This window comes from Clupea harengus, chromosome 16, assembly GCF_900700415.2.
Source record: "Clupea harengus chromosome 16, Ch_v2.0.2, whole genome shotgun sequence".
Lineage (NCBI taxonomy): Eukaryota > Metazoa > Chordata > Actinopteri > Clupeiformes > Clupeidae > Clupea > Clupea harengus.
Genome location: NC_045167.1, coordinates 433,642 through 577,820, shown reverse-complemented (window position 1 = coordinate 577,820; position 144,179 = coordinate 433,642). Strand labels below are relative to the sequence as shown.

Sequence of the window (144,179 nt, the reverse complement as noted above, 5' to 3'; positions counted from 1 at the left end):
ACAACTAGACACATGCACTAACTACAAAGGGAAGCTGGAGCAGTATTCTCTGTATGGACATCATGGCAGAGGCGGCAAAGAAACCGAGAAAGATGTTGGCGGAGGAAGAGAAGGAGAGAGAGTAACTGAGCAAGAGACTGGAAAAGAGTCTCGGACTGGCTTTTACTCGTTGGAGAGAGTTAAAAGTTTCAAAAGGCTGCAAGTCAGATGCCGAGCTGGCTTTCTTTCTGTTGGACTATTCAGTAATAACTTATTAGCTGTCTTGCTAACACAGGAGCTAAACTGAACTAAAGAAGTAGTAGTTTGCAACTATGAACTTTTTATTGTTAGCGTAATGTAAACAACTAGCTATCTACCTATCTAACGAACATGAATAACAATGTTTCTTTGAATTGCATTAAATTGCATTTGAATTTGTGAGAAAGTGTTGCTGTACAGTTAAGCTAGCTAGCTAGTAATCGCTAGGTTGTTCTGCTATGTAATAATAATAATAATAATTTATTTAATTTATAGCGCACTCTATATTCGTCTGAATCTCAGAGTGCTAATGTATTGACATTACTTCACATTTAGTCATTTAGCAGACGCTTTTATCCAAAGCGACGTACAAAAGAGAAAACAATCAAGCTACGAGCAATAGAAACCTAGTGTAACAATAAATACTACTTTACATAAGGAATAAAAAGTGCAGGAATGTAACTAATGTATGAGCGAGTTAAGTACTAGTTAGAGGAGATAGCATTCGAGGACAGATAAGGAGAGGAGGTAGAGGAAGGATGAGGAAGGGAGAGGAAGTGCAATTTAGGAAAGGAGGTGCTCTCTTGAAGTTTAAGATAAAAACTGTGACCGCACGTATCATTTGTTTCAGCAACGTGTCTTGGGGTGTCATCAATACGCCCACTCGCTCGCTGTGAATTCTCTGGACTGTCCGGTCCACTCACACACGGGCTCCATTGGACACAAACTGTTGCCTACTGGGGAGCTGGCAGGGTCATTGGTTTAACGTCCGGTCCAACTGATTCAAATGAATAACCGTGATCATTTTAGTCACTGTAATCATGATATATTGAATTTTCCTTCAGTTTCATCTCTAAACACTAGGTAACATGTCCCCATATAATACCATGGTTTTCCTGTACAAATACTTTTACAACTTAAAAAAAGAGGTAAGATTACCTAATGAGAATGTAAAGAAAAACAATATTGTACAAAAGTCTGTGGGAGAGAGTTCCTTTCAGTGAACTCTTTCTATTTTGTGATTGTGTGATCAATACAACTGCATTTGCCATGATGCATTTGTGACACAATTGTAACACTTTGCCAAACTGAGCAAGTTGTGTGTAGGACAAGTTCAGCGCCTACAGAGAAGAGATATCTAACTAAGAGTGAGAGAAATGTTGTTCGAGGAGTGTACATTGAAAGTTGAGTGCGCATGGAATAGATATTTGTCTGCTCTCTATTCTTTGCGGGAGAATCAATTCTCAAAACAATTTTGTGTTTGCAAAAAAATATTTTTCTGTGCTCAAATTTTCCTTATATACACTCAGTAAAGAGATTCAAAAATGAAGCCATAAAAGCAGTGTTTAACAAGTTCTAAGAGTAGTCTATGGATAGGAGTATATGGAGGTTCACACTGTTAAATGCTACCAACAGATTCAGCAAGATGTGAATTGATAACTGTACAACAGCTCTTCCTGATCACTTTTTTGTACAATGACCAATAAGGTTGTTTAAGAGGCACGTGAAGGTACATTGGACAATTCTGAGCGTTAACTGAATGAATTGTCTGATGAGTGAAAAGGTGTGACTACTAGATTGTCTGTGACATAATGCAGGTCAGGGTAATGTGGAGGTAGTTGCAAGCTCTCTATGTGGGGTGCAAATTCATATAAAGGCTTGGGAATACCCCCCAACTCTCGGATGCGGCCTTAAAAGTCATCCTCCCTTTCGCTTTGACATGTGTGAGGCTGGCTTTTCCAAATTGAGAGTGCTCAAAACTAAATACAGCATTGACGCTCAGATTGAGGACGACCTGAGTCCGTATTTGTCCTAATTTGTTCAACAGCTTTCCAGAATAAACCAGGCTTGTGTCATTGCATGAAAGGTGGCATTTTCATCGACATTTTCGATAAAGTGCCTTGGAGATTCAGGTCAGGTTCAGTTGGCAGGAATTTGTAGGGAGCACAGAAAACTGTCTGGAGTTGACGTGGGGTTTGGTTGGCAGATGTTTATTTAATGCTTACTCATTTCCAGAGTAAGGGCTCAACAGGGGACTTATCTAGCAGTGAATGACGAATTAATGAAAAGGACTTATTTAAATCTTTCATAGTGTCAAAAAACAGACAGCCTTGAAATTGTTTAATAAAAAACAGTTTACGTGTCTGCATATAACTGCAAGTACAACAATAGGCTATCTGTATCTGTTCAAACCAATGACTGCAGAATAGCAAACATTATCAGAGTATCCCTGAAGAGTGTTAACATTAGAAGATATATACATATTTAAATTGGAAAAGATTAGTGCCCATGGCAACTCATTCCGTTCTTTTACTCTCTCTGAATCTCCTAGATCTCAACCACCTTTTCTATTGAGAACCTACTAATAAGGTTAGATTTTCCACAGGATAGGGCAATGACTATACGCTACAGGTTTCGAACCTCAAACATAACATTACGGTTACGAATATAACATTGATGTGAGAAATGAGTAGCTATGCTTGTGTCAGGGACTTCAGGCGAAATAAAGACTTAAGTTGGCAGAGTTTATTAGAAGCAGGCAGAACATGGGCACAGGGGAATAAACAGGGACAACCCAAAAGCTGATCACAGGCAGAGGACCAGAATGAACCCAAGGGAATGGGAATAAATGCTCAGAAGATGTAATTAACAAAACACAACGCTCAAAAGATAACGATTAAACAAAAGACAGTCCAGGAGAACACACAAACTAGGGAACAATCACTGGAACTGGGAAACACAGACACTAGGGATCAAACACTGGAACTGGGAAACACAGACACTAGGGATTAAACAAGGAGAGATGCGTGACCTGGGAGTCAGAATCGGAGACAGGAACAAACGCGGGGAGCGGATAGTCCGACGCTTGAGCCTTCGGGAATGTAGTCCTTTTCAAACAAGGCCAGACAAGGAAGTGAGGGGAGTGAGGAGTTTAAATAGTGGAGTGACAGGTGTCCGTGATTAGTATTCTGGTGATTGGGAATGAGATGGAGCTGGGTGAGTTGTAGGCGGAGGGGGCGTGGCAAGAGCAGGGCTCAGCGCTGGCGTGACAGCTTGCTTGGTTCAACCAATAGCTTGCTAGCTCAGTTTTTTCTTCTTCTTTGGATTAGGCAGACTAGATGCTATGCAGTTCTAGACAAGCAGTGTTGAGAAGAGCCGATTGTTTTGCTGTCAACACAAAGAACTGGCTCTGGCCTTGGTGGAAAATGGGTTTGCTGCTGATGAATCAGCAACTGATTGAGATACCAAACTGCTGTCTATGGAGGAGATGCTGCTGTTTTGGAAGCTGAAGGAGACTGCTGCCCATGGAGGAGAGGATGCTGTTTTGGAAGCTGAAGGAGACTGCTGCCCATGGAGGAGATGCTGCTGTTTTGGAAGCTGAAGGAGACTGCTGCCCATGGAGGAGAGGATGCTGTTTTGGAAGCTGAAGGAGACTGCTGCCCATGGAGGAGAGGATGCTGTTTTGGAAGCTGAAGGAGACTGCTGCCCATGGAGGAGAGGATGCTGTTTTGGAAGCTAAAGGAGACTGCTGCCCATGGAGGAGAGGATGCTGTTTTGGAAGCTGAAGGAGACTGCTGCCCATGGAGGAGAGGATGCTGTTTTGGAAGCTGAAGGAGACTGCTGCCCATGGAGGAGAGGATGCTGTTTTGGAAGCTGAAGGAGACTGCTGCCCATGGAGGAGAGGATGCTGTTTTGGAAGCTGAAGGAGACTGCTGCCCATGGAGGAGAGGATGCTGTTTTGGAAGCTAAAGGAGACTGCTGCCCATGGAGGAGAGGATGCTGTTTGGGAAGCTGAAGGAGACTGCTGCCCATGGAGGAGAGGATGCTGTTTGGGAAGCTGAAGGAGACTGCTGCCCATGGAGGAGAGGATGCTGTTTGGGAAGCTGAAGGAGACTGCTGCCCATGGAGGAGAGGATGCTGTTTTGGAAGCTGAAGGAGACTGCTGCCCATGGAGGAGAGGGTGCTGTTTTGGAAGCTGAAGGAGACTGCTGCCCATGGAGGAGAGGATGCTGTTTTGGAAGCTGAAGGAGACTGCTGCCCATGGAGGAGAGGATGCTGTTTTGGAAGCTGAAGGAGACTGCTGCCCATGGAGGAGAGGATGCTGTTTTGGAAGCTGAAGGAGACTGCTGCCCATGGAGGAGAGGATGCTGTTTTGGAAGCTGAAGGAGACTGCTGCCCATGGAGGAGAGGATGCTGTTTTGGAAGCTGAAGGAGACTGCTGCCCATGGAGGAGAGGATGCTGTTTTGGAAGCTGAAGGAGACTGCTGCCCATGGAGGAGAGGATGCTGTTTTGGAAGCTAAAGGAGACTGCTGCCCATGGAGGAGAGGATGCTGTTTTGGAAGCTGAAGGAGACTGCTGCCCATGGAGGAGAGGATGCTGTTTTGGAAGCTGAAGGAGACTGCTGCCCATGGAGGAGAGGATGCTGTTTTGGAAGCTGAAGGAGACTGCTGCCCATGGAGGAGAGGATGCTGTTTTGGAAGCTGAAGGAGACTGCTGCCCATGGAGGAGAGGATGCTGTTTTGGAAGCTAAAGGAGACTGCTGCCCATGGAGGAGAGGATGCTGTTTGGGAAGCTGAAGGAGACTGCTGCCCATGGAGGAGAGGATGCTGTTTGGGAAGCTGAAGGAGACTGCTGCCCATGGAGGAGAGGATGCTGTTTGGGAAGCTGAAGGAGACTGCTGCCCATGGAGGAGAGGATGCTGTTTTGGAAGCTGAAGGAGACTGCTGCCCATGGAGGAGAGGATGCTGTTTTGGAAGCTGAAGGAGACTGCTGCCCATGGAGGAGAGGATGCTGTTTTGGAAGCTGAAGGAGACTGCTGCCCATGGAGGAGATGCTGCTGTTTTGGAAGCTGAAGGAGACTGCTGCCCATGGAGGAGAGGATGCTGTTTTGGAAGCTGAAGGAGACTGCTGCCCATGGAGGAGAGGATGCTGTTTTGGAAGCTGAAGGAGACTGCTGCCCATGGAGGAGAGGATGCTGTTTTGGAAGCTAAAGGAGACTGCTGCCCATGGAGGAGAGGATGCTGTTTTGGAAGCTGAAGGAGACTGCTGCCCATGGAGGAGAGGATGCTGTTTTGGAAGCTGAAGGAGACTGCTGCCCATGGAGGAGAGGATGCTGTTTTGGAAGCTGAAGGAGACTGCTGCCCATGGAGGAGAGGATGCTGTTTTGGAAGCTGAAGGAGACTGCTGCCCATGGAGGAGAGGATGCTGTTTTGGAAGCTAAAGGAGACTGCTGCCCATGGAGGAGAGGATGCTGTTTGGGAAGCTGAAGGAGACTGCTGCCCATGGAGGAGAGGATGCTGTTTGGGAAGCTGAAGGAGACTGCTGCCCATGGAGGAGAGGATGCTGTTTGGGAAGCTGAAGGAGACTGCTGCCCATGGAGGAGAGGATGCTGTTTTGGAAGCTGAAGGAGACTGCTGCCCATGGAGGAGAGGGTGCTGTTTTGGAAGCTGAAGGAGACTGCTGCCCATGGAGGAGAGGATGCTGTTTTGGAAGCTGAAGGAGACTGCTGCCCATGGAGGAGAGGATGCTGTTTTGGAAGCTGAAGGAGACTGCTGCCCATGGAGGAGAGGATGCTGTTTTGGAAGCTGAAGGAGACTGCTGCCCATGGAGGAGAGGATGCTGTTTTGGAAGCTAAAGGAGACTGCTGCCCCGAGACTAAAGATGGAGGAAAAGATGGGCACACACTCCCAAAAGAAATCCCCAAAATATCCCAAGAATAAACTCCGTGACAAGGTGTGCAATAGCACTGAAGGGAAAAGCCATTGCTAACTGAAGTATCAGATCTGAATAGTATGTAAACAACACTGCTGGATTGCCCCCCTCCTGTGGAATAATCTCCCTGCTTCCATCCGAGATGCAGACACCCTTTCCAAATTCAAATAGAGACTAAAGACATTCATCTTTAGTGCATCCTATAATCATGAATAATGAATCGTCACCTTGCAACATTCTTCACCTCTTCTGCTGGCCATGTTGTTGTGTTTTCAGAAGGGAATTTATTTGATGGTTTTGCAATATAATTGGGTCATTCCACGAAATCACTGCCTTTTACGTCCCAAACAAACAATCGACAGTAAAATTACTATAATACAAATAAATATGTAAACTTATAACATATTACTATGTATTCATTCCTCAATATTAAATGTAATTCAAGTCACCCAGAAGAGGGTGAGACTTTGGGCCTGTCCGTCAATATGATCTTTCTACTTCCACTTCTAACTAGAATATTGGCAATGTGTTTTTCACATTTACATGTTGTGTGAAGTTTGATTTGTAATGCTATGTAAATATTATGCTGTGCACGACCCAGAGCCTGCTCTTTCCAAAACTGAAGAAGGTGCGTCAGGTCAGGAGTGCAATTACGTTAATTTGGCTAAAATAACCTGAACTGGGCACAATGGCAATTGGGTGCTCCATCGCGACCACACGCCCACTCTGTGTGTTGAAAACTTGTGAGTGTTTAGGCCGCAACAACACAATTGGGTGCTCCATCGCGACCACACGCCCACTCTGTGTGTTGAAAACTTGTGAGTGTTTAGGCCGCAACAACACAATTGGGTGCTCCATCGCGACCACACGCCCACTCTGTGTGTTGAAAACTTGTGAGTGTTTAGGCCGCAACAACACAATTGGTGCTCCCCACCTGCCCTACTGGATCTGGCTCCCTGCAACTTCTTCTACTTGGAAGGGGGTGGTTTAAATCAGGTAAAACAATATGCTTTTCATAGGCACAATTTGATTTTGCCTCATATATTTAAATATTTATTTATGTTTGACATAGTAGCAATATTACTAAGTAACAACCTTGAACCTTAAACTATACAGCTTGTGTTGGTCTGAGGCCTGAGGGAGGCCTGAGGTAGTTTGACACGCCTTGACATTTTGACCCCCCTTTTTTTCTTTTTCTTTTTCGAGGCACTTCTGGTTTTCTATTCGAACACAGATCATTTGTATATAGATAGATAGATTGATTAATTTATTTATTTATTTATCCCCAAAGGGAAATTTCAGCATTGCTGCAACAAATAACAAAAAACACACAGAGGGGAGGCAAACAGACCAAACACAGAATTACGAAAAATATATATACAAAAACTACTATACTAGATCAAAATGAATAGAAAATAGAATTTAACTTTGAGGTTATTTCTATTGATGCAAAATAAAAGTGAAATGTGAATTGTGCATTGCCACTCAGAGGAGTCGTCTCCAGGACCGAGGAGAGTCATTGCAGATGGATACTCTGGTGGGCAGGAATGACTTCACTATACCAGCAGAGCTGTAGGAGCCTCCCACTGAAGACGCTGTCTGACCAATGGGTTGTGTAGGGATGTGTAGTGTTGTCTGACCAATGGGCTGTGTAGGGGATGTTGTCTGACCAATGGGTTGTGTCGTGCTGTCTGACCAATGGGATGTGTAGGGTTGTGTAGTGTTGTCTGACCAATGGGATGTGTAGGGATGTGTAGTGTTGTGTTGCCTGACCAATGGGTTGTGTAGTGTTGTCTGACCAATGGGTTGTGTAGTGTTATGTGTAGTGCTGTCTGACCAATAGGATGTGTAGTTTTATGTGTAGTGCTGTCTGACCAATGGGTTGTGTAGTTTTGTCTGACCAATGGGATGTGTAGTAGAGGGTGTGTAGTGTTGTCTGACCAATGGGATGTGTAGGGATGTCTGACCAATGGGATGTGTAGGGATGTCTGACCAATGGGATGTGTTGGGATGTCTGACCAATGGGATGTGTAGGGATGTCTGACCAATGGGATGTGTAGGGATGTCTGACCAATGGGTTGTGTAGGGATGTGTAGTGTTGTGTAGTAGAGGGTGTGTAGTGTTGTGTAGGGGTGTGTAGTGTTGTCTGACCAGTCTCTTGTGTATGGGGTGTGTAGTTTTGTCTGACCAATGGGATGTGTAGGGATGTGTGGTGTTGTCTGACCAGTTAGGATTAGCCATCACCAACATTAGCGAAAGGGCCAAAACAATACTGACCTACTGGTTCTGTGAAGCAGCAAAACCAATGATACCTCCGCATCTGTCTTCATGTTTTTCAACTCTCTGAGGTCTCTCCACCATTGGAAAGCCTCACTGATGTTAACACAGCTTTACTCATGCCTGATCGTAGCCCTTCTTTTTAAATGTTTGTTTTCTGACCTTCTACTGCCTGTCTTAAGTGGCTGTATGTTTTTAAATCAATTGCATCGTCTCTGTGTTTACAAGCACTCTCATATCATACCAATTGTTTGTCAAAACTAAGATTTATACATATTTGAAAAGGAAATGGGCAGTTGAAATGGGCTTGCTGCGATAATGTTGCTTTTGTGAGTAGCCTATAATATGGAGTTATATTTTTCCTAAATGCACAAATACATTTAAACATCACACAATTCTCAAATGTATTTCGTGAATCACAAAACTTTTTCAGACAAAACGAATAAATGTCAGGTGATTCACAAATGTATTTGATTCACATATCAGTAGCGCACTCTTCAAAAATGTAAACGCGTCTCCATTTATTTACAGACTAATGAACATGCATTTACAAATCGCTCACCATTTGTGAACAGCCCTGCAAAATATTTTATAACTAGACCTTAAGTGTATCCTACCATGAAACTGATTGGTAATGGTGTAATATTTATATAATAATATATAACAACTAGTTTTTGGGGAAATTGGTCCATTTTGATCTACAGTGGGTATGAGATCAGATCATACTCAGAGCATTGTCACACCATCGATAATAAAATCCCATGATCCCATGTGTGTGAATTGATTGGCTTATGATTGATTCATGTGTGACCAGAACATAGGGTTCCACTACCCATGCACTAACAGTGCAAGACCTTAGCAGGAACGTAGAGCATCCAAACACTTTTCAAGTCAACATGGTTCAAGTCCACCCTCACCTCACAGTCAACAGTGCACAAATTATCAATCTTCCGGCCTCCAGATTGAAGATGTGGGCACCAATTAAATTAGTAATCTTAGTGTGGATCCACTGTCTTGGTGTAATTCCACAATTACCCAATAGGCTTTCTTATATGCATCTTGTCTTTGGCTTTTTGAGCTACTATTGAATCACCCACCAGCCACAGAACATATTTCCTATAAAATAAATTGCGCTTAGTTGAATTTTGGATTTCTTTTAGATCCCTGTCTAAATACACAATCTACTTTTTATTTTCAGTTTTATCTGTATTTCTTTGGGAAAGTTATTATTGATAAAATCCTAAATATACCAGATTTAGCCTCAAATGCTCATTCCCATCCATAGTTCACATTTGGCAGGATTTGCAGTCTACATTGTTCTGGCCAATTTGGATTATGCAGACAAGGAACAGGATCAGACAGATCATGGTCTTGATATGGCTAGAGTCTAGAATGAAAACAAATTTGACATTTTATCCATGTCTAAAAGGTTATGAAAGAAAGGTCCCCATGAATTGATTAATTCGTTGACGTTATTATTCAATCGAACATATCTATATTGTTTTTACTCATAACCGATGCCACCATCTATCACTACCAACACTCCCACACAAACTGAAGTTTGTTTTATAAGCAACGTCTAATGGCCCTGCCCATTTAGGTTCTAAACCTTTGTGATAAGTATTAACCATTCAAAAAGCTGCCTATTTCTATATTGTGTTGGGTCAGTGTTGGTGTGCTTGTCATCCTATGTTGCTGCGAAATTGCACTTTTCTTCACGCACATAAGATTTTCTTGAGATGGTTGTAACTTCACTTGTCATGAACCATATTCCCCACTCGGCACCAGTGAGCCTGGGACGACGGTATGTCCTGACATGTCATGGCTGCTTTGGTCTTAGAGAATCACCTCTAGCCACCACCACCCTGTCTCATTGACTTTCATCGCTGTAGGTCCTGTCCTCTCTCCCATGGTAAAGTCATCCTCTCTTTTCTTGCACCAGTAGGTAGAGCCACTCAGCCCACTGTACCATGGTCATCTTGGTGTGGCTCCAACCTCAGTCCAGCGTCTCTTTTGATCTTCTGACTCGTCTTGGTAGTCAAGCAGGAGACATTCAGAGTCATCTGTGGTGTGGGGTTGAGCTGTGAGCTGTGACCATGGCAGTCATCTGTGGTGTGGGGTTGAGCTGTGAGCTGTGACCATGGCAGTCATCTGTGGTGTGTGTGGTTGAGCTGTGACCATGGCAGTCATCTGTGGTGTGTGTGGTTGAGCTGTGTGACCATGGGAGACATCTGTGGTGTGTGGTTGAGGCAGTCATCTGTGGTGTGTGGTTGAGCTGTGTGACCATGGCAGGTTGAGCTGTGACCATGGGAGTCATCTGTGGTGTGTGTGGTTGAGCTGTGTGACCATGGCAGGTTGAGCTGTGACCATGGGAGTCATCTGTGGTGTGTGTGGTTGAGCTGTGTGACCATGGCAGGTTGAGCTGTGACCATGGGAGTCATCTGTGGTGTGTGTGGGTGAGCTGTGACCCATGGGAGTGGAAGGACATTAGGCTGCCCATTTGGCTGTTGCGTCATCTGTGCTGTTTCCTCAGCTCTCCTTGGATTGTTTTGATTAGTGCTCCTTGATTTTCACATTGGCGCTTCCTATGACAGGTTGCATGTCAATACGTGTCTAATAGTGGAAGCTTGGTCGCCCCCCACTTCTGGTGATCAAAAACGTGCTTCTCAGGTTTGTGTATCGTTCTTTCATGACCTTAAAGCATCTTTATTATAGGGGTAGTGTTTCTCCTTTTTTTTTACTCAAAAATCCTTTTTTTGTGGGGGAGGGGAAAGGAGGGAAGGTGGGAGAGAGGGGGGCTGACACACACACACACACACACACACATTTCTGTACCCCCTCACCACTCCCTGACCAGATGTGCTGACACACAAAACAACACAAATTCCGCTTGCCTGGTATGTGACCTTCTGACCTACAGCCATTAATCCTGTATTAATGCATTAAGGTATATTTTAAGGTTATGACAGAAACAGAAGAATCTCTTTCTCTTCTCAGATTAATAGACATTGTCTCAAAGCTAGTCCAAGGTGGGAACACAGGAGCAAGCACAAGGCGCAACGGCAACAAGGAAATAAAAAAATAAGTTAATAATATGAAGAAAAAGAAAAACACTGCTGATGTGAATTTGATAAGGTATAGCTTTTTCTCCTTTTTATTTTACAGATGTATTGATATGCCTGAAATATGAAAATGACAAACTGTGAATTAACATAAAATCTCCATATTTTTAAGGCAAGGTTTATTTTATATATTCAAAACAAAATTAGTTTAATAGGCCTACTGTAAATAGCCTATGTGTACATGTTAAAACATTAGGCCTAATACAGTTTGTAAGAGCCTAGGCCTACAGGTAAGTCTAGACACAGGAAAAGATGTTAAATACCTTGTACTATTAAATTCTTTGTGCTACTTACATATTATTATACCTACACTTCAGAATTAAGACAAATAAATATGACTTTGGAACCACTGTTTAAAGTTGCTTACATTTTCAAAAATGTCACAGCATGTCAGAACCACAAACGTTCCTGAAACTAGCTGCTGGGGGTTAAAGGTCAAAATATTTAGATATTGATATTTTTTTTAACATTTTTAAAAAAATGTGGAGAACGTTTAGGATGATCTGTTTTCTTTGCCGGACTGTTGTTCAACAGAATTAAAGAAATGTTGAGAACAGGAAGTGCGGCTTAACAATTTGTTTACTAGCTGTTATAGTAACTCTTAAAGCTAAATATTTTATTGCTGTTCAAGAGAGCCTTATTGTCTTCCTCTTTTGAAACCTTTTTTCACAGGTAGCTAGCTTTTTCCTACCAGAACTATATTTGACTGCACAGTCTTGAAATAACAGACATAAACATAATAGACATAAACATACATATCCAGAATATTCCAAAATATTTCTTTTTTTAGACCCATATTAACAATTAGGCCTACGTGTTTCACGTATGGTATTGTACAATTGCCATCTCTATTGGGTTTCAGTAATTGTCATACTTTTTGTACTAAAAGTTCCTTTTTTGTGTGTATTGAAGTTGTTAAGAGTCTAACTTATTAAGAATCATACTTTAAAACAAATGAAAGAAACTATTATCAAATAGTGTCCTACTTTACCTGTATTCACTTATGCATATAAAGATGTCTAAAAGCAACATCTGCACTTCTCAGCAGGCAGCAGAAGATACACACTTTGGTCTTGATATAGTTTTACATATATACAAAACAGGATTTCCTCTAGGATTTTTCCTTACCGGTCCAGCGTCCGGAAATAATTTATTTAAATTTGAAACTTACTGGTGCATATTTCAATAACAATCTATGATACAAAATCCAAATATAACGTAGCCAATATCATGTACCCCTAGGCTGACAAAAGAATGCCAACATCCTCAAATCAATTTGACTGCCACCAGGATGTGATCATTTGGGCTGGGCTGGGCTGGGCTGGGCTGGGCATATGAATGTAGGGTTGGCAACTAAATTCAACATGAATCGATAATATCCAAATCCTACCTGTCTGACTGGCCAGTTTTTAATTGAATGTTTTTGTTCCCTTTCTGTTCTCTTATTTCTAACCAATGAATATGGGAATGATCTTATTCCAGCCTGATCCCATCACAAAGCCCCCTCAGCTGGTTTTCTTTACCTTGTCTACTTACAGTGGCCATGCTAACCAGTCTAATTGGTAACAAATGACCTAGTTTCATCAAAAGGAAACACCTGGACATAGTAAGTGTGGTTGTTAGGGGTGGTACTATCTATGCTGACTATTATCAATTAGCAAAGTTATTGCATTAGCATTAGCATCTGAGGGTTCCATGTCTTACCTGGGAACACAGGACTGGGAGTCAACCTCAACGGCTTCAGGGGCAGGGCAGCAGAATTGGTGCAAGACAGTCTGATTCCTGTAAGAGAAGGTTAGCATATGTTAGTCTGATTCCTGTAAGAGAAGGTTAGCATATGTTAGTCTGATTCCTGTAAGAGATGGTTAGCATATGTTAGTCTGATTCCTGTAAGAGAAGGTTAGCATATGTTAGGCTGATTCCTGTAAGAGAAGGTTAGCATATGTTAGTCTGATGGTTGAGCACACAGTGCTGACAGAATATTCATAGTTCTGTCAATGATGACATGCTGACCTGATCCTATAGCAGCAAAACAGCCCAAAATCATAAGTATGTAAGTTAGTATGCTAGATTAATTACCTTGTAAGCCCCTAGCAATTGCCAATGTTACAAAACAGATGCATTTATTTGAACAATTTACTTTATTCAAGGTTTGTACAGCTTTTAAATACTAAAATTCAAGTACTTATAAGCTCTTTCAAGGTACCTAAACCAAACATTTCCAGACTGTTGAAGCTTTTATCATCACATCTAAATTGTTACTATAAATGCAATTGCAAAACTTTAATTAATTTACACCCACAACAATCAATGGCATTTGTTTACTTTACCATTCACCATATTAACTTTGTAAGTTCATGTTAACTTTGAGGGTATGCTTTAATCATGATTATTTAATGCTTGCTTATTGACAGAGTAAGGGTTCAACAGAGAACGTATCTAGCTGTGAATGATGAGTGAACGTATGCATACAGCGAGTACAACCATAGGCTATCTGTTTTACATTACATTTAGTCATTTAGCAGACGCTTTTATCCAAAGCGACTTACATATGTGCGACTTACAATGTATACACATTTTACATTTACACTGATGGCACACTGCACATCAGGAGCAATTAGGGGTTCAGTGTCTTGCTCAAGGACGCTTCGACAGGGAATCGAACTAGCAACCTTCTGATTACTAAACGACTTCTCTACCACTTCTCTACCACTGTACCACTGTCGCCCTGTATCTGTATCTGTTCAAACCAATGATTGTAATATGACTGTTTTCATTGGTTCAAAAAAAACAACATGATCAGCTCTGTTTTTCTTCTTCTTTGGATTAAGGAAACTAGGCTCCACACAGTTCTAGACCAACAAAGTGTTGGTTCCACTCTTGAACCAGTTGTCCTGGCAAGGAGCCGGTTGTTTTAGTGTTGAAAATGCAAAGAACTAGTTCGAGATTAAACACCAGCTCGGAACCGCCCCTCAAACTGCCTTAGTTCAGTTTGCTGCCTTAGATGAATCAGCAACTGCCGCAGTGAATACCAAACTGCCGTCCACGGAGAAGAGGATGCTGCTTTGAAAGCTAAAGGAAACTGCTGACCCAGGAGGAGACTAGATTACAGTAAGAATGTAATCAATGACAAGGTTTGCATTTTCACTAAGAGAGGCAGAGGAATAGCTAAACATTAAAGGACTCATCGTATGCCCATTTTACCACAAGCGCATATGGTTCCTTGGCATCTTAATGAAATGTTTGTAACATACTTTGGTCAAAATACCACAAGGATCACACCTCTCACACTAAATACATACCACGGAGACTGTAGAATGTATATAGGTGTGAGAGGGGCAGGTAAGTGGACACCAGGCAGGTACAACCAGGACTGGCCAATGGGGCAAAGCGTGGGATTGGAGATTGCTGGTTGATGTCAGTAGACAACTTCATGTTCCACAGAGTGTATTGTGGACTATGACTGTGAGCACATTATTTACTTTATTGAGTTAACAATTCCTTTTTGAAGATGCGATTGAGGAAGCATTTGAAAGGAAGAAGCTGAAGTAAGTGGAACTAGTACTGGGACTGAGGCAACGAGGTTGAACAGCTCACACAAGACCAGTAGGAATACGTGTTAGAAGTTCTGTAGCTAAATCAACTACAATACTTCAGTTGTATTTCGTTTTTTGAGGACGGTCATTCAAAGGGGCTTTAAAGGAGGACCGAAGAGGGCACACGTCACCCCGCTACTCATTGACCTCCACTGGCTGCCTGTAGCTGCTCGCATTAAGTTCAAGTCACTTATGCTTGCCTACAAAGTGCTTGATGGTTCTGCTCCCACCTACCTAAATGCTCTTGTAAGGGCAAATGTTACACCCAGGATGCTGCGCTCTTCTAGTGAGCGTCGTTTGGCACTGCCGTCTGTGCAAGCACGGCAGTCCAGACTATTCTCATTTGTAGTTCCACGTTGGTGGAATGAGCTGCCCAGCACTACCAGAGCAGGGGCGTCCCTCTCTACCTTTAAGAAGCTTTTGAAGACCCAACTCTTCAGAGAGCACTTCCCGTCCTAACTGGCACTTCGACTAGTGCGTAACTTGCAATTACAGCAGTTACACTTCTGCACTCTTTCTTTCTTTTTATTTCATTTTGTTATATTTCTAATGTAAAGTAGTATTTATTTATTGTTACACCAGGTTCTATTGCTCGTAGCTTGAATATTCTCTCCCTTGTACGTCGCTTTGGACAAAAGCGTCTGCTAAATGACTAAATGTAAATGTAAAGGAGTTGTTTTTGATCCAGGGAACCTTATGGGTCAGAACAAAATGTTTCTTTTTCCTCTGATTTCTTACAAGCTCTGAAACATAATGCCCCTATTCCCATCGAACACATTTTACCAGCATTTTCAGAAAGTAAAATTAAAACGAATTCCTCCAAAGCGGTTCATCCGATTCTCAAGAAATTCAGTGTACATCATGTCCAACCCATGCTGACTCTACAGTCAATATCTTCTGATGTAAAGGTCCAAACGTAACCAAACCTGGTACACACAATCACTACAACATTCTTTGAATACATGCACAATTTCGTCCACAGAGGGTGCTACAATTGACACATGGCTTATTGTAAAAGTGTGAAATTTGGTATACTTATACTTGGGCCCATTGGCTCACTCCTCAAAATGGCCACCAACAGCCAACCAAATTTCAGCAGTCAATATTTTCCAGTGAGAATGGCCGATCTGCATTAAGGTTCATAAGATGAATGGCTATGTACCAAATATGAAACAAAATGGCCAAAAGAGAACGCTGTAATAAGCACAATTACATTTTGGCTCATATCTCAGGAACTGCAGGGGATAAAACAAAGACAAATGTCCTTTCCTTCCTTGAAAGCTAGCGAGTCTAACACAGCCCTTGCTGTCACCACCATTTTCCCACCATTTTTTTAAAATTCGAAACTGAAGGTAAAGCGAAGCGAGTTCCTGATTCCCACGAAATTTGGTATACTTTATCTACAGAACGTACTTAACAAATGCATTACAAACGAATTGGATGCATCAAACCATTTTGTTTATTTACTTAGACATTTCACAATGATTTTGAAGTGGGTTGAATTAGAAGTCACTCTAAATGTCTAATCAACACCTTATTTAGCATTCAGGTGTATGACATCATAATTGTTAGTTTGCCATTAAGACTCATCATGCCCTTATCACCTCACCTTTAATACGTAATTTTCTTAACTGATTTTCACAAAAAGTAAGTAAGGTAAAAATGTGTTATGTGTGCCACAGCATCTTCCATACTGCAGTGGTTTCTGAGTACTGAGCTGAAACCCTGCTTGCTGAGGCCTGCCGTATTCCAACATGTGCCAAGAGTACCTTGAAGGTCTATTGGGTCTATTTAAATGAATTTCCACCACCAAATAAAAAAAAAATCGAAAGAAAAAGTAGAATGAACTCCCTAGAGGCAGTTCATCCGATTCTCACAAAATATACACTTTATACAGACCATGCTGACAAAAAAACTATTTTCTGATATTTGATCAGGCAAACTATTTCAAAGTTACATGTCAGATTTGATGGCGTGGCCCATTATGACTCTATGGCCTATATCTTCTGACGTAAATACAACACAGTCAATCACTACCCCTTTTTTTTTGGGATGCATGCCAAATTTAATGAAATTCCATCTGCAAACGACGCGTCGCAACCTCAATGTTAGAATGAAGAAAGTGTTAAGGGTTCGCAGCCTGAGAGGACTGTGACAGGATAAGAGGAATCTATGATCTGCTGTGTGGAGGGGTATACATGTACATCATGGCTTACACTTAATAAACAAGAAGGCTACTAACACACATTGTGAGATGGAGATGGGAATAACGACTCTTTTGAGGGAGCCGGCTCTAATAGCTTTCTTTCCTTTCTTTCTTTTTTTAAGGGGGCGGATGTTACTAGGCTTATCTGCAAAATAATCTACTATAATGATGGGGTAAGATGTGGATGAGGTTCGAACTTAGATATCCCACCAATATCATTTCCTTTCACATGGACTACATTTAGCAGCACTAATGTGACTTGTATAGACAGACCTACAGCAGGATGAAGCATGCACTTTGGCTGCATTCACACAGAATCTTTCCTCTAGGGTTGTGCAGAAATGTGGCCGTGTTTATTAGTGCTTTAGAATATAACTGCCATGAAACAAAATAAAATTGAATTTCTCTGATTCACTGCTTTGTTCATGCTAATACCACTCTCTGTCTTTATTTACTCTCAATTTCCTTCAACCATCCTGCTCAGGGGCCAGGGAGAAGGGTCCAACTTTGAATGGTGTATTAAACAGTAACCGACCAATCCTACTCATTCTGCCTTTAAGGAACCTAACACGGCAACATCCTCTTGTGACTGGCTGGTTCTCACTGTTCACGTAAAGTGGAGTAGATTTAGTGCAGGCAGTGATATTTGGGCAAAACGATAAAAACAACGGCTCTCAAGAATGACTATGTTTCATTTGTTCGTACCGTTGAAAATAATCGCGGCGTTCGCGAACGTCACATCAATATTGCGAGATCAACAATGTATGAAAATTATGCTGTGTCCCTAGTTCATGACATGGGTATGGTTAGCACACAGCCAAGGCTATGTCTGTAGAAGCCTAAACTAACGTTAGCTGCTTTCTGTAACATTACCTGTGTTACCTGTGTTAGATGGTTATGGTTGATGCACTGACTAAATGAATGTGTTCATAGTGCAATAACCAAGTTTACTACACACCACGTTATGAGTCTATGTTCGTGTCGAGTAGCACGTATCAGTTTTCAGAAGTCAGTATCAATATAAAACAGTGGTATCCGAATTTGCAATGCTACCGTAACCAAAACATTGTTGTATCTTCAACTATGTTCTGATTTTGCTGCCAGTTTATTGTGGTGTGATTATTTTGAGCATTTGCTAACATGACTCTCGTAAAAGGTGAACCTGCTGTGCAGATTTATTATTTTGAAAGTAACATTAACTTGTAATGTTAGATCAGTGAGTCTTCCGCAGCAGCAGTTTATATTGAGGTAGAATTGACAGCAAAGCTTTAGTCAACAAATTTGTAACTTTAGAATCGGGCACTGACCGGTGCATGGTTCATTTAGATCGATACAAGGGTCCGCGTACTCATTCAGTCGCATCTTTAACGTTAAAACCGGCCTCTTTTTCGGATCGGCGAATCGTCACACCTTTACCAGATGCTATCAAAATGAATTTGAAGATGATGCCTAAGCTAGTTGCCTATAAAAACCAACGCTAAAGTGCCAAATTGCTGGATAGCCTACTGTTGCTGCTAGCTTGCTCATTTTGTAGATTACATGCTAGAACCATTTAGAATGCTTTCAAAATTACTAAATACCCATGGTAAAAAAGATATTGTCCTGCCAGTGGTGTTAACCAAGGGGAAAAAACAATGCACTCTTTTGTTATGACCATTAGCCTACTATCACATTACCTCTGCCAATGTGGATACAATTCCATCAGTTTAACAGATGAAGTGCACTTGATTACAGCCTAGTTCAAACGAATATAAGAAAACGTACACACGCATTAAATAATGTTGTCGGATGAGTGGTGCTAGAAGGGACAAATATGCATTAGGCTACCTTGAATCCTGCACGATTTCCCTCAATAGGCTGCTGGGTGCAAGCACTAGGCTACATCCTTACTGAGAGGATTAGAACAGGATATGTTTAATTTGGCAAGAAGATTAACTGTATTGTTCATTTGAATGGTCACTTATGAGCTGATGGTTATTTGTTTCTTAACATCTTAATTCTTTTGACAAAATAATTTGACTTAAATTGGTCATCGTATTGCTGAATCAACGGCCTTCAACTAATTCATGTGACCAATTAACCTAAAACCGAATAAAACAATGACACAGCCAGTAAGGAATTGAACATTGAAAATGAACTCACTACCCCTGACATTTGGTTGACGATGCATGTTATTTACATTTAGCACAATAAACAAAATCTGTTAAAGCGGTGCACTGTAACAAAAAATTGAAATTGACAAAAATGCAGGCTTGTGGATAATGCAAATCAAGTATCGGTAGTCATCACAGATGGCAGATTCCATGCTAACTTTTTATTGGGTAACACGGTAGCTTTTTTGTGGTGCCTATATGAGAACAATTTTTTTTTTGTGTGTAATTAATCCTGTTTTCATAAGCATTATGAGCTCCTATTCCGTACAGCCTACTATTAGTTATCTTAAGAATAGAATGGTGTCGCACGTAGTTTGTGCGTCTTTAGAATACTAATAGTCCACTGTAGACAGATATCCTGAAAAATAGGTGGACAAGTAAATCAGTGACTTGAAAGTCAGTAAACAATCTTATGTTTCACTCACTCGGATTTCCTGACGAGCCCTAGTGAGCGGCCGAGGGTCGATGGAGTCTGTGGAACTAACGATGTGCAGCACACGCTCCGTTTGTCCTCTTTCGCAGATATGGGGCTGGGCTGACCCGTTTTGGGAGATGACGGGGAGGTGAGTACCAATTGCAGGTGCTGCGGATTATGAAGAGCCGGCGGTGGTGGCGGGGGAGGATGCTGCGGAGGCTGCGACTGTGAAGATATTGGCTGCGAGGTCGGACCTGGGAGAATCACAGCTTTCCCGGAGGCCGAATGCTGCTGCTGAAGGTGCTGCACGGGCGCTTGCGTAGTAGTAGGGCTTCCCGGAGAAGGGTGATGGTGATGGTAGAACTGATGCGGTTCTCGCAGCTGTCGGTTTTCGCCGATCAAATCCTCCACCTTCCGCTCGAGCTCGTCGATTCTCTGTCGCTGCGTCTGTATGAGGCTCTGCTGGTTTTGCACAATGGTAGTCAGTTCCTTCAAGTACAGCACTGCTTTCATAGGATTGTCCAGAAGGCTTTCCATATCGTTTTCCTCTTGTAAAGAGAGTCACTATTCGCTTGATTTCGATTAAAGAGGATACGGCTATTTAGCTCTGAATTTTTAGTCGATGTATATAAGTGATGGTTATGCGTTGTCCGGAATATGCAATGTCTCTCACAGCTGTTTACGTGGAGGCTGCGCAATGGGCTGTCCCACTATGAAGATATGGGGGAGTGTTGCCGATGCTGTTGATAGGCCCACATACAACACAACAGATTGGTCGACGTATTGTAGACGGAGGATGATGTCGTCAGCACCAAGGCATCACCAGAAACGCATGTCTTCTCCGAAAATGTTACACATTGTGTATGAGCCATTTAGATAGCTAGGCATTGTCCTTGGCATACACTTTCATAGAATGTCTGAACCACGTCTAAGGCTAGGCACAGAGCTAACATGGGCTTTGTTAAGAATTTCGTTGAAAAACTACAATATGTTACTGACTTGGCCAGTGACATAGTATAATTTAGTGCATGCCTATGTAAGGCATAGCATAAGAATCCTGATGTAAAAAAGTTATACATGACAGCTACATTAAATAACTATGTATGCCACTGTTACACTCACTGTAACGCTATACTGCTCCTATTCTATACTATTCTTTGAAAAACTACATTTAGAAATACAATTAAACAACAACTGTTTTTAGAAGTATTTGTATACTATATACAAATCTTGTGGTAAAAATGTGTCATGAGAATTTTGAAGTTACTGGTATCCATTGATAATTAACATAGTGTAACTTTTTGTAAATTCTTTGTCTTTGAGTAAATACAAATATTGTGGTAATATTCCATTATCTTCTCTTTATCAGATTTCATGATTTTGATGAAGATCTGATCACATTTATAGCATAATATAGGTCATATTTATGCAGATGTTGAGAAATCTCTAAGGGGGTTACACATTTTCTAGCACCACTGTATACAAAGACCTGTGAGGTCATTAAAAAACATAGAAAGCAAAATACATTAGACAGCATGATGATGCTTAATGCTTAATATGTGTAATGCAGCGTTGTACCGTGAAGGAGTGCGTTTTACTGATCCCGGGTACAGCATACGGCGCGTGCTGCGACTGTCACCAGCCAATTGGGCACTGTTGTGCACCCTGCCACCCTTACAAAGCTTATGACTAAAATCTCCACATGTACCAAACCGAACTAAATGCTAAATAATATTCCCATACACCTAGGCAGGCAGCCTCTCTCTCTCTCTCCCTCTCCTTTTATATCACATTGCTAATGCTTATAATAATACTGACACTATGGCCATATTGCCTACTGTTAATTGACTACCTAAAAGTATCTCCTTATCTGTTTCCCAAATTGATTTCTACTAACAAAAATGTTCTCTCTCCCTTATAGCATGTTCCAATTGCTGATGGATGTGGAAACATTGCTCCTCACCCCCACTACTCCTCATCTACGCATATGGACAGCCAAACTCTACCCACTCACTCTGTCTTTTCTTTCTCTCCTAATCTAGACTATCTTCGCTATGGGATGCTGCTGTAGTCTCTCCACCCGATCTACCTGTAGAAGCCCTCGGCCAACTGCACCCACCGCCACCGCACTGCCATACACTTCCTCTACCCCATACCCTATGCTAGCATTTATATACAATATTGCCACCACCGACATGTTTCTCTGTTCCTACTCTCCTTACCCCTGTAACAGTAACCCTATGAGCACAGTGTATACCCACTAAGCTGGTCTTGATGTCTGTACATATACAGTATTATGTACATCTACCAAATGCATGCTGTGTACAACACTTGTTGTTTCCTTTCCCCTTCTGCCACACAACCCTCCCCCATCCCCCCCTTCCTATCTCCACCCGGCCGACCTCAAGCAGATGGGTACCCCCTTATGTGCTGTGGTTCTACTTAAGGTTCCTTCCTGACTAACAGGGAGTTTTTCCTTGCCCCTGCTGCCATTGTGCTTGCACTAAGGGGGTCTAGGCTCTGGGCTCTGGAAAGCACCTTGAGACAACCTTGTTCTGGCGCTATATCAATAAAATTGAATTTAATTGTCCGTCAGTCTATATGGGTCATTTAAATGTTATAAATAAAGACCGTAGACAAATACTCCAAACCTGAACACCCAGTCTCTTTGTTTCTGGTTATAGCTAGTTATACAACTACAGAAAATGTAAAGCGGACTCTGTAAAGCGACTTCGGGTATTTAGAGAAGCGCTATATAAGATTGAATTGATTGATTGATTGAGAAAATGATAGGAAGAGGTAGATAGATAGCTACAGCTTTTCACAGTAAAAGGTTGTATTTTCAATGCAATTGTAATACATAGTAACAATATATCAGTTCTGTACTAAGGTACTGATTCATTTATGTAATGGAATTATGATTGCAGCAATGCACTAAAAACTGTTTTTATGACATATCACAGTTGGAAACTGCACATACATTTTACATACAGTAGATTGCATATAATAGTATATTACAACTTGTCATCTTTTATCATTGAAAGTCTGCTGTCATCAAACATTGACATACTGAATTATAACAAATAGGCCTACATATTTTACAGCTGACCTCGAAATGACTTTACCCCCTTCAACCTCATTTTTGTGAGACATTTTTGAGATTTGCATTCAATTTCATGAAAATATATTAAACAAAGCCAGACTAAACAGTCAAAGCAAGTATATGAAATACATATTTGAGAACATTTGAGTTTACAATGAAACATCTAACTTTCTGGGGTGTTCTGAGGGACTGTCTATGAAGTGATGAGACTATCAAATGGAACTGTTTGGCTACATGGCGTGTCGACTGGCATAATAGAGGTGGGGGTTTTGCTGCTTAGGGGACGAGCAGTCTTGACTGTGTGAGTGGAACTGTGTATCCTGGATTCTTCAAACACCAGGATATTTTGGAGCAAAAAGTAATGTCAAGTCAATTAAAGATTGGCTCAGCGATCATACCTGGAGTGTCCAAGACTTCAATACAATCAAACACCAAACCAAAGAACATCAATGAGTTGGAGACATCTAAACATAAGGGGTGTCATTCTTTACTGAAAACTATGGATTTTGTGAATGGACGTTCTGCTTATTCTATGGCTGTAATGACCGTAATGGAGAGTTCATCAGATACAAATCTCAGATGTCGTAGTTGTAGTTTACTGATGATGTCATTTAAAGAATCTAGAATATACTATAGAATACAGTTAATTCAGTATTTTAAATTCTTCTCTCATGTCTACATAGAAGGTATGTGACTTCGGGTTGGGGTGCCTGTCATTTACTACCCAATCATTTGGCTCTAGAATGAAACAAGCTGTGTTTCCTTTTATTGCTGGACATACATTCATATGCTCCGTTCCGATTGGCTGGTTTCCAGTTTGGTACTTCGCCAATGACCAATCAAACACAGCAAAACATAATGATAATAAACTAATAATCGTACCTTTATGTGGTCCCCTGAGGATTATCCACGTATCACAGAGTTGAGTGCATTGTTGTTTCAGTTACGTAAGTAGTAGTAGGTTGTATGTTAGACACGAACTTGAGACTTCCATCTAGAAAAGCATGTATTTAAGATGGGACATTTAAATTATAATGCACTGGAACAATGTGCTGGCATCCAACTGGGGGTCATCAAAGAATAGCTCAATTGGAAAATAGTTTTGGGCACCAAAGCCGCATGGGCCCTTATTTAGCCTCTTTGCTAGCAACCCTCCCTCCCATATTCGAAGTGTGTGAGTTCGAGCCCGTTGCGGGACTGTACTTGTCTACACAAAGAAGGTTACACACGCACAACGCAAACAAGGCAACCTTGCTTAGCGTATCACAGCGTTATTTAAATCATATTGATTTGATTTACTATTTGTAAAATGAAAATAAATATGCCAGACTCCAAAAAATGATGCTGTTTGCTTTGTTCAGTTGGACTGCCAGGCATGATAAAAGATTATAGAGACATAATCTGCATAATTATAGCATCAGCAACGTATCCAATCTGATATACAGTATTTGTTTTTTAACGCAAGATTATAAATACTTAGATTAATATTCAAGTATAGCCACGATAGTTAAGTAGGCTATAAAATGTTGATTAATCAGACTTTCATCGGGAAAAAGGGTATTCCAAATCTGAAGATCCCTGATCACTACCTCAGAATTATACCTCTTATAATCTGAGTCTGAAAATCTCGCTAGGGAGGGCTAACTGAACATTCTGTCAGAGGGGCCAGAATTCTTAGCAGTGCCCCTGTCACTGACATGCACACATTAGACATCCCAGGACATATAAGTCCTCACATATGATGCAAAACATACATTTATAACAGTACATGTCTATAATGATCATTCCTGGGGTGCTTCCTAGCTGTTGAAAGGGTTCAGGGCCTGGGGCTTATTTAGTTTTTTTCAAGGCAGATCCGCATTGGTAGGTTGGAGAGTTATATCTACGTAGATATTAGGATTACATGTGTTTATTCATTCCTACCTAGCCTATGTGTATGTGTTTGTTCCTCAAGTTTGCTTTAGCAATGCTCTTTCTTGTGGTTGTGTAAATAAGGCAAGACTATTTGAACTTCTTTGAATTGAGAGAGAGGAACCTTCATTTGACAGACTTGTCAGTTCACATTAGGCTAGTTATTGGTGGTGTAAGGGCTATTTAGCTTTAGTTGCTGTGGCATTAACATAATTAAATACATTGTGTAATACCCCCGCTCAACGATTTACCTTGAGCTTTCTTCTTGAAATAGCCAAGAAGGCTAGATTGGTGTTTTTTTTTTTTTTTAAACAGAGCTTTTCATCTGGGTGAGTGCGTCTTCCAACCTTGTGTGCACTCACTCACGCTGGACCAGACTAGCTCTAGCCCCCTTGCACTCAGCCTGGGGCCCCATTTATCCCTAGGCCCACACTACATGCAATACGTGTTTCCACCACATGGGTGTAGTGTTGCCTTTTTATGAGCGGTGTTCTGTATTGTTTTGAATTGTATGCTGTGTGTCCATATGAAATAGATTTTGTATATTTCCATACTGTATGATATTTGAATACTTTTGATATGACATTCATTTTATATATTTCCATACTGTATGATATTTGAATACTTTTGATTTGACATTCATTTTATATATTTCCATACTCTCTGGCCCGATAGGTCTATGCAGTATTCCAGCCCCAGAGAAAGAGCAAGAATTAAGTTAAATTAGAAGATATTTTCCGTTCTAAGTGTGTTATCTTGAATGATAGCGTTTCTGGCAAGTGAACATGTAAATATCTCTAGTTTGTGGATATGGTGGCCACACATTGATAGGGTGTGAAGCACTACCTTTGAGTTACATTCGGTGCTTTCACCACCTGTCTAGTGAAGATGAGGCATGGCTGTGACTTTGGAACAGATACTATATTTCTGTTTGTGTTAAATTTGAGCATTTTGTGAAATGTACATGTATACAGGAGGACATATATGATCTTCCTTGTATAAATGTACTTGGCATTCATAAACAAAGTTTTGAGAAATATGCATGTATCTATAAAATATAGGATTATTAGAATTATCAGAGGAATATGTTTGAAAACAATACTAAATGCGTGGTATCGACATTTATAACAGGTCAGGAGTATACACCATCATAATACGTTTAAATGTAGCCGCAACCAGTGATCATCAGGGTTCAAGCAGCATTTCATTAAGTTTGAACCTTTACATCACAGGCCTGTATTGGCTGCTGCATTGTGATTAACCATTTGCCACCATTTTGTTGAGCAAGAAAAATGGAACTTCAAAAGATGTGAGCAAAAGTGACATATAAGTATAAGCATACCACATTTAAAATGTTTAGCTTAAGCAGTTGTTATTGAAATGTGTCAATGAACAAAATATCACAAAATGTGGCATGCGTCCATGGAATGGGGTAGTTATGCAGGGTGTGAAAGCTTTACATCACAAGATGGTAGCTAGTGAAGTGCTAGGTTTGTGCTTTGAACATTATTCACTTCATGGTGCCGTTCCACAAATGAATCATAATGAGCTAGGTTGATGCCCCCTGGCTTTTTAAGCCAAATTGCCATAAAGATCTCAGAATTTAAATCAGGTACAGGTTTTTGCTTTTTAAAGGCACAGTCTCAGAACCTTTTGATCGTACACCTTATAATATAGTCCAGAATGTAGGCCTTTGAGAGATGGGCTTTATCGATTAACCAAACCTTTCACTAATTAAGTTGGGCCTTGCTCTGTCCACTTAGTGCCTTTGATCACACCTTTACTGCTCGCCTGACTGCTTGTGCTACAGCGCACATGCGCCACTAATGTTTCCTTTCCTGTTTAGGTCTTAATCTAATAAACTAAATGTCTGTCAAGCAATGAGTTCTCCTCCTTGGCTGCATCTAATCTACCTACTTCGAGTTCATTCTTGTCACTTGAGGTAGATGAGGCTATGGACAGAGGTCTCTGCCCTACACCGAGCTCTTGTTTGGATCATATGTGTCCTCTATCCAGAAGACCTGAAGACCTGAAGACCCGTCACCCTTGGCTCATTCATGTTCATAAAGAAACTTAGGACTGCTGAGAGAAAATGGTGGAATCCAGAGATGTCAATGATCTTGATAATTGCAGTCATTGAGTCTGTTCTCTGCACATCCATCACTGTCTGGTTTGGATCGGCCACTAAACTGGACAGGAACAGACTACAATGGACAGTCAGGTCTGCAGAAATGATTATGCCGAACTGCCCACCATCCAGGACCTGGAAACAGGCAGGGAAAATCATTGCAGACCCCTCACACCCTGGACATAATCTGTTCCAGCTCCTTCCCTCTGGCAGGCGCTACAGATCTCTGTACACCAAAACCACCAGACACAGGAACAGTTTCTTCCCCCTTGTCGTCACTCTAATTTGAGTTGACAAATTATTATATTTTATTATTAAATTATTATATTATATTTATTTATTTTATCCTAAACTATTGTGTTATACTGTGTATTTGAAACATATACTGTATATGTGAAAATGTACTTGGCCAATAAACATGATTCTGATTCTGATAACCTTTAAGGCTGGTTGATTTGGACCAAAAAAATCATACAGTGGTTCTACAAAGTGTGCTAAATGTTCAATTTGTAAGTCAAAGCCACATGTAAGATGTCACAAGTTCTTTTATTAGAACAGACTGTGATAATAAAAATAAAATGCAAAGACAGGGTTCCTTTAACACAGACACAAACTTAGTAGCCTATATTCTCTGAGAATGCCCCTTAAGTTGTTTTCAAAAACACACAGACTGATTAAAATAGAGTACAGTTATGGGTTGTAACAATACAGACAGCAGTAATATTCTAGAACACTGCTGCTGATTCCTGGGAATTTTGTGAAAAAACTGAAATCAATCAATCAATCAATCAATTTGTTTATTTGATCAAGAGGGACAGTGTACATTCATGAACATTAAAATGTAAATGCACCCAATTATAGCCAAAAGGCTAGTTTCCATTGGCAGTCCCCCTGCCAGAGTGAAAAAGGCTATACAACCTACTTATTATTTACTGACTACATGCAGTACTGCTTGACACTTCCTGGCACAGCTTTCCACAGGACCTCAAAATGCAGACAAAAGTGCGTCTAAAACCTCCCTGCAACTGTCACTTACAAGAAGATGCAAGAGAGGACAAACTAATAAATCAGATGAACATTGATCGGCGGAATCATGGGTCCTGTAGCAGTTAACTTCTAGAGTGCAATCTTTGTGAAAGAGATGGGTAGGCTACCACAAAATTGTATGTAGCCTTCATCTACGCGTTTGAGTTGGGGTATGCTTTCAAAATAGCATCTGTTACCTTCTCTTACCTTGACTGTAACATTTGTGGCATTATGGATAAGATCAGAAACTAATGAAGGGGGGCATTGTGGTGTAACCTTTTCTCCGGTAGTGTAGGTGTATATATAATATTGATGACATAATGACCCACAGAATAATAAAGTGCCATTTCATTCAGTGTGGTCAGTTTGAATTTTACAGTACAGACTTCCCCTTTCAGTAGCAGAGTGAACACAGACAATATTAAAATAATGTAGCCTAGCAAAATACACTAATAGTCTAATGAGTATCTTATTAGGACAAGCAAGTTTCATTATTTTTTTCTCTAATGGGATTGGTTCTGGACAATAATAATAATAATACTAATAAAACTTTATTTATATAGCACCTTTCATGCAAAAGAATGCAGCTCAAAGTGCTTTAGCAAGCTTTTGCAATAGCAAGCAGTTCTCTTTATATTCTGTTCTAAAAGTATTCTGGAGTCATATAACCACTAGGGAACAATAACATTGCATCTCTGAAACCCAGCCAGAGTAACTCTGTATAACCTGCTCCCTAGTCCTTTCCATTATGCATACTTATAGTATGCTATAGTATAGTATAGTATAGTATAGTATAGTATATAGTATACTTATAGTATGTTATGCTTATGGAGTCACTGCACAGGACCAGGCAGCACATCAGGCAAGCGTATGCAGATGTTGAGGGTTGCTGAGGGAAGAATGCAGATGCAGTCATAAACATGAGCCTGTCTTGATGTCACCGGGCAAAAGAGAGGCTTCTGTTCTCATTGACCTCCTTACAGGACTGCTGATACACTATGAGGTCCTATCCTCAAGCTGTTCTCAATGACCTCCTTACAGGACTGGTGATAGACTGTGAGGTCCTATCCTCATGCTGTTGCCCTGAAGGATATGGAGCCCCTAAAGTCCTGTAAGTTGATATTTATCTTGTGCGCACAAGTTCTTATCTTGTGGGAACTAGTTATTATCTTGTGCGAACAAAATAGGCAATCAACTTGTTCCAACAACATAATTAACTTGTTCCCACACCTATGCCTATGCCTATTTTCTGAGGTCTGCAGATAATTCCTTTGACCCCATGGCTTGGAGTTTGCTCTGACATGCACTGTCAACTGTGGGACCTTATATAGGGAGGTGTTGGCAATCCCCAATCTTGTCGAATCAATTGAATTAATCACAGGTGGACTCCAATTAAGTTGTGGAAACATCTCAAGCAGTATCAGTGGAAACAAAATGCACCTCAGCTCACTTTTGGGTGTCATATCAAAGGGTGTGCACATTTGTCACAAATGAAAATTAGCGTGTAGTTGTCCGCATGCACTCAGTACAATGAGGTCATAGTGCGCACAAGCTCAAAAGTGAGTATACTTGGGACGGAACAATGCACTAATCCGTATCCGTATTGCTCAAAAGTGAGTATACTTGGGACGGAACAATGCACTTATCCGTATCCGTATTGTTCAAAAGTGAGTATACTTGGGACGGAACAATGCACTAATCCGTATCCGTATTGCTCAGAAGTGTACCTCAGCCTTTAGTGTATGTGGCTTGGTTGAGACTTGCCCTGGTACCTACAAAGGCAATTCAGGCCTAAATATCTATATATTAGTACATTAGTATATTTTAGTACATGTTACAAAGATTTCATTTCACTCCCATATTGCCACACTCTTTATATGGCTGGACACAAATGCACAACAAGACAACATTTTGTTGTTTTCTCAGCCACACAATTTGAACTAATTCAATAGGCCATTACTGTAGTCTAACTGTATGTGATTTGGCTCAGGCTTACCATGCCCTGGTGCCTACAAAGGCCTGAGACCAAAATATCTATTTATTTTCTAAAAGTACTTGTTCTAAGGATTTCATTTCACCCCCATATCATGGATGCAAAATTAGTTGTTTCCCCATCCACACAATTTGATGTTCATCAGTAGGCGATTGGTGTAGGCCTGGTGTATATGACTCGTTGAGACTTACCATGCTACCTTACAAAGGGCGATTCAGGCGTCAATATCTATATATTTCCTTAAAGTACTTATTATAAGGATTTCATTTCACCACAATATACATAATTTGTTGTTTTCTCAGCCACGCATTTTAAGCATACATGCTTCTACCGTGCTAATAGGCGTCGTTCTTCTTCCTTTGGCAGTTAACTTTGACTACAACACGTGCAGGAGTATATGCTTCCCCCGTCAGGTCCGGAAGAATTACATCCCCCGTTCTTATTGCAATGTGGAAAAACGAGGAACTGAGTCACGTTTTCAGAATTTGTCTGACTGTATTCCACCAGCTGTAATCCCTCCTGGTGTTAACGCAGGGAAGCAGAGGAGACAGGGGCCACACCTGGGAGCCATAAACACCATGATGGACACTGTGTAGCGTGAGAGGCGGGGAAGAGGCTTATCCTGCTGTTCCACTGCCTGTCAAGAGACAGCTGCTGCAGTGAACGTAGCATGGAGGCCCTCAAAATAGAAGGCCTCAACTCCATTATATAGGCGCGGTGTCTTTGTGGGGGAAAGCAGGGTTGAGCAGCAAATATGGCCATCTTCTTTTAATAAAGGTGCCTCCGCCATGCTAACTGTTATGGAGAGCTTCAGAGCACAGTTGATGCTGTCAATGCAATGAAGGAAACTGATATGCTCAGAATTTCAAAAGCTGAGGCCGTCACAATGAAATATAAGTCTGAGGACAGCTACAAAACTGAAAAGAAATCAGCAGGAAATGTATGATGGGCCTACATGTGGAGCATCCATGGGCTGTGTGTGTGTGTGTGTGTGTGTGTGTGTGTGTGTGTGTGTGTGTGTGCGTGCGTGCGTGCGGGCCTGCGTGCCTGCGTGCGTGCGTGTGACTGTTACAGTGGTTCCGTTCAGTTGATGGCCATACATCCTGTGTTGTTCATTTATCAGTTTTAATGTGTTTTAGATATTTCATTTTCAGCTCGCTAAGGATCTGATTAGATATTGTATATGTATATAGTGTATTCCCATAAAAATGTATGGGATATTTCAACATAATTAGAGCTAAGCCAGATCTCCACATCTCCACTTCACTAACACTTCCATACACCAAACGTTCCTGTTTTATTCCTTTCTATATTTTGAAGGTTTTTATTGAGGGGTTTGTTCATATATCATTCATAGCCTGATATAACATTTTATTCCTAAAAACACAAACATCTATAGCTGTTGACAGTATGTTCTGATTTATGGAGGGACACATCTGTTGGATTAAGGATACTGAATACTCAGCAGGCCATTTTGACCAGCTGTGGGGAAACCGCGGCGTTCCTGCAGAGCTCCTAATCCGACGCAACATTCTTCAGCGTCCAAAATACACCCATCAGGGATCACTTCCAACAAGAATGATTGCAGGACGATCCCCTCTCTCTGATCTGTGAACTGCCCTCACCCAAAGATCTCTCACTGACATGTTGACTGCAGTGTACTAGCCCCTCTGCCCAGGTCAGATGTACACAGGAACTTCAACTGGCTGAAGTTTGGATTATACAACATTCAACCTCTCACCAACAAAGCTCCTCTGGTCAGTGAGACCAGGGGACTATAAACTGGATTTTCTATGTGGCAGCAAAACAATTATTTTTTACATCATTTTTCTATTTATTCAAGCAGCCCCGCAGGGATTTGTTTTCATCTGTAAATCCCATCCTTCTGGGAGAGGAGGCGGTCTTTCACTTGTCTATCATGAGAATGTTAAAGTTACTCCACTCTCTATGTAATCCTCCTTTGAACTGCTGGCTGTCAAACTCCGTGAACTTACACCCATTGTTGTTGCAGTACTGTGCAGACCACCTCAAATGTTTTTGTTTCTGATCTTTCAACTATACTAGCTACTCTCAGCGTTATGTCCTCCTGATGGGAGATTTGAACCTACATTTGGTGCTACATACATAATTACTCCAACCGATTTGCTAAAGACCTTGCTTGACTACTTTGGCATCGCCCAATATGTGGACTTTTCAACCCAAAGCAAAGAACATATTTTAGATCTGGTTTACTGCACTGGTAAAACCCCTTACAATCTCAGTGCTGCTGAACTACCTACCTGCCTGCCAGTGTGACGGTGGTCAAACTAAGGACTGACGAATACTGCAACTGCAACTGATTCTTTTATTCCTGTTCATGCATAAATGTCACAGTTGGTACACAGCATCGTTGACAGGCAAACTTTTTCTGTCTCATTTAAACAACACATTTAAAGTTCAGAAGAACTCACTACTAAACTACTGCTTGTAGTCTTGCTGCCCTGTCCACACTGCACGCTTGTATACATCTGAACTATACTAGATAAAGTCCATGGGTCATAGTCTTACTATGCATAAAGAGATGTATTCTGATTACATCCTGCAGTGCAAAAATGCATTTTCTGTTGCAAAAACTTCATATTATGCAAAAAAAAAACATTTGTGCTAGAGGAGGAAATACCAGAGCTCTTTTTTCCACTGTATATGGACTACTTAAACTGATAACCCCATCCATCTGAGTCTCTCTGATGAACGGTGTTCGGCTCTCCTAAATTTTTTTCAATTCTAAAATTAAGACCATCACTGAGCAAAATGAACCGTGCTCCTCTGGCCCTACCACCAACTAATGCATTTTGGGAATTCAGTCTCCCAGCATGAAGTCACATCTTGGATCTCCACATGTCAGCTGGATCCTGCTCCAACAAGCTTAATGAAGGCATGTCAACCCCTTTGATAACCTCAATAGTAAACACTTCTCTTCCCACTGGCACAGTCCCCTCTTCGTTAAAAACATCCATTGTCAGACTAACACTGAAAAAGCCTCAATTGGATCCTCATGACTTCAATAATTATCGACTAACCAATCCTTTATATCAAAAGTACTTGAGAAGATAGTCAATGATCTCCAACTCATCATTTCTATCAAAAGTACTTGAGAAGATAGTCACGGATCTCAGGTCCAGGATCACCTGAAAAACTAAAATCTCTGCAAGCCATTCCAATCTGTATTTTGCTCAAAACACAGCGCTGAAACAGCCCTAGTTAAGATCACCAATGATCTCCTCCTTCATGAGGCTGATTCTGCTCCATTCTCTATCCTAATTCTCCTCGACCTCAGAGCTACCTTCGATACTATATCCTGTCAGCTCCTCATGGATCGTCTGACTAGCATTACAGACTGTGGCACTGTTTATCTGACAGACAGGACACAGTTTGTACAAATACTGAATTACCAGTCAGAAAACTCCATAGTTCACCATAGCATATTGTGTTAGATATTGTCTGATCTTCTGAATATCATAGAGTGATATTTGTATCCCATCGTGTTGTGTTTTGTGTGTGCCATGCTTCCTGTTTTTCCGTGTCATGTTTTACTTAGATCCTGCTCTTCCTAGTTCTTGCATGTACTTCCGCAAGCACCCCTGTGATTGATCTCATCAGCGACATCATTTCAACTCTGCCCTCTGGTTACTGAGTTACCTCGCCTTCATGCTCCGGTGCCTTGCTGATTTTCGGACTCTGCCTCTGTATTTGTCTTTGCCTATTGTTTCCTGCCTTGGATTTCTTGGATTTTTGGACTGTTTTTCCCTATCTGGCCTGTGAGTGCCTGAAGTTGGTGCTCAGCTTCTGTGTTCTGGCTACTGTCTGTTCTAAGCCCTCTGGTCTCCTAGTTTTTTGTGCCTTGTGTTGGATTTCTGGAGATTACGAACTGTGAGCTGACTAAGCCTTATGATTTTCTGCCTGACTGTATAGAAAGTCTCATTGAACTCAAGTCTCATTTTATGCAATTTCTGTTTATCGTGTCTGCTTTTTGGTCCAAGTTAACATCTCTGGCCTTACTCCCCTTACCCCTTTGAAGTGGAGTGTAGAGGCTTCGCTGGCTGCTCACTGTGCAAGGTCTACACTCTACTTGACCTCACTGGGGCTGCAAAAAGGAAAGCCATCACAGAGAGGGCCTCCAGGTGGCTGTAGATCAGGAGGTCTGATCCGTGGGCCAATGCTGCAGGAACACAAGCCAGGGTCTGATCAATGGGTCTGATGTTGCCAAGACCCAAAACACCCGAAGACCTCAGGAAACATCACTGATGATGTGTCCAAGCTCATCCTAGGATATATCTTCAAATCGGTAGCATATAGAATGGGTTAGGTGTCATTTTGATAACATAACTACCCCACTCCAGACATCACTCATTTTCAAACTCTGGTTATGTCCCTGAACAGCTCCCTGATGTTGACTTTTTATAGCACAGTAATAAACGCACATTTTAGATGACCATGTACATTTTAAAAAGATGTATTTTGGAGGAATGTCTTGTATCGTTTTGTCAAGTAACCGTATAATAAGCGGGATAATGTATAGTCCGGCGGTCATTCTCGTAAAATAAATCCCTTTATAACACTTTATAGCGCTGCACGTCGGGGTCCTGTTCGTCCCATCAGGATTTATTTTTCGAAAATAAACTATACATTATCCCTGATTTATAGCATACATACAAACTTAGTCAATAACCACAATTGATCAAGCCTATTTTTTACTATGGTTCAGTATGCACCTATTTCAGCACCTCTACATTTTACAATGTTTAACACTAGGGATCCAATATGACATGGATACAACTTACATGCTGTACCTGCATTTGTGCTGAATATAAAACACACACTTTGAAACTTTTATTTAAAGTTGCTTATACTGTGAAAGACATCAGAGCATGTTTCAACAAACTAGTTCCTGAGTCCAGAGGGTTTAACCTTGTCCAAGGTCATCAGCACTCTGCTTCCTCAGTAGCTACATGCCCAGATGAATCCTTTTGTAGAGTTAGCCAGGTAGGCTTAACAGACATAGCTATGTTGTAGAGTCAGCCAGGTAGGCTTAACAGACATTGCTATGTTGTATTGGACACCAGACTAACCTGGCCAAAGCAACATATCATGCCTATTTATTCCTTTCTCTAGTTCTAGTATGACAGTGTGAAATCTTGTTTCTTGAAAAAATATTCATCCTTTTTTTTACTTCCAGGATCCTACATTTGTCTTTGTGACTAAACTCAACCCAGTAAAACAGTGTGACATTAATTCAGTCCCTGAAACATGTACATCTGTTTCGCACTTGTTTCCAAAGGCCTCCGTGAACTCCTCTCATTGAATGGCTAAGGTATATAGATGTCCCCTTCCAAGGTCACCCACAGACCGTTAGCCCTAAACTGATGAGAATCTGTCAGATGACATTTATCTGTTCTCCATGTCCAAATATAACTGCATATAAAATAAGGATTTAACACATGTACTATCGTATCATTTTCATACTGATGATGGGCGTCACTTTCAGAATGTAAAGCAGTCAGAGGCATTTGGCATGGGAACTCACACATGCCAAAGTGTTGAGTGACATTCTAATCCGTCAACATACCCATCACCCAACACTCACACATAAACACTTCTTGTCCATTTGTCTATCCAGCATCTCTCCGAGCGCTCTGTTGAAGGGTAAGCCACACACAGAGAACAACAGACCTAAAAATAAAAGCTGCTTTGTGAAATTCAATACTTGCTAAGTGGCTGAGCATGGTTAACTATAGTTCATTACACAAGATCCAGGACCCTGCATTTCTCACCATTTGGTCACAGTGTTATGTTACAGAGGTTTAACATATCTTAGTATTGACTTGTTCCCCATGATATTAAATTGATTTTCCATAACTTTTTAAACCCATCCTGCTTGTATAGTAAGTCTTAATTCCAATTGCTGAGGTTTGCACATATACATCCAATGGTCATACTTAGACAGTACCCTCAATTGCAGCATAGATTTGAGAGAAGAAAAACTTTTGTGCAGCTTTGAGCTGAAATTGTCATGATCCTCTCATTCCGACTTCCACACCTGTAGCTCAGCAAGAGCCCAGCCAAGACACAGACTATGTGTTAGTTTATCTAGATGTTCAAGCCTAATTCATGAGTTGTTGCCTGTCATATGTTTTTATCCAGTGCTTGTATATTCCTGATGCTACAGGGCCCTCCGTTCCCGGACCAGCAGGCTCAGGAACAGCTTCTTCCCTGCGGCTGTCACCTGCTGAACTCTGCATCACGGTGCTAGCCCCCCTGGCTACCCCCTCACACTCCTTCCTACAGTGACTGTATTCCCCTCTCTACCCTGGCCTGACTGCCACACACCTCCCTCCAGCCACTGAACATTTGCACTAAAATTGTTCATTTGTTTATATCTATTTATTTTAAAATTGTTGTCCATATCCATATTCACCGTATTTATATCTTATCATGTCTCCTACCTCATTTATAACTTCTACTGCCACTTTCACCTGCACTTTACATACATCTATATCACATCTGCACTAATCACCATTATTGCTGCTTACTGTTAATATCACTTATATCTTATACCATACTGTATATATTCTATTTATCTATTTTTATATTACCACTTTGCACATACTCTGCACTCTTCTGATTTTGCACTTCTGGTTAGATGCTAACTGCATTTCGTTGCCTCAGTACTTGTACTCTGTGCAATGACAATAAAGTTGAATCTAATCTAATCTAATCTAATCTAATCTAAATGTTGCCTTGCCCTATTTGTTCTAATCCTAAAGAGCCTGTCTGTATAGCTAAGGAGCTAGAGCTGTAGGACTGAGAGGAAATGTGGCTCTTATGTAGGCCAGCTACTGTATAGGCATAGTTCACCAGAGAGCAAGCTAGTCTCAAATGTTTACAAAAGTCAAGTTAACATTAGCTGTTACACACTGTGGCTAGAACAGCATGCTTATTGTTCCTCGCAATAAATCATTAACAATTATGCAATAATTAACAATCATGCAATAATTTGATGTTCATTTAATATCCATACATATTGTGTTCATTTGAGCCAACAGTGTTTTGTATCAAAATATGTTGAGTTTGATTCACATTGTGGATCATAGGATGCACCATTTCTATAGCCTCTCTGTTTGTAACACAGGGCAAATTCACTCAGTCAAGTTGTAACAGACTTTGGTTGTAATTGATGCGCTCTGTGGTAGTTGTGTAACTCGTAATTTCTTAGCTTTTACGCCCATCAACCGAGTCCGGACACCTATCAAAAGTATTACAATGGTGTTGGTTGTTCTCCCCTACCATTGCCAGTGTCATTTCGCCAATTGAATTTTAGATTACAGGAACTTCATGTGGTGCTCTTCAGACTGGTCTTCATGTGGTGCTCCTCAGACTGTTCTTCATGTGGTGTTCCTCAGACTGTTCTTCATGTGGTGCTCCTCAGCCTGTTCTTCATGTGGTGCTCCTGTTCCTCAGACTGTTCTTCATGTGGTGCTCCTGTTCCTCAGACTGTTCTTCATGTGGTGCTCCTGTTCCTCAGACTGTTCTTCATGTGGTGCTCCTGTTCCTCAGACTGTTCTTCATGTGGTGCTCCTGTTCCTCAGACTGTTCTTCATGTGGTGCTCCTCAGACTGTTCTTCATGTGGTGCTCCTGTTCCTCAGACTGTTCTTCATGTGGTGCTTCTCAGACTGTTCTTCATGTGGTGCTCCTCAGACTGTTCTTCATGTGGTGCTCCTCAGACTGTTCTTCATGTGGTGCTCCTCAGACTGTTCTTCACACATTTAGGGGCTGACAAATGTCTCTAAATATAATAATAATAATAATAATAATAATTTATTTTATTTGTAATGCACTCTTCATTCAAATGAATCTCAGAGTGCCAACATATTAAAAACTAACTATAATAATACAATAAACTAAAAATGAATTAACATAAGCATAATAGAAAACTTTTTAACATTTTAACATACGATTTAACACAAGGCGAGAAATGCCTTCCTGAATAAAAATGTTTTTAGTCCAACTTTAAAGGATTTATGCATGTATGGGTGAGTATAAGGACTTTGTAGTCAATCCGGAAAGAGACAGGGAGCCAGTGTAGTGAGTGTAATATTGGTGTTATGTGCTCATATTTCCGGACCCTCATCAGGATCCTGGCAGCGCTGTTTTGGATGTATTGCAGCTTCTGGATGTTCTTGCCAGTGATCCCATAGATATATAGCCTAAACTATATTGTGCCTAAGCTAAATACAGCTCAGGCTATAGTGTCAGTTATCTAGCCTATTGCTGTCATTCTAATTAATCAATTAATCACATCTCGGTGGATGCATACACAGTCAACACACAAGTCGACGTTAGATTAACACCAAAATGTACATTTGTAAAAGTGACAAAATACCGTCAAACCACCACATGTTAATGTGTCAGGCTTTAATGTCCAGCAAGCAATAGACATAGTTCAAATATGAATGAAGTTATTCAAGATTGCAATCAAAGTCCAAGTTTGTGATGAAGAATCGGAGCAATCCCAGAAAGGAGCAACTTCAGCAGTCTGACGAATGAGAAGAAAGAAATCCTTTTGCAGCCATTCTCTGCCTGAAAATAATATAATAAGGTATAATATAATGACAGTTTACAATGAGATGGGCCCACACGTGTGTTCCCTTGCATGCACACACTCATTTCCCCTCATCCCTATGGGCCTGTGAGGACGTGCTGTTCGTCTTCACTAATAAACAACCTTTAAGTCAACTGACTTGAGCACACACAATACATACCATAATTCACGAATGGTGAGAATAACACATTATCCTCTCATTTTGTGAGGTTAGGCTACTGCTTTGAGTGTGTGTGAGTGAAAGAGAATGGGTGTGTGTATGACAGTAGCGCAAACTCAGCATTTGCTTTTCCCACGTTCTTAAATCCTGTTCTTAGCTAAGAACGAATCCCAGATAAGAACACGTTCATGAATGTCAGAATTGTTCCGGGATCTCCGTAAGTGAACTTTTTCTTAAATATGTTCGAGAATGAGGTCCATTGTATATGTATTGCCTCTTGGACAGATTTTCAGGAAACATGGGATTTCCTATTATTGTTATTCCAACGATACCAAGATTTAGTTTCCTGTTAAGTCTGTACATGACAGCCTGCAACCTCTTCTTGACTGCCTAGAGGATATTAAGGTATGGACAGGCAATAGCTTCCTGAAATGTAATCAAAAGCAAGACGGAAGTTATCAGCTTTGTTTCCACTGCCGCCAGTGCAGATATTAGCTTGGCTCACTCGCACCATGACAAAAGCCTTGGGGTGTTCTTTGACTCAAAATTTTCATTTGTCAGGCAAATAAATTATGTGGTTAGTGGTTCTTATTATCAACTGAGAACAAAAGCGAAAGTGCGAAATATCTTTTCCCCAAAAAGACATCTTCCAGGCTGGAATATTATAATGCAGGGATAAGCCAGGTATCACTTCATAAACTGCATGTCATCCAAATTTTAACATGACCAAGAAGTTTGATCACATCACACCTGTTTCAGCTACACTACACTGGCTTCCAGTAAAGTTTATGATCGATGTTAAGATTGTATTGTTTGTTTCTCAAGGCTGTGAATGGTGTAGCTTCATCTTATATATATATTATTATATATGTATTTATCCTGTCATTGTTTACTTCATTCTGTCTCTATTCACACCCTTTAGATATTCAATCTGCTGACTGCTTTAAAAGCTAGACTTAGACTGAAAACGTACTTTTACACACTTGCATTCCCTGGATTTTAATTTTAACTCATTTAATTTCCCTTTTTTAATCTTGATGTCAATAAATGAACTATTTTTGTACTTTATCCCTAGTATGTGCATTCCACTGAGGTTCTCTACCTAAGCTAGTGTCACCACAGTGCACAGCAACATCAGCAGAATCAGTCGGCACTCTCATTTTACAAACAGATGACCCTGAATGACTTCCTCTGTGCTACTGTGAAGGGCCTAGTGAAGACCTACAGCCTAAAAAGGAGTGATGTGAAAACATCAGCAGCCCTACACTACAGACCATACCATCCTTTACTGCCCACCTCCCACTGCCAAGGAAGATCCGGTGATGTGTTCAGGATGGCACCAAGGAACACTTACATCTGTGCCACCTGGCATTATGCTTCAGCCAAAGCAAGTATATGTGTGTGTGTTAATGATAATAATAATAATAATAATAATAATAATAATAATTTAGATACCTTTCGATATACTGTAGACTAATCTGTGTAATGATACAGATCCTGAGAGGGACACTAAAATGAATGTCACACTCTGAAATACAAGGAAAAACTAGTTCACATAGTTTATTATTGATGCATCCATTTATTATTGAGCAACAAGAGAAGCCAGTTTCACTGTTTACTGGCCTAACACCTCCATGTTACTGAATCTGTCTTCTGTGTGAGACTCCTATAGATGGAGTTTTATTAAATGGATTTATTGTAAATCTTTACCACACAAGGAAAGACCTTACATTTTGTGAATATACTCAATAGCATAAGACAAGTACATCACGTTTGGCAAATTATGTTTAGTTCTTTCCAATTAAAATTTTTACTTTGGTTTTATTTGATTTCACTCTATTGCTAAGGTCATAACTATAATCTCGAGTACATTTGCAATCCACGTGCTGTATTGTGTTGAGCACTTCTCTTCCTCTTCCTCTTCCACCTCTTCATCAGATCTCGGATCAGTCATTGCTCACTGCCCACCGGCTGCATCAAACATCTTCTTCCTGCCTTCCATGCCCGACATCGCCTCCACATTCTTACGCCAATCACCAACCTCGCTTGTCGACACCTACGAGAGAACAATGGGGGATAGCCTTACTCAGGTCTGTATGTCTAGGTTTTTCTCAAGGGGAAGAATAGTGTTGTTTTTTTTTTAAACTAACAAAAAATGAATATGATCTAAACTGTGGTACCTCCTTGTTGTCCTCTTTCTTGACAGACTTTAAGTTGCCCCGCAGGTCCATGGAGCCTTTGTGTTTGGAGCCCAGTAGAGCGCGCATCATCTCGTCTGCAGAGACGCGCACCTTCCTGAGCGCTGGCTTCTTGAATTTACCCCCCAGGTCCTGCACCTTCAGTTTCAACTCACGGATCTGGTACACATGAAGACAGAAACAAAACCTACTACAAATACTTACAAGAATATATACGTACATATATATTGCTAAACAATGTATACATTACTTTGCCTTTCTTTGACTCTTATCCACTGCCTGTCACTCACATCTTTGTTGTGCTTTGTCACTTTTTCCTCACAGTCATAACGTTCTTCATCAGTCGTGCCTAGCTTTGCGTGGAGCTGCTCGCACAGATGCTTTTAAGAAAACACAGAAATATCAGGAACAGTTATTATATACCTTTAAAGGGATGGTGTGTCATATATTGTCAGTGCTCTGAATACTCTACTGTGATAAACGTTAGCTCCCTGCTGTCCCAACTCTCCTCCTTACTGGAAAGGAGTTTGCCTGAGGTACTTGGGCTATCATCGTGTGTGCTGCAGTTGTTGATTCTGAACCGTTTGCTCTACTTGATGAATTGGTCGAGAAATCAGATATTCACTTTTGCGTCGTCATTGTCTTTTTTGCTCTCGCGTGCCTTAAATGTAATTTCAAACCGGACTGAACATTTGGAACATAAGATCCACTATTAACCTCTCACTGAGGTCAAGATATAATTAGAATATAAACATAACCAAAAGTATTTTTCTGAACTTTTCTGAAAACAAAAACGAATAAAATGTCTCCCATAGACAAACAGTACATTAGGCCATTGTGACATCATAATAGGGTAGTTAAACTGGCGTGCACCTGAGTTTCACTGACACCTGGGCCAATATGAGGTTTCTGTCTCTGTCACTGTATATATGGGCCTAACTGTACAACTAGATCGGCTTTTTCTGAAGGAAATACCAGTGTATGCAAAGCAGAAGTTAAAAATTCTAAATTAATATTAAGTAAAAGATTAGGACATTTAACGCAATTCAAAACATGCAGAGAGACAAAGGTGAACAAAGGGTGAAAAGGAGAGGAGAGGTGTGTAACGACTGACAGATTGAAAGAAGAGAACAGGAGAGAGATAAAGAGAAAATAAAACAACAAACAACAAAAAGACAGACATAGTACAGAGTGTGAAACTGGGAAGCTGATGCGAACATCAAGAGTTAAAGAAATAAAAATAGGTAATCATTATGGTAGTGGTTGCTAGGATGTTACTGGGGTGTTTCTAGGGTAGTCATGGTGGTTGCTAAGATTATCGAAGAGGTTGTTATGCTGGTTGCTAGGGTTTTACTAGGATTGTCATGGCTGGTTGCTATGGTTGTTGCTGGGCTACAAGATTGTGTCATCTTTTAACAAAGGGAAAGGGCTGGAATTCCAATTAGGCATTTCATTCAGGCAGCTGAAAAAAGAGTGTCTGTGGTTGAGAGTTACTTTGTAACTTTGCAGACCGTTTGAGCGCACAAAAAGCTATACAACACACTAAAGGAAAGGGGAAAAATGGAAAAGCATAATAGATCCTCTTCAGATAAAATCTGTTCTTTGTCACATGTAACTTACTGGGCTATATATTCTCCAGAGTATTATGGGCTGTATATTCTCCATCAATTAAAGTATTAGAATAATAAGCAACTCCCTGTTGTAGGGTTTTGATTGCAAGTGACGCTTCAGGGATGCTTTAGCTAACTAGCGGGGGCATACCTGTCAAACCTAACTTTAGCTTGCTTAGCAACCAAAATCTGGCCTTGTTTGGTTAGTTGTAGTCTTGCTCTGCTATTCTGGTAAAAGGTTGTTGATATTTGAGCTCAACAGAAGAAACCTGAGGAAACGGCTTAAAGGGTTAACAGACATTTTCCCCCTCTCTCATAGCACCCAAAACTCACCTGTAACTCTTTCATAGAAAGACTAGAAACCTGTAGAGGTGGCAGTTTCTCCCCAAGGTATCGCACCTTCTCATCTTCCCTGTCGACCGTTTCTTTGTCCAACTCCTCCATTGCTCTCGCCAGAAGCATCATCTAACATCACAGATGAGTCATTGATGATATTAACATCACATCACAGATGATCGTCATTGGTCATCTAACATCACAGATGAACGTCATTGGTGATACTAACATCACATCACAGATGAACGTCATTGGCCATCTAACATCACAGATGAACGTCATTGGTCATCTAACATCACAGATGAACGTCATTGGTCATCTAACATCACAGATGAACGTCATTGATGATATTAACATCACATCACAGATGAACGTCATTGGCCATATAACATCACAGATGATCGTCATTGGTGATATTAACATCACATCACAGATGAACGTCATTGGCCATCTAACATCACATCACATCACAGATGAACGTCATTGGCCATCTAACATCACAGATGAACGTCATTGGCCATCTAACATCACAGATGAACGTCATTGATGATATTAACATCACATCACAGATGATCGTCATTGGCCATCTAACATCACAGATGAACGTCATTGGTCATCTAACATCACAGATGAACGTCATTGGCCATCTAACATCACATCACAGATGAACGTCATTGGCCATCTAACATCACATCACAGATGAACGTCATTGGCCATCTAACATCACAGATGAACGTCATTGGTCATCTAACATCACAGATGAACGTCATTGGCCATCTAACATCACATCACAGATGAACGTCATTGGCCATCTAACATCACAGATGATCGTCATTGGCCATCTAACATCACAGATGATCGTCATTGGTCATCTAACATCACAGATGAACGTCATTGGTCATCTAACATCACAGATGATCGTCATTGGCCATCTAACATCACAGATGAACGTCATTGGCCATCTAACATCACATCACAGATGAACGTCATTGGTCATCTAACATCACATCACATCACAGATGAACGTCATTGGCCATCTAACATCACAGATGAACGTCATTGGCCATCTAACATCACAGATCATTGTTATGCATTTAAGATGAGGGAAATACATCGCTGAATGACAAGGGAATTATATGGCAATGCAAAACAAACCTTTAGGGAGAGTTTCCGTGATGCCGAGATTTTGGATTTGGGCTGTACCAGATAAAGGAAAGACAGTACATATATCATACATCCATGACTGGACACGGTATAAAAGAACACATGATCATAACCTGTATATACGTACCTTATCCACTACTGCCTTGGGATTCATGTTCTCTGATCACGTCTCTGTAGAAACAAATCATCAGATATTACTGTCAGAGATTTTAAAAGTAAGCCTACTGTATTCTCTAGCAATGTTCACACATATAACCATGTACACCAGACTGCAGTAGTCCACACTCATGTACACGGCAAATGTAAAACAATAAACATATACGCTATCCACAGACCAAGTATCTTTGCACAGATTAGTGTAGTGTAGACCAGAACTTTAACTTTACATTCAATTCAATTTCGGCAAAGAAAAGTTTGTTTCGGTTGTTTGGTGGCATTACTGCATCCCTTTTAGGTTCCACAATTATTACCTTGAGACTGTATATTTTAATATTATTGAATTGAATTTTATTTTATTCTGCATGTGCATTCCACAGCATTGTAATGTGGAATGATAGGAAGTGAGATTTCCAGTTGTTTGGGAGTTGGTCTTAGTGAGTTAGGAGTCCTCTTGACTACTTTGAGCTGCATTCTTTTGCATGAAAGGTGCTATATAAATAAAGTTGTATTATTATTATTATTACTTCTTAGTTCTCCCACACTTAGGTGCCATTTTTAGGAGTTTCCCCTAAATTGCCGTTAGTACTTTTAGCCTGAAGAGGCTTGGTGAACTACGGCCCTGATCTCCTCTTGCCGGATCTGTCCACAGACTTTTGACATAATCAAATCATCAAACCCTACTCTATTGAAAACCTCTCTGGTGGCAAGGACAAGGGTTCTGGTCACCTTTCTTTCCACTGGGGCGACCCAAAGTGTGATTCTGTGTCCTCCTCTCAATACAGTACAAACCACCACCATGGATCCAAACAACCACTCACATGTATTGTTGTATCACCGCTTTTGGTTTGATCACAACCACTTATGGATTATGATGAATGACTCCAAAAGACCCTTAATTACTCCAGAGAGAAATAATGGGCAAGGTATTGTGTGCAATTAACTACATAACTTTTCAGGATTGTAATTCATGGCTTGTTTTAAATGCTTTGGGAAATTTAAATGAACGTTAGCTGTTGGCTGGTAATGCTTAGCTACTAACTATGCTAGATAGCTGATATTGCGTTAGTGGGGGTTTTTTTTTACCTTGTTACTTTGAACTTTACGTTACACATGCCAAATATCTGCTGGAATGTAGGCTGTAAATAATCCGCTGCGTTGGTGGTTTCTTTATTTAGTTTAAAAATACAGCAGATGAGTTTCCATGAAGTGGCTTAAAACCTCAGGCCCACTATAAGCAAGTGGGCTTGACGCTGACATTGACAGCTTTGTCAGCTGGCTAAAATGTATTGATGGCTGGTTTAAACAGTTCATGAAAACCGTGGTTTAAACGGCGAGGGAAAATCTTTCATAACCAGCCAGATATGTACACGTAACACGTGCCATGTGGTGAAATATAGACGGTTATTAATGGCTTGAGTTTTTGTTTAAATGGTTAGGGGAAGTCTTTGATGGTCGGCGGGATATGTAGCCTAAATGCAATGCTGACATCGAGTGAAATATAAATAATATTTATTAATAATGGCTTGTTAACAAAGAAGACAAAGAGTTTTAGAGCGCTCAGTGCTGTGAAATCTTTGGTCTTAATGGTTAAACAGACAGATTTGTAAAGGTAAGGCTCACACTGGGTGAAATACTGGGTGAAGACTGTTAAAGAATGGCTTGTTTTAAAGCAAAGACTTTTGTTCTAGATGGTTCTGGTCTACCGCTGGCAGAGTAAATAACGTCACAATAGGCGAGCATTCAACAAAAAAAAAAAAAGAGTGATTTAAAAACGACAACAACATAAATACATCAAGGTGCATGGCCACCATTTGTACACACACACACACACACACACACACACACTACACAGGATCAGGATAGATGTGTCAGAGTTGGAGTGGTGTCAATATCTCAAAAGCTCTAGGAGGAGCTTTCTGTGCGTGCAAACGGTCTGCAAAGGGACAAAGCCCAAAGTACTTGGCAGGGGGAGTAACTCTCAACCACAGAAACTCTTTTTTCAGCTGCCTGAAATGCCTAATTGGAATTCCAGCCCTTTCCCTTTGTTAAAAGATGACACAATCTTGTAGCCCAGCAACAACCATAGCAACCAGCCATGACAACCCGAGTAAAACCCTAGCAACCAGCATAACAACCTCTTCATTAATCTTAGCAACCACCATGACTACCCTAGAAACACCCTAGTAACACCCTAGCAACCACTACCATAATGATTACCTATTTTTCTTTCTTTAACTCTATCTTTAACTCTATCTTCATGTTCAACCACTACCATAATGATTACCTATTTCTCTTTCTTTAGCTCTATCTTCATGTTCAACCACTACCATAATGATTACCTATTTCTCTTTCTTTAACTCTATCTTCATGTTCAACCACTACCATAATGATTACCTATTTCTCTTTCTTTAACTCTATCTTCATGTTATGTTACCCCACTCTGAGGAAGCACAAAGAATTGCTGTAATGAATTAAATGGATTTTGGCTAATAACCGTTGAAGAGATTTGCATATCTGATGATACTGAGGAATCAATGGAAAGCATAAAGCAGAACATTAAAGCAAGGGGAGAACTGTAGGAATAAGATCAAATGACAGCATCTGTTTCTATGCATCACATAAACCCAACAATCAATGTCATTTATAATAAGTAAATTAACCAAACAACACATGTGCTAGACCTAATTATGAAGACATGCTGGAGGTGTTCAAATTCACGATTAGAAAATGCATTGAGGAAAAGGTACTTCAAAATGAATGTTCCAAAGGCTCATTCTAAGATCATGTTGCATAGCCTGTTATTTAACACTCAATAGTAATCAAGTAATCACACACCTTGCCACCGATGACATACGCATCTAACCAGCCACCCTCTGACACAGCCCAGACGCAAGGACAGACAGAGCACTCATTATTTGGATGAGGAGGCAGCAGGTCTAGTGGAGGATGGCTTCACGATCATTTCCAAATCGCTGGATGTACTGCACATTGGTAAGCTCCAGTATGTATACATCGAAGCAAGCTTGAAATACTCATGGCCATCTTCTTTGCACTTGGCAAGCTCTTTTGCTCTGTGATGTTCTATTTTGTGTATAATTGTATTTTGTATTTTGTAATATTTTTTTTCCTGTTAAACAATGTAATACAACCCTTACATACCTTACCATATATTACATTGTGTATAGAAACACCATAATGTTGTTTCACTAGTTTAAATCCATAATTTGGGAAATGTAGTTCTATAGTTTCTTGCCTTGTAGTGGTGCTTGACTTTTACGACAGCCCTCAGAAATAAGTAGCTGAAAAGTCAAGGGCAGAATACACATAAATGATATTTACGTAAGAACTGGCCAGCCGGTTTTGGGTTTGCTCCTCCCAAACTGCCTTCAGTTACCTGCCTTCAGTTACCTGCCTTCATAGCTCGGAAATCATAGACTTAAGTCAAAGGTAGAATATGCGTAGGCTGAGAAGCGTGGAGCAACATCTTGAGAAGAAAATCAGCACTATCAACAACCATGTTCTCAATGCATTGTTCATATGATTCTGCATTCAGGTCATCCCATTTCTATCAGCAATGCTGCATTCCATGTAGCTCAAATACAAACAAAAAACAACACAAGAAGTGCTGACATCCTAATATAAAGTGGCATTGATTCAGCAGGGAAATAAGACAGAGCTGAGTAACCTTAGCTCTAATTGAATAAACTTGGAGGTCACAGGTTATGTAACACACAGCAGAAAATACAATAATAAAACCATAATGTGGTGCAATGCTAAATGAATGGCGTATATAGATTTGTAACAGTTTTCATGTATGTCTTTGTTCATCTTGGTGAGATGCTCAGAGATATTCATATATAAGAATAATTAAAGACAGATTCTTACCATTTTTATGTCAACTAACACTTTTATACACATTGGAAAACAACTACAACGAAGAGGCCAACGTAGCATTGAGTATGTCTGTTAAAAAAAATGCTTTTTGAAAGTTACATACTTATCTCAGAAGTGCCGGTATGAAGATCATGTAATATAGTTTGCTGTCTGAAAGAACAGAAATCAGTGGTTTGAGAGGTCATCGCACACCGTCAGCACACACAAAACTCCTTTTAAAGCAAATACTATGCTCGAAGATTCAGACATAAACCTAAAGTACTTTAAAAAAAAAAAAAACTCTCAAAAGATATTCAAAAAGTACATCATCTGATATTTACAATCACTGTGTCAATCTAAATTGACATTGTTAAATAAAAAAACACATAAACTCTATACAAGTGACCACATCACGTCAAGTCTACCCTGGAAACACAAACCCAAACTGTACCTGGGTTCTCTTCAGCAGGTACCCACTAACAATGAGAGCAGAGCACAAGGGCAGCAGGTGTTTAAGACCCTGGAAGCTTATAGTCCTGTACGGCCACTGGTGGACAGATATAGCATATGTTGCCTGCTGTTAAGAATGAGCTGCTTAGCTCTCAGGCATGAAACATTAGCTGCTGTAACTCTGGGACAATGCAGGGTACATCTAAGAATACATTGTGACCATCATTGTGACCATCATTGCCAGAAACGGCACTCCTTACAAATTCTAACGTAATTTGTGTCACAATTCTGACACAACAGGCGACGAAAATGAAACAAAAGCGGGCCGTGACAACTGAAACAAAACTGTGTTGATATTACAAAGTTTCATTTTTTTAGGCAGCTTATGCTCATAAGTGTAGAGAAGGGGCATCAACAAATAGGCTAATGCAAACATGTCTTAACACATCATGTGTTAACACATCATGTGTTATATTTGTCTGCAGCACCATTTTAATACATAAAATACCTATGTCCTACATATGGGAATCATCTCCTCCCAGAATCTGGTGTGGATGAATCATGTTCCACAAAGAAAGCATATTGAAGGGGCCTACACTTCACAGGCTACAAAGTATACTCAAACCCACTAAACCCATGTGGTTATTTATCCCCAAAAACATATTCCTAAATGTCATGTCTAACACATGAAACTGAAATACCAAGCAATTAAAATAGCCTCACAAACACAACAGAAAAAAAAGAAATATTTACTGAAACACACTATACATTACAGTCCTTATTTGATGTCTCTGACAATCTGAAAGCTTTTGTTTCTTTCTTTGTTGTATGGGGATTTCTACAAAATATGCATTGATCATATATATTGACAGCCTGGCATAACCCACCAGAACAATAAGTAGTTTAGAGTTGGTCAATGCTTTGTCGTTGTTTCACAGAATAGCAGTATCAAGATGTGATGATAGCAAAAGGGGCTAGTAGGCGTCACCGTGGAGATGGGTGTCAGACTGTCTTGAAACAATTGCCTTGAACGTTTCAGTGTTTCACAAAGCCTTGCTTTACCCACCGCTACTTCAAGGTTAGCTTAGAATATCTTACGATAGCTTGCTAACTTGCCAGAGTTACCAAATTAACATTGCCAGCTTTGGCAGCTGAATGCAGTGTGACTGATTACAAAGCAAAACGACAGCAATTAATGCTGTGGCATCTGAACACACACCCATGTGGCCTCAGCAATCAGGAGTTGAAGACGGAATGTGAAGTTTTTTCAGACAGATGTATTGCAGAGTTTAAACAGCAATAGAGATAGTCTCCGGAGATGATCTGACAAATAATACTCGCGCCACTGTATTTGAAAGTTCACCTAACACTCCCACAACAGCCCTGGTTGGCTGAACCCTTCAGCCAATAGAATCCTCGACCTCTCATCTGACCTTAACCAAAAAGAAGGCTATTTCTTATCTCGTGACACACCCACTATTTCCCTTGGATGAACTGGGATCAACCCACTTAATTCAAACACTAACAGTTGTCTTTGTCTCCAAACCTATAATCTAAACTAATTCTCTTAATGCCATATAGATTTCCCTATTCACACAAAAGCATTCCCACATAATTCCCTTCTTTGTGTCCATATGGACACACTATACCATTACTTATAACTATAGAAAATGCACATTATCAATATACTATACAGTATTTTAACACCATTAAATTCCCATTCAACAAAACCAAATTCTAACCTTATCTTAAACATCCAACGCACTTCATCTAACTAAATATTACTAACCCCACACAATAAAACATTCTCGCTAGGGCAAACCTAGACGAGCACACAATAATATTTACAAAAATATACAGAATACAATACAATGAAGATCCTGTCATGTATGCAGTGTTGTGCGTTTGGTGCAGTCTCAATGCATATGAATGTCCTTGGTGTAGCACTATTAATGTCCAAGTTCTGGTGTTCCTGACACCCGAGATGCAATGTCCCTGAACTCACAGGTAAGAGCGAAACTTCCTTTTCTCTATATTTAAATACATCCATACAATTCCTTTTAGCTTAACTTAACTTCACTTAAATCAGTAGTCAAATAATTAACTGAAAGTCCTTCTTATTAACTTAGTTACAACACTGTATCCATGTTATCTGTGTAGTATCTGTGAGTATACTTAACCAAGATATGCATATGTGTCTGTTTGATAGCCCAAATCAAGGGCAGATTTCTTAGCCCAGGCCAAAAAGCAGTGGGCGATAGGGCAACTGCGGAAGCTGAGCAGCTCCAACCCCTCTCGTCCCATGGTGAGTTTTCTGGATATTACACCAGAGGACCAGGATGAGGAGGATGCAGGCACTGCTGCCCCCCCCTGTGCAGCCTGTTGCACCTGCTGCTGGCGCTTCCCAGCCTGGCTGCCCTGGCTGTAGTGCACTTCAAGCAGAGGCCAACCATCTCAAACGGGCCCTGGCTGTAGTGCACTTCAAGCAGAGGCCAACCATCTCAAACGGGCCCTGGCTGTAGTGCACTTCAAGCAGAGGCCAACCATCTCAAACGGGCCCTGGCTGTAGTGCACTTCAAGCAGAGGCCAACCATCTCAAACGGGCCCTGGCTGTAGTGCACTTCAAGCAGAGGCCAACCATCTCAAACGGGCCCTGGTGATCACGATGGCCAGGATGAGCAAGTTCAAGCTACAGCGGAGGCGCTTTGAGCGGGCGACGCCGGCCGATGACTTGATGCCAAAGCCATCTTAGCCAAAATCTAGTACATACTCGTTGATACGCCTGTGGTCTCTTAACCCTCCTATTATGTTTGGGGTCAATTTGATGCCCATTCAATGTTTAACGTCTCTAAATAAATGGTTGACATCATTTGTTTTTGCTTCATATTAAATTACTTTTACTAATGTAATGGGGACAACTGGGTAAACACAAAATTGGGCTATCTTAAAAGACCGATCGAAAACAACGCTTTTTTTAGGTACCAGACCGGGCAGTAACACCAATTTATGTTGCACCCTTAAACAGACATGACTCCATCTTTCATTTGGCAACTTTATTCTTTTCAGTCGATCGTTGGAATTTTTACAAAGCATCTGTCATATATATGTCTATGGTAGTGACAATACAAACTGGTGCGAGCGCTCAGTGATGACATCATCATCACCTTTGAACCCCGACCTCTAGACACCCACATCCATAGATATATATATATATAAAGGCCTTTATATATATCTATGCCCACATCAATCAGAACCGTACCCAGGATATTAACAAAACCAAAACACAATATATCTCCTCCAGACTGCCCAAATCTACTTTAGACTACCCCGATGTAAATTATAACCATGCAAACTATCAAATACATCTAGGTCGCAACACTAACGTGCCGATGTTAGAAAGTTGTCTGACAGACGCCTTGCAAATCGCATCAATCATTATTGCTAGTTACAATAACCGTGTTATCAGATAGTACAGTGTCTATCAGGGCCGGCTCTAGCCCCCCCCCCCCCCCCCCCCCCACCCCCACACACACACACAATACTTAACATCACTGAAGAGACATATATTAACTTAACTGCTTTACTTTGCATAGCAGTTTTTTCACCCACTTATAATTATACTATTCTACATTGCAGTTCAACAATAAATGGTGCATGGACAACAAACATCAGAATAGTTTCAGAACATTTAATTGTTTTATTATTTTAAATAATGTATTACATACTCAAAGTTAGGATTAAATTAACTCCATAAACTGTGCAAAACCATAAACTGTGCAAAATACTCTTAAGCACCTGTAAGGACATTTAAGCAAATTATGACCCTCTATACCCTAACTATACCCTCTACAAACAAAAGTGCTTTTATGGATACTGTACGTACCACTACAAAATTAAAAGATTAAAGTTCTTAGTAGTTATATCCCCATCTCAAATAATAGAAGATGAACAGTTGTTTCTGGCATTTCTATTCACCTTCAAAAGTATTGTTTTTCCTTGAATATACAAGCCAGCTTCTCTTGATTTGCTCCCCATTTACTAATTTCCGGTAGAAGTGGTTGTGGTGGCACTTCTCCCATCATCTCTTTTTGGAAATGTAAAGTCTGGACTGGTCTGGTCCTCTGCAAACTAACTCTGTCCTTACCGCATCACAGAGGGCTGGCCAGTCAGCAGGATCTATAGGTTCTCCCTGGATATCAGAAATTGCGGAGGGTGAGGTGTCTGCAGGCGGCAGTGTAGTTTCACTGGTGCCCTGAGTGCTTGATGTGGTCCTGGATGTCCCTTCACCTTCACCTGTATTTCAAGCATATTGTATAGCCAGACAAGCGGGTGTTTAATATAATAAGTGAAATGATCATGAATGTGGTTTGAACTTCTTTAAGAAAACAAGGCTATTGTATTTAATACATGCTAACATGTTTCTATTGTACTTTAAAGTATGGATGTGGCTTGAATAAATACTATTAAATAGACTCACCTGATGCAGGCTGGCCTGTGTGTTACTGGCCCCTTGAGTACTACTGGATGTCCCTTCTCCTGCAGCTGTATTTAAACAGAGTTCATCCATGCTGTTCGTTACACAATTGCATTTGGTCATTTCTATCATCCTACCACATTGTTGCATTGCACAAATACATTTTATCTGACCATGTAACTTAGTAGATAAATTACAATTACTGCCACCACTGCTACAAGGCTAAATAACACTAGGCTACTGATTACAATTAGTAGTATTAATGTGATTATGAAAGTAATAATTGCTAATAATAATAACAATAACAAAAACAGCAACAATAGTACTAGTTGTGTAGGCTACTTACAAAGTTCAGAGGGAGGCGAATCAGGCGTCCTTTCTCCAGCAGGTGCCGGCCTCTCCAAAAATTGCCTGAGTGCATCTGGCCAATTTAAAACAAAAATAAAAATTAAAAACAAAACAAAAAACACCTATGCATTTTTGTATATTCCTGGGGAGGAACTGTACAGAAGGGTGAACACCACCACTATCCCCAAAATGGTTACTGTGTGTGTATGCACCTGCTAGTTGTGAATTCACTAAACAGAACTTATGCCATTTATAATGAATGTAGACAGCAACTGTACTTTTCATAACTAGCATACGTTATCCAGATGCTGGTCTTTTGACATTTACATGTATGTTATCAGTGAAGTTACGTTTGCTAGTAATAGCCTACATAGCAAATTAGCAAAGTAACAGTCGATAGCTAGCTATAGCTAGCCTAAGTGACAGCAATGAAACGTCCAATATTAGTTGATGCACAATCAGTGACGTGCGGTGAGGTTCGTGGCTGGTGAGGCACTGACTCTTTCAGAGTCAAATTTACAAATACATAAACCCAATAGAGTATCTAAGATCACCATTCAATTGGCAGCTTTCACATTGACTACTGGTTGTTTTTCATATCAGCATTCTTTACACACACATAGGTAAGGTGCATACAGTAGGCAGCTGCTAGCTTGTGATGAACTCATGTGTAAATATTATGCACTCATGAATATGAACTCGTGAATATGAACTCTTAATTACGAGTTGCACAAGCACCCTGAGGGTTTCTACCTTTTCCCATTATAATTTTAAGAGTTAAATCGAGGAGACTATAACCTCAGCTAGATAACCAGCTAATTAACTAACGTAGCAACAGGATAACCATTGCAACCAGGAAACACAACTTACCTACAATTTAAGTTTAATTTCTCAAAATCAGCTCACCAATAAAAACCAGTCTTGGGTTCAAAGTGATCACAACCACTTGTGTGATGTTAAATGGCTTCACATAGACATAAAACAATCCCAAGAGAAATAATGGGAAATCAACGGAGCTGCCGCTGTAAGTTCAAAACTAAATGTATTCTTGAGGTTCCAAACATGTTCAAAGCAATTTGGCTTTGAATGTGAGAAGTCGATCAAGTTATCTTCTGTCCGGTCGTTTGAAGCATACCTTTTAGCTCCGACATTGGTCTCCCATTATTGATCACTTCAAGTTTTGATTGAAAGTCCAGTTTTGAGAAATGTTTTAGCTTAGCAATAGAATCTTCCATTTTCGCAGTCAGGGTCAAAGTGTAGAAGAAAGGGCAACGGCAGAACCAGCATAAACCCGACCGATGGGCTCTCGCACGCCCCCTTCATTGAGGCAGAGGTAATGTGTGCCTCACCTACATGATTTTTCAATGCGTTTTGAGCTGAGCTCAAAGGTTCTACGCATGCACACGCATGCGCAAAACCCAGTTTGGAGCGATTGCGCAACTACCTCCCCTGTCTCCCATAGACAATATACGGTGCCTCCCCCTGACCGCACGTCCCTTGTTTTCTCCCGTCTATTTGAACAGGACATGCGCAAATTCAGCGAGTTTGATTATAAAAATGCTCGAAATGATTGGAATCATGCAGAAATTACATCTATACCCAGATCAGTAGAGAAATATTAATATTTATTTAATGTTATCATTATTAGTTTTTTACTTTTCACAATGACTGCCTCCCCTGACCGCACGTCCGTGGTTCGTCGGGGTTGTGTAGTTGTCAGGGCACGGCTACTTGCTACTTTTCTAGCTCTGTTGAGTTGATTAGGCCTACTTCCGATAGACTTTTCAAAGCTGGTCAAGTGTGTAGCTTAGGCCTACTGCTACATCGCAGTGCAGGCCAGCCATGGGATTGTAGCCTACTAAACTAACATTCTGTGACAATTTGTTCAGAATAGGTTGGTGGCTACAATCTGCTTTTGAATATGTATGCTATATTGCTAGTTGGACAATATTTATCTATCATATAGGTGTCATTTTAAAGCTTAATTTAGATCTTTTTTGTAGGCCTAATGCAACGCTTCTTATGAGGTTAAAAGAATTCATCTGAAGTAAATTTTTAATAGCCAACTCTTGAATGTGCTTTGATAAAGAAGATTGGATGAGAAGAAAGGTTGTTTATGTCAAACAATGTCAGAGTACGTCTGAAATGCCAGGTTTAATTTTGGCTGGTCATTTTTTTCATCTACCAGCCATTTTGGCTGGTAAGCCAAAAAGTTAATTTCGAGCCCTAACCCTAACCTATATCATGTTCAGCATAAAAATACTGCAATATGATTTTCGGTTCATATCATTTCCGTTAACATTAATAGCTAAAAAAACGTGTGGTACAGATAGAGAATGGTTAACAGAAATAAGTGACTGGCCAATACACTGCAAACACCACAGCAACAACTACTGTGTGAAGATGAACAGAATAAACTAACAGTGCATCATTCATCAAGACTGGAATTTTCCTTACCTCTTTGCTGGAGATGAAGGTCATGAACACATCATCGCTGACTGTTGTAGGATGTGGATAACGTTGTGATTTTTGTAAGCCTTCTTTGACTTTACAGTCCTCTATCCTCCTCCCTCACACTCTATTTTCTCTCCTTTCAAATGTTCCCTCTTCACTCTCTCTTTATTTCGCCGAAGTGTCAGGACACTGTAAGATATATTCTGTCCATTTACTACTCGTCCAGCAGGGGTCAGCATACTACTGCAATTTAGATGTAGACAGCAGGGCGGACACAAATGAAACGGCGCTTTGTTTCCATAGAACAGGGTTATTGACTTCGCTGCTATAACGCCATTCGACTACATGATCTGACATAGTGAGTTTGAGCAACAGAGATTTGCGTAATTTGCGAAATGTCGCCAGAGACTGGCTGGCCGTGCAGAAGCATTGACGTCCACCAAGATGATGCTTCATAGCTAGGGACAGAGATTTAAGGGATTAAAAACTCGTCGAGAGAAAGCGTTGGGTACCAGGGAGATGCTAAATAATCCTAGGATGACAGACGAGGCAAAGTACCCAGGATTCTGTCTAAATGGCCGACATCAGGATTCACGAGAGGCTCTGAATGAATAGGACAATCGTGCAGTTATCTCAAAACAATAGCTTATGGCAAAACGACATTTAGAGAAGATAACCTGGTAGACCTATGCATATGCAACGGTATCGGTTAGGCTACAGGATGGATATAGGAAGGCACGTTATACACTGGTAGTGTGTTTTCTGTTTTACGATAGTGGTGGAACGTATACATGCGTTGGATTGACGGCCTGTCGCCTCTCGCCTGAACATATTTGTGTGTTTGGCTGTATGAGAAGACGCAATGATGTTTATGAAATGCCATAGAAGCAAACTGTCGGTGTGGGCCGCTCTGTGTGTTTTGGTATTGTGCTGGCTTTACATTTTCCCCGTCTATAGACTTCCAAGCGATAAAGACATAGTGGAAGAGGTCCTAGGACAGGGGAAAGTGTGGACTAAAAATCAGACGGGGATTGATATGTACAGGTAGGCCCATTTCACTTTAAATTTGAGCAATTTAATGTATGTTAATACTACATGACCAATTAAATTATTAGGCTAAGTATGTTAGCCTAAGTAATATGCCATTGATAAGGCCTATTTTACACCACAGGCTGGTCTACTGTGACGCGTGGCACAGTTTTGGTCGACTAGCTGATGGTCCATCACATGAAATGAAATGAAATTCATATTGGTATCGATGGGTACAATAGGCTACATAAGGCTATGGTGCCTTAGTCGCCCATCATAAAAGCACGTAATAGGTTCACTGATGTTTTACTAGCCAATTAGTATAGGCAATAAAGGAGAACAAAAATGCACTAATGACAATTAATATTAACCAAATACATGGAGTAACCGCTAGATGTAGCCTGGTCATGCTATTAAGACGGTCTATTGTTAGCGTACTAATCTCAATCTTGTTGGGATAGTCGTATTAGAACGTTAGAACGAGCAGTGCGATGTGGTTAAGTGTATTAAGATAGTGCGCAAATCAGCAAATGTGTGTTTAACCTAGGTCTATGTGATACTTTTCTGAAAATGGGTCATGGAAGCAAAGCTTGCGGATGTTGTGTGAAAATGAATCACTACATTTTTGTCAGTACCCCTCCCCACATGGCAAAAGGCCAGTGGAACACTGTCAGCCCACTCGAGTCAGAGCTGGCGGTCCGCTGCTCCTTGACTCATCGGTTCACCGCTCGGTCCGCTGCTGAGTTATAGAGACACATGGCCCGCCGTGTTGCCACTCGCTTTTTTCTTTACTCATTAATACTTCTTATTTCGTAACCGTTAACATTTTTATAGATGTTACCAGTTCATAAGTGTTAAATTGACAACGTCGGTTTTCACGTTGAGAGCCTTGTAGTGCCATGAACGTATTGCTTATATTTTAAAAAGGCTATATGCCAAGCATATGATATAGAAATGATGGGAATTGCTAATAAAGTCTAACCTAAAACTTCGGAATCTCTTATCAAATTAATTAATTTAATTATTGTATACAATATCACTCAATTTCTTCATTGCAAGAAAGTGCAACAAACGTTTGACATATAAGTAAGTGGTATATAAGTGACAAACTTCTCAGTAACCATGTATGTGATGGCCCACAGTGAGTTTTATATGGGCAGAGTCATAGAGTTCCCATAGATCCTGCACATGCTCTCATTGTCAACTAGCACATGCGAGCAAGTATAATGCCCTTGTGGGCCATTATGGGTTGAGTGAGGGTACCCCCGTTAGGCCCAGTGGACAGAGATTTCACAAGGGCCCATTGATAAGCTTCCAGCGAAGGCCCTAAAGTGTGGGCCCAATGAGGGGAGTTCACAGGGGAACTCCTTGGACTTTATGCCCACATTTAGTAAGGTGGACCGAGAAAGGTCATTTTTATTGGTGTACCTTTTTGTTCTAATTTTGTTCTTATTGTCATTAAACGTAATTGGTGCTAACTGGGATGAATCTGGCTTCAATAAGGCAAGGTATAAGGCAAGTTTATTTATAAAGCACAATTCATAAACACTGGTAATTGGAAGTGCTGTACAAATGAAGAACACAAAAATAAGAGATACCAAAAGGTAAAGTTTTTATTAGAACAGTTAAAAGATTTAAAAGGAAGAATGTCAGTAGTGTCAGCTTTCAAATGTGGACCGATTAGTTTTCAGTATTGTGACTTCTAGCAATTAACCAAGATAATCCAGGCCCTGTTAAACACTTTTTAGGCAAAATGGAGCACAGAAACACATAACAATGAAAGCAACTAAACAGCACTATCTGCAACACACAGCAAAAAACAGCAGCATGTTAACAAGGACTTATTAAAAGCATAACACATTTAAAAGGTTACATTTTCCATAATTGATGGACAGGAGGCATCATAATACTAGTCCCGTGGGATCTGACATGACTTTGGCTCAGAGTTTAAAGAACATGACTGCAGGTTGAAATAAAGTATGGTATATGGTATGTTAAATAGTTTGTTTGATAATTAAATTGATTTAATGTGATTAGTAAATAAAAAAATGATGATAATACATACACTGATTTACTGTTAAGGGGTAGTAGGAACAGTACTCAGTTTAGTACTTTTTCAGCACAGAATGGAAAATGATGTTAAAAGGCATCTTTATCCTCCAGAGATAATCCCCTCCTTTGCTCAAGAAGGCACCTGGGAGCCTATTGTAAATGAAAATGCTATCAAAAGCATTGATGAATGTAGTGCAGTGGTGTGCCAAGTAAGTGGGTTTACTGTTATACAAATCGCCTCAAATGTGACACCGATCACCGGAACTAGAGAAAGGTGACGGTCATTTTCTACAGTTTCTTTATAGTGATTGAGGTAAGCAGACACAGGTGTTTCTCTGTATGGATCAGTGATCGAGGTAAACAGACACAGGTGTTTCTCTGTATGGATCAGTTATTGAGGTAAGCAGACACAGGTGTTTCTCTGTATGGATCAGTGATCGAGGTAAGCAGACACAGGTGTTTCTCTGTAGGATCAGTTATTGAGGTAAGCAGACACAGGTGTTTCTCTGTATGGATCAGTGATCGAGGTAAGCAGACACAGGTGTTTCTCTGTAGGGATCAGTTATTGAGGTAAGCAGACACAGGTGTTTCTCTGTAGGGATCAGTTATTGAGGTAAGCAGACACAGGTGTTTCTCTGTATGGATCAGTTATTGAGGTAAGCAGACACAGGTGTTTCTCTGTAGGATCAGTTATTGAGGTAAGCAGACACAGGTGTTTCTCTGTATGGATCAGTTATTGAGGTAAGCAGACACAGGTGTTTCTCTGTATGGATCAGTGATCGAGGTAAGCAGACACAGGTGTTTCTCTGTAGGATCAGTTATTGAGGTAAGCAGACACAGGTGTTTCTCTGTAGGGATCAGTTATTGAGGTAAGCAGACACAGGTGTTTCTCTGTAGGGATCAGTTATTGAGGTAAGCAGACACAGGTGTTTCTCTGTAGGGATCAGTTATTGAGGTAAGCAGACACAGGTGTTTCTCTGTATGGATCAGTGATCGAGGTAAACAGACACAGGTGTTTCTCTGTAGGGATCAGTTATTGAGGTAAGCAGACACAGGTGTTTCTCTGTATGGATCAGTTATTGGGGTAAGCAGACACAGGTGTTTCTCTGTAGGGATCAGTTATTGAGGTAAGCAGACACAGGTGTTTCTCTGTAGGGATCAGTTATTGAGGTAAGCAGACACAGGTGTTTCTCTGTAGGGATCAGTTATTGAGGTAAGCAGACACAGGTGTTTCTCTGTATGGATCAGTTATTGAGGTAAGCAGACACAGGTGTTTCTCTGTATGGATCAGTTATTGGGGTAAGCAGACACAGGTGTTTCTCTGTAGGGATCAGTTATTGAGGTAAGCAGACACAGGTGTTTCTCTGTATGGATCAGTTATTGAGGTAAGCAGACACAGGTATTTCTCTGTATGGATCAGTTATTGAGGTAAGCAGACACAGGTGTTTCTCTGTATGGATCAGTTATTGGGGTAAGCAGACACAGGTGTTTCTCTGTAGGGATCAGTGATTGAGGTAAGCAGACACAGGTGTTTCTCTGTAGGGATCAGTTATTGAGGTAAGCAGACACAGGTGTTTCTCTGTAGGGATCAGTGATCGAGGTAAGCAGACACAGGTGTTTCTCTGTAGGGATCCTTTCCATGTTGTCTGACCCTTATAAGAACATTTATGAGCATGTCAGTGGCGAAAAGAAGCAGTCCACTTTGATGCAAATGCTTGCCTCAAACGATTTCATTGTATAGCCATTTTGCGGTTACATTTTAGGTGACACTATCGGAAAATAGGGCCCAGGTAAAACAATTCTGAATCCTGAAAACGCGAGTCCATGCGTGTCTCCGTCCGCTGTATTATGCGAATAAAAAAGGGAATCATCAAGGGAAGAGTTGTGAACAGCTATGGAAACAAAACGTTCAGAAAAACCTGATAAAATTGCAACTAATGCCAATTTATGAGAATGAGTCCGATTTTCATCAACCTTAGTCACATTATACTCTATGCGAATAGGAAGTTAATCCACCCCCCTCTAGCGAATCAACTTTTATTTGCATTAAAAGATTTTATGAATAAGATTTTCTTATTCAAATGGTCAAAATGCACACAAAAAAGTTGGATGAAAACCCAGCCTATCATTCTTCACATCAGATCGGTCTAGTGAAACTTTTTTAAGCAAAGGAGTAACCTGAGCCTGTTTGAATGATGAAGGAAAGTTTTCCAAACTGAGTGAAGCACTGACTACATGGGTGATGGCAGGTAAAATTGTAGGCAAGATAGACTGGAAAAGGGTGGTTGGAATGGGGTCCACAGGACATGTTGTAGGACTACTACGTTAAAGAAGGGGGCGAGGAGGCGTTCAGCAATCGGAAGAGTTGGTAGTTTGATCCCGACTCCTCCTCAGTGTCCTTGTGTCCTTGAGCAAGACACACACACACACACACACACACACTCCTTGAGCAAGACACTGAACCCCCAACCGCTCCCGATGTGCAGGTTGGGACCTTAGATAGCAGAATCTGTCCTATGAAGCGCTTTGAGTGCAATCTTCCTCACTGAGAGAAGAGAATGAATGAATTCAACAGTGCTCCAATATCCAGCCAACTTAATACTCACTTAGGAGGATTATGGCTGCAACTTTAAAGTCATCAGCAGAGAGGGAGGTAACTGATGACAGGGGTGGAGGGTTAAGGAGATTCTAGAAAATAGAAAATAGTTTTGTACTTTCTGTGGCATTGCCAACCTTTTCTTGGTACAATGCCTTTTTGGAGGCTGTGATTGTGGAAGAAAAAGGCAGATAACAGAGGCTGATAGTTACCCAGATCAAGGCAAGTTTATTTATGTAGCACATTTTAACACTGAGGCAATTCAATGTGCTTTACATAAATACAAACAAAAGGAACAAGTGAAGACAAAGAAAAGAACATAATAGTAGAAGAGCATACAAAATAAAAGGTTAAGAACATTATGAATAGATAAAGTAAACAATAGGGACAAAGGACAAAGTACATAAAATAGAAAAAAAAACATTGAGGACTCTTGTGGAATACTAAATAGAGAACCATTGAGTGATAGTACAAACAGTATCCATAATAGATTCAGTAATCAAGCCTGATAGACGTGTTCAGATTAAGGCCTCGGCCCAGAGCCATGCCCTGGGCTCGAGCCTTGAAATAGCCCAGCCAATCTTTTTTGGAACACCGAATAGAGAACCATTGGGCAACAACACGAATGGAATCCCCAATAGAGAACCATAGGGCAACAACACGAATGGAATCCCCAATAGAGAACCATAGGGCAGTAACACGAATGGAATCCCCAATAGAGAACCATAGGGCAACAACACGAATGGAATCCCCAATAGGGCCGTTTTCAGAGAAAGGCCCAGGATACAGTTCAGCATTATGCGGTTTACAAAAAGCATCTGGGAACAGTCTTAAATGTAGCTTTGATACGCTCTACAGTAAGTAATTAGACTTAGTCTCTCCTCACTTCACCCAAATAAGCCCTTGTTTACCTTTATTCAGCTGAAGGACATTTTTAGACATCCAGCAGTTCATTTGGTCTATGCATTGATGAAAAGAGTGTAGGGGACCATAGGCATTAGGTGGGAGGGCTGAGTACAATTGGGGATCATCAGCATAGCTATCGTATTGTCTTTAATGATTTGTCCAAGCGGGAGCATAAAAAGGTGAATAATAGAGGCCCCAGGATCGACTCCTGGGGGACACCACAGTGCAAGGGTGTTGGTGTTGATGGTTGGTAGTTTCCAATGGCAACAAAGAAGCTCCTGTCTTTTAAGTATGATCTGAGCCACTTGATAACTGTACCTGACAAACCAAGGAATATGTAGTAGTTATATGATTAACAGTGTCAAAGGCGGCACTGAGGTCCAATAACAGTAGGACTGATGTTTTGCCTGTATCGGTATTGAGGTGTATATAATTTAAAACCTTTATGACCGCTGTTTTAGTGCTGTGATTAGCACCGAAACCTGACTGGAAGTTATCAAAATAGGCATTTGACATCACGAAGATGGTTAGTTGATTAAATGTCCTTTTCAATGACTTTGATAACAATGGGGGATGTTTGATATGGGCCGGTAGTTGTTCAATATGGAAAGATCTAGATTCCTCTTTTCAAGTAGGGGCTTTATAACAGCTGTTTTTACTTAGGAAATGTGCCGGACAGCAATGTTACATTTAAAATATTAAGCACGTCTGCTACTAAGAAGTGAAAAAACAATATAAAAACTTGGTAGGCAGCCTATATAAGCTGCATGTGGAGGAGTTGAGATTCTGTACTGTTTTTTTCTCAGAGTTTCATTGTCATCAAGTTCAGTTCCCTTCTGTTTGTTGCTGGCAATTCCAGTTGTTGAGTTCCAGTCATTAGGGACTAGAAAGCCTGTTCCACCTCCACCATATAAACGAAAGGTGTGGGAAAAGGCATAATTCATTATCAGCGTTGCAGGTGTGTGCAAGTGTGTTCCAGCCTGAACAGGGGAATACAGAGATAGAACAAATACTGCCATGTGTGTCCAGTGAATTAGCCATTTAAGATGAATGAACTGAGGTGAGGCATACATCAGTGAGGCCTTACAGCCTTATAGAAAATCAAAGAATATGATTAAAAAGAAACAAATGTCAAGTATGACATTTTCCTTTTATTTTTTATTTTATATCTCTATAACGCATACATGTGGGCCTTGTGCAATTTTTTTCCATGAGGAGTGGGGATACCCAAAGGCAGCCTCTGCACGCTACAAACTACAAGTTCATTTGGTCTTTGACTCTAAAGGGCAATGCACATGGAACTCGGTCTTTGACTCTAAAGGGCAAAGCTCATGGAACTAGCAGAGACTCTTTTTTGTTTCCACATTGAAGCCTGTGTGGTTCCATTCTGGATAGTGCCAAGATGAAAGGTTAGGCTAAAAACAGATTGCTTGAAGGTCTCATTTCCATTTTCTGACTGTTTCAGATGTGGCTTCCTTCATTATATATATTATGGACTGTCAAAACCTAATAGCATTCTACCATTTTAGCGTCTCTCGAAAATTATTAATAGGCTATGACAAATATATAAACCGTGTTTCTTTTATACAGGAAACTGATCACAGAATGCTGTGAGCCGAGGGAGATGTTTGCACTTACAAAGGAGAATTCCCCAATTGGCAAGGTCCTGTGGTATGATGGTGAACTGTACCACTCTCGCACAGTCAACAATGACACCTACCCACTCTTTGTAAAGGTATATATTACTTTCATATATCACACAATCACTCTCACACTGCTTTAAGTGGTATAAATGTCAATTTGTTTTGGATTTTAAGATCTGCAGACATGCATTGGCCAATTAACTGGCAACTGGTTCTTGGCCAGTCAGGTTGCCAATAGTTCTTCTTATATGAACGATGTACTGGATTTATGCCAACACCCTATATTTGTATGTATATGGGCCATTCTACCGAATTGGTGCAAAGTGTGGTCCCACTACAAGAAAAACTATTTACAAAACAATTAAGTATTCAGACATAGATATTTACTAAGAATATGTTATGGTCTATTTAAACCCAAGACATTAAATGAGATAGGAATAAGCTAAATATATACGAAATCATCATTTATAGGGTACTTTCTATTGGGAAGTAGCTGTCCCCAACCCTGGCATCTAAATTTCAATTTCCGTAAATAACACTTTTTAGATTTTTTTCAATCGTCTAATTTCAAAGATATTTATGATTAAGTTTAAACAGAACTTGGAAGATTTTGATTTATTGGGGGTTTAATTTAAAAAAAAAAAACTATACTCAAAAAATCATGTCCATAGTTTTCATGTCACTACCGAAACACAGGAGTTTTAGTCCATTGGCTGAGCCTGTTTTTTAGCCACACCCCTGCATTTATAACCAGGCAGTGATACTGCATCCCTGTCCCTCATGGCTGAATGGTAAGTAGCTAGATCCCATACTTTTGATATAAATGTGTTCCAAAGTCTGAAAAACAGTGTGTAACCTTAAGAATTGTCACTACCGAACACCTTTTTTTCTTTAATTAAGTAAACTTTTTGGGGTTTTATGCAAAGTATTATGTTTGTTTGTGTGTACACTCTTCAAAGATTTGTTTGCTAGCCATGTGCTTGCTAGAATTATTTATTTATGCTCAAATTTAGCTAGAATTGTCACTACCGAAACATTCACTACCGAAACAGTCCCTACCAAAACATATGGTAAAGTTTCGGTAGTGACATGATCGTTTCGGTAGTGACAAAATGGAATGGTAAGTAGTTCAATCCCATCATTTTGAAATAAATGTGTTATGTGGACTAAATGTTAAAGATGTAGATAATGCTGATTTCTATCTGAAATTGTTCAGGAGAGAAAGAATCATAAGACACCAAAATGCCAAAAGAAAAAAGTGGAGCAGAGAGGCTGAGAGAATACCGACAAAGAGTGAGGGATGACCCAGTGAAACACCAAGAATATTTAAGGAAGGAAAGAGAAAGAAATAAGAAACGAAAGGAAGAAGGAAAGTTGAAATGTATCAGTGATTTATCCAACAGGGAGCAAAAGAAGGTCAGAAAATCAACAACTGGAGAATACAAGCTTTTCATTATATTTGCCTCTCAGTGCTTTCCTTATGAATGATGTGTTGTGCATGCAATACAAGTAGGACTCTGTCTGTAGACTGTATATTGCGTGTGGTGGAGCGCCTCTTACATGTGGTGGATGGCATGGGGTCAGATGTCAGCATTCCTCCCTCCCTCCCTCCCTCCCTCTCTCTCTTCTGTTTTCCCAGTGCCTCCCCCAGTCTGTTCTGTGGAGTCAGCCTCTTTCACTAGGGGTGGGAGATTGAGATGATGATGATGATGAAGGGGTGGGGGGCTGGGGGGATGGTATTCCTGGTGAATAATGAGGACAGCTGTGTCTGCTGGATCACTTGCTAAAGCACTGTCCTGCATAGCCCAGACACTTGTCAAATCACATGATGTGTATGTTTTACATCGGTATCTGCATGTTGGGAGAGAAGATTTAGTTTTAATGTATATGTGAGTGTGTAGCTCAGTTGTAGCGCCTGAAATGGAGGCAGACCAAGTTTGAGGTTCCATCTGTTTCAAGGGACAGATTGCCACAACAAGCAATTCATTCATTCATTTCCCTACAGGCCACACAATAGTATTCAGTATTCAGAGAATGTTTAATGATACATTTATATTATATGATCTCTAAGCATTTACCCCAAATCTGGCAATGTCTGTAATCTGAATCTGTGTGTGTATCGGTTTGTAATTTAATTAACTTAACAATAATATTGGTAATTGCGTTTGTGTTGCTAGGAGACACCACTGAAGCTGCCCCTTAAAAGGTGTGCTGTGGTAGGCAATGGAGGGGTCCTGAAGAACAGTGGCTGTGGCAGGGACATCGACCAGGCAGACTTTGTCTTTCGGTAAAATGGGCAGTCTACTACTTTATACTGTCTGTTTACCTTTTCTGAAATTTGTATACTTACTGTATACAATTGCATGCAAAGGACATACCAAGTGAAAATAAATAAATACAAGTGAATCTTTAAATATTAGAATTTCTTCAAATGTTTATGTTAGCCCCAGTGCAGTGATTCATAATATTTACCGTAATTACAAAAAGTCTTCATCTGGATTTGTAACTTACACATGCACTACGAAAAAAAACAAGAGCACATGTAGCCAAACACTTGGAGCTACTACAATATTCATAAATACAGGGTTGCACATAAAACACCTCTACTAACGGGGTCCATACACATTCGCTCTATATTTCAAACATGAGACCCATTGTCCTTAGGATGTGGTGGAAGTCTGGGGGAAATGAAAAACACTAACACACCCATCAAACATTGACATGTTTCTTACCAACTTGCAAGTGGAGACTCAAAGACATACATTACATAGTTTGCTTCCAAAACTCAAAGAGAGAGGTTCTGTCCCATGTGAGGAAAGGGAGAGAAGCAGAAAGAGAGAAGAGAGGGAGAAGAGAGAGAGAGAAGAGAGGGAGAGAAGAGAGGGGGAGAGAAGCTGTAAGAGAGAAGAGAGAGGAGAGAGAAGGGAGAGAGAGAGAGAGAGAGAGAGAGAGAGAGAGAGAAGAGAGGGAGAGAAGAGAGGGAGAGAAGAGAGAGAGAGAAGAGAGGGAGAGAGAGAGAGAAGAGAGGGAGAGAAGAGAGGGAGAAAAGAGAGGGAGAGAAGAGTGAAGAGAGAAGAGAGGGAGAGAAAGCTGTAAGAGAGAAGATTTTGTAAAATTAAAAATTTGAGAGGTCAGGTCAAATTCTTCAAATGGGTGTTTTCTTTTGATACGGTGTGATGTTTCTGGAAATTAATTTACCAGCCACTCATATTTTTCACCAGCCACCATTTCGTAATCGCACTTTTGCTCAAAAAACAAAACAAACTTCTACACATTTTCCCATAAAAAGGATTCATGTAATAGTCATTCATTCATTCATTCGTTCATTTATTAAAGTTTTTCATTTTCTCTCCCTCACACCACACACCACACACTCCACACAGAACACTTCAAATAGAACAGAAACAGAACAGAACCATAAGGGACTGAGCCCAAATCATACTTCTAAATAGACTGTTTCAATGCATTTGTCTTGCATGTGAGGGCTACACATTACAAGAGTTGGAGGGGGAAGAAAGGAAGATTTGGTTTACAATGTAGGCTACCTCCAATTAATGTTTCCAAGCATCTTTTCTTGTTGAGTCTAAATGGTTCTCAATTGAGCTTCAGTGCGCTTAAATGCCCAAGATGGGCAGCTGGAGGAATCTAACCTCCTACATACTATTAAGTAAGGGATAATGCATAGTCCACCGGTCATTATAGAAAATAAATCCCATTCTGAATTGGATTTATGAATTTATGAATTGTTCGGTAATGATACATTATCCTGCTTACTATACGGTTACTTGCTAAAGCGATAAAAGACCTCTCTTTTATAAATGATTCTGTTGCTGTTTCATGGTTTCCGCTAAGTAGTATAGTATAGTATAGTAATAGTTCTTCATGCAAACAGTGGTTCTGGGTGTGCAATGCATTACTTGCTGACTGAGTTACAATGAATTTCTGTTACAAGAAGTGAACAGACTACTACTACTGAATTATTGATTATTGACTTAGAAGCACAAAACCCGTGGCCAATGGCAGTGGTCATAACTTTCTTTCAGTGTTCATTATCAAGAAATATCAGGCCTCTGAACGTTCATGACTTGCACACCAGTCTCACTTACATACATTCAAAATATTTTAAAATGTAATCTTTTATACCAGAAAGGTACAGTCAAAAACAGAGAAGTCACAGATTCTGTTCTGGCAGTATCAGGCGCAAATGAAGCCTTGGTAATGGCCGAGTGGGGCTGAACGATTCTGCAAGCCACTGTGCGTTTCCACTATTTACTACAGGAACACATTCCCTAATATCTTATGTCGCTAGCTTTACTACAGGAACACATTCCCTAATATCTTATGTCGCTAGCTTTACTACAGGAACACATTCCCTAATATCTTATGTCGCTAGCTTTACTACAGGAACACATTCCCTAATATCTTATGTCGCTAGCTTTCATGCATGTTTTTTAGGCCTGTCTGTGTTAAATAATGTAAAGGCCACGGCAAAAAAATACACTTTGCCTGTTTGCTAACTGTGCTGGACAGTTATCAATTCAACACAAAATATGTAAACACAAGTGTACCCATTCCACAAAGGCTTTGCATTACTCTAGCTGTCCTGCGCATGTGTGTGCATGAATGTAAAGAGCAATTCTGCTCAAACCCCTGTAGGTGAAACCGGGGTTATTACATTAAGTTAATTAAATCAGTCTCATAAAATTTAATAATCATTAAATTTAGTATTTAATATTTTATAATCAAATTACTAAACAATGGAAGGTTCTAGTTGTATCACTATGCTACAATCTATGTATGGTATCACAATACTAAAGTACTACAATATCACTACACAGTCTATAACACTTCATGAAACAACTAGAAAAGTGAAGCATTTGAATACTTGATGGCGGAAAAATGGCTTCAGTTAATAGTGGAAACAATAACAGGCAAGACAATTGTTTAAGTATAATATAAACAATTTATTAAAAGTAATAAACGGTGATTAACGTATATCAAATCAGGTATAATCACAATACACTGGAGTAACAAAACGAGCAAGGCACAAAGGAGTTGTGAATGAGGTACTCTGTTTCAGCAAGCAGAGAGGGTGCGTTTGCTTCCTGTGTGTCTGTGTGTGGTGGTGTGTGAGCGGATGCGTGCGTGTGTGAGCGGTGCGTGTGTGGGGATGCGCAGTCAATCGTGTCTCAGAATAGTCACCGATGCGGCTGCGGGTCCGAGACAGGAAACTTTAGTTGCTTAGGCGCAACTTTAGTTGGGGGGAGGTACACGAGTATGAATGCCTAGAACAAGGATTTGCCTTAAGGACAAATCCTGGTTGGCCTTAATTCAAATACTAAGATCTTCGACAACACTGAGTTGCAATGTGTGCGTGTATATGTTCGTGGGTGATGCAAAAGGAGTTAGAGAGAGAGAGAGAAAGAGATAGAAGATAGTGCATGCACAATCTATCTAATTAACTAGCAAAAGAACTAAGCAAGATTATAACGGTCAAAGACCGGGTAGCTTGTGAAATTACAGTTTGCATTTAGATCTTAACGAAATCAAATAACAAAGTTATCACACAGATTAAAACATACATGTAAAACTAAATTCTGCCCAGATATCGCCTTACTTCGATCGCTCTTGCGTGGCGACCAAGATGTTTTCTGCGGTTTCCTTGGAGCAGCGGGAACGCAGGCGCGTGAAATGCCGGGTTTCTTCCTTCTTAATCAGTCCGTCGACTGGACTCTGGTACGGCCTGGTGAGGTCGGGATGAGTCGTGAAGGGATGAAGAATTCTTTCCGTCGACTTGAATAGCAGGGAGGAGGGATCCGGTCGCCTTCTCCTATTCAATAAACTGCGGGGCTGCAGTGTGTTATATCGATACTCAGGTTTTTAACTAGCGATTTCAAAATAGATTAGAACTTTGATCAGAAGTCCTATAAGCTATGAGTCGTCGTGTCGTCCTTTGTCCTGGTGAAGGGTCATCTGTAGGGAGGGTGTCTCTATAAGATGGATGGACTTCACTGCAGCGAATCCAAACGAGAGAGACCGAGTTTTGGGTTTGCCGCTGTGATAAAGGGCAAAAACGCGTCACCAGTTTTATGACCTTGATTGCGGCCAATACCGAGTCAATGAAAGGTAGATAAGGAATGGAAGGTGATAAGGGACCTCTGGGTAATGTAGTCTATGGTTAGACCACCTACACCCCTCTCTTCCAAAGTGCTCTATGTGCACGTTATCAACGCATCATGATGTAACAGTGAAAATGATCCTTTCTTGGTCAGAATGGCAGTAATTTCACGACTGAATTAACCGAGGTTTATACATTGGTTTTGTAAACGTTCTGCAGCCCTGCGGTTAATACTTTTTCAGCACATTAATGGGGCTTCTCTCCTCCTCTCCTGTGTAAACAAGCATACCAATTCTCTTTTCTCAATTCAACCTTTCTCTTGCCCAAATGGTCAGCACATCGGAGATAACTCCTTCTTTCACCCCCTCGAGCCTCGCCTGCAGCTCATTGCCTTCGTCCTTTTTTCTTTTTGATAGCTACCACCACATGCCAACAATGAAAAGCCCTGTAAACGCTGCACTCTCTCTCTCTCTCTCTCTCTCTCTCATACGCACACAAAATGCATGCATGCTAAGTAGTGTGAAGTACATCTGCTGCTTGAATAAAACACATGCTTGTGGTTAATACACAGGTTTGTGTATAAAACTAGACTTGCATTTCGTGAAAGGAAATACAAGTGCATGCAAAGTGACAGTTAAAATGTCTAAATACTGTAAATATGAAGCAGAAGATCAGGACATTTAAGGCCTGCACAGAGGGACACAAGGGAAGGAAGGCAAAAATGGTAACGGTCATTCGGAATCCCAATTTGATTTAGTTTTCTGAACAGTTCCACCCCTAGTGGTGAGGGAACTACAGTACACCCCTAATGGTAACGGAACTATAGTACACCCCTAGTGGTAACGGAACTACAGTACACCCCTAATGGTAACGGAACTACAGTACACCCCTAATGGTAATAGAACTACAGTACACCCCTAGTGTAATGGAACTACAGTACCCCTAGTGGTAATGGAACTACAGTACACCCCTAGTGGTAACGGAACTACAGTACACCCCTAATGGTAATAGAACTACAGTACACCCCTAGTGGTGATGGAACTACAGTACACCCCTAATGGTAATGGAAGCCACGCAGAACTGCATTCTGGATGATCAGATGATTTACACCTGCTTGGAATTTTTTCTGGTGTGAAGGTGCATACAGTAAACATAAAAACATAGAAACACAATAAGTACTACACATAACATAAAAACACAAATAAGTACTACACATAAGAAAAGTACTACACATAAGAACCAAAAAAACCACAATATATACGATACAAATATATAAACAATGAATATAAAAAAGTAAAGTGGAAAGTGGAGTGCAAAAAGCAAAACAGGAGTGCAATGTGAATGAGCAACGTGCAATGTAATGTGTGTTAATGTAACATTAAGTGATCTTATTAACCATTCTACGCCTACTATTTATGTGAAATTGCATTTTTTACATGTTGGTAAATCTTACATTGATTATTTTACTTATAGTCTCTCTGTAATATATTTCCCTAGATGCAATCTGCCTCCGCTTACCAAAGAGTATACAGCAGATGTTGGGACGAAAACTCATCTGGTGACGGCAAATCCCAGCATCATTGAGAAGAGGTAAAAGCTTCTGCGCTGTTATGGTGCTCATGTTTATGGAATAAACACTGAAGGTGCATAGGCTCCCATAGAGTTTTGATTTTTGATCTGTTTTGAGCACATAGACACCAACCTTGGTAGATGGACTTGAGACAATGTACGGGGGGAGTACAATTTCACAGGGCACTGAAATGACAAACATATTCGGTTCATACTTCATAATTGATCTTTTCTAATTGGAATTATGATTCTTGTTTTAAATGACTCATTGGGTGACCTTGAGGTCTACACATCAACAAACAATTGCCCTATTTTACCACTAGGGGCGCACTGTGATAATCAAAGAAATGCATTATTGCTAATAATGCTTGATGTGTTTAGCTGAGAATGGTGATTCCTCTGTTGTTTTGGATGATCCTGTTAACCTGTCATGTCCATATAATTACTGTGGATACCATTTGAGTTTTGAGAAATACTGTTCTGTCCACTACAATTATTCATGGCTCTTGGTTTGAGTGCCTCACATCATGCAGTGATGGTCTCAGAGAAGTTCTGTTAAATTGAAATGTACTCTATATATTGTTCTGTTGTTATGTATATATTTTTGGACAAAAGCTGCTAAATACTTACACTATAAACGTATTATTGGTTACTAGTGGTACTGTTAAACAGTTTTTTTTTTTTTAGAGGGAATTTAGAACTAGACATGTAGAACAATTTTGAGCTCAATCAATTACACTGATTTCAAATGATGAGCCAACATTTGTTTGGCACTGATATTTCGATCTCAACCAAAATGATGATTCAGATGGAACATCAACATGCTAATGTTGTCTTGCTCTCTGGGTCATGACATAGAAGGACACGTGGCGCTAGGAACCAGGAAACGATGTCAGTGATGGCATCCGCTAGTACAGTATAGCTAATAGGCTCCACTGAATATATAGAGATAGAAATGATGCATTGCAGGAAGAGCACAATGGTAGTGATTTCCAAATCTGCCCCTCAGTCTCCTCCCAGATTCCTGCTAGATAACCATTTATAGTGATAAAATGGAGCTTAGCGTGGAACCGTAAAACAAACCTCTATATACCCCATACTACATAACCATTTATAGTGATACAATGGCACTTAGAGTGGAACCGTAACAGACCTCCATATACCCCATGCTACATATAATGATGCCTTGTGAGTTGTATTTCTGACGATGTGTCCTCGCTCTTCACAGGTATCAGAACCTCCTGTGGTCACGCAGGACATTTGTGGAAAGCATGAAGGCGTACGGATCCAGCTACGTCTACATGTCTGCTTTCTCCATGAAGCCAGGGACTGAACCATCTCTGAGAGCCTATTATACTCTGAGCGACGCCTTTTCAAACCAAACTGTGCTTTTTGCCAACCCAGACTTCCTGAAGAGCGTGGGGAAGTTCTGGAAGAGGCGTGGTGTGCATGCCAAGCGTCTTTCCACGGGGCTGTTTCTGGTGAGCTTGGCACTAGGTTTGTGTGATGAAGTGATGGTCTACGGCTTCTGGCCATTCGCTGAGGACCTAAACCAGCAGCCTGTTAGCCACCATTACTATGACAATATCCTTCCCTACTCTGGCTTCCACGCAATGCCTGAAGAGTTCCTGCAACTCTGGAACCTGCACAAGACTGGCACCTTGCGTTTGCACATAGGTCAGTGCGCTGAAATAGACTGAGAAACCGCTATCAGAATAAGCCTTCTCATTAGCTCTCCTTTTCAATCGATTCATCTGCAACCTCAAACAAATATTACTCCTTTCATGGCGCTCAAACCCCACACTCAAACAGACATTCAAAAAATCAGATTTACCATCACCCGAAGGACAAATGCACTCTGCCTCCTTCCCAGTGTGTATGACAAGATCTTAAGTAACAGAGATCGTGTCTCTAATCAGTCCATCTCCTCCTGCTACTTTATGGAATGAATGGGGTGGTGACACACTGTCCCACCACTGCTGCAGTCCACTAGCAGAATCAGGGCCACATATAGGAGAGAGCCAGAACTTTAAGTTAGACATTAAGTTAAGGGATATACCTTGTCAAATAAAATACCCAGGGCTGCCACTTTCAGTTACATTAGTAAGTGAGAACTCCGTGAGAAGTGAGAGATTACACAGGCATATAACGATAGCTATATAGTTCAGGTATTTAGCAGACACTTTTGTCCAAAGCGACTTCCAAAACATTAGATAAAAAAACAGAAAACCCAACTATGAAAAAATTAAGCAATTATACTTAATAATAGCAAAACTAAGATTATACTTAAAGAGTATGCCTCAAGCAAATTAACTTTTTATACATTAAAAATGTGAGTTTTTACATGTTTTTTGAATGTACCAAGGCTGTCGCTGGTCTAGGTCACCACGAACAGAGAGAAAGTCTTAACTGTAAAGACAGCAGACGCTCATCAGAGGAGCGAAGTGGTCAAGAGGGGGAATAGAGCTGAATCATAGCATTTAAATAGGTTTGGGCCAAACCAGTGGCTGTATAGGCGAGTGAGAGATTTCAATGTATTTCTAGCAGCTACAGGGAGCCATTGAGCAGCCTTGGTGTTGCACCAGTTCGGTCTTATGTGGGTTGAGGCTTCAGCACTTTGTGTGACGAGAGTTTAAATACACAGTGGACTTGAAATGCATTGAAAAAAAGAAAGCATGCACCTTTTGCATGTGTGTGTACTTTAAGCCTCCTCATCCCACCCACATTGAGGCCACATTCACCGTCATTGTTTCTCGACGTGTGTGTGTTAATACACGTCTCTCTACACAGACTCAGGCCAGTGCTGGATTGGACACAGTTCAAATGCAGAGGGTAAACACAGAATAGAGTGGAATATCTATCAGTATTTCTTATGTTGGTACAACTTAAAGTATTGCATACAACTTAAAGTGTTGGTACAACTTAAAGTATTGCTACAACTTAAAGTATTGCTACAACTTAAGTATTGCTACAACTTAAAGTATTGGTACAACTTAAGTGTTGGTACAATTAAAGTATTGCTACAACTTAAGTATTGCTACAACTTAAAGTATTGGTACAACTTAAGTGTTGGTACAACTTAAAGTATTGCTACAACTTAAGTATTGCTACAACTTAAAGTATTGGTACAACTTAAGTGTTGGTACAACTTAAAGTATTGGTACAACTTAAGTGTTTGTACAACTTAAAAGTGTTGGTACAACTTAAAGTATTGCTACAACTTAAGTATTGCTAACAACTTAAAGTATTGGTACAACTTAAGTGTGGGTACTACTTAAAGTATTGGTACAACTTAAGTGTTTGTACAACTTAAAGTATTGGTACAACTTAAGTGTTGGTACAACTTAAAGTATTGGTACAACTTAAGTGTTTGTACAACTTAAAGTATGTCACATCATGCAACAATACATACATTACAGGATCTTTTATTTCAGTTCATGAAGACATGACACTTGCAGTTATGCATATTTTTGTGGATTAATGGATTAATAATGAAATTGATCAATTATGAAAGGAGATGAATGAATAAATCAAGTCAAATAGGAATGTTTGGCTAGGATAAAACAATGCTGTGAAGTCAGAAAAAAATTGTATAAAAGTATTGATATGAAACTAAGCAGGAAACAAAAATGTGAAATTTTGGAATGTGAATACAGGGTCAAATTGATCCACAGAATGCTCGCTTCTAAAAATTTGCTTTTGCTGCCTCTTAAAAGTATTGATGTTTGGTGCCTTGTGGATGTCTTGAGGTATTGAGTTCCATAGTTGTGATCCATACAATTGAGATGGGTTCATTTTCATTATATAACTTATAGCATGTATATAATAAAACATGGGCTCATGTTTGCTTTGTGCATGGAGAGAAGGACTAACGTTTTGAATGGTTGAATGGCAGTTCTACTGATATTTTAAAAATAGAACAAACATTGGAATTAGGCATGATTCTTAAGGTTAGTAGTTGTTGTAAGGTTTTCTATGATTGGATGTTTCTTTGTGTGCTTTTATCAACAAGCAGGACTGTATTGTTTTCATTTGATATTTGGAAGTTGTTCATCCAATGATGCTCGAGATGCAGTTATAACATAATGATCATGCCAAGTACTGCATAGCAACCCAACTGTGAGCATAAGGTAAAGGTAAAGACACAAAACAGATTTCATTTTAATATTAATTGTAAAATACACGTGTATTAACAAACAGTATTAAAATGACAAACTTGTACAATAAATTGCTTAATGTGAACATACACCTGCCTGATGGATGTTTTAAAAGGTATCTTTGCAAGCCCCAAGGCACCCATTGAAGCTCAGGTTCAAATGGAGAGATTCTCTGATGGCCCCTAGTCAAATGCTATAACCTTGGTTCCAGTGCATGTTAACCGCTCATCTAAAAATACATGCTTTTCTATACATCTCAGAAACCTCCTTCTGGTGTTCCTGATGTTAAGTGCTTTCAAAAGCTTGCTACCATCGCAAGTTTTGTTTCATTTGCCAAGTCCAAATAAAAGAATGTGTTTGGAAAAAAAAGTCCAAAAGTTGTATTTGTTGTGATGATTAAGTTTAGCTGTGTTTGGTTGCTCACTGGCGAGCGAGTTACAGCCATGTTTGCTGAGGGTGGGTTTCTTTTATTTCTAGGTGGTTAGATGTACATAGATCGTTAAAATCGTGAAATTAGAGTCTCCACTTTGAAGCATGCATGATTTGATGTTTAGGCCTTTGATTTTTGGGCCCTGGGCATAAACTTGGCAAAGTATTCACATGTGATAGGATTTGAATGTGTCGCTCGCTATGAGATTTGATATAAATGTACATAGTCTTGCACTGGACTAGAACCTGCACCCTCAGGAAGTGGCAGTGATAATTACACCAAGACCCATGGCTTTGTTATGTGACACTAGCACATCTCTTAAAGGTTCAGGGAAGGTTGATGCAGTGATGCAGAGTTCTGTATCCACTGGCCACTCTGACAGATGTACATCCCACTTGCTTTTAGCATGTTCTAACATTTTTAGCCCTACACAATCCTTGTAGCCTTTGAAATTTGGCACATTTTTATTTGAGCTATGCTTATACAAATAGCAGAGGCAAATACGCAACAGCCCAGTGTCAGGGAGGATCATGTAAAGTGCCGTCTATGTCCTCCTCATTTTTTGAAACCAAACTGCATGCCCACATGTATGTCCCCAGCACCTTTCAAACCAAAGTGACACCCATGGGTGCCTCTAGAATATGCCCGAGTGGAAGAGGGACTCGACTTTTTATAGGCACTGTATGTGAGGAAGGTCAGAATAACGTTTTTTTTATTTACACATACTGTGTTCTGTGGTTGTGTGATTACCTAGCCACTGGTATATTTACCATCCTATTGAACGCATATTACATAATGTTACACAATTGCTGGCTTCTTTTCTAATGTGCAGATATCCATATTATTCTAATCCATATTCATAATACTAATATGAATAAGTATGCATTTCCCATGTTCTAATTTACGTAGAGGATCTGTGCAAGAAGCGCTGGAAGGGTCTCGGGCACACGTTGGAAAGAGAGAAGAACAGGGAGAAGCACCGCTGCGGGAGTGGTGCAGGGGTGAGCACAGCGCGTGCATGGAGGTACATGGCTGTCATGGGTTTCCTGACGCCCTTCCTGGAGTTTAGGGAGATGTCAGGGATGCAGTCCCCCTCAATCCAGGCATCACAGGTGGCTGCACTGCAGGACAGCCAGCCTGACCCCCTGCTGTCAGTGGCATGTACTTCCTGATGCCACATGCCAGTTAAAGATTGAACTAACTCTCTAGAAAAACTTGATTTTATTCAGAATTAGAACGAACAACAAGCGGAAGATAATTACATTAGTCAAGAAAAACAAATAAGAATTCCATTCCTTTGAGTTCGAATGACTGACCAACCGGGAGAAAATGATGGTCAAAAAAGGTAAAAAAGGTCAAAAAGATGATCTATTACAGGCCAAAGCAGTCCCACAGCACACAACAGGCCCGCCAGGGACCACTCATGTGGGCTCATTGGGACAAAACACCTTCCCTATTCCAGCCCTTTAAATGGCACTAACTCGCTGTAGCCGGAAAGACTTCGCACACACCATGTTTGGACATGGCGCACGTCAGAGACAGTTCAGAGATAATACACGCCCACTCAAAGCAAAGCGAACGTTTTGTTTCGCTGGCATGTATCCGTACCATAAGTCTTCTCTGAAGGCCTCACCATTTTCAAAATGAAGAAAATATAATGCATTCATAAATAGGACTTCAGTTTACTATTAATTATATGTCTGCATCTGCCCGTTTTCCCACACAATTCCCACCCCATTTCCATTCAAGTATGTGGTGTAACAGCATGGCAACAGACAGTATGGGGAGAGAACTTATGTCATCCAATCACATATTGATCTCTGTGAACCCTGTGCTCAGCAGTGTCAATGAATAGAAAATCTCATTTGGATTGACATCCCAATTACAACCACTGAAATTTGGTAGATTTTTTGGGGGGTGAGGTGTGGACTGTGGTGGCCTCCCTCGCCAGTTAATATCTTCCTCAGATGCTGGGTTCAGCGGATAACCTCTTCTACACAGCATCTGTGTGGTGTGAGGCAACTTCCACTTCATTTGTAGGAATCCAATTGTGCACACTTGGACATCAAAACACTTTGATACTTTCTTGGAGTCTTTTCCTCATATAAGTATTTGAATCACCTAGTTCCTTTAGTCTTCATTCAGTTATTTCACAGCCTGGATGATGATCCTTAAAGTGATGTTTTATATCTAGAAGGAGATCTCTACTTGAACCTCTTATATGTAGTACCCAATTATGTCAGTTATGGTCAAGTAAGAGGCACCTCTGTATGATTTTTGTCACCTGCCTGAATACTTACGTTAGTCGTTTTTTTTCAGTAATTCATTCATTTTTAATGTTAGCAGACAAATAACTTATTGTGACTTTGAAAATATACAAGAGCATAATTGTGTGCAAAAAAAAAAAAAGTATGTGTAAGTATCCTTTGTAATTAGTTTCAGGGGGCTTGACTAATTGGGGCAAGCCACTATATATAATTGTTCCCATTCATTCTCCTTTTAATTCTAAAACATTTCCCACAGTATGATATTACCTTGGGTGTATCTATTGTTGTCTGGTATTGACATGTGTCCTAACCCATCGTGAGTATGGAGGGGGGTGGTCTGGGAACGCCAGACACCACTGTTGAACCTTCTGGAGGTGTTGTGGGCCTAATGGAACAAAACAGTGACAAAGGAAAGTGCCCACCTGATACAGCAGTGACATACACATGATACATACGACTGATGGTGGATATTTGGATGGTGAGCAAAGCACTGCTCGATATTGTCCCAGGCTTGAGAAACTGTCTAGAGTGAAATGTGAAGCAGAGTGAACTAACCAACTCTGAATTAATGTTGTTCGAGATCCTTTTGAAGATAACCGTGCCTGATGACAGTTCAGACCTTTGGAAAGAGTATGAACAGTGCTGACATCCCCTTATCAGCGTGAAACAATACATTTCTGTCCATGGTTTGTTGTTGTTGTTACTTAGTTGTCCTGTTCTCAATACCTGCAGAACTGTCAGAAGCTGTGATCCATACTGCCTGGGCTAGAAAGTGGGCGGGACTGGAGTATTTTCAGATGGGGGGCGTAAATATTAATGAGTAATTTACAACCCAGTGGGGGACAGTAGGAATTCTTCTGCATATACGGGATTCACACGGGATTTGAGACCACAGTGTGTGAGATTCAAGCTATGTCAGTTCCATGTACCAAACTCTCATTATGTATCTATGCTAAGCTACAACTTCTACTCTCATTATGTATCTATGCTAAGCTACAACTTCTACTCTCATTATGTATCTATGCTAAGCTACAACTTCTACTCTCATTATGTATCTATGCTAAGCTACAACTTCTACTCTCATTATGTATCTATGCTAAGCTACAACTTCTACTCTCATTATGTATCTATGCTAAGCTACAACTTCTACTCTCATTATGTATCTATGCTAAGCTACAACTTCTACTCTCATTATGTATCTATGCTAAGCTACATCTTCTACTCTCATTATGTATCTATGCTAAGCTACAACTTCTACTCTCATTATGTATCTATGCTAAGCTACATCTTCTATGGCACCTTTAGCCTTTGTCAATGATTTGATTTGATCACTGATTATTACTCTTGGGATGTATGGTTAGGTTATTATGTAGTTGGCTTCGGCACACAATACAAGAGTTAATGTTAGTTCTGCTCCCCACAGACATACAGTAGGGTCTTACATGCATTAACATAGCCACACATTTCAGCTCTTTCCCCCCTCCATGATCCAACCACTCCTTTCCAAACTCCTGCACAGTAACAGATCATAGACCATCGAATGCTACGGCAGGACATTTGGTAGCACAAGCTGTGGTGCCACACAACCACAGATCACAGAGCGCTTAAACAGTAAACCTGTATGCTAGTCTGTTTAAGAGAAACCACAGATCATAGATCGCTTAAAACAGTAAACCTGTATGCTAGTCTGTTTAAGAGAAACCACAGATCATAGATCGCTTAAAACAGTAAACCTTTATGCTAGCCTGTTTAAGAGAAACCACAGATCATAGATCACAGAACGCTTAAACAGTAAACCTGTATGCTAGTCTGTTTAAGAGAAACCAATGTCCTGTGTTACTTCATGACAAAAAGACATCAGCCCCATCTGTGGGCAATGCGGAAACATAAAAACAGTGTCTCATAGCAGGGGAGACCAGAAAAGAGATTTTTATTGTTTTATTCTCATAGATTATGGATGAGAAAAGTCGTAAAGACCAAACTAACATGGTGGCAGTATCTGAACAATTTTCATGATGAAAATAAATTGTAATAATGATGAAATGAAGCATTACACATTCTAATAATTGTACTGCTCTTTTCTCTGGGTGAATATTAACTGATAAACACAAGATAAATTCCTCTTCTTGTATGAGTTGAGAGCTTTTACTGATGTCAGACCACAGTGGTACTGTGATGGTGCTACTGTGCAACACTAAGGTCACCCGCACACATAGTGCCCCTAAACTACACATAACATCCCACAGCCAGATTGAACCTCTATTGGACCCCAATAATCAGCACATATGATAGGATCTAGCTCATGGGCGTCACTCAGTTCTCACTTGACTGGCCCACCAATGCTAAAGTCAATTAATCTGAAACTTCAGGCCTCTCAGGAGGTGGTTTATCTAGTCATTTAATCTGAAACTTCAGGCCTCTCAGGAGGCGGTTTATCTTGTCATTATTACAGAAGGAATTACGGAATGTCCTAATCAGTTTGGATTGATAGCAGAATTGGAGGAATGGAAGGAGTTAGGAATTGCCTTGATAAATATACACCCGATCAATTCTACCTTAAAAAATAGAGTGTATGAATACAATCAACCAAATCGAACTGGTACATGTGAACAAGAGGCAAACTTGTAGTCTTGAACATATCGTTTAACTGGTATATTAAAAACAAACAATTACAGACAGCTTTTAAGATGGCTGCCATGTGACAGGTGGTGGTGATCTGGAGACCGAATAGAATTGAATAGGCAGGTGATCCTATGGAATAAAATGGTGAATGTGTCCTCATTACATTTTGCAGTAGCATGACAGTCATAACCATCAACCAAGATGTAAAAGCAAGGGAAACAGATTGAACCAAGTTTTAGCATGAATGATGTGATAACACTACACTGAATATCCATTTAAGATGCACAGGTCATTACTCTGAAGAGATATTTGAGCTAGATTTCAGGTGAACAGGAGTCAATGAGAAACTGATCTATACAGGACAGACTAGCTATGGCCACTGGGACTCAGATGGTAAATGCAATCAAATGCAAGTGAATACATTCTTTTCAAAATCAATGGAGCACATCAGACAGTGGTTATATTAAACACAACTTCACACTCGGATATAACTTCCTGTCTAACACTCAGATTCGATTGTTCACTACAGCATCAGCATTATCTATGCAAAGGTGATCAGCCTCCAACAGCCTCGCCGGACCCCTGTCCTGGATGCCCCTCAAAAGCTTGACCTGATTTCAAGCATCCACAATCTTCTCACTTCAAAGATATGACTCAAAAATATGAATGAGAAAAAAAAAAAATCAGGGGCAAAGATGAAATATAATAAAACTAACACCAAAGCACTATATCAAAATGAACATACGTAAGAAATTGTCTCAACATTTGTGTGTCTTTGTATCAAAGCCTTTTCTGTGTGCCTATCTGTCAGGCAATTACAAATCACATGACCGATTTATGGTGGATTTTATACCGTATATATATCTGCACATATGGTAGCCTTTCGTGCATCTCCCAATGCTGAACCATTGCCGTGAGAATCGAACGTTCTGTACAAAAAGATTTACACAGCGCAACAACAACAACAACAAAATAATCTTAACTGGACCAAAGCATATCATATATTAATTGAGAGGAAATACAGTTCAAGTAAGACCAAAAACTTCAGTAACACAGCCAATCCTCCACCTCTCACTTATTACTCGACCTCCTCTGTGCATGGTCTTTCCAAGGTTCATCCAAAGAGGTCCTTCAGATCGTTGCTGACAGAGGTGCTGTGTTTGATCGGGCCGGCGCTGGACAGCGCTGATGATGTGCTCACAGCTGGCTGGGCAAAGTTATGGGGATTGAAAAAGGGATTGGCCTGCATACCAAAGCCACTCTGCACTGATGTCATACCCAGGGTAGTCGCTTGCATGGGCGCAGTCTGAGAAGGATGGCTCAGCCCGAACTGGTTCAGCCAGGGGGGTTGGTTGGATGTCGGGGCCATTTGATTCATGCTGACTTTAGGCTTGTTGGAGACGAAGAGAGAGTCCAAGGCAGACAAGTCTGGAGATCTGGCAGAGATCTGGGGTGGGTTCTGTGTCAGAGAGCTGAAGTTGGGTGTGCTGGTTGTGGTGGCCATGCCGCCTCCGTACATGGCTGGCGTGGCTGGAGATATGCCCAGACCCAAGCCCACTGATGGGAAACGCATGGGTGCACTCAGACCGTTACTCATGGGATCCATGGCGGCGCCCATGCCACTCTTAGCAGCAGTCACAGGGAAGGCAGTTGATATTCTGCTGCTCTGAGCAGGTGTCGACGTAGGAGTACTGTTTAAAGCCAAGTGGCCCAATGTCGTCATGTTGTTCATTAAACTGCTGGTAAGGTCCTTGGTCTGGAAGAGAGATGATAATAAACTTCATGGGACTGTTCAGAACATTCCAATATATACAGCACCACATCCTGCTCCAAAATGGCCTGTTTTTAAAGAGTTCACGAGAAGTCACACAGTCAAGACTGCTAGTTCCCAGAGCAGCAAAACACCCCCAAAACAGGACAAACCCACCTCTATGCTCAACTGTGGGGATGGTACTTTTCAGATCATAGGCCTTACCTTTACAATAACAGACATGTTATTGATCCACATAGCCAAACAATTCCAGTTGATAGTCTCATAATCAATCTCTCAGCTCACCACAGATTTACATCTTGCATTTAAAGATCTTAAAGTCCGTTTTCTCAGCAGTTCTGATTACAGCAACTGTCTGATTCCAGTTTCATGATCATGAATGATTCTGGTTTTTCTTTCCTGCTAGGAGGGGGACCCATGAGCTTCAAACGTGCACAGAATGTTGCCGGCTGGGGGATTTGAAACTGTAATCAAAATGGAAACCTGCTGATTTCTTTGCCCCTTAGCTTTATAAATATATACCGCAACTAAGGTACATTCAGTGTCATGATAAAGTATCCAATGACTTAACTGTGTTTTAAAATAATTGTACAGCCTTAAATCACTACTAAGTAATTTATAAAGGCAATATTGAAAAGAGTTGAATAATTGTACACATAGGTGTTTTAAACTCAACTTTATATATGAACTCATAAAATTTGACTAATCACAAATTTATACCACAGTGATTTGAAGATGTTTAAAATGTACTTTTAGTCCGTACAACTGACAGCACCAAAGCACCCCAGACCACCACATCTCCTCCCCTTCCTCTACCATCTCCTCCCCTTCCACCAAACAATCTGATTGGCCGCTGCTGGCAAAATTTGCTCCTCATTTACATAGGATTATACTTTCCCCAACTTTTTTTGCTCGCTTCGCCCCAAATATTTTGTCTAGGTCATAATGGGATGGAACTGTTCAACTACCTGTGTGATGGGTGTGGCTGCTTTTACACTCTTGGGTTCAAGGGGTTGCTGGTTCCTCAGTTTGGATGCCTGTTCCTGTTCCTTGGCTAATCTCTGTTTCTCTTCCAATGTGAGTGACACCTAAACCAAGAAATATGATAACAAGATATACAACGAAGAGGTAGTGTGAATTAGGGCCTTTTCAAAGAAATGAGTACAGAGGTTGGGTGCAGGTAACAAACTCTAAGCTTACAAGTATAGTAAGCAGTGGTCGCACAGCACAGCACAGCACAGCACAGCACAGCACAGCACAGCACAGCACAGTCCAGTCTACTCACTCTGGATGTGGCACTTATGGGGGAGTTGACTTCTCTGCCATTGATAGAATTGCCACCAAAGATGTCATCAATCTAGGAAAGAGGGGAGATTCTTGAAATCCTAAAAAAAACTACAGAACCATCCTAACCAGTAGACCTATGTTCATTTAAAATCAACTCCCAAAAACACATACAAAACAAACTTTAGAGATTTGGTTATATTAACAATATAACACTGTCGTGTGTGCACAGGATAAAGCATGTTTCACAGGATTTTGCCAGACATTGTCTTGTATCTGCTTGGTCATTTCCCTCACATGTCTGTGTGGTGGACAGTGTCAGGGTGGTATAGAATAGAATAGAATATATTTATTTGTCATTGCACAAGTACAACGAAATTGAGGTAGCAGCTCTCAGACACAAAAACAATACAAATATAGATTGAACATATATATATACATATTTACACTATAAAAACACAAGACATATAACACAACAGAGAGACAAATACAGGTCAGTTTTGTGCATTGTTAAGTGCTATGATGGCTCTGGGATAGAAGCTGTTTCTCAGCCTGTCTGTTTTTGCTATGATGGTCCTAAAGCGTCTCCCTGAGGGCAACAGTTCAAATAGGTGGTAACCAGGGTGTGTTGAGTCTCTGAGGATACTGTGGGCTTTTCTGAGGTAGCGTGTTTTATAAATGTCCTCAAGAGGTGGAAGAGAGCAGCCAATTACTTTTTGCGCTGTGTTAATGACCCTCTGGAGTACCTTTCTTTCTGCTGCCGTGCAGCTGGCAAACCACAGCGAGATGCCATAGCTTAGCACTGACTCCACAGAGCAGCGGTAAAAGGACACTAACAGTTTCTTTTTTAATTTGTTCTTCCTGAGTAACCTCAGGAAATACAGCCTCTGTTGTGCCTTTTTCAGCAGTGCAATGGTGTTTCTGGTCCAGGAAAGGTCCTCCTCGATGTGAGTGCCCAGGAAGCTGAAGTCTGATACCCTCTCCACTCTCTCCCCATTGATGGCAATAGGCTGCATGTCCGATTTTTTCCTCCTATAGTCGACTATCAGCTCTTTTGTCTTGGAGGTGTTGAGGACAAGATTGTTCAAGGTGCACCATGTCGACAGCCTTTGCACCTCCTCCCTGTATGCAGTCTCATCTCCTCCTGAGATGAGCCCCACCACGGTTGTATCATCTGCAAACTTAATGATGGCATTGCTCGGGTGGGTGGGAGTGCAGTCATGGGTATAGATGGTGTAGAGTAGGGGGCTCAACACGCAGCCCTGCGGTGAGCCGATGCTGATGCTGAGAGCTGAGGAGAGATGGGATCCTACTCTAACCCTCTGGGAGCGGTCTGTCAGGAAATTTCTGATCCAGTAGCAGATTTGCTGTGAGAGCCCTAAGTCCATCAGTTTGGTGACCAGTCTGCTTGGTATGATCGTGTTGAAAGCAGAGCTGAAGTCTATGAAGAGCAGCCTGGCGTAATTCCCTCTCTGTTCCACGTGTGTAAGTGTGGTGTGGAGAGCCGTGGCAATAGCATCTTCTGTAGCCCTGTTTGCTCTGTATGCAAACTGGTGGGAGTCAAAAGTGGGTGGCAGGCTTGTTGTGATGTGACTCCGGACCAGTTTCTCAAAACACTTCATGATGATAGGTGTCAGTGCCACTGGTCGGTAGTCGTTAGGGGTGCTGGCAGTGGTCTTTTTTGGTAGAGGAATGATTGTGGAGGACTTCAGGCAGGGTGGAATCAAGCACTGGGATAGGGATTGGTTGAATATGTTGGTGAACACACCAGCCAGTTGGTCTGCACAGTCCCTCAGCACCCTCCCAGTCACACCGTCTGGTCCAGCAGCTTTTCTTGGGTTCACTGCCCGCAGAACACGCCTTACCTCCTGTGCCTGCACTGTGAGGGTGTGGCTACAGGGGTCTAGTGGAAGTGGCGTGGTCACATCCGGTGTATCAACTTCAAAGCGTGTGAAGAAGCAGTTTAGCCCCTCAGCCAGCGAGTCATCACCGTCGGCTGCAGTTAGGTTGCTGGACCTGTAGTTGGTGATGTGTTGGACCCCTTGCCACACCTGCCGTATGTTGTTGCTGCTGAAGTGGTCCTCAATCCTCCTCTTGTATGCTGTCTTGGCCTCCCTGATGCCCCTCCTCAGGTTGGCTCTGGCAGTCCTGTACTGTGCCTCATCCCCAGACCTGAAGGCGCCGCTCCTCTCCTTCAACAGCACTTTGACTTCTTTTGTCATCCAGGGCTTCTGGTTAGGATACACCCGGATGCGCCTGTCCACTGTGACAGTGTCGACACAGTGTTTGATGTAGCACAAAACAGTCAAGGTGTACACTTCCAGGTCCTGGTGCTTGAAAATATCCCAGTTGGTGGTTTCAAAACAGTCCTGCAGCTGCTGAGAGGCATCATCAGGCCAAGTCTTAATAGTCTTTGTTGTGGGTGCTTTTTTCTTAAGGGGGGTGTATGCCGGTAAGAGTAGTAGGGACATGTGATCAGACAAGCCAAGGTGGGGTAGCTGTGTAGCCCTGTAACCATGCTTGATATTTGAGTAGGCTTTATCCAGTGTATTTTCTCCCCTGGTAGCACATTTTATGTGTTGGTAGAACTTAGGGAGCACTACCTTCAAATCAGCATGGTTGAAGTCGCCTGCTATCACGTGTACTGCCTCTGGATAGGTGTTTTGTTTAAGGCTGATGGCATTGTACAAGTGACTAAGGGCTGACTTGGCATTAGCATCCGGTGGTATATACACAGCAGTCACCATGACAACAGTAAACTCCCGTGGGAGGTACGTGGGTCTGCATTTAACAGTTAAATACTCGAGGTCTGGAGAGCAGTGGCTATCGATGGTCATGGCGTTGGTACACCAGTTGTTGTTGACATAAATGCATAGCCCCCCTCCTCTGCTCTTACCGGAGTTACTGTTCCTGTCCTGGCGATGAGCTGTGCGTCCTGCTAGCTCTATGGCCGTATCTGGAATGGATGAGTGGAGCCAGGTCTCCGTTATCAGCAGAATGCAACAGTCCTGTACGAGTCCGTTTGCTGCCATCTGTAGCTTCAGCTCATCCATTTTATTTGTGATGGATCTGGCATTTGAGAGGAAGATGCTAGGAAGTGGCAGTTTATGCGGTCGTCTTCTCAGCTGCGCGTAAACGCCAGCCCGGCAGCCTCGCTTTTGTCTCCTTTCATTTCGGCGCCTCCTCCTCCTGCCCGTGGGAATGACAATCCACGGAGAGCCTGCTGTCCGGGCTATATCCTCTGGTATGCTGTGTGTGTGGGTAAAGTCGCTGTTTACAGATTGTTCACTCCGTACTCCAATGTTTAGGAGATCCTGGCGACTGTAGACAGTCAAGTTGTGTACATGTCGCCATGGCAACCAACTAAGCGATTTCACTAAAACTAAACTAAACTACAACGAAACAGTTTACAAACAATGGCATCTTATAATCGGGAGAACCCCGAGCCGCTATTACACTTAAAACTTAACTAAAACTAAACTAAAACTACAACTAAACAATTACTAAAAACAAAAACAAAATCCTAGTCTGGAGAGCCCCCAGCCGCTGCGTGTTTACGCGCCGCCAACGTCACAGATGGGGTGAGCCATGAGTTGTTTCCCACTCTAAAGAACCACGACATGTATAGGTTGCTATGTTTGTAGCCCGTGAATCCCTTTCAACCTTACAGCAACCCCACCTATCTTAGGCACCATTTGATGAGGAAGAGGCATCTGACCGCTAAACTTCAGCTCATCACACCTCATGATGCCAAAGACCACAAAAGGATGGAGAGGAAGATCTTAATAATAAAGAGCTATTGGATCATTGGGAAGAGAATGGAGATGACAGCACATTCACACGTATGCGTTGCGTTGACGCAAGACGGTGGGCGTGTCTGGCGCATGGGGGTGTGTTGATAACGGAGATGTGTATTGTGCGATTGACAAGTCAACAACCACGCCACTATGAATTGTTGACCACTGTGTATCTTCGCTAGCGAGTGGTTTACCTTGAAGGTTGTACCTGTTTACCTTGCTAAGGGCTCAGTTGCCTCCCAAATCACCTCAGACGTATTCTTAAGTTACAATAACGAGGTGCTAGAGGAAGAAACCGCTAGAAAACATAGAAAAATTGAAGCTGGAGAATGTGTGAAATTAATCATTGAGGGCAAAGGCGGTTTGGGAAAAAGCTAAATATATCAGCTTGCACCGTTGCAATCCCATAGTTGTCAATGGTGACTAAAGGCTAAGGTTAAAGGCTAAGGTTAAAGGCTAAGGCTAAAGGCTAAGGTTAAGGTTAAAGGCTAAGGTTAAAGGCTAGCCCAATGGTTTCAAAATGAACCTGAAGTCTACACCCATTAGGATGCAATGACTGGAAACAGTCCCAAATGGAATGAGGACATACCCTATTCATGAAGTGAAGTTAGGTCTGGTTATACCAGGCTAACATGACTAGGCCTCAGGACAAACAAGTTTGAAAAAGGCTAATGTAGTAGAAGCAATGTTTGAACGAATTAAGCAGACTAAATCTAGAACAGAGACCTACGGTTTGAATAAATTAAGACTAGCAGACTAAATCTAAGACAGACACCTACGGTTTGAATGAATTAAAACTAGCAGACTAAATCTAAGACAGAGACCTACAGTACGGTTTGCATTATTTTTACTGATGATTTGCCTTTTTTATTAAATGGTTGGTTACTTTTATGCTTACTTCAGGTATTGAGCTCAGTTTTGGATTATTTCTAATTTGTTTGGTAATCCAATGTGACAACATTCAGTTTCTAAGGTGCATCAGGTAGTCAAAAACTAAAATATTACTACTATAGAATTAGAACAATTAGAAAAATGAGGTCATTCTAAAAACATCAATTAAAAGACACTGCTTTCAAACAGCGACAGCATGTTTATGACAACATGCATAAACATTAAAAAAAGAATAAAGACATTGGGGAAACTGTTATTTCAGAGTTCCATCAGTGTGGTCGGTCAGGAATTTATTTTTATTTCAAACCTTACATACTGTACCTTTAACTATACTTCAATAATATATGCAAATGAACCTGCTTAATTCATCCTTTCCACCAAAGCACTTACCTCACTCACTTGATTTGGGGTTTTGGATATACTGCTAGACTCCACTGACTGATTCGTCTGGTTCAGATTGAGGCTCCTAAAGAAACAAACAAATGAATGCTTCTTTGTTAGCCATTTAGCATGAGCTCATCTTTGCACGTAGGTTCTCTTACATAGATTACATGGAGACATAGACTGTTCTTGTGAAGCCAAGAGTGATATTAATTGTAACATAAATGCCCATATTGGTGCATTTTCAAAATTCTTGTTGCCTTGAAGTCCTTGCGTAACATCCTATCCTATGGTCCCATCATTTTCAGTGAACCCCCATTAGATAAACAAACACTTGGTGCTTGGATAACAGTGTGAGCTGCTTACGTCTATATTCTAATTCAAATTCTCATTTAAATGGCTTTTCACTTAATGAATCTGACTGTACAAGGCAAGGGGAACACACTGTGGTCTATTCTGACAGTTATGGCATAAGCTAATGCTGGAAGGAACCTCATGCGTAAAGTGCAAGAGCAGTAGTGCCCACTGCAGAGATGGGGAGTGCAAGTGGGTGATAATGGGCTCTGTCTTCATGGATGAGGTTGGAAAGTGCACTCACGGTGCAGGCTTTTCCTGCCTTAGTCCAATGAGACACACTTTCAATAAAGGGAACTTAATTGGGAATGTAATTGCCAGATTGGATAACTGGGAACTGATGGTTGTGATTCAAATTCTCTCAAACCCAACTCAACCAACAAAATCAGGCCATTTTTGCAGCATCTGTGCTGCTACACTAATGGGCAAAATACATAGATTTAGATCAAAGTTACATGGATAATAATAATAGTAGTATTTGTAAAAAGATGACAGACACCTGTGTTGTTCCTGCATACTATGGAGCTGTTCCAGTTTGGTCTTGTGTTCGGCCTCCATTTTGCCCAGCATGTCCCTGATCACGGCCATGAATGAGTTGAACTGAACACATTAAAGACAGGGGAAGAAGTGGAACACATTAAAGACAGGGGAAGAAGTGGGACACATTAAAGACAGGGGAAGAAGAAGTGGAACACATTAAAGACAGGGGAGAAGTGGAACACATTAAAGACAGGGGAAGAAGAGGAACACATTAAAGACAGGGGAAGAAGTGGAACACATTAAAGACAGACAGGGGAAGAAGTGGAACACATTAAAGACAGGGGAAGAAGAAGTGGAACACATTAAAGACAGGGGAAGAAGAAGTGGAACACATTAAAGACAGGGGAAGAAGTGGAACACATTAAAGACAGGGGAAGAAGAAGTGGAACACATTAAAGACAGGGGGAGAAGAAGTGGAACACATTAAAGACAGGGGAAGAAGTGGAACACATTAAAGACAGGGGAAGAAGAAGTGGAACACATTAAAGACAGGGGAAGAAGTGGAACACATTAAAGACAGGGGAAGAAGTGGAACACGTTAAAGACAGGGGAAGAAGTGGAACACATTAAAGACAGGGGAAGAAGAAGTGGAACACATTAAAGACAGGGGAAGAAGTGGAACACATTAAAGACAGGGGAAGAAGAAGTGGAACACATTAAAGACAGGGGAAGAAGTGGAACACATTAAAGACAGGGGAAGAAGTGGAACACATTAAAGACAGGGGAAGAAGTGGAAAAGGGAGTGCATTTGTTACAGAGATTGTAGAAGTAGACACACAGAGGCATTTGTTACAGAGATTGTAGAAGTAGACACACAGAGGCATTTTTTCTGTAAAACATACCAGAACACAAATGTCAAAATGTTGCATTTACTCAATGCTAATTTACCAGTAGAAGATTTTTTGTTTCTTTGACATCAACACTCAAAGGTCAGTGTATATGTATTGGCCCATTTATCGGTCAGGTTAAGGCTAAATAGCGTCAAGGTCACACACACACAAATTCATAAACACAGACATTCTGTCCCCCTCTTTTGCCTCCTATGCAACTCCTGAGATTCCTGCCTTTATTCCTCATTTACATGGGCTGCACAACCTCAGAATGAACCAACTTCTACTGCCATTGTTTAGACTACAACAGGATTCATGTCAAAACTACCAGCCGCACTTACCTCAGCTCTTACTCCTGGCACTAAAAGTGGCGTATGCACACCCCCACCTCATATCGACTTGAACATCATGTTGGCATCAAAGGCTGTGCCCCATCCTGGTTTAGGTCTGACCTTTCTGATCGTCATCAATTTGTTCATATCCATAATAAGTCATCCCAATAACACCAGAGTACATTTAGGTGTTCCCCAAGGCTCTGTGCTTGGACCCTGGCTCTGCTCCTTGTACATGCTACCCTTATGTGTGTGTGTGTGTGTGTGTGTGTGTGCGTGTGTGTGTGTGTGCTTGGACCCTTGCTCTGCTCCTTGTACATGCTACCATTAGGTGTGTGTGTGTGTGTGTGTGTGTGTGTGTGTGTGTGTGTGTGTGTGTACCCTTGCTCTGCTCCTTGTACATGCTACCCTTAGGTGTGTGTGTGTGTGTGTGTGTGTGTGTGTGTGTGTGCGTGCGTGCGTGCGTGCGTGCGTGCGTGCGTGCGTGCGTGCGTGCGTGCGTGCGTGCGTGCGTGCGTGCGTGCGCTTGGACCCTTGCTCTTCTCCTTGTACATGCTACCCTTATGTGTGTGTGTGTGTGTGTGTGTGGACCCTTGCTCTGCTCCTTGTACATGCTACCCTTATGTGCCGTCATAAGAAAGCATGACATTGCTATACTGAGGACACCCAACTTTACCCCTCCATGAAGCCTGATGAAACTACCCAAGAGAGAAGCCTGTCTGAAAGATGTAAAAGCTTGGATGACTAACAACGACCTGCCCCTCAACACATAAAACCCCCAATCTAACATTTAAGCCCTAAACAATTGAGAATGACACTATCTAGCCATCTACACACACACTAGAATGACACTATCTAGCCATAGATATCTCGTTATCATCCAACACTAGTATAAAAAAAAAAATCACGGTATAATTATGAAACAAGACCTTCTACTTGACTCACACATAAAACAGATATCAAAAGACATATTTCTTTTCACTTACGCAATATAGCCCAAATCAGAAAAGTCCTATCCCTCCAAGATGCAGAAAAACGAATCCACGCTTTCATTACGTCGCGTCTACACTACTGCAATGCTTTCCTGTCCGGATGAAGCAACAACTCAATAAAGAGCCAACTCATACAGAACGCAGCTTCTCACACTCACACTAGAACGTACAGAATATGAACATCGCTCATCAAAAAGCACAATAGGAGGCAGAGCCTTCGGCTATCGAGCCCCCCTCCTGTGGAATAATCTTCCTGCCTCCATCCGAGATGCAGACACCCTTTCCATATTCAAAACGAGACTAAAGACATTCCTCTTTAGTGCATCCCATAGTCATGAATAATGCATCAAAAACCAGTCACCTGTCACAACATTCTTCACTTCTTCTTGTCAGCCATGTTGTTGTGTTTAGCAGGAGTGGGTTATAGACAGCGCATGTTGTACTGTGTAGGAGGGCCTTTACGGATCCCAGGTACAGCATGCATGTGTGTGTGTGTGTGTGTGTGTGTGTGTGTGTGTGTGTGTGTGTGTGTGTGTTAATTCCCAATATAAATCAAATCAGGTTATAGACAGCGCATGTTGTACTGTGTAGGAGGGCCTTTACGGATCCCAGGTACAGCATGTGACGCGTGTTGTGCGCCACTTTGAGAACCACTGCACTATGCTGATCTGCACTACATTGAGCTTTGCTTTTTCTTGCCTCCCATTGACTGACTTTTTGTAAGTATTTGATTTGGTTATTTAAATAAACTATATTTTGATATTAATCTTAACTCTGTGGTCTCCCCATTATGTTATCTCCACATTGAGCCATGTGGACGTAACAGTAACTCGATGCATGTAAGATCAAAAGCACCTGAAAGGTTATGAAATATAGTGAGGAAAATTCTCCCATCTCTTGCCAGCCAGATAGAATCTTGAGAAGACAGCCTTTCACACTCCTGACACGACTGAGGCTGAGATTGATCAGGATGCAGAACAGTTACCTGGTTGAGGTTGAGATTGTTGTCAATACTCAGGGAGATCAGATGAGGCAGGCTCTTGGCAGCTAGGTGCTCTTTTGGGATGCCCAGCTTCTTGTGGGTAAAGGTGCATTTATAAATTCCTGTTGAAAAACATCCGCGATGAAGTCATTTAGCATGTTACATTCATATGATGAAGTCATTTAGCATGTTACATTCATATGATGAAAAACATCCGCGATGAAGTAATTTAGCATGTTACATTCATATGATGAAAAACATCCATGATGAAGCTTAGTGATGGCTTTCCTCTGACTACTTACATTGCTTGTGCTGAATATTGAAAAAAAAAAAAACATTGAGTTTACTGTATAAAAAAAGTATCCCAACTACAAAGGGTTAACCAATTATTCACTCTTTGCAAACAGGAATTGGTAAATCTTTACAAGTTAGATTTCTGGACTTTTTAACCTGAGTTTATTTTTAGATCTGTTTGGGTCCAGTATTGAGGAAAGCATCTGCGTCAAAGTAAACTGACAGTTTTCAACACCGACATGCTCATTAATGTCATTGTATGGGTCACATGACACAGTGATGATCCCTACAGAGATAAAGCTGTGTCTGTTTACCTCAGTAACTGTAAAGAAACTGTAGAAAAAGACAGGTAGAGCTCTACTTTCTATGTCTACTAAAGATCTATTTGCAAGACAACCATATTACACAACACATGTTTTGTACGAAAAGTGACAAAGTTTTGGAATGGAACACTTAAATTGCTCTCAAAAGTCTATTGAAGCTAATAAACAAATAAACAAACAATACACAACAAATCCATAAAGTCCCTTACCCAAAATGCCCATGAGGACGGCAGGCTCTCTGGAGGGGATCTGCTGGAGAAAAGGCAGGATCTCTTCAATAACAAACCATTTGTCCAGGTATTCAAGAATCTTCCCCAAACACACCAAGGAATTCACCCGGACCTGCAAACAACAGACAGGAAAATGATAAGCTCATTATGCTTTTGTTAGAGAACAAGTCACATAAGACATTTCGAGACTTTGGTATTCCAAGAGGTTAAGGCACTGGAAAAGTGCTTTCCCATCATGATAAAGACACTAGATATTTAGTTGCCTGACCTGATCTTGCTTTTAATCTTTCTGAACAGTAGATAGAGTGATGTTTTCATGTGTGTTTATCTCCTAATTTCAGTAAATACATTTCCAAAGGTAGTTTCTTGACGAGTTAAAACATGCATATATCAAGTCTGTGTGAAATGTTTAGAGAGGCATGCAGCTTTTGAATGAAATCCCAGCAGTTAAAGCAAAGTCTGTGAGGAGGGGTATAGCGGAGACGTCTCACCGCTAACGAGGAGGTCTGTAGGCAGGCTGCTCTCACACGTGGAATCATTGCGTTCTTCATGGAGGGATACTCAATGAGATTGGCAAACGTTGGGATGATGTTCAAGCAGAGCTCCTGTTAGAACAACAGATATTGTAACAACAGCACAAAAAGAACCAAACGGTGTTATAAACAAAAACATTTCTTGTTTTTTTGCTTCTAGTGTTTCTGTTGCTGTACTTGTATCTGGATGGAGGGGGCCTCGAGAGCTCTGTACACCATTGGAAGAACACAGTTCTTAATGCCGTCTGGAGGGGTCTTGGTTAACAAAAGGTCCATCTTCTGCAGGAATATTAGGAGGATCTACACAGATAATCATAAAAGAAAGATTTAAGATATCTTTGAGCAACAACATGACAATTGAATATGACAATACAACATGCATAAAGCAAATTTTACATGCACACCAACAATTTATATAATAAATAAGCATATACAAATAATATTATTATTAATAATAATAATAATAATAATAATAATAATAATACTAATAATAATAATAACAACAATTACAACAACAACTACATTTGCATTTCCTGAAGGAAATATCAGTGCTTGCAAAGCAAAAAAAAAAAAATTAAAATAAACATAAAAGGTGAAAAATGTAACCCAATTCAATGCAGAGACAGAACATGAGTGAGAGGTGTGTAAAGATTGATAGATTGAAAGGGACTAGAAAGTGGACAAGAGAGAGAGAGAACCAGTATGGAGTGTCAGACTTGGAAGGTGATAAGGACATAGACATTAATGAGAGAGAGAGATAGAGATAGAGATAGAGATAGAGATAGAGATAGAGATAGAGATAGGACAGAGAGCATGAAAGACCGAGAGAGGGGACAGTTTAGATACAAATAAACTAAAGAGATGGTTAAGTTAGATAATAAGTTAGGGAAAAAGAAATAGAGTGATTGGAAGAGAGAGATAGTTTATAAGCATTGATAGGGTAGTTCAAGTTGATACAAGAGTGGTTGCTAGGGTGTCACTTTGGTAGGCAATATGGTTGCTGTGGCTTTGCTAGGATGTCGCTAGGGTAGTTGTGGTGGTTACTATGCTTGTCACGAAGGTTTTTAGCTGGTTGCTATGGTTGTTTAGATGGTTGATAAGGCAGGGTTAGGGTGTTGGTATGGTAGTTCAGGTTGTTGCAATGCTGGTTGCTAGGATGTTTCTAGGGTAGTTGAGGGGGATGCTAGAGTGTTACTAGAGTAATACAGAGAGCGTGTGAGAAAGAGGACTTGGACAGAGAGAATTAGATAGATAGATAGATAGATAGATAGATAGATAGATAGGCAAAGTAGTAGAGTATGGAAGGTGCCTCTTATCAATACTTGTAGTTACACAGTTGTATTGAGAGGGACAGAGAGAAAGGAATCCGCCATGGACAGTTTGTTCCTGCGTCGCAGAAAAGTTGCGGATGACGCAACAATGCTGTTCCAATCTCAAAGAGCCACAAAGTATTGGAGTCACAAAGATTCATTTCATTCATTCATTTCAATAGGAGATTTTTACTCTTTAATCATTTTTTTTTTAAGTATAAAGTGTGCGATTATGGAAATAACGTAGCACATGTCTCATCGATGAGACCTACGGAATTAAGTTTGAATGAAGTTTCTGCTGAAGCTGAAGCTTCAAGCTGAATCATTAGATGGATAAGACAATGGCTAGATAGAACAACACCGTGCTTCACTTCAAGCACTATAAGAAGCAGCCTAGGAATAACATTGCATTGCATGCACTGGAACTGGATTTGCATTTCCAGAAGGTAATACCAGTTATTGCAAAGCAAAAAATAAATACATAGTTAACATTCAAAACAAATATGAAGTAAAATATTAGAAGTTTGAAAAGCTATTAATGCATTGTATGCACTAATGTAAAAATGCACTAATGCATTGTATATTGTAGATTGACTACCTGACTGACTAACTACCTAGGAGTACAAAAGCAACCAAAGTACATCCGATTAAAAAGGTATGCACATAGGGTAATGCATTAACATATTAAATAGAACACAATATGAGGTGGCTATTCCAAGTTAGTGAGTGAGACAGTATAGTGTCTTTGATGAAGATAAACATAGAGGAGAGAAATAATTAAAAGAGAAGAGTGAGTGAGAAATAGAAAGAAAGACAAAGACAAAAAAATGAAAGAGAAGTTAGATATTAAGATATTAAGAATAAGAGGCAGGCAGACAGATAGAGAGAATAAAGAGTGAGTGAGTGAAAAAGAGAGAGATAAAGAAATTATAGAGCTGAGGAAAAATAAAGAAATTGATAAGATAGCTGGATAGCTGGATGGATGAATTGAAAATAATAGAGAGAGAGAGAAAGGAAAGAGAGAAGGGAAGGCCAGGAAAAGCAAAGCCATGTGAGAGCAGTTGAGATAGGGAATGGGATCAAAGACAAATAAAGAAATGGAGAAAGATTGATGGAGAGGAAAAATGTTCCATGGGGAAAATGTACTTGTTTATCTTAAATATATATAACGTGTAGAAAATGAAAATAACATAGCCTAAGAATTTACTAGACCTGCGTGAAGAATATCAATATTTGCTTTGCAAGCACTAAGCAAGGAAGAACAGTATAGTGCTTCGCTTGGCATGTACTTTTAATAAGTAGACTAGGAATAACAGTACAGTAAATTGGAATAATAATAATAATAATAATAATAATAAGACACATTTCCCTAGTTGTAAACACTCACCATGTTGCTGGCCTGAGAGCATAAAAAGACAAATTGAAAAAAATCTGAAATACAGAATCTTTTACTTGGGCTGACCTGACCACATGAGATTTGGTTAGATGAATATTAAGGCCCACAGAAGTGATATGTTCACAACATTAAGCTAAATGTAACTTTTCAACTAACCAAACTCATGGAGTACGCGTAAACTGGAAGAAAGTCTCACTGACTCACCAACCCATTCACCATTCAATTAAGATTCAAAGGGATTCTCGATGTGTCATGATGCATATTGTCTTCCGTGTTTGATTTTTTTTGCACTCAGACATATGTGAACAAGTCTGTAAATGTTTCCATCAGCGGTGTTATGCAGATTAAAAACTCTCCGAATCAAGAGAGAGTTATGGACCGCTGTGGGTTCAAAACTTGAGGTTGTCAGGGCATCTTTTACAGAAACTGTAAAATGCAACAATTTGTAAATGAACGCACTTTGATATGATATGTGAAGAAAAGCTCTCGGTCCTATTTTTATGATCTTTAACACTACTGAGTCCGAGCCTGTTTTTCACTCTCTTAGGTAGTCTGCCATGCCTTGATATTTTAGTTTATTTCACCTAACTAAAAACATTGAGGCAAAAGTGGCATTTCTCAACGGAGACCCATTTTTATAAATGTGGACACAGAAAATGATTTATATACCCCCCCTCTTTTAACTTTAAAAGCACTCCACGGGCTGGCACCAAAATACATTACACATCTTTGTCCCTTCAGGACCATTTAAGTTCTCTAGGAAATATCCTTTCCAGTAAGGGCTCCTAGACTACAAACTAAACAGGAAATATCCTTTTCAGTAAGGGCTCCTAGACTCCTCACCAAATCTACACAGACCACTCAAAACCTATCAGCTTGCTTTTTTTACATGTTTGATGTTGTATGCCTTGTATATGGGTATACGGTTTCTTTCAACTTCTGCAATTCAAATTTTTGCAGACAACAAAGCACCATGGGCCTTCATTAATGCCAGCCCACGAGTCCCTCCTAAAGTGTGTGTTTCCCACGAGTCCCTCCTAAAGTGTGTGTTTCCCACAAGTCCCTCCTATAGTGTGTGTTTCCCACGAGTCCCTCCTAAAGTGTGTGTTTCCCACGAGTCCCTCCTAAAGTGTGTGTTTCCCACGAGTCCCTCCTAAAGTGTGTGTTTCCCACAAGTCCCTCCTATAGTGTGTGTTTCCCACGAGTCCCTCCTAAAGTGTGTGTTTCCCACAAGTCCCTCCTATAGTGTGTGTTTCCCACGAGTCCCTCCTAAAGTGTGTGTTTCCCACGAGTCCCTCCTAAAGTGTGTGTTTCCCTCCTATAGTGTGTGTTTCCCACGAGTCCCTCCTAAAGTGTGTGTTTCCCACGAGTCCCTCCTAAAGTGTGTGTTTCCCACGAGTCCCTCCTATAGTGTGTGTTTCCCACAGCTCTAATGAATATCTTCATAATATGAAGCCAATGTTACTGACTCTTGTGTTTAGAATTTTTTATAGATTTCTCTGTACCTTCCTCTACCTAAAAAAAATAGATGGATTAATTAGCCAGCCAATGGCCAGGTGTTTGAGTACGGTTGGTAGTAATCGAACTCAGCTATGATTCTCTGAGGCATCCAGACTTTATGTTAAATGAAGCCCAGTCCCTTCATCACCGGGTTTCCAATAAATGCTGAGTGTTGTCTAGACAGAACTTCTGATCCATCGGGAAATGTGATCAGGAAGCCAAAATTCCATCACACTGATCTATCTAGCAGGCTGGAAGATATGTTATGGCCATTATTCCAGCATATGATTATTACTTAATGTACATATTTCTAAATGATACAGCCATTGCATGATTAGTACGTGTATTAGTCTATGTAACGTTCATTGTACTGTGTGGGAACATGTAGTATTAGCAATACCTGGACAGGTTCCTGTTGTTTGAAGACAGGGGTGAGACCTGGTAGGACAAGGCGGATATATTCCTCTTTGGTACAGTCCTCCGCTATCAGCAGCACATTGGGCAAGATAAAAGGGACCATGTCTGGGTTGACAAACTCCGATGTCAATGCTGGAAGGATACGATGTACCACCACTCTCTGTGTAAGTAACAAAGATCACATGTTAAATACGGACAAATACAACTACATGACAAAATACTATAGCAATGACAAATACAATGACGATGAACAGATATATTGAAAGTGATTGAAAGTAGCTGAAAGTAAATACACACATTCAGCTGTCTTTTCTGAATGGTGTAGCGTGTGCAATAACAAACACTGGTGTAGCAGTTATTGTATCTGCAGTATCAAACACCATCTACATCCCTAAATTACAAAGAGGATAACGAGGGGGAAATGGACTGAACACTGCCTTAAAAGTGCAATCTTCTCACCTTTGGGAGTTTGGGTAAGATTTTCGGAAGGCCTTTATAAAATTGGGATTTCTGGAGGTTGTCCCTCTGGAAGAGTGAGTCGAAGTACTGCAAAGTCATGGCCCCAACATCGTCAAAAAACGGGATCTGTTAAAAATGAAAAGATGAATAATTTGTTAATATTATTTAATGCATTTTATGTTAAAACAAACCAGAAGGTACCTAAACATATCAAAGATTGTATTTTTAAAATTTTCTGTGGTAACAATTGTGTTGTACCATTGTACATGAACATATGTTTTTATACGTATGTTAACCTTAACCAAATTCAATATGTGAAATTATATGTCCTATTGTGCCAAAAGATTAATGTTTTTAATGTCACATTTTTAGAATACCTGCCAACACCAACAACAATGTACAACATACATTCCACAACATTCTACATTCAACATTCTACATTTCAGACACAAAATAAGCCAAGCGATATATATTTCAGAAGTGTTTTTTGTTACATTTCTTGAAATCCTTTTTACATCCCAATAGCAATAATTACATTAGGGCAAAAAGATGTCATCTCTGGCAGACACAGACTGTAAAAAGCCTGTCCCCTCATTTCATTCCTCTATAAAGCACAGCGATGAGATGTTTAAAGATGCTGGTCTGGACCTTACCTTTGTCATCTGATCTGCATCGGGACGCACACTGGCTGTGACATTCAGGAGCATCTTCACATGTTCACACACGTCATCTGGAATCTTGCTCAGGACCGCAGGACTCAGCCGACTCAGCTACATCAGAACATGGGCATGACTCAGTAACTGTAACCACTGTGCACTAAACAACCTAGACTGTTTGAAATGTAATGACCTAGGCGTGTGTGTACACATGCATAGAAACGTCCTACTTCATAAGGCCCTCCCACCTGGTCCAACTGTCTGCTGAAGCTCTTGAAGATGTCCTGCTTGGTGACCCGAAAAACGGGCCGCCCCTCATTGAAGACTGCATGCATGATGACTCCCAGAGAGTACATGTCTGAGGCGGAGTCGCAGCTGACGGACAGGATGTACTCTGGCGCCACGTACTCCGGGTTGGGGAGGCACAGAGGGGAAAGGTTGGGGTCCCACTCCTTACACACATACTTCGCCTGGTCCAAACATAGGGATACATTTACATTTAGTCATTTAGCAGACGCTTTTATCCAAAGCGACTTACACATGTGCGACTTACAATGTATACACATTTTTTACATTTACACTGATGGCACACTGCACATCAGGAGCAATTAGGGGTTCAGTGTCTTGCTCAAGGACGCTTCGACAGGGAATCGAACTAGCAACCTTCTGATTACTAAACGACTTCTCTACCTCCTGTACCACTGTCGCCCCCTCTAATTATAATACACATATAAGCACAGTGACATTAGTCAGCAAATCCAAAAAGGAATGCTTTTGGTGTCGGTCACAGCTCAGAGTGGAAACCAGCCTCACCTCAGCCTCCGAAGGGTTGTTGGAAGAGATGCTGAAGTCGAAGCCCATGATCTTCCAGGATCCACTCTTATTAATAATGATATTCTCAAGGCACAAGTTGCCATGGACCATCTTTACACCCGTGTGGAGGAAGGACAAGCCCTCTGATATCTGTTACCAAAGTAGAAAAAGGGCAACAACCAGAAACCTCTGCATCAACAAATCTCATGTCTTTCAGCCAGAAAGTACTAGCTTAAAGTCACACTAACACGACGATAGTAATACAATGCACAACAAGGTCAATGACCTTAAATCAGTTTGACTATTTACTGAACAGTTACATTTAAATAAAACAAACAGTAATGATTGAGCAAAACCTCCACATTAGCCACTCAAATGTAGGCTTACATCTGTTATCTGTAACATCTGTTGCCGGTTTAAAAAAAAGTATCAAATGTAACCTACAGGCTACCAGGTAAAAAAAAATGTTTTTTCGCAGTGTTGTCTTAATTCCATTTAGCAGAGAAAGCCCTCTGCTGGCAGGCTTGACACAGGCAGGTTTAGCCAGTGTAGCCCAGGCAGGTTTAGCCAGTGTAGCACAGGCAGGTTTAGCCAGTGTAGCACAGGCAGGTTTAGCCAGTGTAGCCCAGGCAGGTTTAGCCAGTGTAGCACAGGCAGGTTTAGCCAGTGTAGCCCAGGCAGGTTTAGCCAGTGTAGCCCAGGCAGGTTTAGTGGAGCCCAGTGTAGCCCAGGCGGGGTAAAGCTCCCTGACCTCATAAGCACTTGGCATGCTGTGGCAAAACCCCCATTACCATAGAGTCCTCTCATCACTGCCACTATATTAAACCCCCATAGAGTATCACTATATTAAACCCCCATAGAGTATCACTATATTAAACCCCCATAGAGTATCACTATATTAAACCCCTATAGAGTATCACTATATTAAACCCCCATAGAGTATCACTATATTAAACCCCCATAGAGTATCACTCTATTAAACCCCCATAGAGTATCACTATACCATAGAGTATCACTATATTAAACCCCCATAGAGTATCACTATATTAAACCCCCATAGAGTATCACTCTATTAAACCCCCATATAGTATCACTATACCATAGAGTATCACTATATTAAACCCCCATAGAGTATCACTATATTAAACCCCTATAGAGTATCACTATATTAAACCCCCATAGAGTATCACTATATTAAACCCCCATAGAGTATCACTCTATTAAACCCCCATAGAGTATCACTATACCATAGAGTATCACTATATTAAACCCCCATAGAGTATCACTATATTAAACCCCCATAGAGTATCACTCTATTAAACCCCCATAGAGTATCACTATACCATAGAGTATCACTATATTAAACCCCCATAGAGTATCACTATATTAAACCCCTATAGAGTATCACTATAGTACTCTCTCTCATCACTGCCACTATATTAAACCCCCATAACCCAGAGCCTGAAGTTTCACCCTTTTCGGGGAAAAAGTACTGTAGGATGTTAATAATGTTAATAATGTTTTGCTGTCAAAACACAAATGTCCTGAGAGAGGCCTTAGAGATAGCATACGTCATAGCAACATTTTGTATGACCATTATTACTGGAAAGTTTTAATTCATATTTTTTTTATCAAAAATGACTGCCTATTTACCATGAATACGCCCTCTTTGCTAGTGGGTGGGACATCAAGAGCAGTTTGTTTGGCTCAGAGGCTGATATGTGCATGTTGTTCACTTTATTCTCCTCACACAGTTTTTTAAGTGGTTTTAGGACATTTCTTTTTTAAGTTGCTGGCGCCATTGGCAACCCCTGAGCATTAAGAAGCAGCCAGAAACAAAATCACATGTGATTGCAAGTGCTATGGAAATGCTGCTTGACATGTGAGCTGTGTCACAATAATGTAAGCTAGCTGTCTCTCTATTCCCTATTCACAGCAATTGCTACTGTTAGTTTTCATTCTCACAGTCATAAGTGTGTTTTAGAGTTAAGGAAATACAGTCAATTCACCATTTTTATGGCTTTAGCAAACCATGTCTACCTGTAAGAGGCCATACTTGATCTCCACGTCATACAGTTTGTAGTTCTTGATATCTGTAGGTACTGGAGTTGGCAGACCGTCCCACTGGCCCAACACATTGGCCAAACTGGCCTGGACGGGCTCTGTGCAGAATGCCAAACAGTCTCTGGGGGAAAGAGAGAGAAAGCAACAATAAGTGAACACGCAATTTGCAAATTGAACGGGAGTACCAACTGAATTGAAAAACAACTGTGGGAGAATTTATTTTTATTCTTCAGACAATGTTTTACTTTCTCACATTAATTTGTGTATCATTTATCTGTTACATTACTGTCATTTTATGTTTAAACATGTATGATCCCAACCTGACCGCTGCTTGCCTAGGGAACCAGAAAATGTTTGGTGTTTAACAATGTTACCAAGAAATTGAGAACTAACACAGTGAATGTTGAGAGGGAGATAAAAAAAAGAGCCAAATTAAGGTGATAGTCAAAGTGTGCAAAGTTGGTTTTGCCCAATATATGCGTGAACTGCTTATACTCAACGGGACAATATGCAGAAAAATGTCAGGGGTAAAGAAAAATGTAATTTGAAGTAGGGGTGAATATCTGCACTTCTACATGTGTCATTTCAAAACTGGATTACTTCACACTAGTGTGCTGTGCAGACTAGGAAGTGGCATCATCATTGGTGAGGGCCAGCCCTGCCATTGATACAGACATGCGCTTCTCCATGAGGCAATAAGTGCTTTGGGAGATAGGCAACCACATTGAGGAGACGTTGAAGACAAAGGGACGCAAGGCCAACACAGAAGAGACACTACACCATGGACAATACCTCATAACAATCCCTCTTTCTTTCTCTCCGTTGTAGCGTGTTGTGTGTGCTTTCGATCTGTTGCACAGAATATGCAGAATAAACCTACACCCGACCCATCAGACAGGCATTCCATCAAGTCCTTTGCTTAATCACGCAACCACAATTAACTTCAGAGCTAATTTATAGAGCTTGATTATATTATATTATAGTATACAGTGGTGTTCTCACATGGCATCCATCGAAACATGACGATATTTCAGTGCAATCTTTCAATGTTATTTCCCAACCACTTTTCACTCATGCAGCTCCATATCATCACACTCCCATCGTTCTACATTCCCTGTGGTAGTCCTGGCCAGGTTCGCACTTCGCACCAAACAGGCTTGACCTCATCTGAGCCAAACTAATGTATCTCATCTGAGCCAAACTAGTGTATCTCATCTGAGCCAAACTAATGCATCTCATCTGAGCAAAGAATGTGCTACCAATATTCATCATGCTCTTTAGCCAAGTGTAATCTTATCTTTAAGCTTATGCTGTCATAGAACCTCAGGTTTCCATTGAGAACCCCTGTGTCAAGTCTGAAGTACTTGCTCGTCTGTTTTTCAGAGCTAGATTGTACAAGTGGTGCGCTGTCCGTGGCGTCCTTTTAGGTTGGCTCCTGCAGTCCTAAGTAGTGGTACAATGTCCCACAATCTTTTTTTTTTATTCCTCTTGCAATTCTTCATGGCCACACAAATAGCTTAGTTAGCTAACTAATATCACTCACAATGTGGCATTGGTGTGTCTTCAGATGTCCGTGGTTCGTCACATGGCTTTCTCTCGTCATTCTGTCTTTATTTACAGAGAAAATTAATGAATGTGACTAGACAGTACTTTTTTTAAAGTCCAAATCTAACGTTAAAGTTGTGCAGGTGGCATAACCTAGATATGACAGAGCTCATCAGTTCAGCAGCCACTGACTGACTCCACTCCTCCGACACATGGGAGGGAAGAGAAAGCATGAACAGGACACCATACCACTCAGCCTCTCATGTCATATGCCCACAGGCAAGAATGATCTAGAAGGAAAATACAGGCCAATTTATTTAATGTTTAGCCTTGTTAATGAATGTAACTTTGAAGTCTACATTCCATCTCTACTTGAAGTTTTTGTGCTGTTCTCGTCTCATCAATGAAAAAAGTTGACTTACTTAACGTCTTCATTTTCAAAGATTTATATGTCTCGTCAGCGTTAACAAAATGAACACTGCCACCTTCAAATCATTACTCAATCCTCCACCACCTCCAGTTGATGGTGCATAACTCTCCATGCTCAGTCCTCTCACTGAGGACAAGGCACCAAAAAGCCAACCATGTATCAATCCTACTGCCTGTCCTTCTCTGTCTCCCCTGGTCAAACATGTATCAATCCTACTGCACGTCATTCTCTGTCTCCCCTGGTCAAACATAATAAATAAATAATAATAATAATAAATAATGTATTTTATTTGTAATGCACTCTTCATTCAAAAGAATCTCAGAGTGCCAACATATTAAAAACGAACTATAATAATACAATAAAATAAAAATGAATTAACATAAGCATAATAGAAAACTTTTTAACATTTTAACATACGATTTAACACAAGGCCAGAAATGCCTTCCTGAATAAACATGTATCAATCCTACTGCACGTCCTGCTCTGTCTCCCCTGGTCAATGGCGCATCACTTCCTTCACTTCAGGATGTTACATTCCTTGTGCTTCTGGTTGGAGATTTCCCCCAGCAGCCAAACCCCTCACTGTCACATGCAAGTGCTCATACCCAACAACCTACCTTAAGTATTATTCAATTTAATTCAATTTCATTTATATTGCGCATAAACTATGAAATTGTCTCAATGCGCTTTCCAGAGCCCAGAGCCTGAAGCATCTGCTTGGAGACAGAAGAGATAGGGAGGGGAAAAGGGGAATTAGGGAAGGGAGAGAAAAGGATGAGGGGGAGCTGTGGCGCAGGCGGCAGCATCCCTGAACCATGAATGGGCCTGGGGACCCGGGTTCGAGTCCGGCTCGCAATCATTTCCCAATTCCTCTCCCGATCTCTCTCCAGCTCGCTTCCTGTCATTATCTACTATCCTATCTGATTAAAGGCATAAAAACCCCCAAAATGAATCTTTAAAAACAAAGTACCGTACGAAGACCCATACCAACCAATCCAGATGCTGTATGCTGTATTGTGCACCAATGGGTATTTGATAGGGGTTGTCAAGTGGACACCTCCTTTCATTTGTGTTTCATTGACTTATGCCCACGACACCTCCAGAAGGCTCAACAGTGGCGCCTGCCAGCCCAGACTAGCCTCCTCCATACTTCTGATTGGTTAGGACACATCGCCACCAGAACCGACAACAGATACACCTTGAGATACACCTCCAAAAAGATTCCCCATGCCTCAGGTTCATTCACTCATTCCCCCTAGTAGTCTGTGAGCACCTCAGCCATAACCACCAGCTTGCTTTTTCAGCAGCCTCAAACAACTTCTTTAAAGCTCCTTTACGTGACTGTCCTCAAAAGCTATGTGTATGCTTGCCAACCTTAAGTTCTTCATACTTTAACTTCTTCCTTTCAAAGGCTTCCTAAATCACACGTTCAAAAGGAGTCATTAACCCAATAAAGTAAACAATGCGTTTGAACTCAAAATACAACACTCCAATCTCAACAATCTCCAATCCCGTTCTGAGTGACTTCTGGGTCTGCACCCATGTACTTTTATACAGGCCAGGCTCCTTCTCGGCCAATGTCTTCCTCCAGGGAGTGCCATCAGAGCAGGGGCATTCCTTTTCATCTTTAAGAATCTCTTGCAGACTCTCCTTCGAGAGCTCTTCCTCTCTTAACACCTCAAACACCCTAACATATACTTACTGTGCACTGGATGTCAACAAGGGAAGGACCACTAACATATACTTACTGTGCACTGTGTGTCAACAAGGGAAGGACCACTAACATATACATACTGTGCACTATGTGTCAACAAGGGAAGGACCACTAACATATACATACTGTGCACTGGATGTCAACAAGGGAAGGACCACTAACATATACATACTGTGCACTGTGTGTCAACAAGGGAAGGACCTCTTACCTGGACTCCTCTAGTGGATGCTGAACTGTGAGAAGCCGTGGATGTCTCAGGCGTGTAAGCTGCTGAACTCCTTTTTTCAGGGAATCTATTATCTGGTCCTTTTCAAATTTCTGGTATTTGTCCACTATCTTCTTGTCAAAAACAAAAACAGCAACTTCCTGAAGAAAATGACAAATTCAACTTATTATCACTGCCATCAGAAGTAAGGAGCTTTTATCCAAATCCAGAAAGCTAACCGACTAAAAGGCATGTTAAAAACCTTGAAAATAAAACAACGACAGCACAGGTGTCACGGATAAAATCTGCCAACATATTAGCTGGTGTCCTGGTGATTATCATGGTTATCAGTATTATCGCGAAAATTTGCTGAAAATGTTTAATAAGTACTGATACACAAACTGAAATCATTTAAGTTTAACATTGAAAACCACAAATAAAATCAGCAGCACCATGCAGGTTTTGTTTGCATAAACATTACAATAATAACCTGGCTAATACATAAGGTATTTGCTATGTCTTCAAACATGCACTGCAAACCTTAAATTCAAATTCACATACAGGGATTGAACGCCTACTTGTCTAGTTCACTTTCGCTACTGTGTCATCCATGGGCCCATATGATATTGATATTGATTGATATTGATCAAATGTTATTTCCAGCAATAGCTGACAACAGTTTTGACACAGACAATGTCCTGTTTTCGGGAACTTATTCTCCGGAATTTGTCCCGGAGTTCATATGAGAAAACGGCTTTAGAAGGCTGAAAAATCTCAAAGCATAAAGCAGTTGTCACTAATGTCACAATAATGGACTTGCATTGTTTTTTTCCCCCTCTGTCTTTACCGCTGTACCATCTATGAGTGGGGTCAACTTACAAATGTACCTTTAGAATCACTGTTTAAGTTGGTGGAAAACTATTTATTTCAGATTTATTACGAAATTATTATTATTAAGAATTATGAAAATAAGTGGCCATCACTGGTTTGCTGTGCAGACAACTGATAGATGATGCATGACTGACAAGGTCTTCTGAAAAATTCAAGGCGTTACTAGGCTAGGCTACGACTTGGTCAACCAGTTCTACCTGTGTCATATTTTTAAAGAAAGATTGCTTCATCTGCCAGGTTGGCCTCTGACCTCAGCCCCACCCGTTACCCTGATGAGTACAGACTCCAAAGACAAAGGGGAATAAACCTAGTGCACCTCTTTTAAACCCTAGTGTACCTGTTTTAAACCCTAGTGTATCTGTTTTAAACCCTAGTGTACCCGTTTTAAACCCTAGTGTACCTGTTTTAAACCCTAGTGTATCTGTTTTAAACCCTAGTGTACCTGTTTTAAACCCTAGTGTATCTGTTTTAAACCCTAGTGTACCTGTTTTAAACCCCAGTGTACCTGTTTTAAACCCTAGTGTACCTGTTTTGTAGACTTCTTGATTCCATTGTAGATCCTCCAGGACATGCCAGGTCCTCCACTGGCGATGTGTCGTCCCACTTCAAACTCCCTCGTCACAGGGTTCCCCATGACAGCGCTGGTCACATCGGCAGTCACTTTGGTGACCGTACTCTTCAGTTTGTTGAGTACCGACTCCATGGTTGGGTTTACTGGAAACACAAGATTGACAACACATGACTTAAAGTTGAAACAATAGAGAAAAAAAAACATATAATCTAGATATGGAGTATAATCATTAAGCTTCTTCATCATATTTATTGGACGAAAAGACTAACTCAAGAACCAGATAGACCCAATTTGATATTGGTGTTGCCCAACACCTGCTGCTCTTATCCATCTGACAGCTCCACAAACACATCATTGTGCTGTGTCGCTTCAGCCTTCCTACTTGAGGGCTGCAACGATAAACTTGATACCTGGTAGCCCAGGAATAGTTCCCACTCCCAACTGTTAAAAGGTAACGGCCCATCAGTCTTCCTACGACTGCCTATTATACCCGCCAGTTTGGAATGTCCGTGTAAGTTGAAAGAAAAGTAATACAAGGTGTCATTCCATGCCAAAAATCACCTAAAATCTGATCATTTTCCCACATTTCGGAGCCCAATACCAAAAGTTAACAAATATACAAGTGCATCTCAAAAAATTTGAATACCGTGGAAAAGTGACACCTTCATATATTCTAGAATCATTACACATGAAGTGACATGTTTTAATCTTGTTGATTATGGCTTACAGCTCATGGAACTCAAAAATCCAGTATCCCAAAATATTAGAATAAAACATTTACAATACAAAAATGTCAACCTGAGAAGAGCTCTAATCAGCTAATTAACTCAAACCTATGAGTGGTTAGAGATTTCCCAGGCTGTGAAATAACAGAAAAAAAAATGACTAAATGTGATTAAAATGCTTAAAGCCAGGGTAGCCAATTCTGGAGAAACCGGCAAAAGAAAGAAATTCCTTTCCTGCCCACAGACTGCTGTGTTTTACCCCTGTTTTATCTCCGGCTCTGTCTAATTATGTCTGTTAAGCTTGCTCTTCTTCATTAGTCTTCTTCTGTGTACTCGTCTTTGTCGTGTAAGCTGTTGTTGGCAAAAAAGGGATTGGGGGTTTGTCCAATGCTCTTGTTTGTTTCACCGGCGTTGTGTTTGCTCCTGAAGATATTGAGCTTGACTGAGTGAAAGCTTGTGGGGGGCTGCAGTAGAGACCATAAGCAAGGATATAAAACACTAAGCCAAAAGCAGTGAAATAGTGTCCCTATAGAGACCCTCGAACTGAAGGACACTGTCTGCGTCTTCGACCACGCTCACTATGCCAAGGCTGCAGAAATCACTTGGAAACATAAGAAGTTCAAGAACATAATATTGAGAATGGAGAATTCCATACCATTTGCAACCTTCTATCAACCACCAGGAAGAGGTTTCAGGATACTGGCCTGCGTGAGTACAACCATCAGATCAGACCATCGACCATCAACCACCAACCATCAGATGGATTTGAGATTTTTCAAAATCATCAGTCTATTATAGTTCTAAGAACGTATGGATATTCCACGCAATAAATTGGCAGGAAACTGAAGATATCTCACAAAGGTGTGCACCACATCCATTACAGAACAGTGCACATCAGCTTTAACCAAAATACAAAGAGAAGTGGGAGTGGATAAGAACATCAGAATATCTAGTTTGAGAAACAGATGATGCCACCATGACCCTTAGGGAGCTCTGTACTTATGTGTGACAGCATGTTTTTTTACATTGTAGCGGACATGACACGCATCCTATGACAACACGGAAGTATTGGTCTGCACTGGCCCAACCAATTCATCAGGTGAGTCACATCATAGTACATTTCACACAAAACGTTGGGCGCACACTTGATAACAGCTTAACCGCTGCAGACCAATTTGCGTCTTCCATCATCTTTCACGAAGTCGTAGAAATAGAAATAGGATTCCTTGACTACGTGCGTAAGCATCACGCCACAGAAAATGTAACCAAACTATTAGCTATTCTAAACTAATCAGCTGTCAAGCTAAATAACTTTTCTGTTAATATGATAACCCATGCGTTACGCAAAGACATCAACACTATCCTCCCTCGATCAAAGACAGAGGTTTTATGAAGTTAATCACAACCACTACTAGCTGCCCATATCGATATCAACCTTTAATAGAATTCGTGTAACGTCACAGCTGGTTAGCTAGCAAGGTACATGAGCTAACTAAATACTCAGTCAGCAACCCTGTTACTCTCCCAATCACCAATTACACTCTGTATGACGCCGAGGCAATAATGTCTTTTATTTAAGCTCTAGCTCGCGTTAGATGACAATGGCTTACTAACGTTACCAACGCAGGGCAAAAAGTAGCTAGCTGTTACAATTTGCTCAAACTAACATTAGCTAACTAATGATACATGTTCAGCTAGTATGCTTTCACGTTACAGTAGAAACTGCAAAACTGGACTGTTCATTCATTTAACCTATTTACTTCTACTGTACCTGGACGAACTCACACCACCTTGATGATTATCAACCTCAACTGAAAAAAAAAAAAACGATGTCAATACACTCCGCACCGCAGGGCCTCCATTTCTTCATACAGAGTCTTCAATCGGCATATGGCATCAGGAAGTACACACCACTTCCAGGAGGAGGGACATGCCGGTGAGCAGCCAATCAGCAGCATCGACAGTTGATAGCCAGATGCAAACGAATGCTGAGTGGAAACCTCAACGTTTGTCTGCGTGGATGCCATATTGGAGCGGCGAAGATCCGCTATAAAAAGCACACCTGAGGAAGCAGGAAGGAAGTGCATGTGTGGGACACCAGGGAGACTTTACTGGCAGGTGGAAAAGCCATGTGCCAAACAAAAGGATAACTGGAGGAATTCTGTAAGCAGCCTGTGGTAAGTTTATGAAGTATATCCTCTCTTTCTTGCCTATTTGGGGACCATTGGAATATATGGTAGGCCTACTTTGATTTTTTTTAAATACTTTTTTGCTAGTTTTTTTTTGGGTGAGGCCAATCTTTTTAGCTTGTTGCTTAATCAGGGCTGGATATTATTTGAAGGGCAACTTTTGCTTGTTTGGGCCCTCCCTTTGTTCAACCTCATAACAGACAAATGCTTCAAGAGACTTAATGTATAATATTTTTAGTTAGTTTTAGTTTAGTTTAGTTTTTCAGAATGATTGCCATGAGTTTTTTTGTCCTTACATTTTAAGAGAAGTGAGGAAATAGTTTTGTCTTGTGTTATTTATTGTATCAATTTTCACCTCTACAGTGTCTCGAAACATAATTATTAATTTGAGTTTCTAGAAAGAAGCCAATTTGTTAGACTGTTTCATCAACAATGCTCTCCCACATTTTTGTTTTTTTAGAATGCTGAAAACCCCTGCTTTGGGAGCTACACATCCCGTATACCATTGTGTAGAATACATTTACAATTATTACCATACATTGAAATATAATTGCAATCAGAACAAGATTCCAGAATATAATACAATTAGTACACAGAGCATAACTACCCCCACACTAAACAGTCACTTTCCCCTATCCCATTTCAGGGAATACAGTACAGGCACATGTTTCTTGGGGGACCTAACTGTTGTGGGACTAGAACTCAGAACATTGGAGCTGTCAGTGTATGTTTGTGTTGGTTTGTGAAATTGATACATTAACTAAATGGAGTGAGTTATTAAGCGGAGCTGGCAAGGACCTCACGATTTGCTGAGATGTTTAAAGGATATTGGGAGAGTAACTGAGTTTGTTGACATTATGTATAAAAAATATTTTCTTTAGCATGACCAGCTTGATCAAAGTTCCCATCGGCATGACCATGTTCTCAGCTTGGTAGGCTAGCCACACCAGCATGTCCAGCTGGCCCACCCAGCTAAGCCATCAAAAACCAGCAAGAGTTGGGACATGATGGAAGGATGGTGATGATTTGATTTTTTTCTTTGTCTCCTCCACGGGGAAGAAAATCAACAACCCAACTTCTGACCTGGACCGCCTGCATGACAAGCACAACCTCCCCTATGTGAACAGCCAGACTGTGCGGAGAATATTTGAGAGGGAAGCTAACCGCTTCTTGGATGAGCCTCAGAAGGCATTGGTGTCTGACTACCTGGCCCATTGTGGCAACACAGCTGTAAAACATGACCGCATGAAAAATCGTGGGGCAGTTGTGATGGCCGCTGATATATTGACCAGGATGGGTGAGATGTCAAGGTGAGCATATTTTATATTTGTCAAGACAATGCCAACATAGTCAAGCACACCATTATCTATATCGAACACACTTGTTTTTCTTATCTCATTATTTTTAATTTTTATGTAGTGCCAGGCCTTCTGGAGAAGGGGCCAGTCGTGAGCTGTTTGGAGAAGGGAATATTCTTCAATCCGAAGAGTCCTCCAGCCATGGTGACCATTGTGCTGTCCTCTCCTTGAAACAGCCATTGATACATTTGCACAAGCTCCCAGAGGAGAATGAAAAGGTCAGGTTCCACTAGGCATTCAATAGCCTCTTGGAAAACCACCCTGTTACACTGAGTGGGAAACAGCCGGAAGTGAAAGAGCGCAGGGATGTCTCAAGACAAGCAGCGGAAGCTCTACACACACACTGGGGGGCTGCGCAATTGCAAATGCGTGTAAACCATACCCATGCTGAGTATTTATTATTTAATTTTTTAGTATTTATTATTATTTTTTTATATATAACATTACTTTCAAGTAAGACTGGTTGCACAAATCAAAGATTTCAATTATTGTATTCATGACTAACAAAACTTGTCATTTATTTTGACAGAACAATTCAGTCGGCGTATGCCAACCAAAGATCGGGTCGAGGCATGGGTAAGAAAGCAGGGATGGAAGGGGATGACTGCCAACATAGCCATGGAAGTTATCCAGAACTGGCCACCATCTGGATCTGATGACTGTATTATGGACAGCAAACAGATCCAGACAATGGTGGGAACGCAGCAGTGGAAAGGACTTCACATTAGGGAAGTTACAGGAGGGGGCAGAGGGATCGTCACGACCCGAATATTTCAGGCTGGTGAGGTTGTCTGCGATTACCATGGACCTGTGGTTAGTAAGAAGGACTGCGAGGAAATTCACTGACGCACCAACGAAAAGGAGACTGGGTATTGCTTCTTTTTCAAGAATAGCAAAGGGCTGTCAATGTGCATTGATGCCCATTCAGAGACTTGTCATTGCCACCCTGGGATGCAGACTGTTGGCAGGCTTATCAATCACTCAAAAAGGGACACCAACATTAAGCCCATGCATTTTGCAGTGGAAATGGATGGAGAAGAACAGGAGTTTAATTGTGATTGAGGAAGTTTTGTTTGACTATGGAGTCAACAAAAACTCTTAACAGAGGGTGCATGGCTCGACGGCTAGCAAATATTGTCTCTGTACTTTTAAAATACAATCATATTAGTAAAGTGTTTTGATGCTAATACAAGTCATTTGCTGTACTCTTCATATTTTAATATTTGTAGACTTTTCAACTGGTTTGAAGCATTCAGGGTGGGGGCATTGTTGCAGACACCTGAGTGTTCATGTCACTGTCCTGCTTATTTATTTCATTTTCAGGAATAAAAACACTGTTCCGACTGTATTTACGCTTTACGTCTTTATTTTAAGATTTTTTTTTTTTTTTTTCCATTATTGTACAAAACAGTGTAAATAATTTAGACATTTCTGCTTTGTGTGTAAGCAGGATTGGCCCAACATGATAGAGGGTTTTTATTACCCGTCATAATAGAGGGTGCCCGTCCTACTTCAAAAGGGGGAAGCGTCGATCACCGAAACCATGATTTTTCTAACAGTACAATGGCAAATAAACTCAAAGAGCCTCTTTTTTTTTTTTCTCCGCTGACGAGGAGGAGATCATGAACACATGAGGAAATCAAGACCATAATCATGGCAAAATCTAACACCGCCACCACTGCGAGGGCTCGACAAGAAGCATGGCAAAATATCGTAGGCAAGTTAAATGCGTTAACAAGTTAAAAGTGTTGGGAAAATGTGTAGGCTAATTTTAAGTGCCTCATCACCCCAATCAATCAGATTATATTTCTTTAAATGTGCCTGCTGGCAGTAGGCTTAATGGAATGCATCATCAAATGAGATCTTGCTAGCGAAAATAATTCTCAACTCCTTACACCCAACTCCTAGCCTGACGATGTCATACTCATAATTCTAGTCAGAATATGAGTCTGATACCGCTCCAATGGGCTGTGATTATGGGGCGTGTTTCAACCGAACCAGGAAAAAAAATGCCTCTTCGCTCAATTGTATATATCTAGAACCAATCAGAGCAACGTAGTATGACCATAACGTAGACCATGGGGCCAGCTGATACATTAAACTTTTACCGGATCCCGTAGGAAGGACGGCGCATTTTTTTTTTTCGATCGACAAATGCCTTGATCGCGTTTCTCTGTTCCTCTTTCAAAATGAATGTGCTGTCAATGTCTTCTAAAACAGACTCGAATTTCCACATTTCTGCTCTCCAACGGCAGCCATGTTTGTTGAAAATGAATTCACCCCAAAAGCTCTGGTGACGTGGTTGATTACGTTACGGTTGATCATCTGTCCATCATCGTATAAAGCCTGCCTTGACAATTTGATTGGTACGGCAATGTCTGTCCGCAGATCATTTCTCCTCAATGGAGTAATGCCAGACCGAACTTCCCAACCAAAAAATGTGTGGGCGGAGCTAAGTTCGGTCTGGTATCCAGGCTACCCAACTGCAATAATTAGATAAAAACAAGTCCAAAGAGTATCTAATTGATACGAATTAATAGATACTTCTGAGGATGTACTCTATGCGCTTATGCATCATGTACTATATATGTGTATATACATGTATGTGTAGATGACCATATAGAAGTAGGAGTTTGAGTATTGTTTTAAACTAAATCTACGTGTTGGTTGCAGAGAATCAAAGTAAAGACCGCCACACAGAGCAATACGTTTGAGTTGAGTTTACTAAGTTTTAAAAGAGTACAAGATTCAGTCTTAGGTGAGTTCACACAGAGCTCTGTCACCCACAACTGGAGAATGCATTCTGACATCATCTTACACAGTGGAGTCTTTTAACCCCTCAAGCGCAACAATGTTGCTTAATCATAGATCCCCTGGAGAACTGTAACTAACTAAGTTCTTTGACAATAGGGCCTCAGAGAAAGTCCTTGGTTCTCACACCCCACCTGCTACTACTATCTGGTCTGTCCCGTGGTGGCCTTTTTGACCTAAAAGATAGTAAGTTAGGCTGGCCAGAGCGGGCCCTGTCAAATTCCACAGCTCCATTACCAGCAGGCCTCATTTCTTGGAACTTAAAATTAGTATGTTATACTAAGAACTGTTTGTTGATGAACTCACACTAAACTTGATTTTCTCTTACAATCCCTCCTTTGACCTCATTTATGAGGTCAACACCACACTCACGCAAGCACTAAAAAGCAGGGTTACATTTTGGGGTGGTTTTCTTAATTACTTTACACAATAATATCAAAACACCCTCCTTTCGCATTCTAGCACAGCAAAAGCATAATACACCTCCAGGCGCTTACTCTGTCGCGGGGATACCTGCCCCCGTCAGGTATCGATTTACCATAGCTTTGGTAGAACCGCTCGCGCTTTTCACTTGAGGTCTGCCCTCAGAGCGCAACCTTTTAGTGTCTAAACACCTATTCTTATGAAAAATAAAAAATGCAATTGAGTATATTGTTCATACGGTACCATGCAATACTACAGTATATATTTGACCTAATAAGGCCCATGCTACATCAATTGAAAGTTTAAATTATGCACTTCCTTTAACCATTGTCTATATAGTAAGTAAGACCTCTCATAATACAGGCATTTACTAAAAAAGAAATTAACTATGTAATAAATTTGACTATGCATTCTACATTCTACAACTACATTATCATTTAACTGCATTCCTTTATGTATGATTAAAAAATACGATTATATGTTGGAAAAATGAGAGACAGACAGATAAGGGACAAAAAAAAAGATCATAGGCACATTTGCCCTAAACAATGCGATTATGTGTGGGAAAATGAGGGACAGCAAGATAAGAGACAAACAGAGAACATAAGCACAGTATGCACTCCTATACTGAAATCCTAGCACATAAGCCAAATAGCCAGCACAGTTTAGCCAACGCATCCATTCATACGCACTTTCATTCCCTGTTATCTAATACTGCCTCCTACGTTTTTTTACGCTTATGCTTTTCCCTACTTTCCCATGCCTCCATCTCTCTCATTTGTGGTTCACGCCAGTAGCAATGTTCCATGATTGCGAACCAGTCGGACTGTGCGCTCTCCACAGCCGCATTCAGCTTCTCTCTCCCCTCCGTCTCATCCTGAAAGAAATTGACATCCACCTCCTTCCCTCCAAGGTTAAACATTTCCTTCAATGTTGTTTCATGCCGACTTAACATTTCAGTCAGCACTTCAGGATCCGGTGTGGGGTCTCTGCCTGTAGGAAGCAGCATCCCTTCAAAATCATCCGGCTCACCCACCACTTGAGCCCAATCATCATTCACCAATCGTGCTTCTTCATACAATCTTCCCATCTCTTTCTGGTATGTTTCTAACCACTTCCAACACATCCATCCTGCTCCATCTCCATAGCCATGCTTACAGTAGTAGTTGCCTATTGCACAATCAGGATTATAAGGGCCTTCCGGCTCAGTCCATTCTACCTTGCTCCACTCTATGGTGTTACCACAATCTCTGGGCTCCTCTGCATCTCCCTCCTTTTCCTCACTGTCTGTGAGAGAAACACATAGCCCCTCCTTTTCTACTCTATCTCCTATTCCCTCTAGTACACTTCCTATTGTGGACCAGTGAGAGTGGGGGAAGACAGGATAATTGGGCCTTTCACTAATTGGTGGACTGACACTTTGATAAGTCTAAGAAAAGGAGTTGAAATAGTGAGAAAGCGTGTTACTATCTCCGGGGTGGACGACGAGTTTGTCAGACGTTATTACCCTGAACAAGCAGAGGAGATCACAGCGCGGAAAACTCAAATAATACGCAATTGTACGAAAGCAGCATACTTGAACGATTTGTTTAGCAGAGTGTATGACTATGCACATACGACTGGTGGTGTGACACAGTACAAAGCAACATTGATACCGTATGCATTTTGGAGTGGCACTGATCTTCATCAGGGAAAATATCGCAGGTGGAATTTAGGTGGCATACGGGGCGAGCCCGAAGTTTGGTACGACGCGTTGGGGGTGACATTATTTCCGTTGTGGGAAAGAATACAGTTTTACAAAGACGATATTACAAAGGAGTTAGACCGTGACATAGAAAGATACGCAAGAAACCAGGCACTGACGAACAGAAAAATACTTGATTTTCGGGCTGTAAAAGCAAATATTATCGAACAGAAATTATTGGGGGGAGTTTTGATTGGACTGGAATTAGTAGATCCGACTCCTGACCCAGCTCTCATATTCAGAGATTTTCTGAAACGCCAGAGAAAGGCGGGTGAGTGGGCTGCAGTCAGTGAAGCTGGGGATTGGACGGCAGCTAGGGGGAACGAGATAGAAAGAGTGGATATACACAGGGGCTGAAATCATGGCAGATCAGATTAACATGCAGCAGAAAACAGCGGGGCAATTGATAATGGACATCGAAATACATTTCGAGAAAAATAATGTCAAAACGATGGCCAAAGAGAAACTGAGGAGATTGGGGAGAATAGTGCCCGTATGGATCACCCGAGCGTGGTATCCCCAATCAGGAGAACCAATGCCAAACAAGGAGCAGATCAAATTGCTGAGACAGCGTACAACGGACGAACTGAATGAGAAGCGACGTATGATAGGCGCACGGGGTTTCCTCCGACTGAGAAAGAGGGCGATAGAGAGATGGGAAGATGAAAGAATGTTCAGTGATGAGCTGCTGGGATTAAGTACAAGAGCAGTAATAGCGGAAAACAAAAATCAAATGCAGAAACAGAAAGAGGAGAAAAAACAAGAAATGCCAGGTGACACACAAACTGACACAAAAGCAGGCGAAGGGGGGAGAACTGGAACAAAACTGTATCCTACGCTCCCCGACAGTGTGACATCAGCACCCCCGCCATATGCATTGACAGAACAAAGCCCGATAACTCAGGCTCCCATGCTCCTTGTGCCTGCACAGCGATTAGAAATCATTGATGATGGCATGGAGGAAATGTCCGCACTGGTGAGAACAAGATCTGAACTGATGGAGGATCAGGTAAATAGACTGACAGGACAGACAGCAGCTTTAGCCACATTAGTGGAAGAGACGATGGCTAGATCAGAGGAGATGTGTGACATGCGTCTGGCTAGATCAGAGGAGATGTGTGACATGCGTCTAAGGGCAGAGGCGAGCACACATGATCTATTGAGATCCCTAATGACCAGAAGTGAATTGTCTGATGAGGAGAGGACCCGAAACAGGGGTCAAACTTATTTGTTGGAGCAGGAATCATTGGGGCCGGAAAACAGTGGTCCGGAATTTTCAGAGGCAGGAGAGAGAGACAGAGAAGTGGGGGCACCTCAGAGAACTCACACACACATTCCTGGCCCCAGCGCACACACCCCCGCCCGAGCTGAAGTGGTGGCTGATACACACAGCCCAGGGCTGAGAGGCGCATGCGCGAACACAGGCACACACACACAGGATCATACACCACAGGGAGAAAGAGACATGTTTAATGACTGTAGGTATCCCACAAATCCGAATCCACATAGAAAAAATGCGTGTGGCACTCAGAGACATGCAGAGCTGTCCATTTTACAAACCCCTGCATTCGGTGTACCAGAGCAGACACTGTATACTTCGACCCCTGCGGAAAGAGACAGGAGACGCGAAATGGAGCGAGTTATAATCACAGGGGAGAGGCTGATGATGAGTGGGATATTAGGAGGGGAAAAAAGGATAGGAGGGGTAAATGATTTGATTGATTTCGAGGACTGGGCTGGCCAGAGTGAAACCTCCTCTGTACGGTGCGAGCTCCCGGTACAGTTAAACAGGGAACACATGCATCAACTAAGATGCGCCCCACTAACCCCACTCCCGCCCCCTGCTGCGGTGGTAAGATCAGTCGGCCCGGTCACTATGATGACTACGTCAGCATCCACCAATGCCACTGCCGCGGCACCCCAGGTCACATATGGAGAAAGGGTTACCCCGGTGGCTGCTCGAGCACTGGGACCCCAGGTCACTTTTTCAGACGAGGCTACTCCTGTGACTAGTCGGGCTACAACCCCTGATCAACTCCCCCTAGGGATGTACCCCCTGATAGCCACAGGGCATCCATAAAGTCGGAAAAAGTATGTAGCATGGGGCAGGACAGACTTAGAAACATTGGTCAAGCGTCTGCCACCAATAGCCAACGGTGCGGCTAGCTGGATCACCACTTTTGAGAGAGAAACATGCCATGAGACCTTGGCCTTGGCCGACATACGCACAATGCTGATAAAAGTTCACGCCAGCCAAGCCCTGGCAGAGGCACAGACCGTAGCAGGATGTTTGTTGAGCCCAGAGGAGGACAGTTTTGATTTATATAGGAATGCCATATGGAAATCATTAAGGGAAAGTTACCCCACCACTTTCACAGTGGATGCACTAAGTCTTCAGATAAAAGAGGAAGAATGCACACATGAGTATGAAATTAGGGCGTCAGAGATGTGGGAACGAGGAACCGGTGAGCGCACGGATGCATCAGCGCTATCACTGTTGCACTTCCGGAGAGGAGTTGTGGAAGGACTGCCAGCCTATCTCCAAAACAAGTTAAAAGACACAGTGGGTTTAGACAGTCAACCTCAAAACACATGGATTCAGCATGTGGACCATGGGCTGAGACGCTACAGGCAGGCTGAAAAAGATAAGAAGGAGGGGTTGGGTAGCAAGACAGGAGATAGACTGGTGGAACAAATGGCAAAAGCTTTAGAACAGGCGACCCTTAAAGCAACAGCACAGGCCATTTTGGCACCCGCCCCAAGCGTCATGGCCCCCGCTGTCACACCAGCCGCGGCCGCGCCACAAGCCTACCCCCCCACAAGCAGGGCCTCTGTGCAACAAGCAGCTAGGCCGGTCCCGCAACAAGACAGGGGCAAGAACCATTGCTATAGATGTGGCAGATATGGGCACGGCGCTCGTTTTTGTAGGACAACACTCAAGGCAGATATGGGCACGGCGCTCGTTTTTGTAGGACAACACTCAAGGCAGATATGCAGTGCTATGCATGTGGGAATTATGGGCACATAGCCAAAGAATGTAACCAGACAGATCGCCTGCCTCCCTATCCATACCACCCCCAGTACGAAGAGCAGGAAGCACCCCAGGGATCACCAATAACAAGAGAACAAGGCAGAGGGAGGGCTAACAACAATGTAAATCATAGAGGGGGACAGGCGGCACCACCACAGAGAGGCAGAGGTCGTGGAAATGGGCAGAATAGAGGGGGTTGGAGACAAGGGAATGCGAACATGCAAGGGGTAAGCGCAGGACCTGTCCCAGACGGGTATGACGAATGGTCATACCACTATGGTGACACCTACTGACGGGACCCACGAGAATCCACTCATTTTAGTCCACCCTGGTCTCCACCTATGATAACGGGTATAATTGGAAATGAAAAAATCGATTTCATGATCGATACGGGCGCTGCGGCCACCACACTGACCAAAAGACCAGAGGGGATAGAATTATCGGGTAAAACGCTTAACACCATAGGATTCTCGGGGATACAAGAAAAGCAACCATATACACAGCCAATCACGATGCGATTCGGAAACCAGGTGGTGGTAGAGCCAGTAATTATAGCGCCTAATTGCCCGGTTAATTTGTTGGCGCGAGACATACTTTCAAAAATGGGGGTGAAAATATTATGTTCACCAGACGGATTAGAGATACAATGGCCAGGACAACCTAAGCTGACACGAACACATGGACAGTTTATACTCATTGAAGCCCCTGAACAAAAAAGTAACACTGTGGAGGTCTACTGGTCCCGACTCACACACGATTCTGTATGCCCAGGGCTACTACGACAGTATTATGAGTGGAAAAAGAAAATGAATAATGAGATAACATACCACGAACCCACAGATCCATATCACATAACATATTACTACGCTGTTGACACTGACTTGGAATATGATAACAGGTGGGAGAAGCTAAGGGAGGGCCAGGAAGAAGAGATACACTCCACACACATTATCGTAGGGCCAGAGGGAATTGCAGCTGCAGTAGAACTCTCCCCCGAGCAGGCAGAATGGGTGCCAGACAGAGAACAATTCTTCCCACACATAACCTTAGCCTTGACAGGAGAACACGCGCCAGCGAGTCTAGGGAAAATGATGGCCAGAGCAAAACAGGCGGCTTGGATCGACATTGAAGAATTAGTGGAGGTTTCAAGGGATGGTCAGTTCCGCAGATTCGCAATTGATGCGTGGGACATGGCTAAGCTTGAGAAAGTGGAGAAACCTCGTGACATCGCCGGAGTCAACACTAATCACAGTGACGCTGATCAGTTACTGACCGAAGTGCCTGGTAGTCTGTGGACTACACACCCGCATGATGTAGGTAGGATAGAGGGATGTGCTACCCTGACATTAAAACCTGACATTAGCAAACCAATTTGGAAGCCACAATACCCGCTAAAGAAAGAGCAGGAGGAGGGAATCGCTGAAACAGTGGAGGGTTTGCTAAAAGCAGGGGTGTTAAGACCGGCGCCGGGGGCTAGATGGAACACGCCCATTTTACCAGTACCAAAAGCAGGGAACAAGGGGTGGAGAATGGTGCACGATCTGAGGGCAATTAATGAAGCGACCACGACTTTAGCCTTACCCGTGCCGGACCCATACGTAGCTCTGCGAGCCATAAATCCGGAACACAAGTACTTCACTGTAATTGACTTGGCCAATGCATTTTTCTGCCTACCTCTAGCGGAGGAGTGTCAGGAGTGGTTCGCATTCACATACCGGCACAAACGGTACACATACAACCGTCTGCCGCAAGGGTACAAAGACAGCCCCGGCCTGTTTAACCTGGCACTTAGTCAAATTTTAAAAACCATACAACTGGCTAAAGACACGATCCTAATACAGTACGCAGATGACATCATTCTTGCGACTAAAACAGCGGAGGAATGATTATATGCCACAAAGCAATTACTGACAACCTTAGCGGACGCGGGTTTTAAAGTAAAACGAGAAAAATGCCAGATAACACGAAACTCAGTCGAATTCCTGGGAAGAGTAGTGGGGAAAAATGGGACAGCTATGTCAGAACTGCACAGAAACACGATCTTGCATTACGGGCAGCCTAAAACAGTGCAAGATATGTTAGGTTTCCTAGGGTTGTGTGGATATAGCAGAACATATGTGCCCGACTATGTGAAGTTAACACTCCCTCTAAGAGAAATGGTGACTGAGGTAGGTCACAGAGCATTGAAAAACGAACTACTGTGGACAGTGCCGAGACATCGGGTGTTCCAAGCAGTCAAAACAGCGCTGAGTGCGGCCACTCATCTGGCAGCACCGAATTACAACATCGATTTTAACCTAGATGTGGCGGAGACGGAGGGAACAGTGAATGCGGTTCTCTATCAGAAAGAAAGAGGAGAGAGGAGGGTGCTATCATATTACAGTTGCAAACTGGATACGGTAGAGAATGGAAAACCCCCGTGTGTCAGGTTCTTAGCGGCCATTGCCAGATCAATAGAGAAAACAGCGCATATTGTGTTATGCCATCCATTGATAGTTAATACTGATCACAGTGTAACAGCTCTACTGGCATCCAATGCATTTAGTTTCTCAGCGACAAGGCAGATCAAAATCGAAGACGCGTTGAAACGAGCCAATGTAGTGTTCAAAGCCCCGAAAAACAACTATGCAAACATGGCCAGAGGTATTAATGGGGGGAAATTACTGCCACATGACTGTGTGACCCAAGTGCAAAGAGACAGCAAATTAAGAGACAAATTGTACTCCGAGCCGCTTGAAACGCCAGACTGGGAACTGTTTACTGACGGCAGCTCTCACAAGGGAGAAACAGCAAATAGAGCAGGTTATGCTGTTGTCGAGTGGAGCGAAGGAGGGGCCAAAACAATACAGGCGGAGGAAATACCACAACCCGCGTCAGCTCAGACTGCAGAAATAATAGCCATCACAGAAGCGCTTAAGCTGAGCAAAGACAAACAGAGAACATAAGCACAATATGCACTCCTATACTGAAATCCTAGCACATAAGCCAAATAGCCAGCACAGTTTAGCCAACGCATCCATTCATACGCACTTTCATTCCTTGTTATCTAATACTGCCTCCTACGTTTTTTACGCTTATGCTTTTCCCTACTTTCCCATGCCTCCATCTCTCTCATTTGTGGTTCACGCCAGTAGCAATGTTCCATGATTGCGAACCAGTCGGACTGTGCGCTCTCCACAGCCGCATTCAGTTTCTCTCTCCCCTCCGTCTCATCCTGAAAGAAATTGACATCCACCTCCTTCCCTCCAAGGTTAAACATTTCCTTCAATGTTGTTTCATGCCGACTTAACATTTCAGTCAGCACTTCAGGATCCGGTGTGGGGTCTCTGCCTGTAGGAAGCAGCATCCCTTCAAAATCATCCGGCTCACCCACCACTTGAGCCCAATTATCATTCACCAATCGTGCTTCTTCATACAATCTTCCCATCTCTTTCTGGTATGTTTCTAACCACTTCCAACACATCCATCCTGCTCCATCTCCATAGCCATGCTAACAGTAGTAGTTGCCTATTGGACAATCAGGATTATAAGGGCCTTCCGGCTCAGTCCATTCTACCTTGCTCCACTCTATGGTGTTACCACAGTCTCTGGGCTCCTCTGCATCTCCCTCCTTCTCCTCACTGTCTGTGAGAGAAACACATAGCCCCTCCTTTTCTACTCTATCTCCTATTCCCTCTAGTACACTTCCTATTCCCTTTAGTGTCTCGACCGGGAGGGTTTCTATTTGTTTTGCCTGCCACTCAGGTGGTGCACCTGGGCTCCCATCTTTTCCATTGACTGCTCTCTCTATTGTGCGAGTAGCTATCAGCATGGCACCTCCCACTGCTACTCCTAGAAACACTCGTCTCAACCATGTTCCCCACTTCCAGAACTTATCATTTAGCCAATCTATCAGAGGGTTGTTTATTCCTGACTGTTTTACTATGAGTAGGTTAGTCCGACTCATGTTTCTTAGTTTTAGCCAGTGCACAGTGTGAGAAATTATACCAGTTGATACCTGATCTCCTATGATCACTGGAAGTATTTTCAAACAGCCTTGGTCTTCTGTCTCCACACCAGTCCGTACCTGCTGGGATATCAAGTTAATCATCCGGCCAAATCATTTCTTAATACAGGGGTCAAAGTAGACAGAGGTTTGCCTCTGCCCACTAATTTTCTGGGTGCTAAATAATGGTGTGTAAAGTGTGTGTAATCTAAAGTGTGTGCGAAGGTATGTGTCTGGGTGGGCGTGTGGCCCCCCTCCTTTCTCCTTCTTCAGCGCAGGGGGTATAGCGTGTGAACCATGTGTGTGTGCCTCTCTCAGAACATCCTATCACTTGGGAAAAAGCAACATTCTATATTTAAAATTATCTAACTCGGGAACGCTAGTTCGCCATTTCATATGATTGTTTCACTTCTGTTTCACGTCTTCTGTTTCACGTCTCAGTTCACTTTTTTAGTTCAGTCCACTTCAGTCTACTGTCTACTTTTCCCAATTATGCAGTATCAGTACCCGTACTGGCCCCCATTCGCGTATGACTTAATACAATATGACTATCTCTTTTAACCACGTGGTTGGTTCTGATTCAAAGGCATATTTTACTCCATATCTCACAACACTATGTATTAACGGGTACTACGTATCAACTACAGTTTTATGTATGGAAATTTTCTTTTCATTAGTCTCAATACAGGCGTTTGCGCAAAGACGTACTCAAAAGTAATGAGTGAATTAGCTTTCTTAGCTTTCTTAAAAATCTCCTCTGTCTGTTTCGCGACCTTGCGCGCTCGCTGTCAGGATGAGTGAACGAGCCCCCTCCATTTTTACTCACTAAGCTTCTGGGCTTTTTCCTTTTCTTCACCCCTCCTTCTCCTCCATGTACGTTCTCTCTTTCTTTCCGTGTGTGTGTCAGAGCATAAATGAGCAAACAGCCCCCACCCTTGGTGCTCCGCTACTCAAACAGCCCACACCCTCAGGATCCTGTCTTTCTCCGTCTCTGTCCGTTTTATAGAGGAGAATAGAGAATTTAAATTTACCCACTATACCCTTATTATTTTATATACACTATGGTGTTTCCCCCTAACTTTATCAGTTTACAGTATACAGGCTCTCATTGCTCTTCGCACTAATTCTAAATTCCTTAGTGCATTTATCCGCTCCCCTCGAGGGATGCAGCACTTCTTCAACTCCTTTTATCATTTTCCCCATTTGTCCCATGTCGGTAAACATACATCTTAACTCCGCTCCTCTACCCCTGCGGCTCTCTAGGCAGTTCGATTATTGAATAAAGATTTCCAGCTCGTCAGACAAAAAATCCTTATCCTCAAATCGAGCTGCACTTGTATTATGTTATTTAAACAGTATTGTCATCATTATCATATACCCTTCTTATTTCTCTGCCTTATCAGGCTTCAGTGATGGTGTCTTTTCTCCGCTACCCTTTCCTGTCGCTCTGATCACCCACTTTATGTCTCTTTGGTGGGTCTGACAGACCCAGGGAATAGCATTCTTCTGCGTAATGTGGTGGGAATCCGGAGCAGTAACAATGAACACGACTCATGTCCATTTGTGCAGGTGGCTCTCTTTGTTGCGGACGTGCAGAATGCACCGCTGAGTTTTTGGATTAATTACTGGTTCAATTAGTTGTAGTCCCACTATTAGTCCCCCCCTATAGTCACTGTGTATTCTCAGTTTTATTTCTATATTCCCGAGTCTGACTCCGTTTATTCGCACACTATTTAAGTCTATGTTCTCGCTTGTGCGTGATTGTGGAAATTTAATTTCACCGTCTCTCCACGTTATTTTTCCCCAAAATGGTCTGTAAGGTCTAATTATACTACAATCACCCTCTCTTTCTGGTCCACAAACCGTACTTGCATTCATCCACAACCCGTACTTGCATTCATCCACAAATTGAAATAGGAAAGATATTTGTGTTATCCTTCCCCACCAATGTGCAGCTAAATCGATCTAGCACAATTTCCAGGTCTTTATATCCAATCAGACTTGTTAGTTTAAAGTCTTTTATATCCAATAAGACCTTTTCCGCTTTTGCTAGAAAAAATAGCCTTGTTTCGCTTGTCACGTGCTTAATTATTACAGCTGCTTAACCACCATTTGTTAGGGACCTTCGTGAGGGTCTTGCAGGAACCAGCCGTAACTTTTCAGCACGTTATGACCCGCAAACAAAGCTACTGAAACACAATGAGTGAGTTTGAGTGAGCCACCAGTCCGTTAGACTCGCAAAGTCCACACGAGCCAAGGATTCCTTAATCCTCCGAACGTGCCAGCACTTCAGCCTCACAGTCGTGTGTCTTTTTATTACTTATAGTACGACAACAATATTATTGTCACTCTCTCTTTTTTCTCCCACTGAAACACGCGCAAGCGCCGTGTCTGTCTGAATCAGTGATGCAACTTCTCATTCACAAATGCTTATGCAGCACAAACGCACACGCAGCCACTTGTATTCTGACAAATGTGCAACGTCTTTCCCTTAGTTCTAATCGCCCACTTGCTCTCTGCAAGTGCGATACTTCACAATTACGCTAAATAGCCGAAACAATACTAGCTCTGCCAGATCTAGGAGAATCTCTCAGCTTGCTTCCCCAGGCACCTGATTCTTCAGCCACCTTTTGGAGTTCCTTCCAAATTGCCCTGTCTGGCAACTGGCCCCGAACCTCCTCGTGCTTATCCCAGCCTGCTCTGGCACAACTGATCCTAGACTCCTATGTCCTAGTCTTCCAGTGATCGGACCTCGGACTCCCTGTCTCAAAAACGCCCGCAGCCAGTTATGGACTAAGAACGGCTAAACAGCCCGTCAAACAGGGCTTAATTCAGTAACGCTCGTCAGCTACCCAGCCAGCCGAGGCCTCGGACGCTTTTGCTCAGGCCTCAAAAACCCAGTTCAATATCCTAATCCGTCTCTTTCACGTCTTCAACGCATAGGCTGCTCGGGGCTTAGCCACAAGACAATATCAATTCAATTTCAATCCTAAATCCTAAAATAGCAGTTCACTTGTTCACTCTCAAAACCAGCCAACCCCTGCTGCCACGCCCATGGGTTCCAAGATGACAGACAAAGACTAAATGATTATATCTAAACTATGGACAATTTAATTAAAAAGGCTTGTCCTTACCTGTATTTTCTGCGCAGCTCTCAGTTTGTCATCAAAGACCCCACGGAAACCCTCCTGGAGGTCAGCTCCGCGGAAAGCCAGGCAGGCCCTTCTTTGACTCTCTGCACGTCGGGGTTTCACCAGCTGTTAAATTTAAACTAATACTACGTGTTGGTTGCAGAGAATCAAAGTAAAGACCGCCACACAGAGCAATACGTTTGAGTTGAGTTTACTAAGTTTTAAAAGAGTACAAGATTCAGTCTTAGGTGAGTTCACACAGAGCTCTGTCACCCACAACTGGAGAATGCATTCTGACATCATCTTACACAGTGGAGTCTTTTAACCCCTCAAGCGCAACAATGTTGCTTAATCATAGATCCCCTGGAGAGCTGTAACTAACTAAGTTCTTTGACAATAGGGCCTCAGAGAAAGTCCTTGGTTCTCACACCCCACCTGCTACTACTATCTGGTCTGTCCCGTGGTGGCCTTTTTGACCTAAAAGATAGTAAGTTAGGCTGGCCAGAGCGGGCCCTGTCAAATTCCACAGCTCCATTACCAGCAGGCCTCATTTCTTGGAACTTAAAATTAGTATGTTATACTAAGAACTGTTTGTTGATGAACTCACACTAAACTTGATTTTCTCTTACAGTATCTGTGTGCGAATCTGTGTATGGGCGGATCAGTATGTATGTATTATTCATAATCAGAAAATGCAATCAATTGAAGCAGTAAAAATACATTTTGTGTGATTCGTGAGTCCACCTTAATAATTTTCTACAATCATGATACGCTATGGTGTACTAATAACTCTGTCATATAATTATGAGTGCTTTCAACCCCCATGTAGAGGACATGGGAGCAAGTAAAAACAAAGCACAAAAAAACATTATTCAGAATGGTGAGTCAATACAATATGTGCCATGGCAATGTGTTGAACAGCTTGTCGGTGTCATATCCTTCATATTTTAGCAAACAAAAAGAGGGCTGATATGGTCAAGACGGGGGGAAGACCTATGGCTCCAGATTTGACTCCTGCTGAGGAGCTGGCACTCCAGCACAATAGGGGTAGGCCCATTATGGAGGGCATGGAGAGGTGGGCAGAGAGGTGGGCACTGGGCAGTACTAGGAAGAGCCCTTATCTCAAAGGTAGGTGCACTTCATTCTATGAGTTTCCTTCATAATTAGTCATTTGGTTAACCATCGTCACATTTTGCAGTGGTAGGAGGTTCACTCACACTCCTGCAGCCACCTCCCAATGTGTTGGTCGGGGGAAGGAGCCCACTGATGTAAGTTGATATTGCTGCATCATTGTGTAATGATTCTATACATGTCCATTGTGTGTGTCTTTTAAAACCAAAGACAATTTTCCAACATTTCTGGCGTTCAGAGCAGAATTTTGAGGGAGGAGCGAATACATAGAAAGAAAGAAAGAAACTGGCCATTATATTTCCCTCAAAATATGGTAACTGGGGAAAAAAACTGAAAGCAGCACCTGTGAAAGTGGACTAAAGCCCTACCCCACCCTCTCTATCTCTCTCTCTCTCACTCATTAAGACTCTCACTTTTTCTAGATTTAAAATCTATTCAATTAATTGTTTTAAATTGTTATTAAATGTATAATTATTAAAAGTTTGCATTGTTCAATTCAGTCTGAGACTTGTTGTAATACATGGAATTCTGTACGTTTTGAAACACAGGTTTCTATCATTGATTGGGTATTATTTAAAAACCTGACCAAGTCACACCATTAGTGGATTGGAGGGATTATTACACCAGCAAAAAACAGCAGTAATGATCATTATAAACTGTATGACAAGCAAAACCAGCTGGTATCAGCTGACCCATCAAAAATCATGTGAAAACATACCTTAAACTGGACAACTATTGGCTTGATTGGCTTAAGTTGGTCAAGCTGTTTTTTTTTCAGCAGGGTATAGATACATACGTTTTCTAATTAAGTAGGCAGGGTTCAGTTAGTATAGCACAGCAGCGCGGTCAAAAAGCCTCAGAATTATACATTTAATCATACATGTAGCCTACATGCCCATCTGCAAAGGAACAAGGTAAAACAATCGAAATTTTAAACGAATGTCACCAGATAACAAGAGCTTCAGGTAAACGGGAACATCGGTCACAACATAGGCAACGCTACTGTGTCTTTAACGTCTTCCCTACCGGTGAAGGGTAGGTTTGCTTGCATCACACATCACACATAGCCATTGTTTCCGGAGGGATGATGCTTTCAAACAGTAGACTATTGGGTTGTGCATAAAAGCGCCCTCCCGTTCGTCCCTTTTGCAGCCATTTTCTAAAAAAGTCTGCATTTAAACCTGTACTGATGTGAATTGCCGTATTCTGTAGGCTATTCTGACAATTTGCGATGGTGAAACGGAAAAGCCAGGACGATACGCAGCCGGATTATGGCCGAGGCATCCCCTTCCCAATACAGACATTTCTGTGGCGACAGACCAGGTTTGTCCGTCAGCTTTAGGTAACAGGTGCCGGGAAATGGAGGCTATCTTTGCCTTGAATCTTAGCGATGAAATAGAAATGAAGACATTATACACCAGAAGCATCGACTGGTTTATAGGTTAACAACATATTTTCAGAAATAGGATGTCAAGGTCGACATACAACTGATTTGAAAATATTTTCTGCTTTTACCTTGAAAAAACTGATAATGAAACTGACACTGTTACCGAAAACAGATCTGTTATGATTTTCAAAAGGCAAAGGACATGATTTAAATTTTTCAGTAACATATTTTGTAGGGGGAGGCTACAGAAAAAAATACTCTTTAGCTAATTAGCTAGTTTGATTCACATCTGGGAAACCTGCTGGCCTGTCTGCTGTAATACATGTCGCAACAAATCTATTAATCTATTCACATAACAAAATAAGATAGTCTGAAGGTTTAGCAAAGCACCAATATAAGATTATTACCCTATGTTTTCTATGGCATCTTTCAGAGCACCTTTACTTTTATTGTGTCTTTGTGCGGTAGAAATGTCTGCTGATTTCTAGTGTGTTTTGACATTTTGTTTCCAGTGCCTTTCTGCGACCAAAGTTGGGAAAGCAATATGAAGCGTCCTGTGTGGTAAGTTTAGAGTGCCACCTCACAGAATAACATCCCTAAGTGTACATCTTTGTTTCTATTTGATACTCCAGCATAGTTATTCTACCCAAATTGTTAGTCCAAATGGAATGAATATGTTTTTTTATTTGCCTTTCTGTGATGTGTTTGATAGCTGATTGACGGAAATGGAAGGAAGAAGAAAAGCAGGATCCTATTTAAATATATATATAGCTACTGTAATGTTGCCTTCTGTATGTTTTGTTTGTGTGTGTGCAGTCATTTGAGCGTGTGTTGGTGGAGAATAAGCTCCATGGACTCTCGCCTGCACTCACCGAGGCCATCCAGAGCATCCCCCGCTATGAGCTACTGCAGGCAGCATTGCCTCACGTTCTTCACTGCACGGCCATATTGTTGTCTAACAGAAACAAACTAGGTAATAACAACATATGCACATACTCTGGATATTTTGTTGAAAGCCACTCTCAATCTATCTTGGAGAAACATAAATGATGACATAATCATGTTGTCAGTGGAATACATTTAAAACTAAATCATGAATGGTAATGAGAGAAATGTTTCAGTTGGGGTTGAGGGTGAGTGACTGATCCTGGGTCAGAGTTCAGGGCTGACATTTGTGAAAATCAAGTTTTTAGCCTTGTTATCGTTCACAGATGGTGTTTTTAGCCTTTTTAACATAAAGAAAACATCTAAAAAAAACACAGAATCAGACAGCCTGGGTTTCATGTCACAAAACTAAGGAACCAATCCAGTTAACTTGCCTGTCAGGAAAAAGGGGTAACGACAGGATACATATGGACACACACACACACACACACACACACACACACACATATATATATATATATATATATATATATATGTGAACTAAAAGAGACTTTTTCCTTCTATGTTTGTCTGCATTAACATGCTAGCATTTGCTGGATTTTATGGTGAAACACTAAAAGCAATATTATGCCACCATGAGCATTTTAAGAGTAAATCGTTGCGTTTCTTGCTTGAGACAAGATATATGGATATGTAAATGTAAAATCTGTGTCTGTAAATGGTTACATGGTACATGGTAACTTGATTTGTGCATGTTTGTTTATGTGTTTCCATACGTGTGTTTTCAGGGCACCAGGATAAGTTAGGTGTGGCGGAGACCAAGCTCCTACACACATTACACTGGATGCTCCTGGAGGCCCCTCAGGAGTGCCCCTCGGGGTTTGGACAGGGCTTCGGCAGCGGTCACGGTCTCCTGGGTAACCAGAGTGCCTCACCCCCCAGTGCTTCTACAGAGGAGGATGAGAATGTCCGTTTCAAACTCTACCAGCGTAGCATGGCAACTGTTGAGTTGTTCATCTTTCTATTTGCTCCTCTCATCAACCGAATTAAGGTAAGGGGTATGGGACTTATTGATTTTTACGTGTTTGGTAGCGAAATAGAAGATGCAAGTTGCGAGTTGAGATGAAAGGAATGTTTCAAAAGCATTGATTTTATTAACATTTTATGCCAAGTGTCCAGGCTGTGGAAGATAAATAACCTGGCGCTACCACAGACCTATCAGACTTGCCCAGCTCTGCTTCCGAGTCAAAAGCCACCACAACAAATTGGAGACCTGGGCCACATTTTATGTTATGAGTAAAATTGAGGTCTCAAGATTATTATTTGGGGTATATTTTTTTTGAATCATTATTAGGGGGTTCAAACAGAGAAGCTGCTGGAACCTTCTTGTAATTGTGCTGATTACTGTGGATCCAAGCAACACAACCAATCAAACTTTAAGGTGTGGCCTGTGTGGGTGTGGCCAATCAAACTTTAAGGTGTGGCCTGTGTGGGTGTGGCCAATCAAACTTTAAGGTGTGGCCTGTATCGACTGAACAAACAGTGAACATCTTCATGAAACTTGTTTGATCCAAGTTCAAAGTATACTGAATTATTTTACACTTCATCAACTTCTCTGTCAGGACAGCATATCATAAAACTCCATCAGTGACTACTAGACTTAGAATATCTCAGCAACGCTAATAACATCTCTGGCCTCTGTGTGAGGACAATGAATGCTATCCAAAGTCTTTAGCCTCAATCCATCCTAGCCTGGGCTATATTTTAAGAATGATGTGGGCTAGCATAAATTGCTAAGACTGTTTTACCATGCTTAGACCTGCCAGTGAATCACTTAATCTCTTTTGTATTGAAAACCCAGCTACAAAACCAGACTGGTGTCTATTTTACGAGGCTGAACTAGATTACCAACAACAGAATTCAAACATGCATTACCTCGCTTGTCATTCCATCTACCTAGCATAACTAAATTAACTAACTGCTTGGGCACTGCAACTGACACATGGCGACAGAGCTTTAATCACGGGCCGGGCACGCAGCCACACGTTGGTGGCTCAAATATCAGGAAATTGGAATTGATTTGGCGTTGTACCATGTTGTGCCCTGCATTCTGGTGGTTTGTGGGGCCCAAAGTCGTTGATAGGGGCGGCCTACTGGAGATGGACAACATTGGTTACATTCTGTGAAGCAAAGACATAGCTGAAGGTCCACCCCCAGGACATTTAGATGTTATTTCCTGCATTTTAGTGGATTTTTGGGTGGTATGCTAAAGATGTGCAATACCTGAACTTTTTCTGATTCATGTTCATCTGATCATGACTTGTAGGGCCTTCTAGACTTGAGCTGCACATTCAACCAGAAAACTATTGTTGTGCCTCAATGACTGTCTATGTACCACAATACCGCAACTTGCCCATGTCCTCTGCCCCCTAGTGGAGTATGCATGCACTGCAGGTGCGCTGTAGGCAGTAGTGGGCCTTTGAATGCTATATCCATAATGACTGCCTTCATGGAGTAACTCACTAAGTCTTTGGCAATTTTGAAGAAGTTACTGAGAATAGAATTTATATTGTTACTAATATTTCAACTTATAACTTCTTAATATTTGATACTTTATTTTATAGGAAAATCTTGTTGAAAATGTATATATCAAATATGATACAGCAGGTAGGTATATATATCAAAAGGTATTTAAGGTATATATATATAAATATGAAATATGGCACAGCAAGTATTTAATACTTTTATTTATTGTAATGAGATTTTTGATTCTCATCAATCATTTCTCAGCAACCATGTAGTATATGGATCCCTTCCTGAGGTGGGGCCAAAATGTGTAGGCGGTGCTGTCATTTTTTTTCTTACGACAAGGCAAAACAAAAAGGTTGTAAAAAAGTTCCAGTACTCATGGATCAACTGTGATACCAAAATAATATCATATATGTAAAAGACGGTTTTCAAATGGTTTTGTGGCTAACATTGGATGTGTCAGTCATTACAGGGTTAAATTACTTGTACATAAAAAAAATATATTATTCTGCCTGTTAATATATTTTTCAGTACTGTTTTTATTTCCTAGTTGCACAATTTCTGCTCATTCTCTCACTTTATGCAGCAGTCATATTACGCACCACTATGGAATACGTCTAGTTGTGTGGCCTCTCCTCTCCTCTCCTCTCCTCTCGTCTCCTCTCCTCTCGTCTTCAACGTCTGTCGAGCTGGAGCTTTGCAGAAAGTTTAAATCCCCCTCCCTCTGCAGCCTGTGAATGAAATATGATTATTGAATATGACCATTCCCAGGTTGCGACCCGGGTCTAATCTGAATTGCCACAACCTGGGACTAACCCTTGTTGACTAGCTTGGTCTCAATTGACTACACGTGGGACTAACCCTTGTTGACTAGCTTGGTCTCAATTGACTACACGTGGGACTAATCCTTGTTGACTAGCTTGGTCTCAATTGACTACACATGGGACTAATCCTTGTTGAATGGCTTGGACTGAACTGACTACACGTGGGTTGAACCTTGGTCAAATAAGCCTGTTCCAACATTGGTTGTTGGTGTGAAAGAGAAGAAGTGTTAGACAAAAGCTCATTCTTTCTTGGCTAGAACAGACAACTTGTCATATTTTATCTGGACCTCTTTGATGGCCCTCTTCACTAGATTTGAGTAGAATTCATTTTCTATGTAATTTCATCCCACATTTATTGTTTGTGTTATTTGTGCTATTTTACAGAATGCGTTTTCTTTTGTTTCTATTGTAATCCTCTTGAAGTGTCATCTTTTTTCTGACCAGAACGTTCGTCTTCCATATTCTTTTTTTGTTATTGGCCAACTAACTATTTGTAATGTTAAGATAACTTCAGGGATAGCAAGTAAGACAAGCAGGCATAAGTGTGAGCAAACAAGCAGTCTCCATGGAAACTAAATAGCTTGTGTCATACTTAAGGAAAAAAAGGATGATGTCTGACGGGTTGTCTAAACTTGATGAACGAAATTCTCCGCCGAGGCGTGGATTTTTTAATACGGGTGTGGTGAAATATTCTTCTCTGACAGGGAAAATTAGAATGTGCCAATCACAAACCATTCATTGCCCAAGTGTGTCTATTTATCTGGCGAAAAAGGTTATGTTCCATCTACTGGAAGAGCGGTGCATTATGGCACATTTCTGTATCAACAAGGAAGCTGGAGCAAACCTGTGTTATGGGTTAATGCAATCTATCTTGGATATCCTCAAAGTTAACATATATCCTGACCATGCTTTAAAAAAAAGAATAAAATGTTTTAATAGGTTAAACCCCTTGAAAGACTTGTTCGTCTGGGAAGAGGTAGTCTAATTTGTTTCCGACTTTAATGAAACGCTCAGTCAGCAGTAAACTAATGTCATCCGTGATGCAAATACCCAATAATGACATTTCTTGTTATTTCTATTCACATTCACATAAGGCAGAGGAAGAAAGGGCACTTAGGCTACTGATCACTGCTGCTCTTGCATATTGTCCTCGTACTACGCTAATGTACACTGATGTCCACTCTCTCCCCCATTGATTCAAAGCTCAGCTCAACAGGCTTACACTCATCTGTCCAGTTCTGCATGCACAGACTGCACAAATAGCCTACAGTTTGTTCCCAGAATAATGCCCATGTAAAGGATACAATTCAATCTAATTAACATTGAAGAACATAGTTACTTGAGATGAACCTAATACGAGGTGCAAAAGTTCAGACGCTGCATCTATAAAAAGCAAAAAAATCACAGCTGATTTAAATTCTCCTTCACAAGTCACCTTGTGCAGCAGTACACCGCTCCTGTCACACTTAGAACGCCCCCTGGTGGCCAAATCTAAATCAAGTATGATGTTTGCTTTTTTAGACCCAGTCTCTGAACTTTTTCATTGCATCTCATACACTAGTCAAAAATAAATTCTCCAGAATAAAGGCCTTCATGTGATGGGCTATATCAATCTCAGTAAAAATAACGTTATATTGCAATGGAATCTAAGCGAGCAAACCGCTTTCTTTTTTTTTACATGGTCATAATCACATTAACAATATAACAATCAGTTTGAAGGGATATGGTATGGCATTTTAAAACAGGTCTGTCAAGCTACAATCTTGTTTCAACAAATGTAACTACGGTTTGTTCCACGGCGATATTGCTGTCTTCTTACATGGTAATTTAGTCTGATGTATTCAGTTTAAAGGGATTGTTTGACAATGCTACTGGTCAGCTTTAACCAAACCTTTCACTAGTTCATTCAGTGCCTTTGATCACACCTTTATCACTGGCTTCATTGCTTCAGCAACAGTGAGCAGGGACGTGCGGGCAGGGGAGGCAGAGCCTGTCATCGAGAAAAGTAAAAAAATATATATATATATCAAATAAATATTAATATTTCTCTACTGATCTGTGGTATAAATGTAATTTCTGCAGGATTCCAATCATTTCGAGCATTTTTATAATCAAAATCGCTGAATTTGCGCATGTCCTGTTCAAACAGACAGGAGACAGCGAGACGGTGAGGCGTGCACATGCGTAGACCCTATTCAGTCTTGTTGATCTGAGATATACCGCATTGAAAAAGCACGTAGGTGAGGCACACAGTACCTCTGCCTCAATGAAGGGGGCGTGCGAAAGCCCACCGGTCGGGTTTATGCTGGTTCTGCCGTTGCTCTTCTTCTACACTTTGACCCTGACTGCGAAAATGGAAGATTCTATTGCTAAGCTAAAACATTTCTCAAAACTGGACTTTCAATCAAAACGTGAAGTGATCAATAAAATGGGAGACCAATGCCGGAGCTAAAAGGTATGCTTCAAACGACCGGACAGAAGATAACTCGATCGACTTCTCACATTCAAAGCCAAATTGCTTTGAAAATGTTTGGAACCTCAAGAATAGATTTGGTTTTGGACGTACAGCGGCAGCTCCGTTGATTTCCCATTATTTCTCTTAGGATTGTTTAATGTCGATGTGTAACGGGTACAAATATGGGCTGCGCCTTTAAGAGGACGTGAGTTTGCATGCACGCGCAGAGAATAGGTGAACTAGCAGGAGAGCCGTTAGAGTGGCGCGAGAGAAACAAGAGTTGAGTAAAACAAAGTGAGTTGAGTTTTAAGCCAGTTACTTTTCGAATAAACCCAGTGTTGTATTAGGTGTTTAGTTTTTAGACCAGTGACGTCGCTAGAACTAGAAAACTTTTTCTTTGACGGTGCTAGTTGTGTTTCCTGGTTGCTGAATCCAGTTGCTACGCCAGCTAATTAGCTAGCTAAGGAAACTTAATAGCCTTAAACGATTTAATTGGAAGAGTTCAATTTGCATGAAATTATAGCTGGTTATCTAGCTGATGTTATAGTCTCTTCGATTTAACTCTTACAATTATAATGGGAAAAGGTAGAAACCCTCAGGGTGCTTGTGCAACTTCGTATGAATGAGTGCATATTCACACATATTAACACGAGTTCATCACAAACTAGTAGCTGCCAACTGTAGGTACCTTACCTATACCCAGTGGTTAAATTGGCTTTTGTGAGGAGGGGGAGCCCTTGTGTGCGGTCAATGGTCATCTTTCAAAAGCATCTTTATTTATATCGCTCTCAGATATATTATGAATGTATGCATTATTAGACTTAAGGGGCTCTTTTTCCACTTCTTATGTGTAGGGGTTGAATAGTTTTTCAAACAAAAAGGCTACAATTCAATGTATTATCTTTTGAATATCATCAAACAACATTAAGAAACTTATTTATTATTCACACATAACAAAGCTGCATGAAGAATATAAAATGTAGCCTATGTTCATGAGTACATTAATGCAGCTGTAGTGAATGTGACTTCATAATTCACCCTTGTTCTTAGTGTGGTTCTACACACTGTTGTTTCATGCAGTTATTTAAGTAATGTGTTATACACGTAAAAATGAATGTTCCGGGATCGCGGTCCCTTTAAATATTCTGTTGTTGTTGATGACGTGGAGCCCCATGCTTGTTAGATTACAGGGCAACGCCATCTTGTCATTCATTCGTTTTCTGCATGTAAAATAAACGAGACACACACTTGTGTTCTCAATTTGAGGAATTGCCTTTTGCTTTTAAATGCAACTTCCACACTGGTGACCCCGACGTTTGTTTGCTTGACGTATTCACAAACACGACTCGACCATGACCGCGAACGCTGTCACCCTCAAACTCCCCGAATTCTGGGAATCGTCAGCGTCGGCATGGTTTGCCCAGACTGAAGCGCAGTTCGCGTTGCGGGAGATAACCGCTGATACAACACGGTACTACTACGTTGTGTCAGCTCTCGGTAACTCAACAGCAACCAGAGTGGTGAGTCTCCTTAAACATCCTCCAGCTACGGAGAAATATGCAGCGCTCAAAGCCTACCTGTTAAAGACCTTTGAACTGTCCGACACTGAGAGAGCTAGCAGGCTTTTCTCCCTCCAAGGACTGGGTGATAGCAAACCGTCTGAGCTCATGGACCGTATGCTGGATCTCCTGGGTGAGCACAGTCCCGATTTTCTGTTCATTCAACTTTTCCTGCGTCAGCTGCCTTCCCAAGTCAGAGCTGCATTGGCCAACACCACAATCACTGACTGTCGAAAACTGGCTGAAGAGGCTGATACATTTTTCCTGGCAAGCCAAGGGCACTGTGTAATGGCCGCACTTCTTCCCACGCACCTTGCTCCTGTGACAATGGAGGATTCCACACTTGTTGCAGCAACCTCTTCTCGTCGGCAGCAGTCTTCAGGCCCCCAGCAGTCTTCTTCAGGCTTGTGCTTCTATCACGAGAAGTTTGGACCGAAGGCTCTTAAATGCCGCTCGCCATGCAGTTTCGGCGGGTTGGGAAACGCCAGGGCCGGCGCTCATTAGTGGCCATGAGTGTCGGCCGCGTAGGCAGGCTGCTTTTTATCCATGACAGCATCTCCGGACGACGTTTCCTGTGTGACACGGGTGCACAGAGGAGCGTCCTGCCTGCATCCCGTTTGGACATGGTAACCGACAGCCATGGCCCCCCGATGGAAGCTGCTAATGGGACCCCCATCCGCACATATGGAATAAGGTACATTGAGTTGTGTTTCGGAGGGCATCGGTTTGGCTGGGATTTTGTCACTGCAAAAGTCGCCGTTCCCCTCCTTGGCGCTGATTTTTTGTGTGCGCATGGACTGTTGGTGGATGTTAAGAACCGCCGTTTGATCGACGCTGTCACGTTCTGCTCTTATACGTGCACGCTCAGCGGGGCTGACTCCATACGACTGTCCAGCATGCTCTCCCCATCGGATGACTTCCACCATCTACTGGCTGGTTTTCCAGCACTCACTCAGCCCACTTTCTCTGCGTCTGCCGTGAAGCATGGTGTGGAGCACCATATCGCCACTACTGGTCCACCCGTCTACGCCCGTGCTCGGCGCCTCGACCAGACCAAGCTTGCTGTTGCTAAGGCTGAGTTTTCTAACATGGAACGCCTTGGCATAGTCCGCCGATCCGACAGCCCGTGGGCGTCACCCCTGCACATCGTCCCCAAACCTGGTGGCGGCTGGCGCCCATGTAGCGACTACCGGCGGCTTAATGAGGCAACGACACCTGACCGATACCCAGTCCCGAACATACAGGATTTTTCAGCACACCTGGCCGGTATGGTAATTTTTTCTAAGGTAGACCTCGTCCGGGGCTATCATCAGGTGCCCATGCACTCACTGGACATTCCAAAAACAGCAGTGATTACGCCGTTTGGTCTTTTTGAGTTCTTAAGGATGCCGTTCGGCCTTAAAAACTCAGCCCAATCTTTTCAGCGCCTCATGGACTCTGTTTTACGTGACCTGCCTTTTCTTTTTGTGTATTTGGACGACATTCTGGTAGCGAGCACGTCCAAATCCCAGCACCTGTCGCACCTCCGAACACTTTTCGAGCGGCTCAACGAACATGGCCTGATTGTGAACCCTGCCAAGTGCCAGTTTGGTCTCTCCACCATTGACTTCCTGGGACACAGAGTCACCAAGGACGGTGCAGTCCCTCTCCCATCAAAGGTGGAGGCGGTCACACAGTTTCCACGGCCGCTCACCGTGAAAGCCCTGCAGGAGTTCCTCGGCATGGTGAACTTTTACCACCGTTTCATCCCTCGAGCCGCTCAGCTCATGCAGCCCTTGCACGAGGCCTTGAAAGGTAAGGCCACGCACGCTGTGGACTGGACTGAGTGCAGGGACAAGGCTTTTGCTGACACTAAGGCGGCCCTGGCGCAGGCCACCATGCTGGCACATCCTTCAGCCACAGCCTCCATCGCCATCACCTCGGACGCCTCGGACTACGCTGTCGGTGCCGTCTACGAGCAGTGGGTAGGCGGGGCCTGGCAGCCGCTTGCTTTCTTCAGCCGCCAGCTGCGCGCTAACGAGCGTAAGTACAGCACTTTCGACCGGGAGCTGCTGGGTCTCTACCTCGCCATCAGACACTTTCGTTTCCTTCTGGAAGGTCGACACTTCACCGCCTCTGTCGACCACAAGCCGCTGGTTTTCGCCATGGCCAAGGTGGCCGAGCCGTGGTCTGCCCGCCAGCAACGTCATCTGTCCTACATTTCCGAGTTCACCACGGATTTACAGCACGTGGCCGGAAAGGACAACCAGGTGGCGGACTGCCTGTCACGGGCTGTGGCAGGGGCAGTCCATCTTGGTCTGGATTACAGCCGCATGGCAGCGGATCAGACCACAGACCCAGACGTGCACACCCTGAGGACCTCGACTACAGGTTTGAAAATAGAGGATGTGGTTTTTGGTGAAGCCGACACCACGCTCATGTGTGACGTCTCCACAGTCAGTCCTCGGCCGATTGTCCCCACGGGGTGGAGACGACGCGTCTTTGATGCCATCCATGGTCTCTCCCACCCTGGTTCGAAAGCGTCACAGAGGCTGGTGGCGGCAAAGTTTGTTTGGCACGGCCTCAAAAAGGACGTAAGAGACTGGGCTACCACTTGTCTTGAGTGCCAACGGGCCAAAGCACACCGCCACACGAAAGCCCCGTTAGAGTTGTTCCCGGTGCCAGAGATGCGGTTTGACCATGTTAACGTGGATCTGGTTGGCCCTCTGCCCTCCTCTCATGGTTTCACCTACCTGTTGATCATGGTTGACAGGACCACCCGCTGGCCGGAGGCTGTGCCACTGACATCGTTGGCGTCTGTCGAGATGACACGAGCATTTATCGGCACCTGGGTTGCCCGTTTCGGCACCCCTTCGGACATATCCTCTGACCGGGGCGCGCAGTTCACGTCTGAGCTGTGGAATGCGGTGGCCCAGAGCCTCGGAGCGAAACTCCACCGCACGACTGCATACCACCCGCAGGCTAACGGACTCTGTGAGCGATTTCACAGGTCGATGAAGGCTTCTCTTCGTGCCGGCCTCAAAGACAGCAACTGGGTCGACAAGCTCCCGTGGGTGATGCTTGCCTTTTGCTTTTAAATGCAACTTCCACACAGCTATCATTAAAACAGACATTGGTATTTATACAGTAGCCTATATCATCACTTGTTTCAGGATCATTGGAATCTATTACAGTTTTTCAAAATTACTTTGCACCAACAACCTTAAGTTAGCCTATGTGAACTTAAATATTTTGTGTAATTCAGAGCTGAAACCACAACATAGGGACACATGTCTTTATATCATATTAGCCTAGTATTTTAGTTAAACTGGTATTGTCAATAATATATGGAAAACTAATAGTTGAGTTTGATTATTTCAGTTAGGCCTATATTGCAAAGATCATAGGAATCTAGGTAACACTAAAGACCCCTTTGTCAGTCAATGAACTAGGAAATTATGAATTTCCAAAAAATAATACTAAAACAATTAAAGCAGGTAGCGATAGGCTACACGATTTGACATTAGCTAGCGGCTAGCTAGCCAGTGATTTGTATGGTGTTACTCGCTTTTTAGTGCGGGCGTCATTGGCCATCATAGGCGTTTGTTGTGCCCTTGTCCCCCTATGGATATTAGCCCCTTGATGAGAGTCCAACTGCACCTTGTCGCAAAGTTGTGTCATGTTTTTTCTTTGGGTTAGGATAGCTTGGCTAGTTGGCTATTAGGTTCGGTTCTGAGTGAAGGCTAAACTGCTTGGCTGCGTCCTTTAAGTTAGCTTAGTTAATTTGTTGTTTCAGGCTGAAATGTCAGTCTGAATAGCGAAAAAACAGATCATAAATAAACACTAACCTTCTTCACACATTCTAGCGATGGCGCTTTGGTGGACAGCTTATTAACAACAACAATGATCCTTTAGAAAACCATTTTAACAATCACCAAATATTGTAGGTGTCGATTTTTGACGTTCACTGACGTGCACTTCACGAGAGAATCAGTAGAATGCCCTATCACGACTCATAATTCCATGTATCATTGATTGGCTACAGTGTCTTTGAGTAGTCTTGTGAGTTATATAGTCTCATATTGCAATGCGTTTGTCAGGAGATGAAAAAATATTAAAAGTAATATATTATTATTTTACACTGACGGAGACGGAGCTGAGCTCCGGCGGGGTTTGTTGTAGACCTAAGGAGGCGGAGCTGAGCTCCGGAGCGCTCCGGCCCAATTTAACCTCTGCCTATACCTATGTAAAGAATGCTGATATGAAAAACAACCAGTAGTCAATCTGCAAGCTGCCAATTGAATCCCTTTTATTCGTATATAATATAATTAGGCCTGTCAAAATGAACGCGTTAATCTATGAGATTATTGTGGCCGAGATTAATACGATAAAATATTTTAGCGCAGTTAACGCAACTTTGTTTACTTCCGGTGTGCGTTGACCCCTGAGACGAAACCACCGCGTGCCTGCAGGAGACACCGAGACTAGTTGAAGATGGAGAGAGCTGAGGGATTGTTGGGCGGAAAGTTTCTGTTTAAGAGGCAAAATGACGGAACAGTCGACAAAACTAAAGTTGTATGTAGCATTTGTCAAGCTGAATTTAGCTATCACAGAAGCAGCTCGTCATTAAGTTGTCACCTTAATGCAAAGCACACGACAGAAAGCAGTCCCAGGTTAGATGGTTGCCAACCCACACTCCACCATTTCTCTAGGAAAATAACTAGACCATTCTGTGAAAAGGTTACCAACGCTTTAGCAGTTTGGGTTGCCGGTGACTGTCGGTAGTTATGTGCGCAATTAAACATATCTAAAATACACGCTGTCTGAAGTGATTACTCGTTAATTTATAAGATTTAGTCTTTGGAAACAAACTTTTAATCGCGATTAATCTAGAGTAATGAATTTCAAAAGGTGAGATTAATTAGTAAATTTTTTTTGTATCTACTGACAGCCCTAAATATAATATAACTGTATATGTCAGCTGTCTCATTTGTATTTACTGCAGGAATCAGATCTAACCTTTCGATTGGCTAGTGGCTTGGCTATTTGGCAGCCGATGTGGGAGCACCGTCAGCCTGATGTGCCAGTTTTCTCTGCCTTCATCAAACCCGTACGCAACATTGTAACAGGTGAGTATTTCAAGGTGATGAGATGTTACTAATAACTATTGGATACAAAAGCTCACTGTTTAGAAAAATAAAGAGTACTTACCTTGTTATGATTAGGAATAAAGACTATTTACCTTATTACCTTGTTATGAAAAGCACTAGTAGACTGTTTAGAAATGGGCACGTATAGGAAAGGACTTTCACTGTTTGCCGGGGCGTTGACTTTTCACTTTTCTCTGCATTTCCCCTTTGCCCCACGTGTTAACAAAAGCCAAGAGAACCTCTA

At 41.5% G+C, this 144,179-nt stretch overlaps 5 protein-coding genes and 1 long non-coding RNA gene across 9 annotated transcripts in view; 3 read left to right on the top strand and 3 right to left on the bottom strand.

Annotated features, from left to right (window-relative positions):
* Positions 1-40,220: 40,220 nt before the first annotated feature.
* On the bottom strand, positions 40,221-48,591 carry LOC105889647 (troponin I, slow skeletal muscle-like). The gene is made up of 8 exons (XM_031582680.2): positions 48,471-48,591; positions 48,144-48,190; positions 44,115-44,158; positions 43,979-44,020; positions 42,821-42,952; positions 41,168-41,257; positions 40,860-41,036; positions 40,221-40,735 (listed from the first exon to the last, which is right to left on the bottom strand). Exons 3-8 carry the CDS (start codon positions 44,139-44,141, stop codon positions 40,637-40,639), a joined length of 567 nt encoding a protein of 188 aa, XP_031438540.1. The 5' UTR covers positions 44,142-44,158; positions 48,144-48,190; positions 48,471-48,591; the 3' UTR covers positions 40,221-40,636.
* A 7,397-nt stretch (positions 48,592-55,988) lies between these two features.
* st8sia1 (ST8 alpha-N-acetyl-neuraminide alpha-2,8-sialyltransferase 1) lies at positions 55,989-73,479 on the top strand. Its single transcript, XM_012815551.3, has 5 exons — positions 55,989-56,789; positions 63,919-64,063; positions 66,149-66,258; positions 71,587-71,679; positions 72,887-73,479. The coding sequence occupies exons 1-5, from the start codon at positions 56,608-56,610 to the stop codon at positions 73,356-73,358; spliced, it is 1,002 nt and encodes a 333-aa protein (XP_012671005.1). The 5' UTR covers positions 55,989-56,607; the 3' UTR covers positions 73,359-73,479.
* Positions 73,480-80,425: 6,946 nt separating this feature from the next.
* On the bottom strand, positions 80,426-111,260 carry scyl2 (SCY1 like pseudokinase 2). Of its 3 annotated transcripts, none has more exons than XM_031582447.2 (19): positions 111,136-111,260; positions 108,595-108,782; positions 107,181-107,338; positions 103,260-103,404; positions 101,220-101,369; positions 100,655-100,876; positions 100,404-100,520; positions 99,751-99,876; positions 99,275-99,451; positions 97,366-97,377; positions 94,846-94,968; positions 94,627-94,740; positions 94,115-94,247; positions 93,292-93,410; positions 90,112-90,212; positions 89,277-89,343; positions 84,191-84,262; positions 83,874-83,993; positions 80,426-82,890 (listed from the first exon to the last, which is right to left on the bottom strand). In XM_031582447.2, the coding sequence occupies exons 2-19, from the start codon at positions 108,769-108,771 to the stop codon at positions 82,249-82,251; spliced, it is 2,775 nt and encodes a 924-aa protein (XP_031438307.1). In that variant the 5' UTR covers positions 108,772-108,782; positions 111,136-111,260; the 3' UTR covers positions 80,426-82,248. The 3 variants fall into 3 exon arrangements, with proteins under 3 accessions (XP_031438307.1, XP_031438306.1, XP_031438308.1); XM_031582446.2 differs by having other exon boundaries at positions 89,268-89,343; positions 111,136-111,259; XM_031582448.2 differs by lacking the exon at positions 97,366-97,377 and having other exon boundaries at positions 89,268-89,343; positions 111,136-111,259.
* A 7-nt stretch (positions 111,261-111,267) lies between these two features.
* On the top strand, positions 111,268-113,952 carry LOC105889649. 2 transcript variants are annotated; one of them, XR_004165383.2, is made up of 4 exons: positions 111,268-111,541; positions 112,613-112,863; positions 112,973-113,302; positions 113,441-113,952. It is a non-coding gene; the product is annotated as an uncharacterized LOC105889649 (long non-coding RNA). The 2 variants fall into 2 exon arrangements; XR_004165382.2 differs by having other exon boundaries at positions 111,270-111,541; positions 112,973-113,129.
* Positions 113,953-115,619: 1,667 nt separating this feature from the next.
* Positions 115,620-126,021, bottom strand: LOC122133565. Its single transcript, XM_042710018.1, has 2 exons — positions 124,584-126,021; positions 115,620-117,471 (listed from the first exon to the last, which is right to left on the bottom strand). The coding sequence occupies exons 1-2, from the start codon at positions 125,008-125,010 to the stop codon at positions 116,867-116,869; spliced, it is 1,032 nt and encodes a 343-aa protein (XP_042565952.1). The 5' UTR covers positions 125,011-126,021; the 3' UTR covers positions 115,620-116,866.
* A 4,208-nt stretch (positions 126,022-130,229) lies between these two features.
* The window catches only part of LOC105905295 (protein unc-80 homolog), a 122,349-nt gene continuing 108,399 nt past the window's right edge, over positions 130,230-144,179 (top strand). Inside the window, exons 1-6 of the mRNA XM_031583209.1 lie at positions 130,230-130,490; positions 131,067-131,115; positions 131,371-131,527; positions 132,228-132,490; positions 143,791-143,914; positions 144,165-144,179. The exon at positions 144,165-144,179 is cut by the window's right edge and continues 50 nt beyond it. Of these exons, the coding sequence (XP_031439069.1) occupies positions 130,399-130,490; positions 131,067-131,115; positions 131,371-131,527; positions 132,228-132,490; positions 143,791-143,914; positions 144,165-144,179 (700 nt within the window). The 5' untranslated portion in view covers positions 130,230-130,398. The remainder of the gene's footprint in view (positions 130,491-131,066; positions 131,116-131,370; positions 131,528-132,227; positions 132,491-143,790; positions 143,915-144,164) is intronic.

Excerpts from the sequence above, each read along its gene's own strand:
- LOC105889647 (XM_031582680.2), bottom strand. The coding sequence starts at position 44,141 with ATGAATCCCAAGGCAGTAGTGGATAAG. Across the intron at positions 42,953-43,978 it reads CACGGAAACTCTCCCTAAAG|ATGATGCTTCTGGCGAGAGC; the intron begins GTTTGTTTTGCA and ends CTGTGATGTTAG. Across the intron at positions 40,736-40,859 it reads AGAAAGAGGACAACAAGGAG|GTGTCGACAAGCGAGGTTGG; the intron begins GTACCACAGTTT and ends GTTCTCTCGTAG.
- st8sia1 (XM_012815551.3), top strand. The coding sequence starts at position 56,608 with ATGATGTTTATGAAATGCCATAGAAGCAAACTGTCGGTGTGGGCCGCT. Across the intron at positions 56,790-63,918 it reads ACGGGGATTGATATGTACAG|GAAACTGATCACAGAATGCT; the intron begins GTAGGCCCATTT and ends TCTTTTATACAG. Across the intron at positions 64,064-66,148 it reads CCTACCCACTCTTTGTAAAG|GAGACACCACTGAAGCTGCC; the intron begins GTATATATTACT and ends TTGTGTTGCTAG.
- scyl2 (XM_031582446.2), bottom strand. The coding sequence starts at position 108,771 with ATGGAGTCGGTACTCAACAAACTGAAGAGTACGGTCACCAAAGTGACT. Across the intron at positions 94,741-94,845 it reads CCCCCTCCATCCAGATACAA|GAGCTCTGCTTGAACATCAT; the intron begins GTACAGCAACAG and ends TTGTTCTAACAG. Across the intron at positions 90,213-93,291 it reads ACAATCTCAACCTCAACCAG|TTCAACTCATTCATGGCCGT; the intron begins GTAACTGTTCTG and ends TAATGTGTTCAG.
- LOC122133565 (XM_042710018.1), bottom strand. The coding sequence starts at position 125,010 with ATGATTAACTTGATATCCCAGCAGGTACGGACTGGTGTGGAGACAGAA. Across the intron at positions 117,472-124,583 it reads TGTACTAGAGGGAATAGGAG|ATAGAGTAGAAAAGGAGGGG; the intron begins ATAGAGTAGAAA and ends AGGGAATAGGAG.